Here is a 143,253-nt window from a genome sequence, read left to right as displayed (position 1 = left end):
AATACATTGGAAAGCCAAGCTTGCAACTGAAATGGTCATCCTTTTAACTTCGTCGTCTGACTGAAAGCCAAGATGTGGGTCGATCAACTCATGGAATGCGCGCTGTTCAATCTTGTTTACAGCCAAGTTAGCCAAGTTTATTTCATGCCGATGCCTAGTTATATCAACAGCCGGGAGAGATGATATGAGCTCAAGGAGGACAACCCCAAAACTGTAGACATCACTCTTTTTCGTAAGCTGGTAACACTGATAATATTCGGGGTCAACATAGCCTGGAGTCCCTTGAGGTCCTGTCGAGACATGGGAGACATCATTGGGGAAGAGTCGAGAAAGCCCAAAATCTGCAACTTTGACGCAAAAGTTGTTGTCAAGGAGAATATTATTGGTTTTCACATCACGATGTATGATCTCAGAAGCATGGAGGTAAGCCAATGCACTAGCTGTTTCAATGGCGATGCTCATACGCGTAGGCCATGGGAGTGAACCAGCTGTTGCTCGTTCTCCATGAATATGATCTGCAACAGTACCATTGGGAATGTATTCATACACGAGAAGAAGTTCACGGCTGCGGCGTGAAGTACACCCATAAAGGGACACTAGATTTTTGTGGCGCATGCGCGTGAGAATTTCAACTTCATTGATAAACTGTTGTACTTGTCTGCAGTTGCGCTCGTATAGGCGCTTGACTGCAACTTCCCGCCCATCATGGAGTTTCCCTAATTAAGAAAAATAGCCATTGTAAGTTAGTAAATTACTAGATGCATGCCAAGTCCTTTTGTTTTTCTATACATTTGTTATACCCTTCTGCTTGGAAAGTTTATGCCGTGATTCAGTGAGTGAAGCAACGGTTTATCTTACCATAATATACAGTCCCAAATCCACCATCTCCGAGTTCTTTTTCATCATCAAAGTTATTGGTTGCTTCTTGAAGTTCGCTGTATGGGAAAAGATGCACTCCAAAGTAGACACTTCCCCCTTCCACGTCTGATCTTGAGGATTGAACAGCATTAGTATTCCTCCCCAAAAAGTTTGTGGAAGCATTTTTTTTCTTGTAAGAACGCCACATACGAAAACCCAACCAAATAATGATAATGACAATCGCAGAGCATCCAACACCTAAAAGTGAGAAAAGGAAGAAGTTAGGTTTTAACTGACGGGCAGCAATGGAGGAAATTAACGAGTCGATGAATAAATTTCTAGTGAAGGCCAGTGACCCAGTCACAAGGGAACTTGTGCGCGACAGAAATTTGAACGGTTGAGTAAATTAAAAAAATATAAAACTTTATTAATAGTCACTTTTTTAACCATTAAGTAAAAAATTATAAAAAAAATAAATAGAATAATAAATAAGTGGTAACAAGTAGTAAGTCTATCATTATCTATAATTTATATGCGACGAAAACACAATAGACGAAGCATTTGTGTATTAATGTCAAGAAATGGGGAGGTGTGGCCGGATTTAATTAGCTCCCGGACAGGGGAAGAATTAGGTGTATTGTTGGTGCCCCCAAAGTTTCAGGAACTCGGGTTTTTATTCATACAAGAAGAAATTAACTTTGACCCCCTCAATTTGTTTTTTTTTTTTTTTTTTTATAATTAATGAGCTTTCTTTCTGCTCTCTGCTTCTCCGGGAGATAGGTGGGTGGGTGGGGGTCGATGCCATATTATGATTTCTATAAGCAATCAAATGGCACGCGTGAATATCTTTTTTTTGATAGGGCACGTGTGAATTAATATAAATTTAACAGAAACAGAAATTAGATTGAAGAGGCATGAGCTGAATTACGTACCCCCCAAGGCTATCGCCCACACTTTAGTACTCTTCCCTGCAAAGAAGATACAACTAAATGGTGTTAGTAATTGGCGCAGAATTGGGCATGGATGATCCTTTCATATCTTAAAAAGGTTATTAAGTAACAAAGCACCATACAGATTTCTTTCATTGCCACATACTTATTTCTAATATTTGATCTCATCATCTAAACTCAAAGCTAATCCCAATCAATCACTATATATAAAGCTTACTTCTCTTATATATATATATATATATATAGAGGAGTACTGAACTCTATATATCTATATATGGCATGGTACAAATTACACAGTATTAGCACGTGTATTAGGAATAACTACAATGTAAAAATATATATAATAATAATAATAAAAAAATTTCTCTGCCGTTTCATGAATCGATATGTGTATCCCATACCTTCCTTTGCACAAATAACTTTACTCTTGAGGTGAATCTGGCATTGACCTTCTCTCTCATAGCACTCGGAACAATCATCACGCACACTCACCCGAAGTTCGAACTCACCGGTTATGTACGTTTCACCGTCACTTGGCCCCGGCTTTATTGGGAGCTGAATAATGGAACATCCATAAGGAATATGAATATCTTCGCTTCGATTTGTATGGTGGTAGACATGATAATTGTCTCTGCACTTAATACTCTTCAATTCTATCAGCCCCAAATCAGGCAAATCAGGGACAGGTCTGTCGCATCTGACAAAGTTCCGATTGGGTGAGATGATTTCAAAAGAGATGGATGGAGATTTGGGGATATATTTAGTACTCAAATTCTTTATGGATTCGCATCTAACGGAATCCCAGTTCTCCCAAGGCTCCTGGTCCCGAATACCCAGGACATAAGCAGCATTAGGCTGGTCAGGAATCCAACTGATGTTTATAACTTCGTACTGTCTTTCATCGGTCACGGCCAGTTGAATCGTCTCAGTTTCGTTGTTACAACTTACGATGCCAACACCACATTTTGGGTGCGTGGTATTGGCGAATGGGAAGCCGATCCTGTCCAGATCTCCACAACGAAAGGGATGACAGTTATGGGAACTGTATGTTTCTTCTGGTTGGGCCGAAAGAAGCAACACGAGGTAAGAGAGAAGAAAGAAAACAAAGAGGGCGGAGACAGAAGCCATATCCCAATTCACCAGCAACAACCTATTACTCTATGGATCGATAAAACAAACAACGTGTTCGGATAATTATTTGTGTTGGTAGCTCCTGCTGCCTTCACAATATAATATAATATAAATATGGAGTTTCTCAGTTTAACACGGCAGTTGACTCGGGAACTGGAGAAGGGGAGACTTGGACAAGCAGGCCGAGGTCTGTGCATTTGGGAAATCCCTTCATACTCACTACACGGCCGAAGAGTCCGATCGAGGAGGTGAGGAAGTATCCTACTCATTTCCCGAATTGACTCGGGACTAGAAAGACTCCACTCCTTGACTCTGTCAAAAGCTTTGAACTTTAAACCATTTCTCATGGAAACCAAGACGGCAGGTATCAAGATTTCCACTCTTGAAATGATAAAAATCAACCAAAAAAACCCGAAAATTAGATATCCTGATTCCTGAGCCACGTTCTGGTCTATACTTATCGTGTAAACATTGATTAATGGTGGGCCGATCTCATAAAAAGACGAATGAGGAAAAACATCGTGTGGCCCACAAATGGCATCTTTGAAAAATCTTGACGTGTTGGCCATGCCCTGGGGATAAGTTTTCTCTGAAGTTGTTAAATTGTACAAGTTGATCAAACAATGAGCTTTCCATTTTATTAGCCGTTTTGTGAGGGAAGTAGGAGACGGGGTGGTAACGAGAGAACGTATTGACGGGGGAAAACGATTATGGAAAAAAGTCATGGATGGATGAGGAGTTGCAGTTGCAGGTCAAGAATCAAGATTACTTCCATAAAATTCTTTTCTGGGCTCTCTTCATCTCTTTCACATGCTTCGTTGCCTTTTTCTTTCCTTTAACATATGTGGGGGTGACAATCAAAATTTCAATCTTCGGTCTACGGTCATTTGCTCTAATTGATTGGGCTTTCTCTGCTAATTGAAGTTAGAGAAATATTCAAGATTTTTATTTTTATTTTTAATCATTTTAAATTAATTTCACACCTCACTTAAAGCTTGACTGGAAGATAAGATTTTAAATGAAAAGCAGCATTCTCTTGAAAGCTAGATATAAGAAAAATAATGAAATAGGAAAGTTCGCTCTATCTTTCGTATGCATAATGCAAAAAAGTTTCGCTACCATTGAGAAACTGATCATGATGCAACACACTTACCTAATATTATTGACGTGGGGAGTCCATGCTCTCAAAAAAAAAAAAAAAAAAAATTGTTAATGTGAAATCATCTCGGGTCAAGAGAAAAACTTTGACGTATCTAACCAATAATAATTTTTATGTGCCCAAATGGATCACTAATATGGCCCACTATCATCTCAATATGAATAATATTAATGACTTAATATTAATTTTCATTAAAGAATATGGTCGTCATTAAAATTATTTATATAAACACTAATTTTGAGTATTTATTGACAAACCATAATATTAACTTTTTTTTTTTTAATGTTGCGGAATCTTTCTAAGGCTCTTCGGATCCATTTCTGAAGAGTAAATCTTAATTCCGTGCACCGTATTTTTTAAAATTTTTTTATATGAAACTGATTAAATCGAGTGCTCTAAAATAACTTAATAATTAGTCTGCTTGAATAGTATTATATGCATTTGATCTAATTAGAAATATATTAGATTGGGATTACAAGTTTTTGGCCCAGGTCCTAAATTGAGCTACCTCACCTAACTTTATCTGCCACGTGTCATTGCATCTTGCCCCCAGAGGGAAGTTCCATCATTTTTTTAATGAAAGTTCATTTCTGGATTTATTTAAAATCAGGCTCACAGTTTTCAAGTTTTGTTTTGACAATTAAGTTTTGTTTTGACAATTAGACATCTTAGTTTTTAAAAACTGACAACTAAAAATTAACGTGATTGACATGTGGCATCAATATGCCACGCTTCAATGAAAGCTAAGGTAGATATTGATATTGCGTGTTAACCAATTAAAGTCTGACACGTGGCAACACGTTAAATTAACAAAGGTACCTAATTGATTTTTTTTTGAAATTCATGTATCAATTTTACAAAAATGAAAAACTCAGAGCACTGGTATTGGACTCATCAAATGAGTCCAATCTTCAAAATTTGATGATTTTGGTTTTAAAATCCTGGCATTGGATTCACCATATGTTCAAATGTCAAGTTTTTAGCTACAGTACATTCATCTTCATCTTCAAATTTGAAGACTCACTATTCACACTCTATAACCATTATTTTATTTATTTAAATTATTGTTTCCCAATTTTGAGCCACAATATATTTAAGTTAGGAAATAATAATTTAAATATTAAATTAAATTATTAATTAACATATAGTTAGTGTAATTGTTAAATATGAAAAAAATAAATTAAAAATATTATTATTAACGAAATAATATTATATTATTATTTTGATGAATCTAATGGTTAATCTAATGTGGGGTTATGGATAGAGAAGTTTTGGATTTATAAAAAATATGTACTTTTCATCAAATTTTGAAGATAAAAATTATGAATCCAATGCTAATGCTCTCATGTCTTTGAATTGCAAAAACTTGATAACTTGGCTATTGACTTCGCAATTCATCCTTTATTTTTTAAAAAATAAAAATAATTTTTTTATATAGTCTTATTCATGAAAAATTCCAGTTTTCGTTTTGAAACTTTCTATTAAAACAATACTTTCGTTTTTTAAAATATAAATAGGAATTTTTAAGATAATAATTGGATGTGCTCCATTTTTTTTTTCTTTAACTAGCCAATGTGTCGATATATGATTCAGAGTATGTAAAGACCTACTAGATACTTATTGAAATTGCTTTTCATAAGAAATTGTGTGACAATATATACATCTCACAAACATGAAGAACTGTTTTGGGAGAAAAATTTTGTAAGTTAGTTGATTTTGAAGAAAAGGCTTTTCAAAGTTTCTTGAGTCCTTGACGTTTTCCTGCGAATTCTGTTCTTCTAACAAGAACGATTTTAAGGGGTACATGCAACAGAAACAGAGAAGTAGAGAGAGAAAAGCTTAAGCAGAGCAATCTCAAGCAGGGCCATGGCTGTTTCTGTAATGGGTTATCTCATTTGATTAGAAGGCACTTCTTGCAGAAGAAGTACCAAAAATTGGTCTATCTTGTAGTTTTAAATATGGAAATGCTAAATATACTACAAAGTTTACAACAAAAGTCGTACAAACGGGGTTGCTAAATCATGCTATTGGTACTGTTAAAGGATATAAATGATTAAATCTACTTCTTCTTATTGCTTGTTGTATTCATTCCTACACAAACCTACCTCGTCTACAATTTTCGAACTGATCCTTATATTCCTCTCCTGATCCCTCTCCCACCTGGGAGTACTTTTGCTAAGCTGACTTCCATTTCTGTTGAACTCTTTCCTCAAGAAAACATCATCCCCAATACTTCCCTTATAATTACCCAACTCATACCTGCCTGATTTAGAATGATTGTACTCTTCCCTTGGTGATTCCCGTTCATGCCATCTATCTGGAATGAAGACTCACTTTTCAATCTCATCTTTTGCGCCTCTCCACAACCCAAAATCCACTCTCTCTGCTTCTCCTCTCCTAGTCTTCTACGGCACTATCTCACCAATATAATAAATATTGATGAAAAATAAGTGTAGGATTGGTTTTATGAGTTTCTCGCGAGGGAATATGGTCTCATGGTTTGATGCAAAACGGAGGGATAAAGAGGGCTTAAAACAAGTGCACAATGGTCCTATTTATAGAGGCAAACTCACCGGTTTACACTAGACATTTTTAGGTTATCACCAGAACGGAGGAGCCATGGGGAAACCATCACCATGGGGGAGTTGCAAATGGAACGGGGTGACTGTTGTTGTGTGGTCACCCCATGCATCCATAAATATAGCTATGATTTACATTTTGATTTTAACTTCTGATTTGTGATATATCAGTTAATAAAACTTGTACTATAAGTCTATATCTAATGTCACTCCTAAAATATACATGTAAAGTTATCGCATTAAAATTATAAGCCCCTAGTCTGACTTTCTCTGTTCTTCACCAATTTGGAAATAGAAATGAAAACTTGTATCCGGTTACTGACTTTGAAAGCCTACTCTTCACGCATCAATATACTTAGAATTAAGCCTGGCAATATGCTTTCAACTTCGTACGGTGGGAAAATATGTATATACAAGCAATAGAGAGATGATCATGAAGTGGTATAAGTTTTTCTCAGGTTTCAAATCTTAAGATAATGTTATCTGCATAATTTCTGTATATATCTCTTAAGCACGCCTCAAGTTGAATCAGTGTTAATTAATATTGGCCCTAGTGTTTGTGCTCATTAATTATATATCCACTGTAATACTGTGGTAATGAAACATTAGATGAGGATATTTTGTTCATTCAAGTCATCATCTACTGTGAATTAACTTTGAGTGGGATCTACCTAAATTAATGCATGGTTAATAATGAAACGCAGAGAAAGCATCTACTATGGGCACTAGATCAGTATCCTCATACCACTTCGCAGACAAGTGGAAATTAATGCTTATCCTAGCATGCACCCAATGCATTATCAATTCCCATTGTACTTTTCTAAATCCGTGGAAGAGAAGAGAAAAGAAGAATTCTTGGAGAGAGAGAGAGTGACCTGCTGGATGACAGTGCGAGGCATGAGGCCTATCTGGGCAGAAGCACTTGAAATGGTACGTCATTCTATCAAGTCCACACCGTCCTCCACTTTCCTTGCAAATGCTGCAATCGCTCGCCTTCCATTTCACCAAGAACCCACTTCTGAGTGACTCTCTAATGTCACCCCCATGAGCTTCAACGGGTGCTACCACCCTAGTCGTGCATTCCTCTGATACGTACCTCAGCTTCGGGTCCCGTTCATGCAGAGCCAGAACCGGAACGTTTTTGTTTCCGCCATCACAACCAGGATAAAAATCTAAAGCACTCCTCCGAAGCTGCAACGAAGAGTTGCAACCATAAAGCAGATGTACATGGGATTGGTATGGAGCTAGCTCGAAACGGATACCATGAAGGGATATACTTTCGGCTAAAGGAATACAATCATCGGTGGAATTGGAAAAGGCGGAATTTGAGACGCGAAGGATATGACTTTCATAGGAAATATTGTGGATGGTATAGTTGCCGTTAGATATGTTGATGGTGGGTTGGCCATTGTTGTTGCAAGAGAGCTGGAATCCGGGGTAGCCGCATAAGAATCTTGGTTTATCTTGGATGTAGAATGGAAAACTAATGTTTTGCCCGTCACCACAGGTACTGTGAACACCACAAGCTTGGAAGTATGGGTTGTCCACGCCGAAGGATTTTCTTGGTAGGAAGGAAAAGAAGAGGAAGCACAGGTTTATCAGTAGAGAAATGGGTGATCGCAGGGTGGGCAGGAGGCGTGTTCGTTTCATTTGGGGATCCAGAAGTAGTCGTTTGTGGTAGCTAAAGATCTGCAGAAATGGATGATCATCATAATTAATCTGGTGAGAAAGAGAGGAGAGTGCAGAGTTGTCAGGTGGAAAATTGGGGTGTGGAATTGAAATGATGGAGTTATGGGGACGCATTGACTTTCTTGAGTGGTCTCAATAGAGTCCTTATCTGCCTTTGCACTACAAGTTGGCATAGAAGAAGCCAAGGGATTGTCGGTTTCTGCCCCCATAACTTCCTATGGCTCGTCACTGTAAATTTAGATCAATACTATATTGAATTGCCAACAATAATCTTACAAAATTCAACTCATCAAATAATAATAATTTAATTTGACGTAATATGTTAGATTATAAAATAATTTTTATTTTAAAATAAATATAATGTATTACATCAAGTTACGTCTCCATTTTTATGAAATTTCTTCGTACATCTATTCAATTTTAAAAGGAGATAAATATAATTTTAAAATGTTTTGTGTAGTTTTTGTTGCTTGAGAATCATATACAAACCGAATTTAATGATTTAAATTTCTTTTAGAATTAAACCATCCAATTTGACCCAACAATTAAAAAAGATTTGCACTTTTTAATTTAAGCTACGGTCCCGTCATCATATGACATTTTTTATCATATGACATTTTTGAGCGCATCACTATGTAGTTCTTCGCACTCAACTTTTACCATAATGTTATTTTTTTTTTGGAAAATTACTATATTGGTGTTTGAAATTTGAATATAAGGTTTACGCGATGAAATCTTAAATTATTTTTTTAAAAAACAATATTATGGAGAACTCAGAATATTAACATGTTGTTCGGAAAGATAGTACATTTTCTTTACAAAAGAAAAATTATAAACCTAAAATACCACATCATGCAATATCACTTTAGAAGGTAATTTTTGTGAAGGGCTAGTTATGTTTCTTTAATTATTTATTAATCAGTAAGTACTACAAGAAAACTGTTTATTTGTGACCAGTTAATTATAGCGAAATGATTATTTACAGCTAAAATGAGGATGTTTTGGTCACAAATAGTCTTTTCGTCGCAATTAAATGACCACAAAAGTCCGTTTTTCTTGTAGTGGTGCTAAGGTAGAAAGTAGATGTTCTTCATGTATCGTTAGCAGACTAAGGATTTGCTTAATACTCAATGCATTTCATTGATGATTTATCAAGTATTTATACAAGGCCAAAGGGAATAAAAGTGGTTACAAGTACAATAGAGAAACAATAACAATTGTCTACAGTTCATTCTAGAAGGTTATTTTTCTGTACATGTGTCGTAGCACTATCATCTATTCTAATATACCCCCTCAAGTCCTATGGGGTGGATAACACTTTGAGACTTGTCCGAAATCTGAAGAAGTTTTCTGAAACCAGTGGCTTTGTAAAGACGTCTACTAGCTGATCTTGTGAATTGATGTAGGAAACATGGAGTGTGATGGTAGCAACTCGATCACGGGCAAAGTGGAAGTCAATGTCCATGTGTTTGGTTTTTGAGTGGTAAACATGATTTGCAACCAAATAGGTGGCCCCAATGTTGTCACACCATAAGGTTGGAGCCTTAAGGGAGAAGTGTTCAAGAAGAACAGGCCAAAATTGATGGTGGCCTTGAGATATCGAAGTATTCTCTTGACTGCAGTCCAGTCAGGTTGTTTTGGTGAGTGCATGAACTGACATACTTTGTTCACATCAAAAGAGATGTTGGGTCTTGTGAAGGAGAGATACTACCAACCTCCTACTATGCTATGGAAGTGATGATCATCTTCATAGCTTGGAGGGTCAAACTTGGACAGTTTAATGGAAGCAGCCATGGGAGATGGCATAAGGTTCGCATAAAGCATTTTGCTTTTGGTGAGAAGTTCTTTGATGTATTTACGTTGAGACAGTAGGAGACCATTCTTCAAGTAGTCAATTTCTAATCCAAGAAAAAAAAACAATGGGCCAAGATCTTTTACTGGAAAGGTCACTCCTAAAGCAGAGATAAAGGAGTCAATGGCAGAAGAAGTGGAGGATGTGATTACTATATCATCTACGTAAATTAATAGGTAGATGCATGTATCACCATGGTTAAAGATAAAAAGGGATGGATCAGCTTTGGAGATAGTAAAGTCATAAGCTACTAACCATGAACTTAATTGGGCAAGCCAAGCCCTTGGGCCTGCTTAAGGCCGTAAATTGCTTTATGAAGTTGACATACATAAGTGGGTGAACAAGGTCAATATAACCCTGAGGTTGTTGCATAAAGATAGTATCAGTTAATAAGCCATGAAGGAAAGCATTGTCGATATCAACTTGTCATAGGAGCCATCCTCAAGCTACAGCTGTGGCAAGGATCAAACGGATGGTGGGCAACTTCGCAACAGGGCTGAACATCTCATCATAGTGGATCCCAGCGTATTGATGGTAGCCTTTGGCAACCAATCTGGCTTTTCCTTCGTTCAATGGAACCGTCTGCCTTCAATTTTGTGCGGTAGACCCACCTGCATCCAAGAATGTTAGAAGAGGGATTGAGTGGAACTAAAGTCCAGGTATGGTTCTGGGTTAGGGCATAAAACTCTTTGGACATGGCATCATCACACCAGTCGAGAAATTTAAAGGCCTTGGAGAAGCTTGTTAGGTTTTCCGGCATAGTAACAGTGGTGGTGAAACAATTTCGTGACGGGTACGACACAGTACCATCCATGGCAACTTGAGGATGGGAAAAGTGTGTGTGAGCATGTGTAATGATAGGGTAACGAGGAGGGACTAAGGCAGAAGCTAGATGTGAGATATGGGAGGGGTGGGGAGCAGTAGCACGAATCAAAGAGGAAGCACGAATAACAGGGGATGAAGAAGACGTGGAGGGAGTTGAGTGTGTTGAAGAAAACGACTTGGATGGGCTAGGCCCTGGGCCAAGAATGGATGACGAGAAGAGAGGAAGGTGGGCCTGAGGTATGGTCTGAGAGGATAAATGAGGGATGGGTCGTGACTTAGAGAAAGGGAATGAGAGCTCCATCAAATTTAACATCACGTGAGATATAAAGTTTGTGGGTTGTAAGATCCAAACATTTATATCCTTTGTGATTAGCACTGCAGCCCAAGAATAAACAGGATTTGGACCAAAACTGCATTTTATTTTTATTGTATGACCTTAAATTGGGCCAACACTCGCATCTAAATATTTTTAAGAAATTGTAATCGAGAATACGATGATGAACCATAAAATGGGGAGATTTATTTTGAAGAGTCAAACTGGGTAAAAGATTAATTAAATAGGTTGCGGTTTGAAATGCGTCATCCCAAAAGCTGAGAGGAAGTGATGCATGGGCCAAAAGGGCAAGCCCGGTTTCTATAATGTGCTTGTGTTTACGTTCGATGAACCCATTTTGTTGTGGGTATGAGGGCACAAAAATCGATGAGTAATGTCTAGTTTTTGACACATAGGAGTGAGGGGTCCAACAGTTTGAAGTGTAATGAGCTTTGTATTGAAGAGACGTTCAACATAAGGCAAAAAAAAAGTAAAAATATGAAAGACATCCGATTTCAATTTTAAAGGAAAAAACCATGTATAACGTGTATATTGGTCCACAAAAGATAGATAATAGCGAAACCCATTACAAGAAATAAAAGGGGTTGGGCCCCAAAGATCTGCTACAATTAATTATAAGGGTTGTGTGTAAGAGGCCTGACTTGAGCTAAAGAGAAGTTGGTGACTCTTTGCAAGAGGACACACAGAGCAGTGAAAAGAGGGGTCTCTGTGCGAAAATTTCAAATGGTTGGTGTGCAAGATAGTTGAAACAAGCTGAAGTAAAGGGTGGCCTAATCTGTGAAGACACTAAGCTACTGATGTGCGTTCGCCGAGATGAGTGGATGCAAACGAAGCAGAGGACGTTGCAGAAGGGAAGACATAAAGGCCATCACGGATTGGACCGGTGAGGAGGATCTTCTCGGTCGTTTTGTCCTTCACAGAACATGAAATTCAAAGAAGCAACAATTATCAACATAGAATTGACAAACGGAAACTAAGTTTTTTTTTTATGGAAGGCATGTGAAAAATATTATGAAGAATAAAGGAGAAGTTTGAGTTGAGAGAGAAGTCACCGAAATGCTCGATGGGAAGATTCGAGCCATTACCCAAGCGGATTTGTTCACCGCCATGATGCTGCTCGAATGAGAGGTTGAGGTTGTTGAGGTCATTGGTAATATGGTGGGTTGTAGCGGAATCGGGATACCAGGTGGAGCCTGAGAAGGAGCTTGGTGTTGTATAGTTGGCAGAGAATGAAGTTGGTGCCTTAAGTTAATATGCATGGTCAAACCGATAAAGACACTACATAGCTACGTGACCGATTTTGTTACAGACCTGGCAAGTGGGATGAGTAGATACAAAGCATTGGAAGGGAGCCTAAGAAGTAGGGGAACAGGAACGATCACTACGAGAGAACGAGGCAGATCGACCTTTGCCACTACGACCTTGGTGTCCATCTCGAAAGGAACCACGCCCTCACTAATTATGACCACCAACAGTAGAGAAGTGAGTAGTGGGCTCAACAGATAAAGGGGAGTTTCTGGTGGAGTGGGACATGCGACTCTCATGGACCAGAAGCAGTTGGTAGAGTTCAAGAGAGGAGATGGGTTCAGCACGAGTAGTGATTGATGTAACAAATGATTCATAAGCCGATCTAAGGCCAATTAGCAAGTAGGTCACGAATTCCTTATCAGGAAGGGAATGACCAGTAGCTGCTAAGATGTTTGCAAGAGAACGGACTTTGGCAAAATAATCAGTGATTGATTGAGTACCTTGAGTGAGATTGGTTAATTGAAAACAAATATGGAATTCTTTGGCCTGAGAATGGGAAGCAAATATGGTGTTAGAGACTAAATTGACTGGGTCAAGCCCTTAGAAAATCTATCACTAAGCCAGGAGATAAGGTAAGAAAGAGATAAGGCAAAAAAGTTGAGTCAAACTCCTAAAAGGAAAAGGTATCACAAGTCAAGTTAGACTTTATCACTCCAAGGATATAACGTCTATATCAGGAACAGCTCCCCCACAAATCTGACAGGCTCTCTTCAGGCTCACTCCATGCACTCTCTAACAACCCGTGGACGTACGCTTTTATCCCAAGCCACATAAATTCTTGTAACTACTTTTATTTATTTTTATTTGCTTATTTATTATTTATTTCATAGATAAACGCAAAGAGTAACGTATCCAAACCCAATTGCCAACGTGGGTTGGGGATAACTCTTTCTTCATTTCCAATCTGTTGTGCAATTTTTGGCATTAACAGTTGACACCATCTGTGGAATCAACTTTTTCTCTATATCGGAATTTGGAGAAGGATATTCTCTGACCCACGGGATCATCTACAAAATTTTAGATTCCTTAGTTCGTGAGATCGTATCCAAAAAAATAAACAGATATATATTTATTATATGCTATCCTGCACGATGTGAATCCTACACCCACAAGATCGTCATTGAAACATCAGATAAGATGTCCTCAACTTTGCTATTTTTCTTGTTGTTTACATTCTAACACTGTACATACACTCAAAATAAAAAAATAAAAAAGAATAGAAGAATAAGAAATAAAGAAAGTTGAGCTAGTTGACTCAAAAGTGAACTCGCCAGAGACGAAGAATTTTCATTGCTACAAAAGCGCTCAAGGATGAAATTCCTCGTGCAAAAATCATTCAATAGTGAATGATCTCAATCAGGACAAATTACTCTGGTTTGGCTCCTTCAAATTTGTTATTTTATTTTTACTAACAAAGTTGATTTTTTGAAAGACTTTTCCCATGAAGCTCTTCAAGGTTCCACTAGAAACTTGGTTGCTACATGTCGTGGGAACATACTTCACTAAAAATTAATCGCATGACATGAAGCACCAATAATGAAGCAGATCTTGGGCTCCACTTGTGCATCTCAATTTATCTTCAACAAAATAGGTTGTTCGGTATCGCAAGCATCTCGGGCCTTTTTGCTGGTATCACAGGTTGTAACGTCCGTCCTTGTGGTGGGACTTTTTATAAAATAATTTTAGAAAAAATGAAGAGAATTACCGTTCGATTTAAAACTTTTTACTTCCATACCCAGGATGCAAGACTCTACGTTATAAAATAAAATGTGTTTTGAGAATAAAAGAGGTTTACAACAGAAAACATTAGTCTTGAGATAAAAAGGCCTCTCATACAATTAAACTCACATGCCTAGACTTCCATGCTCTTCTTCATGGGTCGTGTCCTTCCTGACGCGTACTGCTCATTCAATTCCTGTGGGGGGAGGGGCATACATAAAAATTAAAATGAGTTGATGACTTGTAAGCATTACTTCATATAGTTAAAATATAATAACATAGGTTTTCATTCATACATTCATCATACCATACATACTATACGTACATGCATGCATGCGTTCGTTTGAAAACATCATTAGACGAGGTTTTTCTTTAAAAAGAGGTTTTCTCTTCATAAAACATTTCTCCCGTCAATGCCTTCATTTATTAAAGAATGCGATGCATTCATACATTTATACGTTATTTCTTATCACTTTCATTAGCCGATACACACTGTTATGCTCTGTGTGTTAGGGTTAACAGTCTTCCTTTGGACCCGGACTCCACCCATGCCCACGGGTTGGGAATCCCTTTTCAATCAGGGGGCAGCATTGGTTGCACTACAGTATACTTACCCAACATTGCAATCTACCCATTCATTCGATACCATTTTCATTCATTCATGTGGCCATTACGTATTTTCATACATTAAACGTTCAGTCCTTTCTTTCAATTCAGTCCTTTCCTCTTTAGTCCTTTTCATTTAGCAGTTCATTAATGGAAAAATATTATTTAAAAGCATGAGCTTAAACATCATCTTTCATGGCATCATTTAAAGCATCTGTTCGTAGAGACCTTTTAAAAATACTTTCTTCGCGTCGTTCAAAGCATCAGTTAAAGCATCAAGCATCAACCTCAACATTTCTTTTCGTGAAAAATACATACAATAGGTACTGCGTATAGTCATTCATTCACATGCGTACAATTAATACTTTTAGATGCGTAAAAAGGGGCTGCCTAGGAGGGTCGTACATACGTATTCATTTGAACACTTATACTTAACATGTTTTTCTTAAAACATATTTCGTATCGTTTCGTAAGACATCGTAAAGAGAAGGCATTTCGTTTTCATTTCTTATATCTTTTTAGAAAAAATTTAGAAGAGTATGAACGTAATACTTACCTGGACTCTATACTACTTTCATATCATGCAGTCTATTCATGTGCGTGTCAGATGGCAACCTACATGCATACACATAACCCGTGCTCTTACGTGCCTTTTACTATATTAAAACTTTCGGGATCCACTTACGGTCACTACATCTTCCAAACTCAAGGTCTTACCTCGAGTGTCCATCCACTAAGGTGAACCCATGATTCACCTTAGGATTAAGACACTAAGATCTTCATCTTACTCTTCCTATTGACCACATTCCGACGCATGATTCCGACCGACAGAGTCACACATCTCAATCCTAGACAATACACCCATCACTACCTTCATGCATCTGAGCTCACACTAAATCATCATTCTCATCCATACAGGCCACACGACTCTAAGCCGACTTTGAGGCTTAAGCACCGTGTGCCTGTGCTTAGGACAGATTACCCATTACATATAGTGAATCCGTCCTGCACATGTGTCTTATCAGATTACACATGTACCTTACCCCTTTATCACCTAAGACCAACATATAACACGTTGATCACATGCTCATAAGGACAAGCACCATACTCCGATACCAACCTTCTCTCAACTCAGCTAGCATGATTATTTATGCTACCCATCCCTTTTGACAGTTCATCTCAACACTTAACACGACAAGACTCCATTCACAACTACGCCTTATGTCATGTCATATAGCTCAAGACTACTCCCAAGCTATACCGTGACCGTGTCACGTCACCAGACATCTCACTACATCATTTCTACGTCAACTCCTAACTCATCACGAGTACGGTCCCTCACGTACTCCTGTCACATCGTGACATCTCGTCACGTTCCTGCTACATCATTCTTATAGTAACTCCTCACTCATCACAAGCACAACTGCCAGTAACCATGTCACTTCGTGACATTCTCCAGTCATGCTTCCGCTGCACACTCTTACACTTGTTCTGCCACTTCACACATACTCCTTGTCATAAGTCAATCATGGTGACACTTGTCACCTCAGACTATAAGCCACATCACAGTTACTTCGGGACATTGTTTCACAGTTCCTGACACTACTCACCACGCTCTACGCCCATCAACCATACAATCATCCTTATCTTTGCGCACGCCACATGGTGTATTGATGCGCCTTATGGAGTACGCTCCACGTGTACTCCCTTTATACACTCTACGACCCATCACCACTACGGCACACTCGCCATATGGTGCATCACTCCACCACATGGAGTACACTCCATATGTACTCCATTCACACACGCTACATCTCACAGAGTACACTCCACATGTACTCTTCTCATTCCACCTTACACCAGGAGGGTATATTTTACATATGCTCTCCTTATCCCACATTACGCCACAAGAATACACTTTACGTGTTCTCTCTTCCCAATCCACACAATGCCATATCATCACTACAACACATACTTCACAACCACACTTAACAGTACAGTCCACAACACTTCACAGCACAGTTTCCAACTACGCCCAACAATTCATTACACAGCACATCACATCATCATACTACACAGCGAACTTCACAAATACTAACAGCACAGTTCACAATTTAACTAACCAAGAAATAACATAATTAACGAGGGATAGAGGGTTATACCATTGACGGGGTTGACCCGTGCGTTGCTCGCTGATCGTCACGGTCGATAACGTCGGAAGGGTCGTACGTGGCGGCTAACCTGCGTACAGTGGCTGTTTGGGCGTTTGGATAGCTAAGTGTGGTCTTGGAATGGCTCGTGGTGGCGGCGAGGGGTGTAACATGGCATATCTAGCTGTGTACAGTGGCGGTCAGCCACGCACAATGGCTATCCACCACGTAAAGTGGTGGTTCAGGAAGGGGCTGAGCATGGAAAGGCTTGGAAGGACCTCGACTAGGTGATGGTGGCGTCGGGGTGGCACCACGATTGCATATCTAAGCTGTGCATGAGGGAGAGTCCATGAGAGAAGGGGGGCGTGCATAAGGGGCAGATCGGGGCTATGGGTGGTTGGGGTAGGCCGATGGTGGCCAGAGGAAGCTCGAGACAGCGGTTGGATGCCGTGGGTGGCGACGTACGGCGGTGGACGGGGAGAAACCCGTGTGTGTGAGGGAGAGAGCTCGTGCGTGCGAGGGAGGCTATGGGCCTTGGGCCAAGGGGGAGGAAGGGGGAGGCTCAAGGGGCTCGTGGTGGTGCTCTGTGGCCTGGGGGTTGGCGACAGCGACGCATGGTGGCTGGATGGGTAAGGAACCCGTGTGGGTAAACCCATTTCGGGAAAGAGAGGGAGAGGGCTACTGTGAGGGGTTGGGTTTGGTGGGGTGGTCACCGATGATGGATGGAGGTGCGTTGGTGGCCGGCGGCGTGGCTGTGACGGCGACATGGGTCTAGGCGAGCTGAGAGAGGGAATCAGGTGAGGGAGAGGGGTTGCTGCCCTCGTGAGCTGAGGCAGGGAGGAGGGAGGAGAGAGAGAGGGAAAGGGAAAGTGAGGGAGAAAGAGAGGGGACTTGAGTATTTAATACAGGCCCTTCATATTGGGATCCTCAAAACGATCTAACAGTGGGTTTTAAATACTAATTTGAAAATGCGTAAACATTAACTTAATTAAAAGTACTGAGAGGAATTAAAGTAGAATATTATTTAAACTAACTTTAGTTTATAAAATAATATTTCTTCATCATTAATAAATGATGAAATCTTATTTAATATCTTTAAAAGAATAAAACCATTTAAATAAATTAGAGTTTTCAACATAATTCAAATCTCATAATATTTAAATAACTGAAATCATTTTAATAATAATTTTAAAATGATTTTCTATAATTATGATATTTTTGGAGCTCTTCAAAAATATTATAGTTGTCGTATTTAAAATCAAGCTTAGTTCAATAACATTAAAAATACCTCATATAAATATTTTCAGTGCATTTAAAACATTGGGCGTACTTTAGAATTCACATAATATCTTTAGAACATTCCATTGAGAATTGGCACGCATAACGAGGCTCGTAGTTGAATTTGCTTATGTCAGAAAGAAGGAACGGGATGTTACACGGGTATCCCAGGCCTTCATCAATGCCAAAGCATGGCTACCCGTGGGTCACCAGCCTTCGCCACACTCAAGCGAGATAACCAAGGTTTGCAAACCTTAAACTTGTGATTTGGGTTATTTAATTTAACTAGTTTGGTTTTTATTTTAAGGAGAGCTTTAGCTCCCGCCACAGAGTGCGGTCGTGTTTTATCTCCTACTACAACAAAGCAGTTGAGCTCAACCTTAACATCAACGCGGTCAAGGGCATCTCCCTCTACACCTATTCGCCAAGGTTACATGGTCGATGATCTCTCCTATTATGCCCATCCCCAAGAGATACGCGGTTGAGGGCATCTCCCTCTACACTCCACTCGCCAAGGTTACGCGGTCGAGGGCATCTCCCACTACACCCATTCGCCAAGGCTACACGGTCGAGGATCTCTCCCGTTACGCCTATCGCCAAGAGTTACGCGGTCAAGGGATCTCCCGCTACACTCCACTTGCCAAGTTACGCGGTCGAGGGCATCTTCCGCTACACCTATTCGCCAAGGCTACATGGTCGAGGATCTCTCCGCCCATCGCCAAGAGTTACATGGTCGAGGGCATCTTCCACTACACTCCACGGGCCAAGATTACGCAGTCAAGGGCATCTTCCGCTACACCTATTCGCCAAGGCTACACGGTCGATGATCTCTCCCGTTACGCCCATTGCCAAGAGTTACTTGGTCGAGGGAATCTCTCGCTACACTTCACAAGCCAAGGTTACGCGGTCGAGGGCATCTCCCGCTACACCTATTTGCCAAGACTGCATGGTCGAGAATCTCTCCTGTTACGCCCATCGCTAAGAGTTATGTGGTCGAGGGCATCTCTCGCTACACTCCACTCGCCAAGGTTATACGGTCGAAGGCATCTCCAACTACACCTATTCGCCAAGGCTACACAGTCAAGGATCTCTCCTGTTATGCCCATCACCAAGAGTTACGTGGTCAAGGGCATCTCCCACCACACTCCCATCGCCAGAGTTACATAGTCGAGTCACTCTCCTGCTACACTCCCATCTGAGTGTCTCCACTCGCTACAACCGTTGCTAGCGGGTTACCTTCAAGAACAAACCTCCAAGCTCTATAACAGCCTCACGCGAGTGTCTTTCGGGGAACTAGTCGATGAGCTCAGCAACAGCCAAAGATGGATCTAGGGGGTCAACAGGCACCCTGACCACTTAAGCGCGGGTTACTACAAACAAACTCTTGCATCTACATCAAAATGGAAAAACACTAACAAAAAATCACAGCACAAGGCAAAATCCACTGAGTCCACCGAGCACGGAAATATACGCACTTTACTAATGATAAACATTCACATACAATCATTACGTAGACGTTCTTACAAACAAACTTCGGAAAGGCCCATCCTCGAAGGCACTTACTACAAATTTTATAATTTCTTCTTGAGGGCCACTCATGGAGATCTCCATTGCATAATAATGAAAATCTACCACCTACTAAAATTTCTTTTTCTGCAGGTTACCTCCACCACGGTTGATTTGAAGATTCTCAAGACCTTCTTGAAAGTTGACCTTAAGAATCGAGGGCATCTGTTATGGACTAAATTGACTGGGTTAAATCCTTTGGAAATCTATCACTAAGCCAAGAGATAATAAAGCAAAGAAATTGGCTCAGACTCGTAAAAAGAAAATGTATCATAAGTCAAGTTGGACTCTATCACTCCAAGGAAATAACGTCTATATAAGGAGCAACTCCCCCACAAATTTGATAGGCTCACTCCATGCACTCTCCACGAATTCTCTAGAGTGACTCTCCTGAGACTAAATTCTCTCATTGTATTGAGCGATATGTGAGACTATGAAATATTGTAAAATCATCACCTGATACAGTGGATTTTGCCCCAACAACCCATGGACGTAAGCTTTTATGCCAAACCACGTAAATTCTTGTGTCTTCTTTTATTTATTTTTATTTGTTTATTTATTATTTACTTCATGGATGAACGTGAAGAGCACTGTATCGAAATCCGAATCACCAACGTAGGTCGGAGATGACTCTTTCTTTCTTTCCAGTCTGTTGTGCAATTTTTGGCATTAACACATTGTTTCCAAGATAACCAGAGTTCCAGAAAGGTTGTAGAGGGGAGGACATGACCAATGATAGAGTCGGAAAGAGAAGAAAAAATGATACTAAGAACAAGTTGATCGGTACGTTTCCATGAGGCAAAATCTGGATTAGGGTCAATTGAATCGGATAAAAACTCAGAGGGAGAGGGACGAGAGCCATCAATAAATTGATAAAGATCCCGACCTCGAAGATAGGCACTGATATGAACCTTCCATAAGGTATAATTTTCAGTAGTTAACTTAGTGGTGACAATGTGGGAGAAGGAGGAAGCAATGGAGGTGTTTGGGAAAGGAAGGGGTGGGTTGGACAGGCCATGGAATCGTGCGACAGCTAGGGCCATGGAATCGTGTGACAGCTAGGCTTGCCGCTCTGATACCATAACGGACTAAGGATTTGCTCAATACTCATTGCATTTCATTGATGATTTATTAGGTATTTATACAAGGCAAGATGGAATAAAAGTGGTTACAAGAACAGTAAAGAAACAATAACAATTGTCTATAGTTTTTTCTAGAAGGTTATTTTTCTGTACATGTGCTATAGCACTATTTCTAATAATCGTAACACTTGAAGCATATGATATTTATGTTTTTAAATAAACTTATTGAAAATATATGTAAGAGCATGAAGACTAAAATCGAAATAATTGGTTTATAAATAGTTTTTATATAAAAAATAATAATATAACTTACGATACAAAATCTTTTTATTATAAAATGATTTTTTTGTATTATATTAAGTTACGTCGAATTTATAAAAACAACACTTCAATCTATTGTCCTCCATTTCAAATTACATCATCGTCCCAGCTTTTAACTCATAATAGCGCTGGGGTTGAATTATGTATATTTCTAGCCAAATTTTAACCAAGGAAGGCATAATAGTTATTTTAGCTAACCTATTTCAAATACACTCTACAATGGTTAGCTATAAGCCTGACGTCGGCTTGGGGTCGGCAATGGCAACGAGGAGACAAAAGGTAAAAGTGAGTAAAAATGCTTTCGGCAGTATGAAGATGTCTCGAGGCATTAATGTCTAGAATAAACAAAGATGAGAAGATATATATATATATATATATATATATATACACACACATATATATATAATATTTTTTTGAACGACAGTGCTCAACTTGTTCGTAAATCATGTGGCTTCTTTAATGTTTTGAAGGCGGCTTGACAGTTGACATGCCATCTTGAAAGAGAATTGGGATTTGAACATAAATTTAGCATTTATGTTTCTACCAATTTACTGGACATGAATTGGTTGGTCCTCATTGTCATGCTACCCAACAAAATTTAATGGATCACTCCGTAGTTCTTCGCGCTCAACCACATGGATTCAGCCGCCAAAGAATGCTTGACAAGCCTGCGTTTGTATAAGTCATGGACCCGGCGGCTGGAATTCAGACAAGAGCATGAACCCTAGAACAGAGAAGTGAAGAGAAGAATAAGTGAAGAGATCCTGCACATCGAACTGAAAGTATGAAGTGCTTAAGTGAGAATTGGAAACGACGATGTAAAGGGAACAAAAATGTGTGTTGCGGGTCCAGAAGATAGAAGTCGTGTGCGTGCGTTTGTGTTGAGTTTGGAATAGTGTGCGTGCGTTTTATTTAAGCTTAAGGGTGCATGCGTTTTAAGTTGAGTCTGGGCAATGTGCGTGCATTTTAAGTACGGTAAGGTTGCGTGCATTTTATGTGAGTAGGTTGAGCATTTAATAAGTGTAAAACGTACCGCTTAAGTTTAAATACTTCAAACGGAGCATTGGGGTTGAAGGATACCTGTGCATCTTAAATCTGTGAGTTAATTTTCAATGGGTCTATCAGTTTATTTGCAAGTCTAGCAAGGTTAGTTTATCAAATAGTAAGAGTTAGTTACATGTCAGAAATGAGAGAATAAAGGGGAAAGAGAGAGACGAGATGATCATCTTTGGGAACAATGTTGTAGTAGTGAATTTCTGTAAGGAGGTTTGGGAGCCCTCAAAGTACTCCCGTGACAATACAAATTCTACTAGTCTTTTTATCAAACACATTCTATGCACTATGTTCTTCTTCTTGCAGCAACCATCTTCTTACATTCCTTCACCATCCTCCATTACAACAACATTCACAAGCAGGTTCTTAACAAATGGTACCAACAGCTAACCGATCCTACCAAGATTTCATACAACCAGACACCAAAATCAAACCCAAACAGCCACCAAAATCAAACCCACACAACCACAAAATCCCATCCAAACAGCCACCAAAATAAGACTCAAGCACCCACAAAAATTTCATACAAACAGCCACCAACTCAAACCAAACAACCACCAAAAGAATACCCAAACACCCACAAAAATTCATCCAAACAGCCACCAAATCCACGCCTTCTACCTAGTCTTAACCCTACCATACCATAGACTACCATGGCTGAAAACACTCGATCAAAAAACCAACAGCAGCAACAAGTTGATGCCCTACAAGCTCAGATGGACCAAACTAAACAGGAGCTCAGTGAGGTTAAGACAGATGTTCAGGAGATTAAGGACATGCTACGAGCCCATTTCGACCAACAAAACAATCCTCCACCTCCCCCACCTCCACTCCCACAACCAATTCCAACTGGAATTTGAAAACCAAGACCCAAGAAGATTCAACCCCAAGGGTGTCAAACTGGAATTTCCTCATTTTCAAGGATCTAACCCAGCTGCTTGGCTTTTTAAAGCCAACCACTACTTTGATTTCCACCAAACCCGACTACCTCATCGTTTGTTGATGGCTTCTTACCACATACATGGAGGGCGAGGCCCCTGTATGGTTCCAAGAAGCTGAAAATGGTGGATTACGGGATTGGGAGATGTTTTCATGGGCATTACTCCTTCGCTTTGGTCCCATGGCGTATGACGATCCAATGGAGGCATTGACGAGGTTGAAACAGTCCAGTACTATGGCTGTTTACATGAGCCAGTTTGAGGCATTGGCCAATCGCATGAGAGGTCTCTCAGACTCTCACAAGCTGAGTTGCTTTCTTAGCTGCTTGAAAAATGAGGTTCGCATCCCAACTCGTATTTTAAACCCTATACATTTAAATGCAGCATATGGGTTAGCAAAAATGCAAGAGGAATATCATTCCAGTACAAAAAAATTCACTAGTCTACGGGAGAAAGATAAAATACCATGGGCGGGAGTAATTCTTTCCAAAGCTCTTACTCGGGTGAGGCTTATCACAAATGGAAAAATCCAACGGAGGGTACTAAACCTGTTTATTCAATGCAAATGGATGAAAAACGTCGTAAGGGCTTATGCTACCATTGCGATGAGAAGTGGAACCCGTTACATAAATGTAAAAGTCCAAAAATCTATTTGTTACAAGAAAGTGAGGATGAGGGTGATGAGGAAGAGGAGCTGCCTAGTGATGAGAATGATGGAAAAACCCTGCTAGAATACTTTCCAGCAGCAAAGAACAGCCTGAAATATCCTTGGCTGCTATTGCTGGAAACCCCCACATCAAAAACTATGCATGTAGTTGGAAGTATTTTTGGTGAACAAGTGGTTATATTGTTGGACTCAGGTAGTTCACACAATTTTATCGGCATGGCTGTGGTCTCAAGATTAAAGTTTCCAGTGGACTACTTAGTTAATTTGAGGGTGCACGTAGCCAATGGGCAAGGCCTGAGTAGTGAAGGAATCTACATATCAGCCCCTTTAAAGGTCCAAGGTAACCTGCTAAACCCATCTCTTCATTTATTGGACCTTGCTGGTTGTGACATTGTGTTGGGCATCCAGTGGTTGGAAACATTTGGCCCTATCATTTAGAATTTTTCGAAATCCCTTATGAATTTTGTGTTGGATGGCAAACCTATAGAATTCAAGGGATTAAAGTTAAACTCATCGGTAGTAGAGGATGGTGATAAGTTGCTTAAGGCGACTATGACTATCGGGAAAGGCATTTTACTACAAATCATGTGTGAGGAGGTAACAAACAAAAAATGTGGAAGTGTGGACGGGCAAATTTATGATCTGTTAGAGGAGTTTGAGAAGGCATTTAGTGAACCCCAAGGGCTGCCACCACTCCGTAGCCATGACCACCATATAGTCCTCAAGGAGGGCACTCAACCAATTTCCAATAGACCTTACCAATACCCATATTACCAGAAAACTGAGATTGAGAAGATTGTGGCTGAATTGTTGATGTCAGGGGTGGTTCGGCCTAGTTCTAGTCCATTTTCGTCCCTTGTTTTGCTGGTTAGTAAGGCTGATGGTAGTTGGCGGCTTTGCATGAGGAAACGGTAAAAGCAAAGTTTCCTATTCTAGTTATAGATGAGCTGCTAGATGAGCTCTTTGGGTCGGTGATCTTTTCTAAACTCGATTTATGTTTGGGCTATCATCAAGTGAGAGTAGTGCCTAGTGACATCCCCAAAACAGCATTCCGTACTCATGAGGGACATTACGAATTTTTAGTGATGCCTTTTGGCCTTACTAACGCACCCGCCACATTCCAAGGGCTCATGAATGATGTTTTTAAACCTTTTTTGAGAAAATTTGTGCTTGTATTCTTTGATGACTTTCTAGGATATAGCAAGTCAATGGAGGAGCATGTGTGTCACCTAAGAGAAGTTTTAAACACGCTAAAACAACACTACATGTTTGCAAAAAAATCCCAAGTGTCAGTTTGCGATTAATGAAGTTAACTATTTGGGCCACATTATTAAGGATAAAGGAGTGATGGTTGATCCTTCTAAGATTGTTTCTATGGTAGAGTGGCCCGAGCCTAAGAATGTGAAGGCCTTACAAGGATTCCTAGGGCTCATGGGATATTACCGAAAATTTATCCTGAATTATGGTCTCATCGCTGCTCCACTTACCTCATTACTCAAGAAAAATAATTTTTCTTAGAACCCGAAGGCCAGCAAGGCTTTTACAGCCTTAAAACAGGAAATGTCCCACCCACCGGTCCTTAAACTTCCTGATTTTAGCAAGCCATTTGTAATTGAGTGTGATGCAAGCGGAAAGGGGATAAGGGCAGTGTTAATGCAGTTGGGACAACCCATTTATTTCCTGAGTCAGGCCCTTAAGGGCAAGGCCTTGCTACTTTCGCCATACGAGAAGGAATTATTAACTCTTGTGACAACGATACAAAAGTGGAGGCCCTACCTCTTTGGGCAGCCTTTTATCATAAAAACTGACCAGCAAGCCCTTAAGTTCTTGCTAGAACAATGCATGGGGACTAAGACACAACAGAAATAGATTACAAAGCTAATGGGTTATGACTTTTCTATTGAATACAAAAATGGTAAGGAAAATAAGGTGGCGGATGCCCTTTCAAGAAGGGAGGGGGAAGACCAACAGGGTGTTTGCTCAGCTATGATTTCATTTCCTACGCCTCTTTGGATTGAGAAGTTGAAGAAAAGCTACCTAGATTCTATGGAGTTAGTCGAGTTACTTGAAAACCTACACCAAAATCAAAATAGTCCTAAAGGGTTTTCCTTACAACAAGGGTTGATTGTTAAGAAATGAAGGTTGGTTTTGAACCCGAATTCAAATTTTAAGCTAAAAGTTCTGTAGTACATTCACAATAGCCCCCAGGCAGGTCACTTCGGGTATTTAAAAACATATCACCAGGCCAAACGTGATTTTTATTGGAAAGGGACGAAGAAGGACATCAAACTACTGGTGAGAGAATTTGAGACCTGTCAAGCTATTAAATATGAAACAACTTGTCCAGCAGGGTTGTTGCAACCCTTACCCATTCCCAATCAACCCTGGACTAACATATCCCTTGATTTTATTGATGGTTTGCCCAATTCTAAGGGATTCAGTGTTATTTTTGTTGTAGTGGACCATTTTTTCGAAGTATGGCCATTTTATAACTTCGTCCAACCCCTACACGGCTCAAGTTGTCGTGGATGTGTTTATGAAAAATATCTTTAAGTTGCATGGGTTTCCTAGGTCCGTGGTGTCAGATAGGGACCCTATTTTCTTGAGTTCTTTTTGGCAGGCTTTATTTCACTCCTAAGGTTCCTCTCTTAACTACAGCTCGGCCTACCATCCTCAAACCGATGGGCAAACCGAGATGCTTAACAAGGGTTTGGAATGCTACCTAAGATGCTATGCAAGGGTTAAGCCCAAGTCTTGGTCAGTTTGGCTACCTATGGCAGAGTGGTGGTATAACACCACTTATCACATATCTACAAAAATGACCATTTTCGAAGCTATGTACGGGCACCCTCCCCTTACCTTGCTATCTTATGTTCTGGGAACAAGCACTAATAGCTCAGCAGACCAAGTTTTAAGGGATAGGGATCAGGTGATACAATTACTAAAGAATAATTTGAGTGAAGCCAGTAATCGAATGAAGCACTTTGCTGATAAAAAAAGGACTGAGAGGCAGTTTGATGTAGGCGATTGGGTCTATTTGAAGTTACAACCGTACAAACAAAAAACCCTAGCTATCCGACACAACCTGAAATTAGCTCCCAGATTTTATGGGCCTTTTCAAATTGAAGCTAAAATAGGTGCAGTGGCTTACAGACTAAAGCTTCCCGAGTCTTCCAAAGTTCACCCGACATTTCATATCTCATGCTTGAAGAGGAAAATCGGCACCCAAGTTCCAATTTTTCCATCACTACCACCTACAGATCACACAGGGGAATTAAGACCAGAGCAAGAAAAAATCATTGAAAGACGTATGAAGAAACAAGGGAAAAGAGCCGTTACCGAGGTCCTCGTGAAGTGGTTGGGTTTGCCGACTAAAAAAAAATACTTGGGAGTTACTGTGGCGTCTGCAAGGCCTTTACCCACACCTTGTGGGCAAGGTGCTGTGATGAGAGGGAGTTTGTCATGGACCCAGTGGCTAGAATTCGGACAAGAGCATGAACCCTAGAACAGAGAAGTGAAGAGAAGAATAAGTGAAGAGATCCTGCGCATCGAACTGGAAGTGTGAAGTGCTTAAGTGAGAATTGGAAACGATGACGTAAAGGTAAGGAAAATGTGTGTTGCGGGTCCAGAAGACAGAAGTCGTGTGCGTGCGTTTGTGTTGAGTTTGGGACAATGCATGTGCGTTTTATTTAAGCTTAAGGGTGCGTGCGTTTTAAGTATGTTAAGGTTGCATGCGTTTTTATGTGAGTGGGTTGAGCGTTTAATAAGTGTAAAACACACCGTTTGAGTTTAAAGACTTCAAACGGCGTGTTGGGGTTGAAGGATACATGTGCATCTTAAATCTGTGAGTTAATTTCTAATGGGTCTGTCAGTTTATTTGCAAGTCTAGCAAGGTTTGTTTATCAAATAGTAAGAGTTAGTTACATGTTAGAAATGAGAGAATAAAGGGGAAAGAGAGAGACGAGAGAATCATCTTTGAGAAGAATATTGTAGTAGTGAATTTCTATAAGGAGGTTTGAGAGCCCTCAAAGTACTCCCATGACAATACAAATTCTACTAGTCTTTTTATCAAACACATTATGTGCACTCTGTTCTTCTTCTTGCATCAACCATCTTCTTACATTCCTTCATCATCCTCCATTACAACAACATTCACAATCAAGTTCTTAACAGTATGTTGAGATGATTTCAAATTATTTAAATTAATTTTCAAATAATAATAGTTTGTAAGTCTAGATATATTTGAGTGTATGAAATATGTGAAGCTATATATTTAAATGTATAAAATAAGTTGAGATGGGCTTAATTTTTTATAAAAAGTTAAAAAAGTAATCAGTCCAATCTATAATTAGTTTGAAAATGAGTTGAGGTAATCTTGACATTCAAACATTAGTGGTGGCCAAACTCATGCTGTGTGGTTTGTATAGTTAATTGAGATAATATGAGTTGAGATAAAAATTAAAAGTTGAATAAAATATTATTAAAATATTATTTTTTAATATTATTTATATTTTAGGATTTGAAAATATTAAATTGTTTATTATATTTTATATAAAAATTTGATAAAATTGTAATGATAAGATTAGATGAAATATTTTTTATATCCAAACGACACCTATGAGGATTTTGACACTGGCTCCTTGAGATCAATTTTGAGAATCCTAACAAATTAAAGTAACTACTTTAATCAAAAATAAATAAATAAGAGAATTTCGATTCGATCTTCGACAAGTGAATCGATTGAGGGCCTTGCAGTTGCCGACACAGCACCAATATGCATAAACAACAAAATGAAAATTAAAACAAAAAAGAAAAAGAAAGGTAAACAAGGATAAGGAGCCCAAATGAGAGACGACTAATCAGCTGCCATATCAATTTTCAACCATCTCAACTTGCGATGATTCCGGATCCTTTCCATAAAAGAAAGAGACCCTTCTTTTCTCTCTCATTCCCATTCCCATTCGGCCATTCCTTTTTCTAATCAACAAATCTGACTTTGAAAAGGATAAGATTTGGACATCTTCCTTCTCCACCAAACTGCATTCTCGCATATGAATATAGATCTCTCATATGAGAAATTACTACATAGAGTAAGTTATACAAATGTCATAAACTTGAGGGAGGAATAATCAACCATCAATCTTTAAACTTTTAGGTGTCGTTTAATGAGATGAGACGAGACGAGATGAAATTGAATAAAGAGAAAATCTTATAACCAGCTCATTTGGTTATCTCATAAAAACCAACCTCCAATCAGAATATGACACGTCAGTATGTTAGCACCATCACCATGCATCCCACTACACCCGAACAACACACTTCATTCCCCCTAAATCCCTTTCTTCCTATTCGATCTCACACCCGACGGCACCCCACTTCATCCCAACCCAAACTCGACGACACCCCACTCATCCTCGACGATAGAGAACCGGCAATTGCCTTTCGAAGGAGCTCATGCTCGACAGCACCCCACTCATCCCTGACGGCAAGAAATCGCATTTTCATTAGCTGGTAAAATATGTATATTTTGAACTTTTCATGCTTAACAAAATTTGTATTGGAGTTAGATCTCATTTCAAAGTGATTGTAATTTGGGTTATGGAAATTATCTTGGCATATGGATTGATAATTCATCTAACTCCACAAATACCGACTATTTGTAAAAAAGTCTCAAAGCCCCTTCAGCCACTGCTCATTACCTATCATTGGTGCATCTCACCCCATTATTCTTGATGACCAGGATGACATGTTTTTTAGTTAGATGTGATCATGGTAGTATTCTATTAGTTAGAAATCTTTAACTGGCTTAGACTAACAAAAAAAAAGTTAGAAATCAGACCAGAGAAAAGCTTCATGTGCTCCCTTAAGGCGAGTTGAAGTATAGCTTAAACCTTGGATTTGTTAGAAAATTCAATGACTGAGAATATAGAACATAGGATGAGAATATGGACACTGCTAACATTGAACACCTCCTGCATATTTATAGGGTGCAGGTGAACTACTTTTGACATATTGGAACCCAGTGAGAGGAGTACTACTGGGCTTTAGTTTTGCTTATCTGTTCTGTCATTGTACCTCACCACTTCGTGATGGGTATTTATATCATTATTCCTTTCGGTCTTTGGGTTTATTCACTTGCATATGAGCATGTGAAGATTGTGATCAAGTTGGTCGATTTTGGAAATCAAATATCAGAGGGTAACAAAAGTGATGTGGAAATTCTTGATTAGTTTTCAATTGAACCATGAGCCTTTGGTAGAGCGTGGAGCTGTGCAGAGGGGAAGCTAGTTGCTGGTTTCGGTGCAGTGGGCTACACGATTTCTCCTCTTTCTATTTTCGATCTCCTGTGTTTTGGTCTATGGTGTTCATCCGACAATTGCTTACCTGTCGCATTAGGATTGGAGGGCTGGTTTTCTTATAAACCAGATGGGCTGTTTAGAAGCATTTTTCTCGAATAAAATATGATTAGAATAGAGTTTTTTAATATTAATTTTATTTAAAATTTTAAAAAAATTATAATAATTAGATAAAATGAGATAGTTGAAAACAAACGTTTGGATTCAAAATTGAAATGGTCTAGGACTTTTAAGATTCCCAATGTTATGAGTCGATGAAATTTCGTATTTAATCATGAATCCAAAGAAAATACAGGGCACGTGATCAGTACAACTGCTACGTGGTGAACGGCTTGGCCAGAAAGATCAAATTATTTGATAAAATTATAATCGCTTGTAAACGGAGTAAAGCCTCCTTCTCGTATATATTAGTCTGCATCTCCTGCAAGGAACCATAGAAGCTGCAAGCCATTTCAACAGAGACAGAAAGAGCTAGAGAGAAATAAAGCTGTTAGAACATATATATATATATATATATATATATATATATATAGATGGTCAGGGAATGGAAAGCAGCAGTGCGAGGGGATGGGAGCAGCAACATTAATGAAAGCTTAAGCAGTGCAGTTTTAATGATCTTTTGGCTTGTGCTGGCCATGCTTTCTCTTATTACAGCAGTCATCTTTGGCTGTGCAGATGGAGCATCCAAAGACAAAGCCTCGGCCACCCAAAATGATACGTATGGAACAGCTTGTCCAGCCGTGTGTGGTGCAGGTTGCGGTGCTTGAATTTAAACTGTGCCAAAGGACTGCTTAATTCCTTTCTGCTTTAAAGTAATGTCAAAGCTATTGTTTGTTCTAAACATTATGGTACATAGCAATCCAGAAGTGTTTAGAGGTAAGGATATGAGGATGTTGATGTAAGAATAATAAGCCAATGAAAGCAGATTTTCAGTTTCTTGATTCAATGATGATTGCCTTGCAATATAGTACTTTCTCTTTCTCCCTACTTTTTTCATTCATACACAACAAATGTACATATTTGAATTGTGTTCTAATGGAGTTACCCGATGTGATTGTGATCATTGAATGTTCAAAAAACCAGTAAGAGTGTGAGGCATTGTTTGACTCTGACAATTAGAATGATAAGAGTCCCCAAAAAAGCCAAGAATCATACAAAAATGGGCTAATTTTAATGGACTATCATGAGGTGAAACTCGTGACAGAAGAAAGGGCGATGTTAGGTAAACTCCCACAGGTCATGGAGGTTGTGAGAAACATTGAGAAGAATGTTGACCACTCCCAATATTAGCAGAAGCTCAAGCTCCTTGAATGTATCTTGCAGAGAAAGGTAAAGATAGTTCTTTGCCTGCAGTAATGTTGAATACAAAGATGAAAGATGGATGAAGAAGGGAGCAATTAATGCAGAAGATGATGGTACTTAACTTGTTGAACAAAAACAGTAGCTGACATGGGTAAACATGAAATTGGTGCAAGAGAGGAGCAGCTTGAGATCATTGAACTACAAAACAGTATTTAATTTCCTACCTATCAAACAAAGAAAAAGAAAATAAAAACAGAACTTATCTATAGATTTCAACGAGATTCTTATCTGCTTTCTTTTTATATCAACTGGCTATTAATTTGCCACATTTGCGCATCTTTCCTATACTATAATATCAAACCACAAACGTTACTTTTCTCCATCCCCATCTCCAAATGTCTTTAGTACTTTTGCCGTGACAAGTGACAACGCTGGCTTTTTTATGAACAAGAAAAATAGGTATAAATAGTTATATTCTTTTTTCAACTAATTTTAAGATAAGCAAAGCATCGTATGATCATCACGTACTCAAATCTTTGCAAACGGGCCCAGATCCTGATTTGCAAATATCCGTTTCCCTTTTTCTTGGATTTGAAAATATCCATGAAAATCCTGGTCTTCAGAATATATAGACCTGGCTCAGTTTCTGTGGGCCTGAAGGAGGAAACAAAAACGCAGAAAATCTTGTGGTATGGAGTAAGGAGAATGTCAAATCATGATAAATGAAATGAAAATATAGTATGTGGAGGATAAAATACCATAGCTCATAGTTGGGCTCAGCTCAGCAGGCCACCATTAGAGACAAGTTAAAGGAGAAACAAAAAGAGACAAGAGGGACACTAGAGCATACAAGTGTTAGAGGAGTCAGAGGGAAAGAATGAAGAGAAGGGAAGCTAACACACGCAAAAGAAACCAGCCACCTCATGGCAGGCTGGCATATGCAGTGAAGGGTCAGACATACAATTACCAAGAGTTGCAAGAAGAGGATCATATAAAAGGGAATGCTTAGACAACTTCTCACACGAACTCACACTCTCTCTCAATCAGATCTTCTTCTTAAGCAAACTTCTCGATGAAGACAGCATCTCAAACAGGAAGAACTCCAACAAGGAACTATGAGTGACTGTAAACAAATATATTATAGTTAAGACTCTCCTCCCAAAACCCTAGTGGACGTAAGCCTATTGCCGAATTATATAAATCTTGGTATCTATCTCTCTTTACTTTCTCTGCACTTATTTTCTATTTACCACCATGGACGTATGCGCTACCACCTTACAGCCGCACATGAACACTGCCGAAGGCTCCAAACAACACCCAGTCAACTCAATGGGCTGTGAATGAATATTTCTCTCCCTCCGACCTATTGTGCGATTTTTACTGTATCAACCATTGTTGTCCAAACCTGCAAAACATGACATCAACGTAGTATATAGTATATGCAAGCTATAGATCACCTAATATTAGTTGCACAAGATGCTAATTGCTGAGACTTGGATGACACTTTCAATCAGTCATAGGATCATTCTTTCTATTCATACAGATCAGGTCAATAAAATTCAAACTTAGTAGAGGAAAAATGTATTGGATTTGTGGGTTTGGTTTTTCAATGAAAGTCATGAGGTTAATGTACTTCAAGTTACAGACTCATCTATTTTTATATAGAATAATTCTTTTTATTAGCCATTATTCATTACATATATCTTATATTCTATAAAAAGATACAAAAAAAGTTATCAAGTGTGGAGTGTAATAATAAATTATGATTGATGTATAATAAAACTATTCTATATATATCTACATTATAAAAGAAATGCACCATTAACATAGGACGGCCAAAACAGTACTCCCTTAACCTAAAATATTAATTTGAAGTACCTCAAAAAACGATTCGATTTCCTTTTAATACACCAAGAACTAACATATCAGTCTCAAACAAAAGCCTATTAATGTGGGGTTCACACCCACTCACAAACGGCTACTAGTAAAGTTTGCTATCGTGGCTTGGAGATCCGTTTTCTCGACACGCGGCACATACACAATGGTGCCGTACTATGGACCCACTCACTAGGCAAAGAAAGATCAGGGCCATTCATATATTAGTATCTTTTTCGGCCAACTGGGTTTCTAATGAATAAACATAGGATGGGGGCACAAAGTGACCATAATCATAGCATGTCTCCCAAACGGTTGATAAGCATCAGAGGTTAATCATGGCTGCCCAAAGCATTGACTCTGGCTATCTCTTCGACTCTGAACCGTCCAATCATCATTTCCCTTCGTTAGATTATTGGTATTGAATTTTTTATTCTTTAAATTTTGATTAATATGTAATTTTTTTACTTTTAACTAATCATTCAAAATTTAAAATCTATATTGAATTAGTCATCACACTCTCTATAATAATAAAATAAAAAAAAATTATTTTTTTATAATTAATTTTTATTTTATAATTAATTCTATTTTCATAACCTCCTATAATCTCATATAATCTCCAACAATCATATTCATTTTTATTTTTATAATTCAATAAATAAAATTTTATCACACGATATCAATATTATCAAAACAATTACATCGATCTTCAATGCAACCAAGCCAATTCTCACAAACATCATCACCAACTTTTTGTAACTCTATTTTTTTTTCCTATCAGAAAATTTCTTCACAATTATGTTCTTGATAAATGCATCTGCTCGAGCAACTTTCTCGGTCTCTATACTGCATCTTCCCAATTAGTTTTTTCTTTTGTTCATCTTCATAGATTTTTATAGTTTCAGTGCTATATTTTTTCTAATCTTGCTTAAAGCTGACACAAACACAAACGAGACAATCAAAGAAACTACCAAGCGAACACGAAGACAAGCGGGACCAAAGAAACTACCCGAGACCAACAAAATCAAACTCAGATATCAACAAAATCAAACCTAAACATCAACAAAATCAAACCAAACAATAAAATCAAGAGTAGAATAAAGATTAGGGTTTTGATTCAAACCCAAACAACATCAACAAAATCAAACCCAAACAATAAAAATCAAGAGTAAAATCAAGACTAGAGTTTCGAATCTTATCGTGTGCTTGTCGTGCTAGAGAAAAGCTGTCGCGGTGCCGTGCTGGAGAGTGTCGTCGCATGAGAGAATGGTTGCGGAAGAAGAGAAAGAGGGAAGAAGAAAAAAAAATTAGAAGAAGAGAAAGAAAGAAGAGACGCGGGATAGGGAATAAAAGAATAAGAGAAAAAAAAAATAGAAGAAGAGAACGGAGGAAGAGATGCGAGAAAGAAATAGGAAAGAAGAGAAGAAGAAACGCATGAGAGAAAGAGGGAAGAAGAGAGAGAGAGAGAGAGAGAGAGAGAGAGAGAGAGAGAGAGAGAGAGAGAGAGAGCCAAAATTAATAAACAATGTATTTGGAGGTGAAACAGTTCTTTTCATCTTTGAAGAAAATGATGAAATTACTGTAGCTAATATTTAGAATAAAAAGTGTTTGGCTAATTCAATGTGGGCCAATTATTAATAAAATTAGTTAAATTTAGAGATGAAATGTTATTTGAAGAAGCCAATGTAAATACTCTTAGAGAGAGAGAGGGGGAGGGAGAGGGAGAGTCCACCCTCTTTTTCCAAACAGAAGAAGAGCAAATGATTTTTCCTTTGTTTTCTTTGAGCTAATTTGCACACGCAGCAAGGGATATTCACCCATATATAATTTCCAATAGATTCTTCATCATTAATCATTATTACTTCCAAACATTGATTATTTGGGATTGGATTAGATTTTGGCCCCACTTTAAATATTAAGTTGAGATAAAATAAAAGTTGAATAAAATATTATTTTTTAATATTATTATTGTTTTGAAATTTTAAAAAGTTGAATTGTTTATTATATTTTGTATGAAAATTTTAAAAAGTTATTATGATTAGATGAGATGAGTTAATATCAACTCTAAATTCAAACTGGCCTTTATATACTCAAACCTCTTTAATTCTAATTAGATGATCTAATTTACAAATGATGAATATATGATGTAGATTTTTTTTTATATTTTTAATAATTTTTTAACAAAATAATCTCGTATAATGTCCTTATTAGTATAATGTCCAATCTTGGTTTCCATAGCAAATGGATCAACTGGATCAAAGAATGCATCACTACTGTTTCATTCTCTGTGATTATAAATGGAAGCCCTTGTGGCTACTCTCAACCATCTAGAGGTCTTAGGCAAGGGATCATTTATCCCCCTTTCTCATCATTCTTGGAACTAAGGTCCTCACTCGTATTATTACAAAAGAAGAAAATCTTGGTCACCTTAGAGGCATCTCCATTAGCAAGAATGGACCCACTATATCACATCTGCTTTTTGTGATTTGATCCTCTTTGGAAAAGCCTCCAAGAATAATGCACAAAGATTCCGTAACTATTTTGAAAAATACTCTCTTTGGTCAGGTCAGAAAGTTCATGCTGCTAAGTCCTTTGTACAATTTAGTGGCAACACCTTACCCCAAATTAGAAGAGAAGTAAAAGAGATCATTGGTTTCAAAAATGTCACCTCAAATATCAAATATCTTGGAAAGCCAAATTCCTCTCCTAGATTGGCAAGACCACCTTAATAAGATCAGTAGTCAGTTCCATTCCTTCTTATCAAATGCCCACCCTCTTAATTCTAAAAGTTGTTACTAGCTTCATTGACAAATCCTTCATGAAATTCTGGTGGGATTTCTCCACTGTAAAATCTCACAACTTCACTCCTAAATCGTGGGAATCTATTTGCAATCCTAAATCAATAGGTGGCCATGGTGTAAGGTTAACTTTTGATTTCAACAAAGCACTCATTAGAAAAATAGGTTGGCAAATGATTTATGGAGGTGAAGCAACTTGGAAGAAAATGCTCACCAGAAAGTACTTGAAAAACCTTTCTTTCTTTGCAATCAGTCCAAAGAACACTGACTCATGGATATGGAAAGGGATCTCAAAACAAAAAGATTTTTTGAAGAGCATTGTGTGCTTTCATATTAAGAATGGTGTGAGCACAAGGGTCTGGACTGATCCTTAAATCCCCACTCTCCCCACCTTTCAACCCAGTCCAAAATCTCCATCTACACAGAAGGACCTAGCATTAACTGTTTCTGAATTAATAATGGAAGAGCCCAGAGGATGGAACATAATTATACTTCAAGCCCTCTTCCATCAAGATATAGTGAATGAGATTAGAAAAATCTCTCTTGCCCAATATGATTTTCATAACCAAGAAGACAAACTCATGTGAATACATCATAACTCTGGGAAATTTTCAGTCAAGTCTACTTATGCAGCTATCTCCATGAACCAAGATCACACTAACTCTACTAACCAATTCAATAAATGGAAAAAACTTTGGAAGATTAGGATCCAAGATCGTCTAAAACTCTTTTGCTAGAAAGTCATACACAACATCACTCCCATAAAAAATAATCTGAAAATGTTTCTCCCTCTGAGTGAAGAGGATATCAAATGCCCCATATGCAACACTAAGGAAGAAACACAAATACATATATCTTTTTGACTTGTCCTTTCATAAGAATTATCTAAAGGCAGTCCCCTGGCCCTTAGATATCACTAACTTTGCCAATAGGGACATCAAACAATGGATGGATTGTATAAGTACCCCTTCAAGGAGTCTCAACATTCCCAACAGTGAAGAATATCACTTCCAAATCGTTGCCATCATAATCATGGACAGCATCTGGTTTCTTAGAAACAAGATAATACATGAGGCCATCCAACTGAATATTGAGAATTTTGTTACTGGCACCATCAAAGTTTTTAAAGTGCAGTGTCAAGCTTGGGGCAATAAACAAGTTAATGATAGTCACAAGTGGAGAGCCATACCTAGAGAACACCGCACCTTTACATTTGATATGGTGGTCAGAAGCTCAGGCATCACAACAGCAACCATATGTAGATCAGAAGAGGGATTCCCAATCTTTGTTAAGATAGATTCATCCCCAGCTTGAATCCAAACTATGGAGAAGCTACAGCTATGCTCATAGGAGTCTACGAAGCCAAGGAAAAACACATTGAAAAAATTGGTAATTGCATGTGATTCACTGACAACACTACAAACAGTAAATGACTCGGAAAGTATTTCAGAGTAGATTATCCAACCTATCATAAAAAGATATCAGGAATTCATTGAACACTTTTTTAAGCTGGCAAATTAGGAAAATTTATCAAGATTTGAATCGATACACACGCATTCTATTGTGTCCAATTATCTATATGAAAGCATAACCCTGATCTCAACTTATCCACGTCCTCTAGATTTTCACAGTGGCACAGACCCGCTTGGATTGTAATTCTTCCATTGTAACGGTCGATGGACAATTCTTGTAATCTACTATCCGGAACGAAGCCCTATTTGCAAGGGGGGAAAAAAATTATCGTATAACTATTTAATATTAGAGAAATGCTTGGGAGTAGCCGGAAGCCGCAGCACACTGTGAAGAACCTTTTTTTTTTTTTTTCACCCCAGCACGTTGAGTGTGCTGGAGATTCTACAAACAGTAGAGTGTGATTTAGATTTTTTCTTAATATTATATTCGTTTTCTAGATTATTAAAGAGAAGAAATCCCTCTGCGTTAGCAGCGAATGTGGTTGTCCTCAATTCCTCGTCGGGAGTGAAGTGAACAAAATGTCGCGGGATTCTCTCTCCAACTTTCTTCTTTCCCCACTTTGTTCTCTTTTTCTCTAATCTTTTTGTATCTTCCCGAGGTCCTTGTCTCCTGAACCTTTACCATTCTTCAACACTCCCTCTTTTCCATCCCCGTCCCCTTCAAAGCTTTCATATTTTCCTGGTCTCTCTTTCACACCCACACCCACACCCACACCCCTCCATTCTATCTGACCAACCTTTCTCGTCGCTTGGTTCTCTGCTACAGACTTGTAAGTCCTGTTAATTCCATCTTTTATTTAGATTTCCTCAAACCGTCATTATTTTTATTTTCCTGGATATGTGTCCATTGGTTTTGTTTCTTCTTCTTCTCTGCAACTCTCATTGTCTAGTGGGTTCTTTGAATGATGAAGGCTATGCACTTTTGTCGTTCAAAGGGCGCATTACAGTAGACCCGGAAGGGTCTCTGAGTAACTGGAACTCTTCTGATGAGAGCCCTTGTTTATGGAACGGGATTACATGCAAAGAACAAAGGGTTATTTCTATTAGCATTCCAAAGAAGAAACTTTATGGGTTTCTTCCTTCTACTCTTGGAGCTCTCTCTCAGCTCCGCCATGTAAATTTGAGGAACAATAAGTTGTTTGGAAGCTTGCCTGTTGAGCTCTTTGAAGTTCAGGGGCTACAAAGTCTGGTACTGTATGGGAACCTCTTATCTGGGTCCGTACCTAGTGAGATTGGGAAGCTCACATACCTCCAAACCTTAGATTTATCCCAGAATTTCTTTAATGGGTCTTTACCGAGTTCAATTGTTCAATGCAAGAGACTCAGAATCCTTGATCTCAGTCAAAATAATCTCACCGGTTCTCTGCCAGCTGGATTTGGAACTGGTTTGGTTTCTCTGGAAAAACTTGATCTTTCATTCAATATATTCAATGGTTCAATTCCTAGTGATATGGGAAATTTGTCCAGCTTGCAAGGTACGGTTGATTTATCTCACAATCGTTTCTCTGGATCAATCCCAGCCAGCCTTGGAAACCTTCCTGAGAAGGTATATATTGATCTCACTTATAACAATTTGAGCGGGCCTGTACCCCAAAATGGTGCACTAATGAACAGAGGACCAACAGCTTTTATTGGGAATTCTTGGCTCTGTGGCCCTCCACTGAAGAACCCATGTTCTTCAGATACAAACAGTGCGAGTTCACCTTCCTCCATTCCATTTTTGCCAGATAATTACCCACCTGAGAATCCTGATGACAGTGCTGGAAAGAAAGCAAGAGGCTTAAGTAAGAGTGCTGTAACTGCGATTGTAGTGGGTGATGTAATCGGCATTTGCCTCGTTGGATTGCTGTTCTCGTCTTGTTATGCAAGGATTTGTGCTTGTGGTAAGGGTAAGGAAGAAAATGATTATGGTTTTGAGAAGGGGGGTAAGGGAAGGAAGGATTGTTTGTGCTTTAGGAAGGATGAATCAGAGACTTTATCAGAAAATGTTGAGCAGTATGACCTTGTGCCATTGGATACACAGGTGGCTTTTGATTTGGATGAGCTTCTTAAGGCATCGGCTTTTGTTCTAGGAAAGAGTGGAATTGGAATTGTGTACAAAGTTGTACTTGAAGATGGGCTTACCTTAGCTGTGAGAAGGTTGGGTGAGGGAGGTTCTCAGAGGTTTAAAGAGTTTCAGACAGAAGTAGAAGCAATTGGAAAAGTAAGGCATCCTAATATTGTAACAGTAAGAGCCTATTATTGGTCTGTTGAAGAGAAACTGCTCATCTACGATTATCTGCCCAGTGGAAACCTTGCTACTGCAATTCATGGTAAGTCTTACGCAGCCCTCTTTCTTGAACTAGGTTGCTTCTTTTTTTCTTTTTTTTTATGTACTCTCATTTGTGCTGGTTACTTACCTTATTTTGATTTATTAAATGCATTTATCAATGTAATTTTTTTGGAATTGATTTTGTTGGTTTAATGTCATCAGGGAAACCTGGAATGATATCATTTACACCACTATCGTGGTCTGTTCGATTGAAAATTATGAAAGGAATTGCAAAAGGGTTGGTTTATTTGCATGAGTTTAGCCCCAAAAAATATGTACATGGAGACCTGAAGCCGAGTAATATATTGCTTGGAGAGAATATGGAACCGCACATCTCTGATTTTGGACTTGGGCGCCTTGCTAATATTGCTGGAGGGTCCCCAACCCTGCAATCTAATCGAATGGCCACTGAGAGACCACAAGAAAGACAACATAAGAGTGCAACCTCAGAAGTTACTACGATTAGCTCAGGTACTAGTATAGGATCTAATTATCAAGCTCCTGAGGCACTTAAAGTGGTCAAACCCTCACAGAAATGGGATGTTTATTCATTTGGAGTGATCCTACTGGAAATGATTACCGGAAGATTGCCCATTGTTCATGTGGGTACCTTAGAGATGGATATTGTACAATGGATTCAGCTCTGCATTGAAGAAAAGAAGCCACTTTCAGATGTTTTGGAACCATATTTGGCTCTAGATGCAGATAATGAAGAGCAGATGATTGCAGTTCTAAAGATTGCAATGGCTTGTGTTCATAGCAGCCCTGAAAGCAGACCAGCAATGAGACATGTGTATGATGCTTTAGACAGACTTACCATGTCCACTGATTGAGAAGCCCCATACAATTATGAATTTGATCATTGATGTAGCTTGTCATTTCACTGAGATATACAGGGTAGCTGAATTTTCCTAAATTCATAAAAAAGAAAAAAAAGAAAAAAGAAAAATTAAGATAGAACCGATATCAGAATTGAAGTGTTGGAAGAGAGAAAATGGTCAATTTGTGTTGGTGACTTTATTCTCTGTAAGGTTCTCTTTGTCAATTGCCATTGCATAGGGGCTAGGTGAAGGTAGGTCTGCTAGAGGAGCATGCGATGAGCCTTCATATCCTATCTTCAATGTGCTGGCTGTTGGAATATATGTAAAAGCACGTCTTTTTTTTTCTTTTAGCTCTTGAAGTAGACCCTTTTTGTCTTCTTGTTTCATGTTAATTATTTTATTGTTGTTTCTTCCACTCTACTCTGTCAAATGAATCCTGAAACAATTGATCAAAATAGAAAAGTGTATACTGATCGCATGTATGCAAAACTGAGATTGTGCTGACCATGTTACTTGGGGGTATGGGATCCATCCAGCTGAACTCCTTTGGTCTGTTTCCTGATTTAATGGCCTGTTATATACTATCATGAACTTTCCCAGCAAAAGATGTGCTTCAAGACAAGATTATCTGGGAGCATGCCCTCGTTGGCCTCTTCACATTAGTGAAAGCATGAAGTAAACGTGGTCTAGCATTCTAAGATCAAGTTTAACTTGGTTTTGGCCCCTTATTTGAATTTTATATATTGTTTCTGGTAGTTAGCGAATGCGGCTTAGTCCGGATTTATTTCTACCTATGGTGCATGTCTGAATTGACATCTTTCTTTTCTGGATGCTACCCTTCTTTATGCACGTCAACTTTGTGCGATCTTCACATATAATTTTACTAGTGTTAAAAGTGTAGTTTGTATCTTGTTCACGCATGGATGCAGACTATAAAGAAAAAGCAATGTTTCTCTGATGTTTTTGTCATTGTCAATCACACTGATTGATATGGTACATTTAAAGTATTTTATAAGTCAATCATTTAAATAAAAAAAATTAATTAAAATATGTTAAATCATGCGATTAGAGATAACAAAATTAATGGAAATATTAGAATTAACACGAGATAGTGCTAACAATATTTAAAAACACATTGGTTTGATCATCTGAACATCCACCAACTAAAAGTTGATACTGATCAGCCTGCTTATGCGGTCTTTCATTAAGATGCTAGCTCCTTTACATTATTTTAGGATTACCAAAGTTGCAGTGGACATTGCGATTTTGAAAGACATTTTCTTGGGAAGTTTTCCACCTTAACTTTACTTCTAATTAGTCAGATACGCTTAAAAAACACGAGAGAGGGGGGAGGGAATGAAGAAAACTCAGATGAATTTTGATGAAGAACCAGGAACAGGATCTGCTTTCTTTCGTGCAATCCTCAGCCGCTTCACACATTGCACAAACACCCTGTTGCAAGAGAAACAAAACAGTCAAACACAATGCTAGCTGCTTCCAAGACTTTTTCCTGTACTTTAGGCCCAGTTTGGTTAGTCAATACAGATGAAAACATTTCATCTGGAGTTGTACCGAACGGTAGTTTTGGCTATCTAAATACAATATTTCATCTCTTAAATTTTGAAAACATCCACTTAAATGAACAGTAAATAAACAGTATAAAATAGTGAAAACTGACATTTGGGATAAAAGAGAACAAGAAAAATGCCAATTCTTAAAAGCAAGCAGGAGATTATGACTATTTAAGGACCTACTTCCATGGCACATCACCAACAGCCCTCCAATTCTCCTCTGATCTGTCCTTATACAACAGTGTGAATTCGGATCCATCCTGGAACAACCTTAACCCAGATACCACTTGTGTCCCTGAAATATTGAGGGAATTAATCCTTAATTGGTTATTATTTAACTAAAAAAATTATCATTTTTAAATTTCTAGCAAGGTAGCTTTTACTTACCAAACATGTCCTCCAGATGATATGCGAGGCCAGAGTAATCGCCATGATCAGGGATGCAAATTTTCCGGCCAACGATAACCCCATCCATGTTAACCTTCACATAACCCCAACTCTCTTTGCTTTGGACTCCCTCCGATTCTTCATCACAACCTTCTGGGATATTTCTTCGGTGCATACTGTTTAAACTGTTCAAGTTCAGGTTAGCCTCATGAGGCCAATCATCATATCCCTCAAGGCTTAAGACTGATCCAAATGATGCAACACTCCAGTCAGTACATTGCAACTAATGTTACTAAACTGAAAGGCCTAAAAAAATTTCCGTTTAAGCATTATCATGAAAGTGTTATGATCAAAAATATTAAAACTTTAACCAAATCAATATCCAATAATTTTTTAGGGTTTTTGAATCAATGATTAGATTTTTAACGATCCGTAGTACCGGAGCAAAGACTATGGGGTGAGTCTTGAGATGCATGATTTTAAAGCTAAAAGTTAAAGATTTAACTAAATTAGTATCTAACAACCCTAGAACTTTTAGATCATAAATGAGTAAACCTTTAACAAAAAGCATAACCATCCGTGCAATACCACCACGAATTAATGATTTATATTGGCACATAACAACGTATCATATGATTTTATTTGTTCTTGGGTCAAATTAGTACCATATACCCCAAATGTGTCACCATGATGGCGAGGCATTTTGCCCATGATTAATGCATGAAAGCCTTAATCTCAACTAGAAAGCATTCAAAGCTAGCTAGACATGAGTAACTTAGATAAACAACAAAAAACAACATGCAACAAAAACCAAGGCACAAAGCAAGGGCATACGGCGACTACTGCCGGAGGGATGATAATCTTCAGGCCGTTGCAGAGTTCTCAGACTAAGGCCCAGATCAATGCTACCATCATCATCCTGCTTGGCTTCGAAATGAGCTGACTGAAGATTTGAGGAGTTGAGAAGAAATCCCGATATTTTTGAATCCATGATCGGGAATATTGCAGTCAACCGTACTTAGCTAGGCTGTGTCGATTGCAATGGTGTGCGGATTTGCATTCAAAGGAGGTAGCTATTTATAGAACATTTGGGCAAAAAACAACTGAAAATGTGAAGCAGATCAAAAGCAAACTGTGCCAGTGGGGCGTGGGGGGGCAGCTGAGTAGACACTGAAGACAAGAAAGCGTCCTTACCATCATGTATTATTGAAAGAAGGTTTATCCTCTTCTGCTGCTGTCAAACATGCAAAAAACATATGGGATTCGGTAACAGTAGCAGAAGAACAAAAAGATGGCCAGACTGATGCAAAATAAAAGTAGTTGCGGATCCTGCTACCTAACATTGCTACAAAGGTTCAGCCTTCTCAGGTTGGTCTCCCTGGGTTGGCCTGGGTCCAGTCCGGGCAACTAACCGATGCCGGATATATACGAGTATGAACTGCTTAGACCAACATGTTCAATTCTACTGCTTAGCCCAACAGGTTATCAAGGCTGTGGCACGTATCTTTTAAGTTTTAGCGGTATATATATATATATATATATATATCTCTTAGAGGACATGGAATAATTACTACTGCCTATTGATAATTGATGTAGCGTACAGACCTAATCTGACGCTACGAATGCAGCCAAACAGATCAAATACAGATCTAATTTACGAAAATGAAGCAATTTTTTTTAATTTTTTTTTTTAAATCTCAAAGTTCACTCTAAGATCACAAGGAATAGAAATAAACGCTCTCAAATTGAATAAAATCAAATGATATCAATGAATATTGTTCTCCCTAGTCTAAACATAGTAATTATTCTGTTTCATTCATTTTGTCTTATCCTCCTTATCTTTCGAAAAAAGTGAAGGGGGATTCTTTAGTGGATTGCTCTCGCTTTGTTTTTCTATTTCTACCTCTTTTTCTGTCTCTCTTTCTAACTAGAATCCAAAAAGAAACCTAAAACGAGTACAAGTCGTATAAAAAAAATTGTGCTATTCGCTCAACCAAAGGTTCTCATGCATATCTAGCGAACTTAATTCGTAGTCTCGAGCAAAATCTCAAACGAACTCTTTGAAAGGAATTCATTCAACCTAATGTCAAGGGAGTACTTGTAACCCCTGTTCCCAGAAGGCTAGGAAGTTAACTCTTGTAACTTGATACTTTATCAATGTTAATATATTTTTCAAATCCAAATATATATATTTCCAAATGCTCCAAATCAACCATAAATACCTCTAATTTAATTAACCACATATATTCATATATTAAATCATCAATACAATAAACCAGATAAAATAGGTCAATTGTCTCTCATATCTCAACTAACAAAATAAAATGATACAAATTTTACATAAGTCTCCATAAACCATCTAAACATACTGAAGTCCAACTACTAAATAAAATAAATCATCCAATAGCAGTAGTATCCCGAGGTACTCAACTACTATCCTCAGCTAATTTTATTCATGCACTCTAGTACTGATCCTCAACTTAACCATCAAAGTCATCTGAAATATTGTGAAGATAAATAGGTGAGTTATCAACAACTCAGTAAGTAGAGAACATATACTAATATATAAACATGAGGATTTATAGAACTCAGAATGCATAACAAAATATTTACTTTTAGAATGTAAAATCAAAACATGTTATCAAAATATCAGAGCGAAACTTTCAGAAAGCTTTCTTATTCAAAAATTCTTTGGTATATCATAAACTGAGACATCATCTTCATATCATATCAGAGCATCCATATACCATGTTTAACCCCCGTAGTAGGTTTATAAACTATCACTATACTCGTGGCGAAGCCGTATACCATGTTTAACCCTCCTAGTAGGGTTATAAACCACCATTGTACCCGTGAGGAGGTCGTATGCTAATATTATACCTGTGGCAAAGTCGTATGCTACTATTATACATGTGACAGTGTCGTATACTATGTTTAACTCCCACGGTAGGGTTATAAACTACTATTATACCCGTGGAGGAGCCATATACCACTATTATACTTGTGGCAAGGCCTTAACAAAAACATAACAGAAACAACATCGGAATCAGTTTATAATCAGATACAGAATCAGAGTCAAAAATTCATGCCAATGTTTTCAGATAACATATTGTATCAAAACAGAGTACTGAATAGTTTAAGATCATTTCACATATTCAAAATAACATAATCAAAGCAAAGCATTTTAGATCTCATATTTGCTCTTTTTTGCAGTTCAGAAACAGAATGCTAAAATAAGCTCATGTCTACATCAGTCATGACAGAAAATACTTCATTCTTATACAAATTTCATGAGTATGTAGAAACACATATATGAGGTTGTTTTCAGGTTTATTTTCAAAGCAAGTATGCATATTTTCAAAATTAACCTCATTTCATTTTTTTTATGTAAAGTCTAATATAGAAACTCCACTTACCTTAACTTTTGTAGCGTGTTATCTTAGTCTTAAGTTTGACCTTTAAATATTTCACCACCTAAAATAGAAAATATTCATTGAGTTTTTAATAATCGAAACTCGTCATAGCTAACTTTATCAACTATTTCCGTATAAGAACAAGTCAACCAAAAGCAATCATGTAACTCAGGCCGCAACCATACTTACGTCAAGTGTATATTCATACTTCTTAGTTAACCTACTTACTCCCAAAGTTAAATACTCAAAGACAAGCACATTAACCCAAACCAACCCAATAGCCACTTATCAGTTCCCAAAAGCAACTCATCAATCCATCTTAACCAACATCAAACTCAAACTATCAGCCTGTATAAATCCCTAACACAGCCCACATATAGCTCAAAGCAACCCACCAATAACTCCCGACGGCCACATAACTCCATAACCTGCATAACCTGCCACAACTTCTAACTCATCCAATCTTACACCAAGAGAATTTCCACAAATCAAGAGACCTTTCACAACAGCGACTCAACCAGAAATAACCCAATTCACCATTTCTAACATGCCAAAGAGACAAATAACTTTCAAGCTATACCATATATATACAATGCGTAGTTAACAGAAAGTTTGCATTGCTAGTGATTGAATACTTACTAAATTCTTGTGTAATTGATACAACTAGGACGATGGCAAGAAGGTGTTGTTAAGGATTGATCTGTTATAGTTCTAATAAATGTATGTGCTGCGCCGAGTGAGAAAATCCAAGGATTAGTGAGGGAATATTGTGTGACAAAGAGAAAATAAATAAATTGATCAAGGAAGGCAACGAACTACAATTCGAGACAGCAAAGGGGCTTACCAACGTTGGAGTTCGTGTACAGAGGAAATGGAAGAATATAGGGGCGTTGGTAGCAACTAAGGCTGCACAGAGACCCGATTCGATCAAATCTGTGCCCGACCCGGCCTGACCCGACCCACAGGAAAGACGGTTTCATCTCGACTTGACCCGAACCATAAATGTCGGATTGGGTCAAACCCGTTCGTCTTGCTTTTTATTGTTTTCGATCTTTCATGGTTTCATCCATTCACCTTCATTTGCAGACCCACGCCCCTTTCTTACTCCTCTGCAAACTTAGCCTCTCCCACATCGTTCGTTCCTCCTCTTCCTCTTCCTCTCCTCTGCAGCTCAGCCTTTCCCCTTTCAAACCCACCCTCCCTCTACAGGTACACCTTGAGGGCTCCACGTAGTCCTCAAAGCCGAGGGTGGTTAGGGTCAACTGCAGGTCGTTACTGTTGATCGTCGCTTCTACCTCTAGAACTTGTCAGATGCCTCACCGGTGATGAAGCTTATGATGTATTTCATTTTCTTTGTGATATATTTCATTTTCTTTGAGATCTATTCAATTTTCTTTGAAATCATGGACGACCTTCACCTCGGGAGGAAGCAGAGGTTTTGGGTGGAACCTCATACCGGTCTTTGTTGATTTCTTGCTTGATTTATTCTCAGAGAAAATGTAAAACTTTGTTGATTTGTTGGTGGGTCTGATTAGCAGTGGGGAATCCGTCGAAGATCGACGGGTTTTTGCAAATAGCTTGTTCAAAATCTGCCAAAGATCGACGCAAGATCGAATCCATCGGTGATCGGTTTCAACTGACATGAGAATTATCGAACTCATTAGATGATTTGGACCCGATGAACCCAACTATTGTCGGGCGAATCCAATCAGGTCATGCGGGTTGATCGGCCCATCGGGCTTCTTGCACAGGCCTACTAGCAACTAATTACACATGGACAGAAGGGTGTTGCACGACTCTAGAATTGGTAAAGTAGGAATAATTAAATAAAATAATTAAAGTAAATATGAGTAAAATCGAATACCACTATTTCGGGTAATCCGATGAACAGAAAGAGAGAGAGAGAGATCTGAATCTTAATGAGGGTGTGAACGAATAATGGCTTACCAGTGTGGAGAACGTCCGATGACGGTGCTAACCAGGGTGGGTGGCACTACTCGATGGAGAAGAACGATCTACGAAAAAAGATTGTGAGTGAGGGTTGGGGTGTATGTGCGAGTGAAATATGAGAGTGAGTGAGAGTCTCAGTGTGTGCGTGAGTGAGAGTGAGAATGAGAGGGAGAGAGGGAGGGTGAGATCCTTACTAGCGTGTGCGGGGTATGGCCTCAAACCGAATGGAGATGAGAGAAGAGAGTGTACTTATGGGGAAAATTAGTCCAATGAATGAAGAGATCAGTTATGGACATGGGGGTTCAAGTGGGGTGTATGAATGAGACCGGGGTGGAGGTTACAAATACGTGGGAGAGGAAATCGGAGGTAGGGGAAAATTGAAAATCAAAAAGGGGAAAGGGAAGTGAAAACCATTGGGAGGGGGAGAAGGGAGGAAGAAGAGAGTGTAGGGGCTTACCTAAACGGCGTCGTTAAGTGGTGTGGGCTGCCATTCTTGCAGGCCTGGGCCTGAGCTTGCTGCTAGGCCTAGGCATTACAGTACTTGTCATGTCAACTCTCAAGTTGATCAATGTCGAGAGCCTTAAATTAGTTTTCACCTAACTGAGCTTCAAGCAAGTATCGAGCGAACTCTCAATTAGTACATTTCCTCATGTCTTGGGAGCTATTCTTCTAAGGTGCCAATTTACATGAGGGCCAGACGATATACATCAATAATAAGTATTATTAAGTTAAACTCATTAAATGAATTATATTAATATATATCTAATTGAGTTCTTAATTTTTATTTAAATATGATAGTTTTCTATTTCCTAATTTATGCTTTTTTAGCTGTCTCAACTCACTTTATTTTAATTTCATAACGAATGAATTCGCAAATATTATTAAATTTTGAAAGAATTATTGATCTTAACAAACGGCAAGCAATACTGTTCAGCTAAATTTTTGTTTCTGATCATTCTAACTGGAATCTCTCTTCGACGACAGTACTGCTAAACTGCCACTTGGGAAGGAAACAGCAATCTGATCAAAGCCCCACTTCCCATGAACCTCCACACCAAGAGCCTAGAGAAGGATGCTATTCACCTACGACAATAAATGACACTTCAGAACACCAGTTGTTCTCTCCAATTCAGCCTATTCTTACAACCAGAAACACAATCACCCACCCACCATCTGTGAATATCAGATCCACCATCCGACACAAAACCACATTTGTAACCTCTGTGATCTCTGCCTTTTTTTAACCACAAAAACAGGTTTGGCCCCGTAATGGGGCACGGATTTCTAGTTCAGACAGGTCTGAAAACAAAGACAGTCTAAGCTCGCACTGTCTGCAGAAAATGTTCCTAAACCATATAACATCCTGCAACATTATGCATAAAAGGGCCACAAATTATTACGACTACAGAAATATATGTGCAACGACTCTAACCTTTAACCTTTTGTTCCATGTTCCACTTCTCGAAATTGACGGCAAAGAAATTTGTTTTTGTTTTTAATTACTGCCTAGTGTGCCAACACAAGCTTTGTATTACTTTTGTTGATGCTTCGTGTGCAAACGTGTACGGAGGATGCCAAGAGGAAATTCTTCTTAATTTGATTGTTAGATTATATTGAGATAAATTCAATTTAATCTAATTTTAATCTGATTTTAATATTTAAATATTTAATTTTCAAATCACTAAACTCAAAACCTATTTACACTTGAAATCCATAACCTTTTTTAATTCAACACTTTTTTACACACGAGACGCACAACATTTTTCAAATTTTCATAAAAAAATATAAATTTATTTTAACATCCAAACACATCTTAAGTGAGTTTCACAAAACTTACTTCACCATCTCAATTCATTACTATTCTTAAAGAACTTAACTCAACTCAACATCCAAACGCAATCTACTCTTCCGTGTCTTGCTACTACTACGAGCGTCTCTAAAAACAGACCAATCTTAGGTTGGCTCCAAAAACAGTCATTTTGGCAAATCTTTTTCTGGACCTGTTGGCCTCAAAAGCCATTAGACCCCAATCAATTGTTTTGTCTATCTCTAATTTTATATTTTTATGTTTCTAATGGTACTGTATTGATTTTATAGGAATGATTGTTAGGGCCTCCACCCTCATCTCTGTATCTTGGTTAGTATATAATCAATAAAACCTTTTTTTGTTCAGAAGAAGAAAAAGCTTTGAATCAACTTCGCTCCACATTGTGCCTTAAGTCTTGCCTTTTTTTGTATGTATGTGTCAATTGCATTTCCAATCAAATAAATACTGTAATTAAAAATTGGCCTTGAAGAGAACAGTCAATAAACAAAAGGTTAATCAGAGCAAAATATCCCTGTTATGCTATAGGACACCTCAAATGGTCGATAAATTTGGGCTGTTACAGCTTCTTTACACAAGCAAGAAATAATTTCCTTCGATATCCATATTATCCACATGCTATATATATATATATATATATATGTATGTATATATATGTGATGAAACGAAGCATGCGTTTTTGCGCCTTTGTTCCTCGGTTTTGATTTTCCTATTACCAACTGTAATGCTAATCTACGACACAGAAGTGAAGAATCGCAACTTCTGCTAAAAATCTGGATGCTAGCTTTACTCCCTGCATCAATCAAAATGGCAAACAATTACACTTATCACGAGGGACGAAAAGTCCAAGCATGTTTCAAGCTGCCAGAGATACAGATTTCATGCCTGCTTGGAAATCAAAATCGTTCGGTGACCCGAAGTTCCATTGCCAAGGTAATCATGTTGAGTCATGACTAGCAAGAAATTGTATTACATGAGGATAAACCTGCTCCACTGCCTGCATTTTAGATCATTGAACAATTAGCCTTGCAGATTAATGATAGACAGAATTGTTATTTTATGCCATCACAGTTCCAAGAAAACAAAGAACAAAATAGGTACTACCAATCGTCCTCCCACCAAATCATAGTGGGCATAATGTGGACCTCCAGGCTCTCCAAATACTTTATAGGTAACCAGGTGCTCAGGAATCAGCTTGACAGTGTCTGGTCCATCCAAATCATCGTAAGCAAGAAGCATAGACTGTCAATATCAAACGGATATAGATAGATAGATAGATAAATCATTTTAATTTAAACATACCCTCTACAGCTTCAGGTGGGCATATAAGGTCCTGGTCTCCTGCAAGTGCTAAGATAGGGACATTGCTTTTGTGTATGTGATCCTTGTAGGAAAAGCTACCACTCCTGTCACACAACCCACCCTCTCGAAAAGCTGTTGTTAGCTGCAAGAGAAGTTTGGCCGGTATGGTACCTGCAAGTTGTAATCGTAGGTTATGTCTGCCAGTAGTGAATGCAATTTATGGTAAGATATCATGCATATGCTGGAACCATTTAATTGATGAAGTGACATGGCCCACTGATTGGTAAGATCTTGTATGCTCCACCCCATATTACAGGCTATAAGGCAAGGAAAAAAGTATTTGACTTTAATTAGAACTTGAGGAGAATGTGCATTGACTCTACTTCTTGGTGTATCCCCCCATCGGTTCATATTGACCCTTTTGGCTCATTATTTTATTTGCAAAAAATCAGTAATCTAATTCAAATAATGAAATCACCTATCTTCTTGGTGTGTCCCCCCACTTTGTCCATGTCAAAAGAGCAAATTTGGGATATAGTGATTAGGACTTCAACAATAAAGCGTTTGGACAAAGGGTGCTTAAATAAGTACAGAAGTCAAGGATTGAGAAAATTATGCATGTGCTGAAACCAACTACCAAGGCATTAACTGCTTACATATTCAACTCCAACTGAAAGAATCCATTGATCCCTTGAGCCAAACTATTCAACCGAAAGCCATCGTACTTCCCTTATATGGCAACACCCTCAACCTTACATTCCCATACCTAAGCAATCTAGGCTCAGCCAAAATATCTCATGGTTCTTACAGTGGAAGTGAATGAATAATTTTTCTCAGGTACCAAATAACCCTAATAACTTCCCCTCATCCTGCCTGCTAGTGGACTATATTCACATAGCTACAGATAATAATAAAATGAGATACTTTCTTTTCGGTACCCCATCCATTTTAATATCACTAATACACCTTTTTTCCATTATCGTGGGGATAACCATCCCTGGATATCACTAATCGTAATATTTCTTTAAAAATAATCTTTTAAACTATCACTACTAAAAGTTATTTTACTTGTAAAAAAAAAATCTTCTAAACCATTTTGTTAGCTACCAAGGGAAAAACAGTCTCCATGTTCAACCCCCACAAATGAAGCCAAAGGAAAGTAAGTTCTCCTATTCATGATGCAAAATGAATATCAGCTTAACTTTTATATGAAGACATGACATTGTTTGTTTCTCTTTGTTTTCCAAAACAATTCATGTCCACTTTAAGGGTATCAGGGATGAGTACACCTCAACAAGAACAAGGTGTCCTCACAAACTGTGATGAATACAAAATCTTTCTCCTAGAAATATCCATGCCCATGTTCACACTTTTATATGTGCACAAGCAAAGCGTGACTGGGGAACGCATACAAGTGTATTATTACGTATCACATTTATGGGAAGACTTACAAAAGTTGTTCATGACAAGCTTTTCAAACAACTCTGGATGCATCATGTCTTCTGCTGAAATTAGATCATTAAGCCAAGACAAGACATAAGGAGGTCGCGATGAAAGAGGATAAGCCGCTGCCAGTAATGCCCCTAAAGGAACAACAGGTACACTAAGAGCCTGTGCAGGATCCGCCTGTATGACAACTGCCTTGATATTAGTTTCTCAACAAAGGGCATAATACAAACATTTTTAGTAGACAGTCATTAGAACTACCTCAGGGATGATCCAACAACAGTATTATACACCTACTTACAAGTGGTAGGAGCAATTTGAGAGTCGATTCTGAAGAAGTGTAGTCAAGGGATGATGCCAATGTAACGATAGCTGCCAATCTGGAGTCTCTTCCTTCAAAAGCTTACAATATAAAATACCCATCTTAATTGGCATGAAACTTAACAAACATAGCATAAAGAGAACTAAAAGAAATGACATTGTAAAAATCAAAGGAATGACATTTTTAGGAATTTTCTTTTTATTCCAAATAAAACAAAGGAAGAAAATAAAGAAAGGTCATAGAAATGACATTATAAAAACACCCATCTCAAATAACATGAAAACTTAAAACATTCAACTCTCGGCACAAGAACCAGGATTGGACACAACTAGAACCATCACTTTTGAGACGTCCTCGTGAGAACAGACTAACTGAGATTTTATAGTGTCATCAATCTTCCCCCAAAGCGATCAGCATCACCCTTAATGAACATGATTTAACATAAAATCAACAACTACTCCTTAAAAAGAAAAGTACATTACACAAAAGCTGGACGACCATCTGATATAAATGTGTGCATAAAATGTCGAGAAGAAATGAAAAAAAAGTGTAAAATCTCAGGAAGAAAAAGTTAATTTCAGAGAGAGAGAGAGAGAGAGGAACGACACATTCCCTCTTGTTGTTTGCTGATTCCCATGACTTTGGTTATTTTCCCACAATGAAACGAGCCCTTTAAATCGTGTGAACAAAAAATAATAGAAAAATTTTCAATTTCAAAATAATGAAAGCCTACACTCAATATTTAATTGGTATCCTGACCAGATTTTCCTTTAGAAACCTTGGCTGGGCTACTATTAGGATTTTCTACCTTCCTTTCCTAACATTTTCAAACACAGGGAGAGAAGTCTCATTGGTCAAGCAGATACACTCAAACAGAGTTCATACATAATCGAAACTATGGACCTTTAATTCAGTTCAATTTTAAAGCATCCACCTTTGCTTGCAAATCTTAATCTTCAACAGAACGCCGTAAAAGAAAAGGAGGGAGGGAAAGAGAGAGAGAGAGAGATTGACAACTATACAGGCAAAAAAGAGGCAAGGATCTTGGATGTAAATAGTCAAGATTATGACAAACTAGAACTGAAAGAAAGATTGCAAACGGCAACAACCCTCCAGTCCAACTTAGTATAAGGTCAAGCCCATTAGAGCAAGCCACAGTATACAATGAAAAGCTTATTTACTGGTGCAATAAAATAAAAATATTTATGCTGATATAATACTTGTCAAAAAATATTTATGCTGATATAATGATAACATGACAAACTACAAGGGATTGAGCCATACCACATCGTGACAGAGTCGCATAAAGCAAAATACCACCCATGGAGTGTCCAATTGCCAGCAACTTACCATCCTTTGGCCTGCTTTTGCTTCTTATATATTCCATCTATATTGACACAAATGGATACTATCAGTTCATCATGTCAAGGGCAGGCATCTTCGGTTTATTGATTATAGCTATGCAGAAAGATCAAATGTCACCTCACCGCAGCTGGCACATCCTCTTCCAAGTAATTATCAAAATCCCAATCGTACTTCACTATTAAGTCAAGTTGTTTCTGAAAATCTTCTATTGTTGACGCAAAACGCTCTTGCAAGTCAAACAATGGAGGTGAGACAGATCGTTGACCCTCTTCGATTATATATACTATCCTTTGACTCAGATCCCTAATTTGGCTAGCAATACTGGAATTTTGCCTTGTTTCCAACAAACTTGATAGCTTTTCTCTTATCTCATTAAATCGTTCAGACAATGGGGAATCTGCCAAAAGTTTGGAAATCTGGTCAGATAATTTGGCGAACATGATCTTGGACTGGCCTTCACTGAGAAAACCAGAAAGCCTTTCTGACAAACGCATGAAGGTTTCTGTCAACTTCATCACCAGTCTTGATTCGTCCCACACTGTTGCTATCCGCATCATGTCTCCTTTTACAGCTATGTTCTCAGATTCTTTTCCTTTGACAGAAAAAGTCTCAGGCTTTGCCAAGGCACCAGGACCATTAGTTGACTGAAGCCCCACAGGTAAAGCTCCATTGGTTGCACTCCTTGAAGCAGCTTCCATCTGCTCAGATATTTTATTGGCAGACTGCTTAATTTCTTTGGAATTCGCTCCCTGCACACTCAACCCAGCACCCCGAACTTCGAGGATCCATGTGTCAAACCCTTGGCTTGACATGTACCGAGCATATGAAGACTGAAAAAAATACCTCATATATTAGTAAGCTGGAATAGCATGGTATAGAGACATAGAAGATGTAGCAGAAAGCAAAAGGACAGCTATAAGACTGATTATGGCAACTCACGGTCACAGGGTTGACCAACAAATGGCATAACAAAGAATTCTTCAGGGAAGCAGACCAACAAATAGCATAACAAAGAATCATGTTACCAGAAGAATTAAATTTCAAAAAGAACATAGGTATGGGTGATTAGAAAATACTTAATTTCTGTTGTCTTATCAGAGGACACAACTCTTAATGGAGCTAAATCCTAAAGGATTCATATGCCGACTACAATTGGGATTGCAGCTCATATTGAGTTGGGTAAGCCATGCTAGCATTGTAGTGTCATTTTGTAAAGCTCTCTCTTATGCTCCCAACAACGAGACAATAAACTGAATGTGGTTGTATACTTCATATTCCACCACAACATGATAAGCAATGACATTTTAGTCTCTCATTCTTAATGAATGATCATTAAAACTACGATAAAGAGTCAATCTGGGTCTCCCCCTTTCCCAAAAATCAATTTTTACCATCCCTGGTCCTATTTCAGATTTTTTTAAATTTTATTTTCATAATTTGTTAAGCCCAGTGTCATAAATACACTACAACATTCTAGATTCTAAAGAATATTGTTATAGTTTAGTTCAGAAGTTTACAAGTCGTGCACTCTCAACACAACTGATTGTGATCAGCTCTGTAAATCGTCATCAAAATGATTGGGGATCAATCACAGGTATTCTCTTCTGCCATTCTATCCTCAAATGCGTCACTATGTCACCATTCTTTCCTTAGTTGACATACCCATTCCAGAGAAATGCAATATTGGAATGTTCCATCAAATTTTATCCGGCAAAAGAACGGTCATAGGGCTCTGTGTCAAATGCACCAAAATATCATAGATTTTTCCCTTCAAATGGATGAAGGCTTCTAAAAACACAAAAATCTCGGCACCAGAAGCTTTTTTGTTAATCCTTTGCTGTCAATTGTCAAGTTTTCACATGAAGTCATTAACAACATTGTCGATCACCAAAAGTTAAATGCCATTATAAGACATCACATAAATTAAATAAATGCATTGATATCGAAACTTTTTTTTTTTTTTTTGAGCATGCATTGATATTGAAACTTCACATTACAATTTACAATAATTACGCTGAGATACATAAATTTAGTAAGATGAGGGTTAAAAATGAAAAAAAAAAAAAAACAGAAGAAGAAGAAAAACCTCAGGGGAGAGATCGTATCCAATGGCGTTAGTCCCCACCCCAGACAATAGCAGCAGCGGGTGATTCCTCTGAGGTGCCTATTTATACATATAATTTACAGAAAGATATTAATTATATTAATCTTTTGGATAATTGAAATGAATGACTAAAGACGCTATCTGAAAAAAACTAAGAAAAAAAAAAGATAAATAAAATATTGTATTTCCAGGAACCTGAGGAGAAGGATGGTAGCGCCAAAGGGCGAGTTTCCAATCAGAGCTTGCTACGGAGACATAATGGAGCTCATCGGCCGTACATATGGACGGCAATTCCGGAGCCTTCAGGACGGCGTCGCTCACGGAGTCGGTGGAGTAGAAACCTCTCAGGCTGAGCGACGTGGTTGTAGCCGCCGTAAAGGAGGATGAGATGGACGAAGAAAACGGTAGAGCACGACGCGCGGCGGCGCGTGAAGGAATAAGGACCTTGGGGCTGAGAGAGCGGAAGGTCGAAGTCGCCATATGCATAGCCGAACGAATATCGGATCGAATCGTCGTCGCCATTTCTGTAGTTAAACGTTCCTTTTGTTATTTTCGGGGGTGCTCTGGATTAGGAGGAAGAAACTTGATTGTTTTCTGATCGGTGCCTGAATTCTTTTTGGTGGTTACGTGCAAGCAGCGACAGCTCTTTTATCAAGAAAACTATGACCCGGTTTGGAGTGGGAGATGCTGACTATTATTTATTATTATTTATAAATTTTATTATTATTTATAATTTATTTTAATCTATTTCTATCTCATTTTTAAATTTAAACAGTAACTATAAAAAGGTCGCGAAATTAAACGTAGAAGTTAAAAAAAAAAAAAAAAACCGAAATTATATGGATTTTTAGCTTTTAATAATTGGCATATTACATCTTCAAATTATTAAAAAAATAGAAATTCTATTTACAACTAGCAATTGTGTAACCCCATGAACCGGTGCCTATTTTCATGAAAAAATTTATTTTTTAACATTTCTGTCTCGTTTTCTTATCATTTCAATCCCTTTTTGTTTCTCTATCAATATTTTTGACCTTCTTCTTCCTTTCTCTACATTTTTAACACTTGAGCTTTTTGAGAGTTGAGCCCTGTGCATAGTCTCCACTACTTCTTTTTTTAACTTTTTCATGCCTCTTAACCTCTTGAAAAGCTTCTCGTCTAGCCTTCTCAGCCTCTACCATGACTAATGTTGGGAGGAAATCCAGAAGTTTATATGCTCTAGAGCTAACAGAGTAGGAAAAAAAATACATGGAAAAGAGAAACGGGAATAAGCAATCGAACACAACGCATATGCATGAATTTTGTCGAGTACAATGTATTTCCACAAATATAAGAATATCCATTTTAAGAAACATAATCATATCATAACGATGCATTACAATTGAAGTATGGGAATTTTGGCACCAACTAACACGGATTCTCCTCTCAAACTAAATTATACAAATCACTTAATGGTAAACAACAAGTTCTTCATCCAGAAGTGACTATTTGGTTTATTGTGTAGATGCAAGTTGCCACATTATTGTTCTCGAGATTTCACGAATTTATTCAAGTTCCTTTTCTGTACTCCCACAAAATCAGATTCAACACGTACCAAATTGGTATTAGATTCATGGTAAAATGAGCACAACGATGAGACGGAACACTTATATAGTCTTATACCATCTACATTATCATGTTGAAGAAGAAGAAAAGAAGAGTCACATATGCTCAACAACCTAAATTGACCAAAACACAACCATATGCCTAATAACAGATAAGAGACAGACATTCCAGTGATTCTTGAACCATTAAGCACCTTCATTTGCAAATTGTTCGATCCTGTCCTCACCGAGACTCAAACCAGCCATGCTATCCTCCAACCCGCAGCTAGTCTCCACCAGCACATGTGGATCATTATAGTGCCTAATAGCTTGGTTTGCGCCACGAGATCATACGGCGACGTTATCTTCTTTGAAAAGGCGAATACTTCATCTTCATCCATGTTATTCAAAATTCTTACCTCACCCATTATTGTTCTCAAGTTCTTCACAGTCTTTGCTATATTTCCAAATCCTGATAAATCCCCTTGAGTCCTAATCATCGCTGCCCCTTCTCTTATTCTCCTTAACACTTCCCCAAGATTCTGACATCCACAAACAAATGGGTAGCGAAAGTTATGCTTGTTAATGAAGTTTTCCTCGTCTGCAAGAGCAAGAGCTTCACTCTCGTCGATGTAATCGACCCTGATGGATTCGAGGATCTGGGCTTCAACGAAATGACCGACATGGGCTCTGGCCATTACAGGGATTGAGACAGTGCATTTGATTTCCTTGATTAGGGACGGGTCGGGCATGCGGGAAATATCTCGGTGGAGGGGCTCCAATACAATAAGACAGCAAGTGCCGGCTTCTTCGGCAATCTTGGCTTGATCTGCGTTTGTGACTTCGAGAATAGCCTTGCCGTGCAGCATCTGGGTTAGTCCAGCTTTGAGCGAAAATGGGTTCTTCTTGGAGTCAGTGATGGCGCTGCTGTTGTAGACCGTGACGACGCCGTCTTTAGCCATTGCACTAGTGCTTGTGAATTTGTCTGGGCAAAGCAGAAACCAAAGAGGACATTAACCGATAAAATGCAAAACACTCACTGCTGCTAAATTGGCTTGCAGGAGAATGTATATTGGAAGGTTGGTGTCTTTGGGTGATTTCTCGAAGTTACGTATGGTGAGGTGAGTCGGTGGATTACCAAGAGCGCAAAAACTTCTAGATTCCCTTCCAACATTAGCCATGGTAGAGGCTGGGAAGGCTAGACGAGAAGCTTTCAAGAGGCTGAGAGGCATGGAAAAGCTAAAAAAAAATGTAGTGGAGACTATGTGCAGGGCTCAACTCTCAGAAAACTCAAGTGCTGAAAATGTAGAGGGAGGAAGAAGAAGGTCAAAAAAATTGATAAAGAAATAGAGAGGGAACGAATGATAAGAAGATGAGATGGAAATGTTAAAAAAATAAATTTTTCATGAAAAGGAGCGGTTGCATGGGGTTATGCAAAGGGTATTTGTAAGTAGAATTTCTCTTAAAAAAATAACAGTCTATCATGTTGTGAGGCATTTACGTAAAAAATTAATTTACAGTAAATTTTATTTCTTTTCAAAACAATTGTGAGGCGCTTATGCACTTCACGACTACATATAGCATTATGAGTTCTTCTATTTTACATCTTACATTTGTTAGTAAAAAAAAATTAAAAAAAGAAAAAGAAAAGAAAAGTAGACATATGATGTAAGAGTATTGAATAAAAATAAATATTACTAAAAAAATAAGTTTTTTTACATTATTTCAAAATAGAATCTAATGTTTTACAAAATAATTACGCGGACTTACAAATAATTTCGCTAAACAAAAAGGGAAACAAATGATTCAAAGTTGTCTGTGCAAAAAACATGAAGGAGGCATAACTATCATAGTGATGGGCCTATTTTGGCTAGATTATGGACTAGAGTTTGCGCTGCCATTATGGACCTTTACACCTTCCAGTCGTCTATATTGAAAGGAAGAGATTCCAATGTACGATAGCATTGATTGCTCAATCATAAATCAATTTAAAAGTAAATATTTAAGTATTATTGGAGCATTTAGAGCATTAGTATTGACTCATTATTTTTAAATTTATTTAAAATTTTTTTATTCATAATTCTATATTAAATTAACTATTAAATTCATCAAAATAATAATATTATATTATTTTTTTAATAATAATTATTTTTTTACATTTTATAATTACACTAATCATATGTTAATTAATAATTTAATTTAATTTTTACATTATTATTACAAGACGGTTGGAGATTAAACGTGAATAAAAAAGATCATTGAAGATTAAAAGTAAATAAAAAATAGATTTGATGAGTAATCAATAACCCTTCAAATTTGAAGAAACATATCCATTTATTATAGCTTAAAGTTTTATATTTATCTTTTTTACTAATCCAATGCAGCTCTCTTTTGATGAAATTCATCATATTTTACATTTGGCTAGACTTTTGATGAAACCAATGCCAATGCTCAGGTGAGTTTTGAATCTTGATACACGAAACATCTTATCTTATTTTATTTGATCTCATCTCATTTCATCATTACAACTTTTTCAAATTCTTATACAAAAATATAATAGACAATTTAATTTTTTTAATTCTCAAATAAAAATAATACTAAAAAATCATATTTAACAATATTTTATTCAACTTTTAACAAAACATATAATCTCATCTCATCTGAACTGTGTATCCAAACCCATTATAAACCGTTTGAATAATGAGTTGAGATGAGATAAGTTGAGATGAAAGTTGAAAGGTAAATAAAATATTTTTAAAATATTATTTTTTTAATATTATTATTATTTTAAAATTTGAAAACGTTAAATTATTTATTATATTTTATGTAAAAATTTTAAAAAATATAATAATAAAATACAATTCTGCTACAGGTACTCACCTTTGAATACTTTTTGAGGAATCCGCTGATGCCACATCAGCCGATATTATTAGAAAAAAAATTAGAAACAGTAATCAAACCTATCTCACCTAGCGCCTAAATCATTCCTCATATTTTGCATCTCAGCTAACCCATCCCAGAAGAAAGTGCGCCGATGTGTTGTCGAATGGCAAGCATTGATGAATGGCGTTCATTTTACACGCTGAAACCCATCTGCAAGTAGTTCCAGCCCTCTCCATTAGAGAGTGAGGCAGCTTCGAATTCAATTGACTTGTACCTAACCATTGACTTGAATCAACAAATCTTTGAGATGAAAAGCAGAGACAGCTTAGCATGAATAGATTAAAATCCTAAGCTTGCAATTACCCTCATTATCAAATTGCAGATTTTGTTGAAGGGGAACAAGGAAATCTGCTTCTTAGATGATGATTGTGTAGACACTTGATATTACTATAATTACGTGAGAGAAATCTATTTAGCTCCCTCATATAAATTACTGTAATTAGATTCATAGAGAAGAAATTGCAATCAATTTGGGAAATTTACAAAAGAGAAAAAAGGGCAAAAAGTTGCTCAAATCTTCATTAAAAAATTCCATTTCACAATCGGAAATATCCCAACCAACAACGACCATCACTTCTACCACAAATCCCCATCCTCCAAAAAATACAAGAAGAAAACGACCTCAAGAGTTTTTGGATGAGAGTTAGACAGATTCATTCACTCCTCATGCTTCTAGTTCTAGGGTTTAACCTCTCCTTCCCAAGCAGCGTAATTCGTGAACGTGAAGAAGAAGAGAAGTTAAAACCCTTTCTCAAAAGAAAAGAAAAAGAAGAAGAAAACTCAGCCTACTCATTGACGATTCTTCAAAGTTCTGTCTGCTGACTTGCCACAATCTGAACCCATTCAGCCTTTCCTTTTAAGATTGATTAGAAAGTGCCTTGGTAGTCGGTGGGGCAGCTTGTTTGAGCAGAAGAAGATGAGAAGCACTTGTACCTCCCTTCGTGAATTATCTTCGTGGTCGTCGGTGGGGCAGCTTGCTTGGGAAGCTTGTTGTGTTCCATGCAGGGTGTTCTGTGGTTTCCATGTCTCAGTTCCGTGCGATGTGAAATGTGGGGTTCCATTGCTATGGAGTTCTTTCGAATTTCAGAAACCAAAAGTGAAAACGCATCGTTTCACTAGTGTCTACGTGGAGACTCGGGTACACGGGGTTTCCCAATCCCGGGTGTAAGTAGACTTTTTAAATAAGATAAAATAAGATGAAATACTTCTTGTATCTAAATGGGGTCATGTATCTATAAATAAGTTTGTTAATATAAATTTTTTTATTATGCAATTAACCAAATATAATCAAAGTATGATCATCTATTTTACAATAAAATTAGTTTTATAATTTAACTAATTACATTGAATTGCATGAATTTATAGATTTCTTTTTTTTTATTACTATTTTTTTCTAGTTAAACATATGTTTTAATCGCTCTTTTTTGTAGCTTATAAGAGTGTGTAGTGTAACAAAGATATTGAACTTCTTATATGCCATTCGTCTCGCTTTTGGATAAGTGTATTCATTTTTCTTAATTGAAACTCTCATATTCTTGGGCTTAGTTTGGATAGTAATTTGGATAGTAAGTTGAGATAGAATGATATTTAAATAATAGTAAAATAATTTATAAATTATAGTAAAATGATTTGAGTTAAGATATTTTAAAGTTTTGGAAAAAGAGAAAAAAAAAAGTTAAATAAAAATATTATAAAGTTATAATATTGTTATAATATAATTTTTATTTTAGTAGTTGAAAAAATTGAATTGTTTTTTATATTTTGTTTGGAATTTTGGAAAATTTGTAATGATTAAGTAACAATTAAATAAAAAAAGTTAAAAATTTAAAACTGAAAAGTGTTTATTTTTGTAGAGTCTATTTGGGATTGAGTTTGAAAGCTTAAAAAATGCTTTTAACTGTTTAAAAGCTCTTTTAAAGAAAAAATGATATGTTTGGTAAATTTATAAAAAAATACTTTAATCACCTAAAAAAGTTGAAAATCCAATTTTTTTAAAAGCACCAAATTGAAGCTTTTATCAAAAAGCTCCTGCAGATAACTATATATTTTAAAAAATTAATGTAACTAACTTTAAAAGTACTTTAAATACATGTTTATCAAACAGTAAATAACTTTTGAAGCATAAAGCTTATTATTTAAGTTATAAGCTATTGGCCTTAAAGTTATAAGTTATATTTCTCATTATAATTCTAAATATGCACGTAGTGATTGAATATTGAGATGAGAGTATCTCAATATTCAATTCTACAATTCTATCCAAATCATGCCTTTCAGGTTGAATTTTTTCCTTTTTGTAAATAATTTTTATTGAAATGATTAGGGGGTTTTACTAGTGGGCTGAAATAATTAGTTGTTGAAAGTAAGAAAATTCAGCAGCTAAATGATCAAATATTGAAGCTTATAGTTGAACTGCACGTTAATATAATATGGTGAACAGAATTATAAATTAATAGGTAACTAAGCCTCGATTGTTTTTATAAAATTTTTCAATTCATTTCATTTCATCTAATTATTATAATTTTTTAAATTTTTATATAAAATAAAATAAAATAAAAAATTTAATATTTTCAAATTTCAAATTCTAAAATAAAAATTTTATTAAAAAAATATATTTTAATAATATTTTATTTAATTTTTTAATTTTTATTTCAAATTATTTTATTTCATATACGAAAAGTTGAAAACAAACAAGGTGGGACCAAACCTAAAGTCCCAATTGACAGCTTGGAATTATCTTAAAACAAAACAAATGGTTGTCCAAACCCAACATGATCTGGCTGCAACTGCAAGTGGGGGTGGGTATTCAACTCTCACTCCGCTCCCAAATGCAGCAGGTCCACTATTTTTATTGTTTTTTTTCTAATCAGGTCCACTATTTAGATACTCTATTAAAATATAGCCCAAAGAAACAGAAAAAGAGAAAAATAAAAGTGAATAAATCAAAGACTAGCGTGTTATTTGAAGTCTACTCTCTGCAGTGAATAAAAAATTAATCATAGAAATGGAATAAAAAAAAAAAAAATCCAACTACGGTTTATAATTGATTAATTAAATTTAGAGTGTGTAAGTCTCAAGTACATTTTTTAAAAAATTAAAATTTATCATAAAAATCTTAATTTTTTTTATTGTGTGTCACAAATTTTATTTATTTTTTTAAATATGAATAGAAAGATTTAATTCGATTAAAATTATAAAAATAATTTTTCTTTATAATTAATAATAATAATAATTAATATGGTTGATACCTAACCCAAATGGCCCAACGCACATGCATGAGCTCAGCAATGTTGTGTGTACATGCTCAATGGTGGTGGTTACAGGGTAGCTGCATGCCGTGTTTAACTTGTTGGTGGCCCCCGGCCCCCCGTACACCGCGGCAGAAGACTTCAAAAGAAGTCGTTAACTCGATATTCACGCCTATTTTTTTAAAATCTAACCCGATAAATCCGGAGATTGTTAACCGGCGATCCAATGCGGTAACCGTCCGGCGGCAAATCGTATAGTTCAAACCTCGCACTGTGTCTCCCACTCGCTCTTTTTTTCTGAGAACTGTTCGGTTCGAAAAAGCTACTAGTATCCTGAGGGAACAGAGAAGCACCTTTTTTTTTTTTTTTTTTGTATTAAAACTTCCTAACTTTTTCACTAATCTTCTTCAGTGCCTTATCTTATCTCTGTGAATCTCGTCTCTTTGTAATCACTACTTTTTTTTTTTTTTCCTTTTCCATTCCTGTAGAAGATAAGATTCTCTTACTTATTAGTGTCTTTCCTCCTTTTTTAGGTAATTATTAAATCGATTCGCCATCGTATTAGATCTGGGGTTAAAAATTTGACAAGTGTGCTTTTAAATATTTCTGCGTTTGTTCGTCCCATGGCGTGGAGGAATATGGCATCGTTTCTTTCCTTTTGGAAATTCCGGAATACCTCTCAGGTTAGTGAGTTGCTGCTTTTTTTCCCCTACTTTCACTTTTGCATATGTATATATATACGCTGAGACATCCTATCTAGATTAGATTAGCAGTCACTTTATTAAATTTTTGATTATCATCTAATAAAAAAATAATTTACTCTTTCTTTATTTCCGAATATAATTCAGAGGTGCGTAAAGCAGGTTTATTATTTAGTACTGACGGTAATTCAGTTTTGGTTTAATTTTTTTTTTTTGCGTATATTGCTTGCAACAAGCTGTAAATGGACCTTTTTCCGGCACACTATAGTTTGATTTAAGCCAGATTTTAGCTTTCATCTCATCGTTTGAACGATGCAGTCAGCTGCTGTGCACTTTTTGTACGTTTTTTGTTTTAGAATATAACTGAGTCGTGTAGCGACGTGGAAAGTGCTGTGCGTTGCAGAAGTGTGTTAGGCTTCGGTTATTCCTTGGTTATTTGGTTTACTTGGGAGTTCATATTTTATTGGACTTGTCCATTGAGATTGTCGTTGTGTTTTGGTTGTGATTAGCAAGAGTCTATTGTTCGTATTATTCTTTTTTGAACAAAAACCAAGGAACTCGAGTAATGAAGACAGATTTGTGGTTCATTTGGAATCTCGAAATTCGATGCAGGAGAGTGATTCTTTTGCATCTTTGGTCGGTGCGACACTAACTATTTCTTTTATTGCTGTACACCATCTGTTTGTCCGATCATTTGTGAAGTTAGAACAGTAATTTTCTTCCTCCTGTAGGAGAACAGAGTGTAAAGAAAGCAAGGTGATCCAATCACCGAAAGTCTATGAACCAAGAAGATGAACTTAGAAAAATCAGTAACCCAGAACTTGTCTTTCGTAATCTTGTGACTTGTGCAGTTCTGTACATCAGGATGATAAATATATATAGACATAATAGATTGAATCTGCACTAATTAACTCTAATATTTACACATGGTAGTAACTAACTTGAATGTTGATTAGGCTAACCAACTAATGATTGTATCTGTCAGCGGATGGCAGAATACTCTAATACCCTCGTTGTCCTGCATCATGGAATTTAGGTTCATTGTGCTATCTCTCTAGATCTTAGAGCAGTAAATGATTGAATGGTCCAGCATGAGTGAATCATGAAAAGGAATCATCATACCTTTGGTGTTATGTACATGTTACAGCAGCGAAGAACAGGAGAGGTGAAGCTTGGAACGCACACTATTCAATCTCATGGTACCACTCTTGCATGGAATCACTGTTATGATTGGCTTATATTGCTGCTTCTTGCCGTGATAGAAGTAGTTGTATATGTCACTGGCCCATTTCACCGCTTTGTGGGAAAGGATATGATGACAGACCTCAAGTATCCCATGAAAGATAACACAGTTCCCGTATGGTCTGTTCCGGTAAGTTCTTTGTCACTGGTTTTTATTTCTTTAATAAAAAACTTTTAGCTTAATTTTCATTAAATTGAACTGGCTAGATTCTGTTTAGTCACTAAAAGCAACAATTAGTATTCTGTTTTAATCAACTTTGCAATGCAAGTTTCTGTAAGATTTATTTTAAAAATCTCCATTATTGACAGTGTGCTATATGGAAAAGGACAATTTTGATGCAAATACATGACTATTTCCACCATGGAATTTTTTTTCTTTTCTTCGAAAAATCTAAATTTTTGGTCATAAGGTGCTATGACTATACAAACTGGAATGATTTTAACATAGCTGTATTAATTTGCTGGAGGCAAACATTGATAACAGGATTCTTTTTCCTTTTTGTTGTCAGATGTACGCAGTTTTGTTGCCTATTGCCATTTTCCTTCTCTTCTATATTCGTAGGAAAGATGTCTACGATCTGCACCACGGCATTCTTGGTAATCTTAGTTCGCAGTCATTATTCAGCTAGAACCTTTTTTTAAGTTTTGAACAGCATATATGTTCTTATCTAAGGAAATGGCTTACATCTCCTTTGCTGAATCCCTATCTCGATCTTATTCTGTGATACCTTATGTAAGCCCCTAGAATAATAGTAGTAATCATATTTATTCTTTTAGAGTGAAGTTGCATAGAAAGAAAAGAAAGTACTTACGTCTCTTTTGAAGATCAGGTCTCTTATTTGCTGTACTGATTACTGCGGTTATTACGGACTCAATAAAGAATGCAGTTGGTAGGCCTCGACCAGACTTCTTTTATCGCTGCTTCCCTGATGGAAAGGATGTAGGCTCCCACTTTCCTCCAAATTCTTTACCTCTTTGTTTTAGTTATATGTGCCAGTGTTTTTCTCTTAAAATTTCCATATGGATTCATGACATTGTTAGCATTGTATGTCACATCCTCATCAACCACTTTAATGTAACTTTTTCAACGAATTGAATGAGGCATATGCCAATTTTTTCCTCTTCTTCATACATATACCCACTTTTTATTTAGTTAATTATACCTTAGATGGGTTCTCTATTTTCCTTGACAAAAAAGATGGTAAAGAGTTTTTTTTTTTTGGAGGGGGTGGGGGGGATGGGTCTGACCTGCTGGTTAGGTGTTCAGAGCTATCAATGAGGTGTGGTACTAGGTATATGCATGTACCCTCCATCCCCTCCCCCCTTTCCCTGAAAAAAAAAATCCAATGGTTGCCAAATTTTGGCACTCAGTTAATTCTCCAAATTTGGCAGAAAATCCTATTCAGGAATCAAGAATCATTTGGATTAATGTGTAAATTTAAACTTCCTTTTCTTTTCTGTTAGTTCAACTTTACAGGTCTGAGTTTCTCCCAAACTAATTGCTTTTCTTTGGGGCGTGGGGGTCATTGCTGGACCTTTTTTTCTGGCCTGAATATCCCATATATCATTTAAAGAATTATGAATATCTGCTCCAAAGTACTTTTATTGTTGATCTTGTGTGATTTTTTCTTTTGTTAGCTTTATGATGTATGGGGAGGCGTAGTATGTCATGGTGAACATGGTGTAATAAAGGAAGGACACAAGAGTTTCCCAAGCGGTCATACTTCATGTAAGCAACACTTCCTGCTACTGGCTCTAATGTATTTTGGTGAATTGAAATGGAAAAAATTACTCATCAAATCACATTAGCGAATCCATAATCTATTACACCTGGGAAAACTTATACCAAATGTAAGTTGGTTGATGGTGGTCTCATGCTTCCCTTTCCTATTTTGAACCAAGCAGACAATTTTCTAAATAGATTGTCGAATTACTAAAGAATGCAAATATATTCTACCTTCTTAGTTCACCAAAATCAAAGCAGTGTATGAAATGCTCGTTGGATATGATTTAGGATTTTTCTCTGCAGGGTCCTTTGCGGGTTTAGGTTTTCTGTCATTATACTTGTCTGGAAAACTCAAAGTATTTGATCGCAGAGGGCATGTGGCAAAACTATGCATTGTTTTCTTTCCGCTGCTCGTTGCATCCCTCATTGGCGTCTCACGGGTTAATGACTATTGGCACCATTGGCAAGACGTATTTGCTGGAGGTGTTCTAGGTATGTTTTTGTATCATCACTTAGAAAATGAAATCGGAATCAGATTTTCAGTATATAACTTTAACAGCTTTACATGGTTCATCATTTGCAGGGCTAGCTGTGGCAGCATTTTGCTATCGGCAATTTTTCCCACCCCCATATGACGATGAAGGTATCCATCCTTTTATCTTTTGTTCTTTCAAGAAGTGATTCATTCTCATTGGAATTTCAATTTTTTTTCTAAAGAATACTCTTGCTACCTTTGTCTCGAAACATCAGTAAAAGTTTTATGGTATCACTTTTTTAATTGGTAAAAGTAAAGTTTGTTGAGACACGATGAAAAGGTTGCCCAAGTACACAAAAGGTATATACAAGAACATGCCTAATTATAACAAAGGAACTAGAAAGTCCACAGGAAGTTTTATAGTATCATTACATTCAATTAAAGGTATTGAATGTCTTCAGTGACATTCAAAGGATGCATGCTTCTCCAGAAAAAATAAATGCATGCATGCTTGTGTAAAGTAATAAAATATTAGAAAATGAGGAATCGATGTATGGAGAAAAAATCTGCTTTTGTGTTGGGAATGACAATAAAGAATGAATGTATGGGAACTCATGCATCCTGAATAGTCAGTGATTGCTTTATCTTGAATTGCAATTTTGAGTATGCTAATGCTCCACGGATTGCCACATAGTTACCATAAGGGGAGAAAGTTTGGAATCATATAATATGATTGCAAGTGTTAATCTTCTTTTAAGTATCTACTATACTAACAATGCTTCAATCGGAAGGGTAGAGCTTGGAATCTTTGAAAAGAAATAGAATTCGAAAACCAAGTAACTCTAGCTATCTAGTCACTGGCGTTTGTGACCTGAAAATATCAACGGTGAATTGCTTCCTCTCTTGTTCGTTATGATCCGCTATTTCTAAAACTGAAGTACTGTTGTTACTTTCCGAAAATCAATTAGGTTAATTGAGTTTTCCTTAATGATATTCTGGTTTCAGGATGGGGCCCTTATGCATATTTCCAAGCTTTGAAGGAGTCATCTGCCAATACAGACACGTTCCATGAAACGAATGTCCAGAATGTGCAGGCTGCAGAGATTGAGATTGTGAATCAACAAGCAGGGCAACATGATGTTGCGGCATTCTATTTCAACAGAAATCTTAGCCCCACACTTGATGAAATGGAATTAGGGAAGAGGTGATCTTGTATATCTTGTGTTTTAAGTAAATCCCACTCCCCTTGAATTTTTTCTTCATATGTAAATGATAACTTCCTGAATCGACTGAATTTTAGTTTTAGCAAATCTAGAATGCAACCTGTAAGGTGATAGATGACCTGAAAATGGTACTCTAATAATGGTAAAAGAAAATCTGCTTTTCTGTTTAAATCAGTCTATACACATACCACAGTCTGCAGCCCCAATACGTAATTGACACCATCCAATTCAAAAACTTAAGCCCATCAGTTTGGGCATAATTATGCTAATATAAAGCTCTTCACGCGTGAAAATTCAAGAATTGGGATTTATATCCTAATGTAGTCAGCCTTACGGATGATGCGTGTAAAAAGCATTCCTGGAAATACCACTTTATCTGTTTTGTTTGAGTGATGAGAAGTCATCACGAAATGTTAGGAGTGAAAAGAATAATGTTAACGGGGTTCCCCAGCTTTGAAACAAAGCTAGCCATGAGAATGATCCATCTCTTTTAGATCGCACGCCATTAATGATGACTCTCATGCTATCATGATCTCCAGACTCTTGCAATATGGTTCCAAGTAGAGTAATTATTTAAGTAGTTTTAAAATACTCATCGTACTACTAAAATGTCGTGTTATTAAAAATTAATGTTTATATAAAAAAAGATAGGATAGAAATGATTTCTCATATATCTTTGATTCTTGTATGAGTTTGAGAGTAGAGTACGAGAGAAATAAACACATAAAATTTATTACTGTTCGTATAAATATTCTTGACAACATTAAATAAGTAATAAATATTGTATAACCTACTTTATATATTTATTTCTTGGTAAATTTGAAGCCTCTAAACTTTTAAAAATGGAAGAGGCCTATAATTGTTTTAATCGAAACTTTGGTAGTATAAACTATACATTAGGTTTTTAAGGAAAATGTCCTATATATTAATGTAATAAGCATTTTGCCTAGGCTTATGTCTATTTTCATTTACCAAATTCTCCTTGTCAATTGAATTAAAAAGAAATAAAAGAATAATATTGATTATGAATTTTCCCTTCCTTATCAAAATTTATCAACATGTCTTTCAATCTAAACGTGCTTCTCTTATAATCCACGTATAATATTCCGCCACCTACTCCTTTGTCTTAAAGACATGAAATTGTAAAAAGCAAGTGTAACAAGAACAAGCAAAGAATATAAAGAGTTTTGACAAATGGTCATCATCCATGTAGGCTTAGGTTACAGAATATGATAATTTCATCTCGTTTTTGATGAAATTATGGAATAAAGTAATAAAGTAATTCTCGATTTAATAAAAAAGGACATGTAGCTTTTGGAATTTTGAACCCCCTTCATTCACTTTATTTTGACTCAAATATTTTTGAAGAATGCTAACCTTCATTCATCCTTGTCCAATGGTCTTGGATTAATAGTATTCTCATGTTAATTGTATGATAGTCCCCGGTAATTTGACTGTGTGGTTTCAACTGTATTCCGATATTACTTAATAATTATTTTTTTTAAAAAAATTAATAAAGACTTTATTATGAAAAATAAGTTATCTTACAAAAATTGGAATGAGTTAAAGTTTCACATTAAATAATAGATTCTCTCTTTGTTTTTATTTTTTAATCAATACTTAACTTTGGACTTGATTTATTATTATTATTATTATTAGTTATTTCATAGAGAAGCAAGTGCAACTAACCATCAAATTATGTTGGTTTGAATGGTGAGATAAGATGATTTTAAATAAAAATTAAAAATAAAATAAAATATTATTTTTTATATTATTATTTTAAAATTAAATTATTTATTATATTTTATATAAAAACTTAAAAAAATTATAATAATGATACCGTTCCTGTATCAAAAGGAGCAAGCTCGAAACGGCAGTCGCTACTTGTCCCCAACAGGCAACAAGCACCGCCTTCAACTACAATTGAAAAATCAGCTTCTTTTTGTTATTGATCGCTTTTATTTCTTGTGCCGTGTGCCTGCTCTCCACTGCCTGCAATGTAAAATCATCTTAGATCTCTCTCTCTTTCTCTGTCGCTGAAAACGCTCCCAGTCCCCTCTCACTTTCGTATATTTTTCAGGAAAAATTTATGTTTCAGAAACCTGTGTTAATCTCTCTCTCTCTCTGAATCTATTCTTTTTTCGCTTTCTTGTGCACTTTGCGATGCTATATTTCTCTCGCTTGTTACTGTTGTGGTGTTCGCATGCTTTTGTTATGAAGAACTTTCTTCCATGTGTCAACAAACCTGAGTGTGGATTCTCCTGGTTGCCTTTTCGTTTCGTTCACCGGAAAACGAAGTAAATATATGAAGGAAGTATAATTATGAGTAATTTATAACGTTTTTGGTTTTTATTTTTCTGATGATTTTTGAATTATTGCTCTGAGTTGAGTTGAGTTGAGTTGCGTTTCTTTTTCTTTGCTCTCCTAGTATAATATCTGGATATTTGATTTCTTCTCTTTTCATTCACTTTCTTAGCTTCCAAACAGGGCCTTTTTTTTATTAAGAAATTGTGCTTCCCTAGCCTTTTTCTTTCGGTAAGTTTGAATACGTTATACTTGTTTAGGATTATTGAAATTAGACATTTCACAATTATAAGAATTCAATACTTTTTCTGATCCTCTGTTTGTGCCTTATGCCCGAAGTATATCTATATTATGCTCATTTTTTTGGCAGTTTTGGTTACAGTGTCAGTACCTGCTCAAATCGATAACTTGTTTTACTTTTTCTTATCCGCATTTAAACTGACCACTGGAAAATAGTTACTTTATGTTTTATTTATTTTCAGTTCTACTGGAACATTTATCCTGTTTTCACGTAAAAAAATTTATTTAGGGTATCTGGAGCACAGATGGAATTTATTGCCTTCATAATTGTCAATTGAGTTATGGTTTCCCGATTTCATTTTTTATAAACATGCTACGGAGCTGTAATGGTCAACCATCGGGGCATTTTGCCAAATTTAAGTAATTTTAAAACTCAGTAGTGCAGAGCTATACGGTTTTATTCCAATGCTATTACTAAATTAAAGCATTATTATAACTTAATTTCGATGGATGCTGGCAAGATCCATGATTATGTGCAAATAATCAATATATTATTTGGTTTTAAATTTCAGATGTTCCTTTGATCCATAACAGCGTAGTCTGGGAAAAACTGTATTTGGGGAGCCAGCAACTTTCTCAAAATAGTTCTGGTGATGTATAATGTTTAAAAGTGGTGCTTCATCCATTAACCGCTTTCAAATTCAAAGAGAAGGTTGTCTTAGGGGGACTGCATGGTTATCAAAACATTTCTCAGCTAGTTCCTATAACGTGCGGGCTATACTGAGATATTATGATAGATGATTATAAGTGCCTTTGAAATTAGAATGAATTTTAAGTTTCTTCTTTGGTTCTTTGGCGAGTGGATTATTACATCTTATCATAATCTGTGGTTATCCATCAAGCAGCTTAAATTCTACAAACTTTGATGCAAAATTCATTTTAGCTTAGGAAAGGGTGGTGCTGTTTATTGTGATTTATGTACTTCGAAATGGAAAGGTTTTTTTATACTTTTTAAGTGTGCTAGGCAAAAGCAAGGCAGGCATCCTGAGTGGATTGCCTGTTCAGACCTCCTAGTTCTCTGTTGGAATAAGTTGACCTGGATTACCGTTTGACTCTTTGTTAGGCAGTCATCTTTGGCACATGATAGTCCTTAATTCTTACTTTGATGAACAAATGCCACCCTGCTATCATTGTGCTTGTTCATAGTCTGGTGTTTTGTGAGTACCGTGATTGGCCTTCAAATCTGTACAACTTCCATAAAATAAAAATATAAAAAATCTGTACAAATAAATATTATATCAAAATGGGAACTTGAGGGTATCAATCGTGGATTGGATCCAGAAACTTTGAAGTTGACCTTTTTGTCTTTTTGTGCTCCTATTATGTCTTTTTGTCTGATCATCATATTTTTCATGGTTTTATAGGTGTTTTATCATCAATTGTCTCAAAAGTTTAAACCGATATAAAGATAGTTATTTAATGAATTAATTTCCCTTCTTTCTTTCGTATATTGTCCCTCCCTTTACAGAAGCTTGAAGTCTTCACATTTATTCCTGTGACATTATTTTTAATTTTTTTTCTTTATATATTTGCTCAGTTATAGTTCTTCAACCTTTTTTAGTTTCATGTTCAGACCTTTTAATTTGCCTCAGATCAGTGAAAGATGCCAGAAATTCATTTGGGTGTACACACTATAAGATCACATGGAGTTACAGTGGCAAGAATGCATGTGCATGACTGGCTAATTCTTGGCCTTCTTGTGGTGCTAGACATCATTTTGAACCTTATAGAACCATTTCACCGTTATGTTGGAGAGGGGATGATGACTGACCTCAGATACCCTTTGAAAGACAATACTGTTCCTTTTTGGGCTGTTCCAGTAAGTTTTGGCCCCTTGAACTGATAAATTCAAAGGGAATCTTCTTGCATGAGGTAATTGCACATTAGTTGCAACGTCAAAAATAATCTTTTTGTGTACATTATTTTGACAGATTATCGGGATATTGTTGCCTTTTGCTTTCATTCTCATCTACTACTTCATCAGAAGGGATGTTTTTGATCTGCACCAAGCCATATTGGGTAGCTCTTCCTCCCTTTTAAAATTTTTGCCGTGCAGGTTTTTGTTTGCATGTTATTGTTGTATAATGATAACGTCAAATTGATACTGTGTGCATGTCCAGGTCTTCTATTTTCTATACTGATCACTGCAGTTATAACGGATGCGATCAAAGATGGTGTTGGTCGTCCACGTCCAGACTTCTTTTGGCGTTGTTTTCCTGATGGCAAAGCGGTTGGTTTTCAAGTTCATGAATTCCCCTGGTTTTACTTTTCTCCGTGTTTATTTTAAGATTTTATGATAGAAGAAGTCTTTGCCCTTCCCCAGTTCGTTACAGTCAACATGCTGCTGGTGCATCACATGTGCAGGTATTTGAGCAGGTCACAAGGAATGTTATGTGTACCGGAGATAAGAGTGTCATTAAGGAAGGACACAAAAGTTTCCCTAGTGGGCATACATCTTGTAAGCTATCTAATCTCTTTCAGGACTAGGTTTATGCTGCTAGCCTAGTGGTTGTGTTCTTCTCCATTTTGCCTTTTGTTTGATGCGTTGTTTTCATCCCTGGAGATTGCAATCATATGTATTTCAAACTCATACTGGAAATATAACATGTTGACAGAAATGAAGGGTTTTTTTAACTAGTAATTAGGATTGCTGTGTTAGTCGCAATATAACTTTTTTATATGAAGAAAAAACCCAAGATTTCATTCTCTGTCTCTACACATGGTTGTGTTGAGAGAGGGAATTGGATATTAATATCAGTTCATTTTTTCTTTTTTATCTTTTTAGTATTATCTGAGCACCTTGTTCAATGAAAACCTCAGCTTAACAAATCATGGATTTTGGTTTCAGGTTCCTTTGCTGGTCTTGGCTTTCTTGCTTGGTATCTGTCAGGGAAAATCAGGGTATTTGATCATGGGGGCCACGTTGCAAAGCTATGTATTGTTTTGTTGCCAATACTAGCTGCTTCTTTAGTTGGTATTTCTCGAGTTGATGACTATTGGCATCACTGGCAAGATGTATTTGCTGGAGGTCTTATAGGTCTGTTTGTCGATTTTTTATTTTTTTATTTTTTCTCCACTTTTTGGTCTTGTGCTGTACTATTTGTTGGTACATGGAATGCTCCCTGTAGCTTCTTAGAATGAAATATTTTCCCTTCTTCTCATTTAAATTTTTTATGCAGGGATGACAGTTGCTTCATTTTGTTACTTACAATTCTTTCCACCCCCATATGACATAGATGGTAAGCACCTAATCCTTTTTTTAATCAATTGGTTGTGTAATATGCTCTAATTTCTTTCATATATTATGTAATTATATATATTAGCCTATGTTGATGCTATGATCTAACCTTTTGGTGACCCGCGTCTAAGCACTTCTTCAATATGCGCAGAACAAATGGCCAAAGTCCAGTGCACTATGTCTGTTTCTGGTGTTTAACTAAATTTCTATTGCCGTCATTTAGCTGGACTAAGAAATTTGTGGATATAAGAATTTTGTTGCTTGTGGGCTTTGAAATGTTGTTGTAGATGGTTTCTTATAAGATAAAGAAAGATTTTACGAGGATTTACTATTCTTTGACATAAACATTCTAGAGCATACTAAACATGATACCAGGTTGCTATGAGCATCGATAGGGTACCTGATTAACAATCTTGAGAATGATTTTTTCATTGTACTGTTTAAACGAATTAGCTAGATTAGACAAAAGGTGTTAAAGGACTCTCTTCTTCCATGATGAAACTACAAATATCTCTATGTATTATGGAGGACGGTTCTCAGTCCTTGGATTTCAGCTTGTCGGCATGAATTTCACATAATCCCCGTCTATGCTACAGCTCCCTGTAATTCATTCATGAGTTTCCATTGTCTTTATGTAACATGTACAGGTTGGGGACCTCATGCGTATTTCCGCATGTTGGCAGACTCTCGAAATGACATTCACTCCGCAACAACCAACACAAATACTCTCAATGTGCAGCAATCAGAGCTTGGAAGTGAATACATGCGACCTCAACACATCGTTGAAATATCAGGAGTCAATACCGCGGACTCAAGCCCCATGCTTGATGCATTGGAAAGTGGGAGGAGATTCTGATCACTTTTAGGCTTGGATTGCAAATAGCTCGAGGCTACCAGACGTGTCCCTATTTCTTCAAGATAATATTAGGATGTAAATTTCATCTGCAGATACCTGACCTCGAACTTTTAACATGGAAAAGACCATCATCCCTCATTAGATCGATTGATTTCATGGACTGCTCAGCTGTTTTCTGTGGTTCTTGTTTTGACGACGTACAGATATGATTGATCTTAGCAAATTTCCTGGCATTCTACTGGAGCAAAATCGTATTCTTACCCATGAAATTAGGGTTTTGGGAGTTGATTAAACTGGATTTCCAATCATGATTTCGAAACTGATGATGCTATCGGTTTAACATGGCTTTTTCCATGAGATTCTGTTGACACAGATACATGTTTATGGTATGTATGACTAGCCCTGATACATCATGCCCCCAATCAATATAAAGAATATAACACTCTCAGCAACCATCGGCCCCTTTTCTCCTTTCTCCCTTCTTCCTCAATACAAATATGATATCATTTCAATTTTTGAGTCCTGACTATTGACCTTATCGAAGGATAAAAAAAAAAAGACATTTTGTTAAACAAACTCATTCGTTACAATACAAAGACATAGGCCTAGTTAGATAGAGATAGAGATGCTTTTATCTCATTTTAATATCTAATTATCATAAATATAAACATTTTTCAATTTCAAATCTTTAATTGCTTTTATCTAATCATTACTTAATTATTACAATTTTTTCAAACTTCTAAACAAAACATAAAAAATAATTCAATTTTTTCAAATCTCAAAATAAAAATTATATTAAAAAATTATATGTTAACAATATTTTAATTTTATAATATTTTTATTCAATTTTTTCTCTTTCATTTTTCAAAATCTCATAAAACATTTTAACTCAAATAATTTCTAACTCATTTCAATTCAAATATCTTAATATTATTCACATCTTTTACTATATATCCAAATCAGGCCTTCCAAGTATATAAGCAAATTAATTCCATGACAAAACAAAAAATAAAAAAATTCCATCAAGGTCAAATTATAAGCTAGTACATCAGATCCTTATTTGGGACCTGTGATCGAATCTAACAATGTATTAGAATATAAAAGCCTTTAATTTATTCAAATTAGAAGTCGGACTATATTGACCAAGTAAAGCATGACTTTCTCCTTGGCCCTTTATATCCGATATTATGTCCTTTATTTTCCCGAATATCGATAACAACATTACTATATTCAAACCCCACATCAGAATTGGCACCAAGTCTTGGCTCCCATCTTCTACATAAATCCTCTAGCACTTGCCCTTTTTCCTCATCTCTCAGACAAACACCTACTTGCACATAAAAGTAGTTGAAAAATGGAAATTGTTCCTTCTGCATATTATGAAAACTTGAAGAGGTATTGGAGGAGGAGAAGATACCAAAGGCTGATTAATGGTGCAAGCTGTTATACTAATCCAAGGAAGCTCAGGATTGCAAGGCTTGGGGGTAATAGTAGTAGTAGTAGTAGTGCTAGTGGTCGCCGGCTTTGGAGGGTAAAATCATCCCCAAAGCTGAGATTTGACATTATTCTTGTTTCACCCATAAAGGTTTTGACCAAGTTCCATGATGCATATGTTGACTTGATGATTCGCTTGGCTGGCAACGTTGGGAACCCCAACAGTGTTAATCTGTTTGGAGGAAAGAGAGTTCCTAAAGGCCGACAGATTTCGATTGTCTCTTGTGGTGAGGAAGTTGATCAAACCAGGTTGGTTTTGGAAATCTATCAAAGGATAGCGTCCAATCCTGCCTTTTAACATAATGTGTGTTTAGTATTCATGTTTTTAATGATCATGTTTAAGGTTCATTTACATTCCAGCTGTTTGATTGTGCTTTTTATGGCATCATCTAGCATGGCTTTCTGAGTTTCTTCCTGTACATGTTTTAACAAACAGAGAGAGAGAGAGAGAGAGAGAGAGAGAGAAGTTACAAGTTACAATTTACAATGAATAATTAATAATATATGATTTATTTAGTTTGGATTATATATTATTCAGAGCTATTTATAAAATTATTAGTATATATATGTTTGATCTCACACGGAACTTTTGGCATGCATGCATATCCTCAACGACTTGTAACGTGTTCCGGGAATGAGACGAATATTCCCAGAGTTTATTTGGTCAACATAGCTAAGCGTTGGAAATATTAATTGTAACTTGGATTTGATTTGGATTCACTAGTACGTAAGATCAGGCCGATTTCTTACAATTCTCTCAAAACTACAATTAATAATTAATATATATAAAAGTAATGTTACATATAGTCTTAGAGTATGCATGCGCAAGTCCATAATATTTAATATCGAAATTCACAATAATATCTATGAATAAAATTAAATATTATAGAGTTTACATATAGTGTATTTCTCTTCTAATTATGATAATTTGGTGATCATCACTACAACAGGAAATGCTTAATTTTTGCAAGAAACATATGTCGTTGCAAATAGCCTTTTTTCGTTGCAAATAATTACTTTTAACAACACAATTATTGAAATCGTTGCCAATTTATCTTTGCAAGGAAATTATATTGTTGCTAACATGTTCTTGCAAGAAAATCATATCGTTGGAAATGAAGATAGATGTTTTTGCAATGAAAAGATATCGTTGGTAATAAGGTTTTTATAATTCTACTCTTCAATTTGCAAGGAAATTGAAATAGTTGCTAACATGTTTTTGCAAGGAAATTGAAATCGTTGTTAACATGTTTTTGCAAGGAAATCATATAGTTCGTAATGAGGATGATGTTTTTGCAAAGAAGATATATCGTTGGTAATGAGGTTTTTATAATTTAATTTGTTTTTGCAAGGAAATTATATCATTGCTAATATATTTTTGCAAGGATATTAGACCAAGACCGTTAAATTATGATATACAAATAATGAATAGTAATAAGATATTCTCAATATTACGAGAATATTTGAGATATTCTCAGTACCTAAACTAGGGTTAATCAAACCGTGCATTGTATATTTGTATTAGAATTAATATATCAAAACTTACACTTTAATCAACTAATATATATATATATATAACCCTTGCCTGGTCAGAAAGGCGATATTGACCAAATTATATATGCAGTGTAGTTTTCTTCTTGTCTCTTATTCACCATGTTCTTTCCTGGAATATCGATGACAATACTCCTACATACCAAACCCATTTGAACATGTACTTACCACGCATGTCCTCTCTTCCCGTCTATATAAAGCCTCTCTCACTTGACCTAATTTAATTCTCCACATTTCTCCGCCATACATGATCTTGTAGAATTGTAGTTAAATCAGTTTCTCATAATATATATAGCAGTAAAATTGATGGAGATCTTTCCTTCTGCATATCACGGAAACTTGAAACAGTATTGGAGAAGGAGATCAAGATACCAAAGGCTGGATGGTGCAAATTGTAGCAATGAAAGGAAGCTCAAAATTACAAGGCTGGGGGCTACTGCCCAGCGGCTTTGGAGGATAAGATCGCACCCAAAGCTGAGACGACTCAATGTTATTCTTTCACCAATTAAGCTTTTGGCAAAGTTGCATGATGCATATGTAGTGGTGAGGAAAGAGGGTTCCTAAAGGTATGGGTGGCAACATGTGACACGACCCGTGAATTCAACATAAACATGATACGAAATTAGCGGGTTTGGGTTTGATGCTAATGGGTTCTGGTCAAAACAGGTTGACTCATTAAGACACGACTTATAAACGGGTCAACATGATTTACACGAAATCAACCCGTTTTGATCCATTTATAATTTATTTCAAAATTAAAATTTTATTATTGTTAAGTTGTAATATTGATATTTCTCAGTATTCTTATGTTTTTATTGTTGAGATTGTAATTTTAGACCTATACTCATATTTGTTATTGTATGTTTGTAATATTGGTTTTATTATATGTTAAAATTTGAAAAATATTGATATATATTTTTAATATATTGTGGTTATTAATAAATATAGATTTTAACTTTTATGTAAAATTATGTTAATCAGGTCAAATCAGTTATGCGTTTTACCTCAACCCATTTACAAAAAATAAATGGGTTTAAATGAGTCGTATTGTGGTAACATATTTCTAATTAATTATTAAACGGGTCAAAACGGGTGACATGACACAACCCGTTATCTAAACGGGTAGGGTTAGGGTTTGGAACCAAAGAGTTGTGTGGCTTGGAGATTCTAAGGAAGGCCTCCGATACCCAAGTCAGTGATCACAATAAGAATCTATTTTTCTAAACAAATGAATCAGATGATCTTCACATACCTGAGTAATATGTATATATAGAGTCCATGGGATTTATGTTGCCATGCGATAGCGAGCTTATTTGTTATTTGAAATTCAAGTCTCGGGATGGAGAGTTTAGCCAAATCCAAATGATCGGATAGCTCTCATTGTCCAGGACTCTCAGTCGGTTAGTCTTTCAATGGTTGTGATGGATTGGGCTTTCAGGGGATTGGGTTATTGGCCTGATTTGTAGCCTAGGCTCGTGAAGCGGCCCAATAGGCCTCAGAGTGGTGTTAAGCCCCTTCCAATTACCCCACGAAATCTCATCATGTGCAGTGTGATGAGACTTGTAATCATAGCGTCGCTTCCTTATCTGGGCTTTCTGTCAATTGTGCCCCTTTGTTAGAATGTCGTTTCGCCTTTGCGCCCTTTCGCATATTTCCCTTTAATTGTCGCAGGTATTTATAATCTTCAGACACTCTCTTTCCTACTTCTCCTCTTTCGATTCTCTCATTTCTTCTTTCGAGCACTTTCTTTTCTTCGCACTTTCTCTCTCAGCTTTCACTACGAATCTATGGCTTCCTCTAAGCGCAATCCTAGATTCCTATAGCTTCCTCTGGTGGAGCTAGTTCTTCATGACCAAGCGATTTCCCTGTTCGTCCTAAAGGGTTGCTACTAACCCTATCAAGGAAGGGAAAAATGCTCGTCGCTCAATTTTTTTGGGTCATCGATGGTCCTCAACCATTTCCCGTCACAAATTGGACGCCGCAAGGGACAACTTTAACATCCCGGATTTGGTGGCTTTAGAATTACCTTACTAGCACTGTAGAGCTGTCGACGCGAGAGGTGTGGCCTTTTCTGTTGCCCTGTATATGGCCATGTTTGTGATGGGGCCTGGTTTGCCTTTTGTACGACCTGTTTGTGACGTGTTAGACGTAGGGGTATAACCGGTCCGGTCCGGTTTTGGACAAAATCTAGGACTGAACTGGTATGTACCGGTTTTGTATTTTTCAAAGCCGATTACGCTCCTGTTATCCTCATAAACCGGTAACTCCGATTTTACCGGTTTCCAATTTTTTTAAAATGTAAAAAAAATTAAAAAAAATGTTACTTTTTATAATAAAATGTTATTAATAATTTAATATATATATATATATATTATGTTTAAAACATATGATCAATTAAATTTTTATCTTTAGATTAAACTTTTATTTTATAAATTATAATAATATTATCTTATATATAATTATATTAATAACATATGATCAAACAAATTACAAATGTTCATATTTAAGATTAACGTATTATGTTATAATTTATAAATTATAATATAAAATTATTTCATATGGATATATAATTATATATTATATATAAAAATTTAATATATAATTATATATTATATATAAAAATTATATATATAAAAAAATTTTATAATATATAAAATTAAATTTTATATATATATTTTTTTCAACCGGTCCAGTTCGGTCTGGTCCTGGAAACTACATAATCGAAACCGGACCAGTTTTTATAATATAGGAGCCGGTTCCAGACCGGACTGGTTCAAAACCGATCCAACCGGTCCAGACCGGTTTTCCGGTTTAAATTTACACCCCTAGTCTTTATGACTCCATGCGAAGACATCTTTGTGCTCGAGGAGGAGTTGTTTCAGTAGCCACCTTTCATCGCTTGTCATTTTGGTTTCAAACCTCACGCAGCTCTCCGGTTGGGCTGAATCAAAGTTGATAAGCTCTACGGGTTCGTCTACCTCCCCATGTCTCTTGTTTCGACTTCTTCATGAAAATTTCAAGTGGTAGTGGGAGGGTTGCGACAACATCGTCCCATGTCTCGACCACTTCTACTTCTCGTTCCCCTTTGCTTGAGCTCCTGGACGTAGCATTCTCGAGCAAGCACATGTTCACTGTGTACCTCACAAATCTTCGTTTTTATGAAAAACTTCATCTCCAAATGGTAGATGGAGGTGATTGCCTTTAAAGCATTCAACATGTGTTGGCCAATGATAGCGTTATACGTTGATCGGGTTTTTATCACCAAAAATTTTGTCATGGTAATGGCAAGGTGGGAATATGTCCTACCGATAACTTGATAGACCCCATGGGTTGTACTGCTTCCCCAATAAACCTTTCAAAGTAGTTTGTGCCGAGCGCAGTTGGTCTACATTGATTCTCATTCTTGTGAATGCATCCCAAAATAAGACGTTCGCAGAACTCTCGTTGTCGATCAATATTCTCTGTGCGGTGTAATTTGCTACTAACATTGTTACTACTAATGCATCATCATGTAGGTAGACTACTCCTCGACAATCATCATCGTCAAAAGAGATCGTGGGTGAAACTTGCACTCGGGGCTGCTTGGTAGGTCTCCCTATGTTGTATACTTCTTTGTACCTAGCCCACCTAACATATGATTTCCTCCCGGAGGAAGTGGGGCCACCCCCGGCATATCCTCCGGCGATTGTCCGTATCTCACCTATAGGGATTTTTTAGTCTTGCCTAGGGTGCCGCTCTTGTGGTTCATGTGATCTCCTCTCTCTTCTTGGCAAGCTTCTCCTTCTTGGGATTTCACTTCGTTGGCATTGTGCTCTTACCTTCTATCGCCTAGACGCCGGGGGGAGGGGGGGGGGGGGGACAATGCGTTCTAGCTCATCGTTTCCCCTCATCTCCTCAATCTTTTGTTTTAATGTATAGCAATCTTCAGTTCTATGGCCGCTCATATTGCAGCAGGTGCAATACTTCTGGGTCTGTCACCCCTGCCCTTGTTCCTCGCCACACCTAGCCTCTTTGACTTTGTCTTGCATGTGTACACTAGAGTAATGCACGTGATTACTTGTGTGGGTGTCTCGTCTTCCTTCGTGTGGGTTTCTCCTCGATCTCGACCCTCCATCTTGCTCATTTTTTGAATTTCCTTTGGGCGCTTGTTCTTCCTTCTTCTCCTGTTTGGCTGTCAAGGTGATCATGTATCTTCAGTGTTATTTGCCTTGTCTATAAATTCTCGTAAGGTGGAGGGGGTCTTCCTCGCTAACTCGACCATAAAGGAACTTCTTGGCCAAATTCTCCCAAGTAGAGCAGCCAACATATTTTTTCAGCTTGATCGTTGGATGTCATTCTCTCCTTATTGAACCGTGCTAGATATGCCTTCAAGCTCTCCTCTTCCCTCTTCTTCACGGTTAGTAGGTATGCTGCTAGCCTTCTCCGCATCAGACTAGCCATAAACTGGGTTAAAAATTGCCTGCCCAATTCTTCTAAGTTGTCGATGGATCTCGGTTGCAACGCTCGAAAGCACCCTCGGGCCATTCCCTTCAAAGTTAAAGGGAATGCCCCACATGTGATTTCTCCAGGAAATCCATGGAGTGTCATGTGGGCTTTGAAAGTTTCTAAGTACTCCACTAGATCTTTAGATCCGTTGTACATGTCTATTGCTAGGACTTTGAATTTTGGTGGTAGGGGTACTGCCGTGATTTCTGCGTTGTACGGCAGATTAGTACTGGTCAACAATTGATCCACTGAAGAAGCTGTCCCTATTTTCTTGGTCATCTCTTCGTATTTGTCTATCAAATTGCACAGGTCATGGTGCAGCTTTCTCATTTCCTCATTTTCTTGAGGAGGTCAGCCAACTCTAGCACTATGTTCTTCCATATCGATCCTGGCTTGGCTAGGCGTTGTATCTCCCCTGATGGCCCATTTTTCGCCTTGAGGGTCTCATTCTCCTTTTGCAGTGAGTCTACTTCAACAGTGAATTTTTTTACAATTTCCTCCATTTCCATGAGCCTTCCCTCCATGTTTCGTAACCTCACTTCCTGGTCTCTGGTTGCCTGAGATCGAGTAGTGATGGGCATGTGAAGAACATGCTAGTTGTAGGACAAATAAAGAAATCACACAGACGACGTCAACTATTATGGATGTGTTTCATAGCTTCACACACACGATCACTTGCAACCAATGAGTTGTGGCTTGGGGGTTTTGGGGAACACCTCTGATGCCTAAGTCAGCGATCACAATAAGAATCTCTTTTTCTAAACAAATGAATCAGATGATCTTCACATACCTAAGTGATATGTATATATAGAGCCCATGAGATTTCTGTTGCCATGCAATTGCGAGCTTATTTGTTATTTGAAATTCAAGTCTCGGGATGGAGAGTTTAGCCAAATCTAAATGATCGGATAGCTCTCATTGTCCAGGACTCTCAGTCGGTTATTCTTTCAATGGTTGAGATGGATTGGACTTTATGGAGATTGAGTTATTGGCTTGAGTTGTAGTCTAGGCCCGTGAAGCGGCCCAACAGGCCTCAGTGTGGTGTTAAGCCCCTTTCAGGAAGGAGGAGGCTTGATAGTTTTTAATATATATAAAATCCCTCATGATTGAATAATAGAGAGAAGTGCTGCATGCCTAATTCAAAAGTAGGCATGCATGCATTGAACTTGGACCTGTGGTTCGTGAACTACAGCTTACTCCTTTTGCTGCTTTGGAAGTTTGGTCTTCTTCTGATGATCTGCAGTACCTTTGCTTTGCTGCTATGACGTTGCAATTGCATTCTGGTTACTCTTAATTAGCTTTGCTATATATATTGTGGTACTGTTTTTGTGTACGTAGCTGTTCTAGTAGTGCTTGCCATTGTTGTGGCTAAAGGTGGCTGTTTGCTCTGGAATTCAGCTTGTTGCTGCTGATCACAGTAGTTTTTCATATTTTATTTTATATTTGCTGGAGCTTGATTTTTTGTTGGTAATGGTGCTTTAGCCTTTGCGCTACGTTGTTGGTGCTGGTTTGTTTGAGTCGAAGCTTGTACTTGATGTTTAGGAGTTGTTCGGTTGAACTTGTTATGTTGCTGCTGTGTTCTTTTTTTTAATGTGCCTCTTATCTGTATTGTTAAAAGAAAGGAGCTCTTTAAACTTGCGTAATGGAAGAAAGTTAGCATACTGATATATAGAGTACTCAAAGATGTGATCAAATTGTCATAACATTCTTGCTTATTTTTCTTACCACTACTTTTGGCATAAAAATAAATTTTCATTTTATTTGGTAAAAATATTAAGTAGTACTATTGCATTCTTATCATCTCATTAATTTCATTTTATGTTTATTTATCTATGTAGAACCCTTGCTCAGTGTATTACATTTAAATTTGATAATTTTAAGGAAAAAAATCTATTTGCAAAGCTCTTTATTAACACACCAAACACATTACTAATGTAAAAACTCTCAACATAAATTATCATTAAAAGAATTATTATTGTTCTTATTTTTTTAAAAAATTATAATGGGTCCTAGTGATTTGTTTATCCACCAACTTGTACTTTGAAACTCAATTTCAAGACCAAAACTCCGATTTTAAAAATAAAAAATTGAAAATTGAAGTTTTAGAGCCGGTTTGGATTGAAAGATTCATCTTACTATTATTTATAAATTATCTCAATTCATGTTATCTCATCTTTCAATCCAAACGAAACCTTAACGTTAAAATGATGGGGAAAATGCTGTATAAGCTTTGGTATGCGTACCTGGCCTAGATTTTGTTCCCGTTGTTTATTCGTTCAGATGACGGGCTTTTAATAAGATCAGCCCATGAGATTTAATATGGGCTTTGGTTTAGTATCGGGCCTAGATTTGTTCCCTAGGCTTATCCGTTCATGTTCGATGGGCTTTAAATAAGATAAAGCCCATAACTCGGATGAGCTTCACGATTCAACTTCTTATTAAAATGACAAAATCTTAAGGTGCTCGGCGGGACACATTTGAAAAGAATAGACTATCGGGGAGCCATAGCAGCTTCTACCACAACTCTACAATGGTGAGCCTCCCTCTCTTACGCTTCTAGTGGCTTTCAGTTGTAATCTCTAACCTTCATTAACCTAGGGTTTATCTCTCTCTCCCTCTCGTAACTCTGCGTTTTGATTTTCAGCCGGATTCCACTGAAGAATTTGAGCCCTTGTTCGATTACAGCCGCGTTCAGCCTCTCAATTTCGTGTGCCTCGAAGGTGGGTTCCTACTCCTTTCAGATTATTATTTTTTTTTTCACGCAATCCTTTTCGGCTCTCATCTTTTTATCATTTGTTTGGTTGCCGAGGCAGCTTAGGAATTGGTGGGATCATTAAAAGTCTTGAATTTTACGTGCTTAATTGTTTAATACCTGTCGTTAAAATGGGATTTTAGCTCAGCCGAGCCTGAGTTGACTGTGTTTTATGGTGATGGAAGCAATTGAACCGTGAAATTTGAAATTTTATTCTCTTTCTATCACCATTTTCACCCTTTTTCCGGCAGATGATGATGATGCGGATGCATCTCCAGCTTTCTTCCCAAAACGGAGGAAGATTTCCGAACCTGTTGTAAGATTTTCTTTTTGTTTCTGTTTTTCATCTACCTACATGTGCGTGTACGTGGTGATAGTGTGAGTTTTGAATTGGTTAGAGAGAATCGTACGCTTTAGTTTATTTGATGATTGTAATGATTTTTTTTTTTTTTTTGTGTGTTTTGGGGGGAGGTTAGGTTGTTGAGGATGTGGAGGAAAATGCGAAGGTCATACAAATCGGGGACGGTGACAAAAAGGACGATTTGGATTGGCTAGCACCTCCACCAAAGGTTTCGAGGGATATTCAGAAGATTGTTGGAGAGGATTCTACCATAACGAAGTTAAGGTATACACATAAGTCCATATAGGGTTTCAATTAACTCGATATACTTCTGCTACAAGAAGAAATTGCACGGGAAGATCTCCCAAACCTAGTATCTCATTTGTTGTTTATTTCCTCCATTCTCATTGTTCTCTTCCGCATCGAATGGGGGTTCCAAAGGAGAAATGATTATCTCGCCCTTTTTTATAAGTAGATTCTCTCATCTTCTAAAATGCTACTTCATTTAAACATTGCATCCGTGCACCATAGGCCAAATATCTATGCCAATTAGAATTTAATTCCAGTCCATGCCTCATGAAGAGAATGGGGATTTGAATTAGCTTTGTTTATAATGTCAATGAAATCTGGATGTTTTTCGTGAAGTCACAATGTCTCCATCGAAAAGTAAAGCTTAAATTTTAATGCTGTGAAGTAACATTCTGTTAATTACCTGCATCTGTATTCCATGTAGTTTTTGGAATCTAGATGATGTTGAGAGTTGTTAACACGTAACGTGAAGTGCTTTTGGGATGATGTCAAGCATCCTATGGTTGAGAGAATTGTACCCATTGTAGACATTCAAGTCATGAACATTGATCAAGTCATACTTTATATATTATCTGGTAGCAATATTATAAATTCTACGCTATTTAATCAAGCACTTTGTCAAGAAAAAAGTCATTAGGACTTCTTTTATTTTTTATTTTTTCTGGTTTTATTAACACTCACTCCTTCCCATTTTTGCCATTTAAAGTTTATCCTTGGATATAGGTTAAAAAAGCAAGAGCTCGTGTCATTTGCACAATCAGCTGAAGATTTGTTGCGAGCTGTGGAGGAGTCTGCAAAAAGAGAACTCGGGAATTCAAGGCAGTCCTCTCTGGAGGCTGTCTCTGACCAACCATCAAAGCCTTCCTGTGAAAGAGTTAAGATAGTTATTTCTATTCAGGACAAGGATGGGCTGAAACAATTTCGCATATACATGGTATATCTTCATGCTAGGATTTTGGAATTATGTCTTAATCATTATTGCCTCATTTATTATCAATACTATGTAAGGAAAGTTCAGCTTTTTTCAATGCACTTACATCTCTGCTATTTTCCTGGATTATTGCCCAAATCTGTCAATCCGTTTCCAATAGAAAAAACTATAAATATTTCAATTTCAATAAGGTAAATTAACTATAATGTTCGTAATACTTTCCAATACTTACTGGTGGAAAATGTTTGGGTTGACGAGTCATAGGGCTGAAGTCAGCGTGATATGAAGCTTAATTCTGATTTTATTAAATCATACAGTGGTTTAAAATCAAATTTTTTTTTTATCGGTAATAAATAACCTTACTGTCAATGAGCCATTGAACTGCTTTTGGTGGTTTAAAATCAATATAATTGCTTTAGTTAGCGAAGTCGCTCTTCTGTATTCAATTTTTTCATCAGTTATTTAGTTTTGGTGCTATATGTTTATATTTCTTCATTCTGGATATTCATACAAGAATATACGAATTTATTTTGTGTTTAAATGTTACATTTTTCAATTCCTTTTTTGGCTGTACGTTTTATGTATTATACTGTCAAGGAATTCAACAATTACACACATTGTGAGTGGATTTCTTTTAATCCCACAGGATGACTCCTTTGGGCGGCTCTTCAAAATGTATGCAGATAGAGTTAAGCTGGACATAGAGAAATTAGCATTTAGTTTTGATGGGGATAAAATAAACCCAGCAGCAACCCCTGATGGCCTTGGTATGGAGGATAATGACATTATCGAGGTGCATGTTAAGTCGAGCTGATTGAGGTAACATGTAACTGTATAGTTTCTATTCTCCCTTTTGATCCTTCAGTTTTGTGTGCCATTCTACTTTCAAATATTTCAGCCGTATCATTCCCAAGATCAGCTTTTGGACATGCTTATGAAAATTGGCTGCTTTGAATTTTTATGGGAAGTAATCATACTTACAAGAGAAAAAATATTGGCAACCGTGAATTGTACAATCGTGAAAAATATTCTACATACAACTATGAAGTGTGCAACCGCTGCGTAATCGCTTTGAAAATAGTGAATAAAACATGAGACTTACATGAAAAAAATTAAAAATTAATTTTTTAATAGCGGATCCTACTCTTTTTCAAAGCGATTACGCTGTGTTTATACACTTCATGGTTGTATGTAGAATTACTCGTTCAAGACTCTTAGAATATGACATCTCTTAGAAGATCATTTTTTGATTTATGACTACAAATATTTTTCAAACAAATAGAATTGATTAAGGCCTTATTTGGATGTTGAGATGAAATGAGTTGAGAAATTTGTAAATAGTAGTGAAATAGTTTGAGTTAAGATATTTTATGAAGTTTTGAGAAAAGAGAGAGAAAAAGTTGAATAAAAATATTATAAAGTGAAAATATTATTAGAATATTATTTTTGTTTTGAGATTTGAAAATTTTGAATTATTTTTTGTGTTTTGTTTGGAAGTTTGGGAAATTTTTAATGATTAGATGAAAAAGTTGAATATTTTTAATTGAAAAGTGTTTATATTTGTAGTGTTTGGATGTTGAGATGAGACCATTTTACAATCCAAACGGGGCCTAAGTTTATGTGATGGAGCTGTTGCCAGGCTTTATTTAGTGTCATTGGGAGTTCATTTCATGTCTTTTTTTTACCTTTTTTAAAGTTATTTTGTCATCTCTTTTAGAACCAGATTGATCAATAGGAAAGGATATATTGATTAATTGAACAAGAGGGTGTCCAGTGTACTTGGTTACTCCTATTGATATATATACATAATATTATTACTTATAAAAAAAAAAAAATTGAACAAGAGGGTCTAGGAGGATGACACCCATTTTGGTTTGGAAGTGATGAGTTGGTTTGGGGGTGGGGGAGTTTCCTCCATCAGCCATGAACATTTCTATACCTGGTTCACTTGCTTTGTCATTCTTGCTGTCAGTAATTCTTCTGTTTCTGTGTGCATTTCTTTGCAATTTCCTATTTATTCTGGTTCTAACTCGGATGTTTACTTTGACTATGTCACTTAGTGTTGTGGGTTTATTTTGAGCTTATCAACCTGAAACAAACCTTCCAAATTTCTTACATCTGCTTTGATTCAGGTTTACGCTTCAACCATGGCAATAGTTCTTTTCTGTTTGTTGGTTGTGCAATATTTGGCCCTGAATCTTTGGCGCCATGGATATTTCTGAAATCGCTTGGAAAAACAGTTTTTGCAACAAGCTGAAGCGGCTCAGTCATGAACAATAATTGAGAAAAGAGTGCCAATTTTCTTATTTGGCCCTGTATTTATTGAAACTTTTTTTTTTGGGATAACTCGCTTGAGCTTTTTTGTCATGGATTCATGCAACAATTGCCTGTGCAGATGTTCTAGTGCAATAAATTCCCATATTGTTTCTTGCATTTGTCTAAAAGAAAGAATCTATATTGGAACGGGAAGTCAAAGTTAATTTTTTAGCAAATTTGAGTCTATTATGAAAATATTTCTCTGTCTAAAATGGATATTGCTATAAAGTTTGAAGCGAGTTGTTCCCTTTTTTTTTTTTTAATTACTGTGTCGTTTGTATAGTGAGTTGAGATAAAAGTTGAAAGTTGAATAAAATATTATTAAAATATTATTTTTTTAATATTATTATTATTTTGAAATTTGAAAAAATTGAATTATTTATTATATATTTTGTGTGAGAATTTGAAAAAAATTATAATGATGAGATGAGATAAAACTTTTTTACTATCCAAACAAGACCTTATATAACATGATTTTGATGTCATAATGATTCCTATTCTTGTTGGTTGTATCAGTAACATAACATGTTTTGATTTTGTAATGGTGGTGGGCGAGGAGAATCATGAGAAACCTAGTAGGCATCAATCTAATCCATATCACGTACGAGGTTTCTTCTAAATTGATATGTTCTAGTTAATTTTTAATCTTTCGCTTGCGCACACAGATGGAGTTATTCATATTTTTTAACCACCAGTCTATATGATATTAATTAATAATATATAAATAGTAAATAATCTTTTAATTATAAAATAGAGATAAATATTATATTCAGACTCACATTCCTTAATTTAATGTTACACATATTGACCTAAACAATAAATATTAGACATTTTAATATATTGGCTTTTTTTTCCTCAAGCCTTAGTTATTTATAACTCTATTTGTGAAAAGTTATTTCAAAGAATTAGGGAAGGTTTAGATAGTGAGTTAAAATGAAAGTTGAAAGTTAAATAAAATATTGTTAGAATATTATTTTTTTAATATTATTTTTGTTTTGTGATTTGAAAATAATTGAATTGTTTATTGTATTTTATGTGAGAATTTTAAAAAAATAATGATTAAATGAGATGAGATGAGATGAGTTGAGAGACTCTCTCAATCCAAACAATCAATTAGTCTTTTAGTATTTATAGTTAAATCTATTTTATAATAAAAATATTTTACAATTTCATATGCAATAACAAAGTCATATAAGTTTGTTAACATATTTTTATAAGATGAACTAAATTTTTCTTTAATATTTATAAAACAGAAGTGGTAAATTTATAAAAAAAATTTCCCCAAAATAAATATAATTTAGTCAAGATTTTTTACAATAAAAACTATGTATAATCGATACATCAAAACAAGTCACGTTAATGGTACGAGCTTACCTTTAAAATAAACTATGTGCAAAGTTTGTCGGTTTGAAAAATTCTATTTGAAAATTAGTGTGCAAAATACACATTCTATTTTATTGAATTTCAAATCTTTTATAAATCAAATCTTCCTGTATCAATAAAATAAAAAAATATTTTACCTACCAACTTTTAATTTTCAAATAGAGAAATATATTTTACATATTTTAAAAGAAATGATACTTATAATTAGAAGTGTATAACTATCGTACAGTTATTTTTAAAAAAATAAATAAATATAAGATTCATATAAAAATAAATTAATTTTTTAATAATAAATTTCATTTATTTCAAAATAACTATATATTATTTATATATTTCACAATTATATATAATTTTACTCTTATTTTAAACAACTCACGGATAACGTCAGTTTCGAGGTGAAGCCGTCGCGGAGGCAGGTAGGCTGTTGGATCAAAATCACATTCACTGTCCACATGTTTCTCAAAAAAAGAAAAAAAAAATCATATTCACAAGCAAAACTCACGGATGACGTCAGCGGTTCCCACGTTACACAACGCCACGTGCCCTACTTCCACGCTGGAAAGTTCATCTAAAAAACGAGAGATATGAATTTAAATATTAAAGTGAGTTGAGTTGAGTTAACTTGAAATGATAAAATATTGTTAGAATATTATTTTTTAATATTATTATTATTTTAAAATTTAAAAAAGTTAAATTATTTATTATATTTTGTGTTAAGATTTGAAAAAATTATAATGATAAATTGAGATGAGTTAATAGTATTTTATAATCCAAACGCAATGTCATCATTTTTGTGTATTTTTTATATTTAGTTGTATTATCTTTTTTAATATAAAATAATTTTAATGAGTATAGCACAAAAAATATGAAAAAGTTAGGTACGTTTAGATTAGAAAATATTTTATTCATCTTATTACTATAATTTTTTTAAAATTTTATATAAAATATAATAAATAATTTAATACTTTCAAATTTTAATTTAATTTTTTTAAATTTTAAAATAATAATATTAAAAAAAAATAATATTTTTTCAACTTTTATCATTCATCTATAAAAGTAATTCATCTTCCAATCCAAACCGGCGGTTAATGTCACACTACTTCAGGTATTATTTCGTGCAAAAAGTCGCCTGTGCGTAGCATTGTTTCAGACCAAAAATATCCTAAAAATAGATAGAGAAAGACTGAAAAAAGAAGCTAGAGCAAAGCTCCGCGACTCCGACGACCGGAAAAAAAAAGAATAGGTTCCATGAATTCCAACAAATATAAAGGCTGATCTATTTCTCTTGATGCTTCTAGTTTCTTGTGCACATCCACAGGTTCTTCTATTTTTTTTCTCTTTTTTGAAGGGCATGCCATCCTGGTAATTTCAACTCGTTCAAACTTACTTCGAAGCTTGATTTCTTTTGCATACAATTTCGAAAAAGTTTTGATCGGTGAAATTAAACGGGATTTGGGCTTGAGTCTGAGGTTTTTCACTTTATTTTTAGTTTAGATCTCCCTTTTAGTTTAGTTCTGAATAATTAAGTGGTTAAATTCCCAATTTTCCTTCTGTTTCCATTTTGTTGAACAATTAGTTATCATTTTATGAGTGTAGGGAACATGAATTGGAATCCCGACTCCATCCAAAGCCGTAAAAGGACCCTGCATTGAAAATTTACAACTAGCTGTTTATTAAGAAGGCTAACTACATCCGACTCTTACAATCGAAGGGTTGTGAGAGTCAGATAAGCTTCTATTGTTGTAATTATGGCGATTCCTCCACCTTAGAGAGGGGTTTTTTCTTTATTAAAAAAAAAAAGAAAAAAAAATGAAAGAAAGAAAAAAAGATAGGCTTCTATTGTACGGTAGTCCTCAGAGCCAACCATCCTTGAAGAAGTTTATATAATCTAGGGAAATTTAATAATATATAAATATCTGTTGAAAGACACGCCTTAAATGTCTAAATTCAGCTCCATACACACACACACACACACACACATGTATAAGATCTGTTCATCAACACAACCTTAATTTTTCGACAGAAGGTTTTAGATGTGGAACTTAATAAGGTGTATGATTTAATTTTTTACTCTCTTTTTTCCCTTGTTTTAACATATCGATACTCAATTTTGTGACGCTGGTTCTGTTCTAAGAATTTTGAAGTATGGGGTTATAATACTGGTGATAATAATTGACATCAACTTATTTAATGCTAAAGGTATCAGAGCTCATAAAAAGGTTAGCGAGTTGATATCCTTATTCATTGAAACTCAATCGGGAAACTTCAACTTATAAGGTTTTGGAGTCTGGTAGTTCTGTATGACTGCAGAGTAAATGATGGAGAAAATTTGTGAATTCTGCACAGAACTGAGGCCAGTGGTCTACTGTAAGGCTGACACAGCACATCTTTGCCTTTCTTGTGATGCCAAAGTCCATTCGGCCAATGCACTTTCCAGCCGACATCTGCGAAAAGTCCTGTGTGACTTGTGCAGATACCGCCCAGCTTATGTTTGGTGTACAGATCACCAAATGTTCATGTGTCACAGCTGTGACCGAAGCCTGCATGACAGCTCTTCCCAGCATCAGAAAAAGGGAACCAGGAGTTACATGGGATGCCCTTCTGCTAAAGATTTTGCAGCATTGTGGGGTTTTGAACTGAATGAAGTCAGCGATAGTACTCGTTGCGATCATCTTGTGTCCACTTCTTGTGGTTCTGGGGATTCCAGTGTTGTAGATTTTGACATTCCAAGACAACCTTTCTCACAAATTGGAGGCTCTTCAGTGTCATCTAGAGTGAATTGTGCAACTCCAGTCTCCAATGCTGGATCTGAAGTGGGATCAAGCAGTCAACAAAGTAAGGTAGGCAGGATTTACACTCACAAGTATATTTATAGTTTTCCTTGACGACTTCAATGATAACAGGCCCTTTTTTATGTCTAAATTCTCCTATCCTTTCATGACTTCTAAGAACTTGGGGCCCAGGTAGGAGGTAAAACTACCAGTCAAGTTGGAAGAAGTTTATGTGAATTCTGATTTAGTGAGTCCCAGATTTGGGATGGTGCTGGATTGCAGGAGGTTTATACCATTTCACCTTACCTTGTCCATAAACTCGAAGCCAAAACAAAGTTTTTGCAACTCTATATTGATGAATTTACCATCATCCTGACTATTGAATTGACACAAGAGATGTAATATAAAAAGGAGGATAAAGTTATTTGTTCATCTGATGGTGATTAACTAAACTGATGCGAAACTTTTATGTTTTAAGTATATAAGAACTCTGTATAAAAAAACCTCTATAATTCTTCTTAGTATTGTGCTTCACTTGCAGATTAAACAGCACCCCACTAGCCATCTTCTCCAACAGATTCTTGACTTGAAAAGGCTTCAGCTCACTGACAGTTCTGACCATTTACCTCTGGTACGTGGTCAAGAACAAATGGAAATATCTTCTTCAATACATTATCCTTCAGTGAAGTTTGATGAAAATCTTGATCAGCATTTACAGCAGTCCCAGGATCTCCAGGATCTTAGTAGTGATATTCAGCAAAGGATCAATTCACAGCAGGATCTGAAAGAGAACGTTTTATCATTCACATTTCCTCAACAGGAGCATTTATCTTCATTGTCGATTACCAGCCTTCCTTTGAATGGAGAATCCTTCTGGCAATGGAAAAGTCCAGTTCAAACTAGTCAGGTTTGATTATTATCATTGGAACATTGTGGGATGAAACACTTGTAGATTAGCTGCATAATGATGCATTCTTTCTTAGGGGCGCAAGAGCATAGACGTTTCTGTTGCCATCTGCCTACGCACATAGAATAACTGAAACTCCTGCTTCTCAATGAAGGGGCAGTGTACAGTATTAATTCATTTTTCACTACCATTTCATTTTTACTCTGTCTGAAGTTTTGATTCTAAATTCCATGAATGGCGTTGTTAATGACTAAGAACATATACTAAACACTGTTTCACTTGTCCATTGTAGCAATTAGGCCCTCAACAACATAAGGTCTACAAGTTTGGCCCTAAAACAAATGCCACATATTTCTGAATATTAAGCTGTGATTCACAGTTAATAACTCCTTTCAAGTGTAATAAGACTTATTCCATGGTAAATGTGGAATGGAAGATTAGGATCTCAACTCAAATCCAAAAATGTGGAACAAAGCTATGTTAAGTTGTGTTGAGTTTAGTTTTTCTTGTTTCACAGTAAAACGTTTTGTTGACTTTAGTTTTTCTTGTCGTAGTGTAGAACTGCGTCTTAGAGATGACTACTTGTTTCATATTCATGATGCTCTTGTCTTACCCTTCTTCTTCTACCCTATCATCATAACAAAAGTGAGATTATCACATTGCGTGCTGCAATAGCTTGTATGATTGATGAGTGACCATATGTATGACTTGAACAAGATCCTGATCTCAATCTTCCAACATTTATCTGTTTGGAAACCAGAAAGTCATAGTTAGCTGCTTGGCAGTAAATGTTTGTCATTTCATTTGTGGTCATATTTACATATGTCTACAAAAGCAATTAATTATTCCAAATTGATTTTTGCAGTTGTGGTCTCAAAATATGCAAGACCTAGGGGTTTGTGAAGAACTACTTTGCGATGATGATTTCAACATACCTGATGTTGATTTAACATTTCAAGGTTTTGAAGAACTATTTGGAGGCGATCAAGATCCAATCAATGCTCTGCTTCATGATAACGCCTCATGCTCCTCCATAGAGAAGGATGTGTCCCATGATACATCAGATAATGGTCATAGGAGAACCATGGAGGTGAATCACAACTCATTTTTTAAAATTCTGTGTAAGCTTAATCTTGTGTTTTTAAAGAGGTCACAATAAGTTTTTTTTTTAAAAAAAAAAAATCAGAAAAGCTCCCTTTGTTAAAATAGCATCCTTGCGTTTTGTGGTGGAGGGAAACATAGGTACAGCAAATGAAACATTAGAAGAAAAAAACTATGCCATTCACAGGTATGGGAAAAAAGGAAACGAAAGAAACAAAAACTAGTTTCTGAAGCTAGGTTAGTTCCTGCTCTATTCAAAGTGTAGATTCCAATGAGATTCTTTGACAATTCATAGCGAGATGTGAGAAAAGAGCCTGCACGTCAGCGCCCCGGTTAGCCAGTCCATTAATTGAAAATTCAAAGTTTAGATTAGTCGAAAGTCTATTGCTGAGATTAAAATTTTCAATGTGTTGACATGCTTCGCCAACTCCCCTAATAAATCGGAGGAAGAAATGATAAATGGGAGAAACACTTTGGGATAGAAAAAGAGGCGTCAGAAAACTTAAAATGTAGGTCTGGAACTGAGAAGAACATCTAGAACATTTTAACACATAAATATCATTTTGTAGATCATGTGTATCTTTTGAGTTGCTACAATTGTTATCAATATCTTGCATTGGAGGGCTGCATTGTTGCTCCACCAGTCGGTACTATATTGTTCGAACTTTGGAGCGTGGTACCAGTCTTGCTGGGACTCATTTGGCACTGGGTAGCTTGGTGCAATTATGCAGGTAGCTAGGTCAAGTGACGGAACTATGTCTTAGTCATGATAACTTTGATAAGCATAAGAGTTCTTGTGATTATTGGTCATTGATTGTTTCACACGATGTTTATTAGTGAACCTGTCATACAATTAGATGAGATTTTATTACTTCTAGCACATTTTGGAAGTTAGCATGAGTTATGCATCTAGTTTTGCTATAAAACTTTTACGCTCCTCTGCTCCTTTTCTATCATGACAGGATGCCTCAGTAGGTTCTTCCATTTACATCACTCCCTCAGCTCAGATGGGCAAGGACATAGGTCCTTCTGACCAAGTTTTTAACCTTCCAGGAAGCGCTGATTGTCCTCGCCCAATTCGATCATCTTATTCAACTTTGTCATTTTCTGTCTCAAGGTTCAGTGCCGAGAGCAGTGTTTCTGATTGTCTCGATAGTGGACTTTCTCCTTATATTATAGGAGAACCTTCTCACAATTCACCTAACCTTGAGGGTGCACATTTGGACGCCAGAGAGATTGCCAAGATGAGGTACAAGGAGAAGAAGAAGTCTCGACTGTGAGTATTATGTTTCTCTCTTCAACCAGATTTTTCGGACCAAAATCTTTTAGAGTTGGAGAACTTTGCAACCTCAAATCCTACCTGTTGTTTTCAAATTAATAAGTTTAAATCCTATACGTTTAGTAAAATCTGGATCCTTACTTCAGAAACAATGGTTGAGATAGTATGAAATTTACCATAACTTGCTGGTGAGTATTGTAACTTGCTTTGAGATATCAATCACTGGTTTAGGATCACAGTTGTCATTTTCCTGTTTTGGCTTAGTAGGCTTAGATTAGTTAACTGTGTCTCACAGTTTGGACCACACTGTATTAATTGCAAAATTAAATTAAAGCCAAAACAAATACACTCTCCACGAATATGGGAGAAGCTAATCGTTAAATTAAACTTATTTTGATTTTAGCTTGATTTGGATTAAGTCAACTAGCGGTTTACCCTTTTGGATTTAGGTGACAAATAAAAACAGTGTGGAAGAATCTGCAATGAAAAGCAAATAAAAAGGTGGTAATTTTTTCTATCAAAGCTCTTGAATGAGACTTAATTGTGACTGAAACTGCATCATCTATTCTTCGCGAACTTTTCTGTCATCTGTAACTTTATTACGGTTGTGGAACTGCAGCTCAAGGTTTTGGTAAGGAATGTGAATTATGTTTCATTTGGTTATGCTCCCTATGGTAAATATAGTTTTCTTCTTCTTCCATTGTTTTTTCAAGGCATGAAAGCAAAATTCGATATCCCTCTCGGAAAGCTAGAGCTGATATTCGGAAGCGGGTAAAAGGACGATTTGTAAGGACGGAGAACTATGCCTCTGATACCGTTGACGTGACACGGAGCTATTAGCTTTGCATCTTGGTCTTGTAGATATATTTCAATTCTAGCAGAGGTAAAAATTTTGAGGCTTTGTATTTATACAAGTAGTTTATGAGGCTTAGAGAAGAAATTATGGGAAAATCATTTCCCTGAACTTTAGTTGATCAGTCATTGTATAAGTTTCTACAGATCTAAACTCTGTTTTCCTTTCAAACTGTTTCTTCATTCTTGTCCTGAAAACTGTGAGCTGTCACTTAGGTATTATGCGAACGAAAATGAAGTTCTTCATCTGAGATGTTGTTATTACATCGTAGGTGTAACGGGGTATGTGACATATTTTTAGTTGTTGACACAGGAAACCACTTAAAATGTATCATATCGTATCGAATCGACAAGTGTGATTAAGGATGACAAGATTTAGGAAATTTTTGTGCATGCTTAGAAACCCTCTCCCCCCTGTTTACACAAAATGCATATCTGTCGGTTTTACATACGTTTTACTATAGGCAAAATCTTCTTGCAAGCGGGTTTGCATATTAAATTGCACACCGATATTGATATGTAAGGCATTCGTTTAATGAAATGGTGTGAATTAAAGACATAATTTTTGTGAGATAGAGGATTTTCTTCTTCTCTCGATTTTTTTTTTATTTTTTTTAATTAAAAAAAAAATTATGCAAGTGTTGGTACGCGATTTAGTGCGCCAAATCGTACCTAGCAAGGCTCTTTACTATAATAGGCTAAGCATCACTTAAATTTAAATTGCAAAGCTCCCAACCAACTGTCCTCGTGATGACCAAGCACAATTTGATATCATCGTCACCCTTCCTCCAACCTGTAGGAAGGAAGCCATTCTCTATTCTAGATTTCTACCGACTTATATTTTCTTAGCTCTTACTTTCACCCTCCTCCAGTAGCATTGGGCCTGTCTTCGACAAACTTGCATGGGCCTTTATGCCCACCCTTTTAGTTTTATTCAACGAGTATTTGGGTCTATTTTATACCTTGTGTGATTTATCCAGTGAAATAACCCAACCCCTGCAGTGCTTAGGGAAAGACTTCTTTTTTTGCTAGGAGATTTTGAAGAGGGCACTAGTCCCCGCTTAACGTTTCTGTCTCTGATCTGCCTTCAATATTATTAATCTAAAAATTGTTATATTTATATAATTTAATGACAAAACTTAATCCAAAAACAAGGAGTTCCAACCCTGCCAAATACCAATTTCAATGAAATTGAAATTGAAACACGCAGCCTACAAGGAATATAAATAGAGTAATTTTACATATAATCGTGAAATGCGTAAGTGCCGTGTAAGCGTTTTAAAAAAGAGTGGGGTATACTATTAAAAAATTAACTTTTTTATGTGGGTTTCATATTTTACTCACTTTTTTCAAAACAATTACACGGCAGTTGCACAATTCACGGTTGCAAATATATTTTCTCTTTTCTCATATAGATATAGAAAAATTATATTCTCAAGTTAGTGTATAGATCACACCGAATAAAATGCTTACATGTCATAATTTGATTCGGAAGATAAATTTTAAAATTTGAATCTTACAAATCAAATCTTACAATTTAAGTGATGTTGATAGTGTAATCTACAATCTACGCACCGACTTAAGAATAGAATAATTCCTAAATAAATAAATGACCAATTTCAATGAAAATGAAAGATAAACAATATATAACAGTTTACACTTAAGATATAAATGTGTGCCCTCCTTAACCACCATCACTTTTATTTATATATGGGGGCTTTTTAGTGTAGGAGGGAATATGAACATGATGGGGCTAATATTCACCAAACATTTGATAATAGAATTTGACCAAAAAAAAATAAAATAAAAATTAAGAGGTGGTTGTTATAGTTGTGATAAAGAAGCAAGCTAAAAAGGAGTGTTGATGGCACTTCTCTTCCTAAATGATACAAATGTCTTTAGTATTGGTTGCATGACTTTGAAAACTTCATTGAAACCCCAAACCCACCGGTAAGCTTCTAAACCAAGCAACTCTTATAATCAATTAATGCGTCTCTAACCGCAGTGGGACCTTCCGGATCCACACACACACCCTTGGAGCTTTGTCAATGTCACCACCTCCTTATCTTAATTTCAGTTCAAATGTTCGAAAAATTAAAAAAGAGTATATATGTTGTATTTAACATAAGATATATAATTTAATAAAAAGGGCCCCCTTGTGTGGGGATTATGATCACTTATTTGACCCTTTTGTATAAAATAGGGGATGTATTCGTCCTTTCGCTTAATTCATGAATCGATAATTATGATCGGAAATGACAAAATCTATAATTAAGAAAATTACTTCTTTGTCGCTTAATCTGTGAATCGTTTGCTATCATATTAGAAAATAATGAAAGTATGATAATTAAAACGCTTACAAATATTCTAATATATATATATATATATATATATATATATATAACAACGAAATGAAAGCATGAAAAAATGTCTTAGTTATCGAAAATGAAGGTTTTAATTTGTTACACCAAAACCATTCTCGTCTATAAAAAGACCCATAAAACCCAACCACACACTACCTTAATTCCTGCTACTTGAAGAAAATCGAAAAGATAGGTTCTAACTCACAATGAATGATCTTACCTTCATTCATACACACATATATAATTTATATTTGATAGGCCAAAAAAAAACTTGAAATTTGATTTTTTCCAATGATCTTACCTTCATTTGATTGTTCTAATTTTGTTTTTAATGTTCCAAGTATATACAACAGGCACGTAATACAGGGTAATGATACAATCTTATAAACTAATGATATATATATATATATATATATATGCTTATAATTATTTTTAGCTATTTTATAACTCATTTTATAATCAACCAACATAATCACGTCATTCGTTATAACTACTATCAATTTTAAATAGTAATAAAAGAGTTGTAAGTTAATTATTTTTCTTACTGAAATGTCGTGATAGCACGCATGCCATGCATTTGAGCTGATTAAAGACTATAAATAAGCTGTGGGATTTGAGTAGGTAATGGATGATCAAATTCAGACTGTTTAATTTTTATTCATATACAAGTCGATTTCGAACTTATTATTGAATTAGATTTTATATTTACAAACAGCTCAACTTATTTTGAGTTACTTAATTTTGAAAAAATTGATTTTTTATATTATGTTTTATAACTATATATAGCAACAAAATCTGAAAAATTAATTTCAAGCTTTTATAAATATCTTTATATTAGTTATCTATACATATATCAATAATTATAATTATATACTTTTTTTTAGGGCAACAGATTTATATACTTTAATTGTTTAATAATCAATGATAGTCTTACGCTCTGTTTGGATAGTAAGATGAAATAAGATGGTTTTAGTTGAAAGTTAAATAAAATATTGTTAGAATATTATTTTTTAATATTATTATTATTTTAAAATTTAAAAAAGTTAAATTATTTATTATATTCTGTATGAAAAATTGTAAAAGTTGTAATGATGAGATGAAACCGTTTTTATATCCAAACATGACCTTATTTGTTTAGAGCATTCTTATTGGATTGGCCAAATGCATTTTCAAATTTTAGCTAATATCACATGAATTTACATTTGCCTATTCCATTTAAATCAAATCCCCACATTGGATTATCCATTTACTATCTATCTAATAATAAAATATTATTAATTTAATAATTTATTTATTTTTATCACAATTTGTAGTTCTACCAATTAAATGTTAATAATAATTATATTCTAAATGTTAAATATTAATTATATTTTAATTAATTTAATTTATTTGCTTGAAATGAGAAATTAGTATTTTAATGTTTGATGAAGTAACTGTAGTTAGTTATATTTGATGAATCACTGTAGCTAAAATTCAAATTATTTTAAAGATGTCCACTCTGATGTGAAGTTTTTATAACACAAATTATCTAAATTTTAACCATCTTTTAACTTCGGACAAGCTAATAAAGATGTTTTAGAGGTATAACTCGAGGGTAAATATTTGGAAGTAAAAAGAGCTACCAATATCCGGGGATTGCTTATTAAGCGCTGTCGCAGTAGTACGCCCCAAAATCAAAACGGTTTTCAGTTTCATTTTGTTCTTTTACTTCCCTCGCACCAAACCCTCTCTCTCTCTCTCACTCCCTCTCTCTCTCTCCAAATCCTCTGGAGTCTGAATATAAAAGCACCCCTACCCTACCTTCCCTCACATTCCAGAGTGAGTGATCAGACAGAGAAGGAGGAGGTTCTTCCTGTCCTTAATTCGCTGTTTGTTTCGGGTGAGCATTTTGTTTCTCTCTATTTTCTACAATATTTGTTTGATCAATACGATTTCTGTCTATGTTTGATACTTTTGTTCTTCGGTTCATGAATTCGAAGGCGAACTACTCTACTCTCTTTTTTCTATTTATAGACAAATTGATTGTTTCCAATCTCTGCCTTTCCTCCTTTCCATTTTCCTCTACATTTTGTGCTTGTGATCCATCGCTTTCTTAGTGAAAGAGTCATAGTTATGTTTCATCTTTACTGCGTAATTAGTTATAACCTCGTTGATCGATCGGAAATCTCTGTACGTATCGTCGGCTTTTTCTCGTGAAATTCTAGAAAGAAAAAAATGTTTATTGAATGCAACTGAGACTTGGAAGAGAAAAGTTTCCAAGGAAGCAAAGAATAATCACAAAAATAGTGTTGATTATAGACGGTAAAATAACTATCGTTTTCCTCTGATTCTCTGTGTAGCAATACTCCAAGAGCTTAAAATGCAAAAGGACCCCTCCTCCGCCCGTTGCGGACCCACCGCCACAGCCGCAATCAACATATCCTCCCCATTCAAGTCTCAACTCCATCCAGACGGCGCCCTATACACCTCCCCCTACTCCCCAGTCTTCCCTACCAATACTTCCATTTCCGAGTCGGACTCAGGCTTCTCTGATGCAACCTCCAATCACCTCCACCACTCCCGCTCCATAAAGGAGCACCAGGAGATCGTGAACCGCCATTCTCTTTGCCTCACTCACCTCCGCGAGGCCACCAGAGAAGCCGAGGCTCTCCGCCAAGAGAACACACACCTCCAAGCCTTGAACCGCGAGCTCAACAAGCAGCTCAGCCTCCTCTTCCACGCCTCGGCCCAAAACCATCTCGCCTCATCCTCCACCGATTACACGACGTCTCTTGAGGTTCTGGACGCCTTTCGCGGCTTGAGTATCGAGGACGAGGGGAGTGCTTGGGATGACGTGGCGGAGGGGAGCCCGACGAGCGTGATCGAGAGCGGAAGGGTCCAGAATGTTGATGTGGAGCGGTTCTCGCTGCCAAAAAGTATCTCAGTGAGATCCAATGGTTACTTGAAGGTGGCTACTCAGGCTAATGCCAGTGGTGGCGGTCGGACTCGGAGCGCGACTGGGCTTCGCAGTACAAACCCACTCAATGTGACGGTAAGGCTAATTGCATATATCATCTGACTGACGAACATAATATTGTTATTTTTTTTGGCATGAGATTGTTATTTTTGGATTCAAATGAAGAATGCGATCACTTCTCTACTCATCGACGGTAGAGATTTAAAACAAAGGAAAACATGGTTTGAAACTAACGGAGCAAAGAGTCATCAGCCTCCATCACCTTAATTTCTTTGCCATCTCCTTTCTTCATCGAACGCCACGGCCTAAAGTCAGCCCCCTTGAGTCTTTCTTGATAGAAAGCCCAATTTGAAATTCTAGGATAACTTCTCACAAAAAATCTTTGAAGTGAACCTGTATCAACCTGCATACCCGGCAAGAAATATAGTACAACCCAATTACAAACAATCGACTCAAATTGAAATCTTGATCTCTTGTTTTTTTGGTTTTGCATTGAGATTAAATTATTCTCTCTAATCTGCCGACAACAGAAAAAGCTGAACCGTTGCGTCTTCTGTACTTCTCTACCTCCACATCTGTCTCAACCTCATCATGTTAACACTATTTGCTCCGTTAGTTTTATACTTTTATGTGACTTCCTTTGCGTGTGTATGCGTGTGTGTATGTATATATATATATATGTATATATATATACATATATATATGATAAGTGACGATATATTGTATTTATCCATGTTTGTTCTTTTCGGTGATTGTGCGCCATCGAGTATTGGGAGAAGAACGATTTTAACGTGTTCCACGGTGTCTCGGCTGTGTATTGATTAAGCTGCAAGCCTGCAATGAAAGAAAAGGGCCAACGTGCTCTTTGTGAATAGTTTCTATAATGTGTTTATATAAGGGGTGGGGATGCTGAAATTGGTAAAAACAGGTGAAGTATGATAATTGTTATAGCAGAGATTTAAAAAAAAAAAATCATACCTTGACTTTTTCCTGCTTTCATATGGGAAAAGCTTGGGTTTCGAGATTGGATCTCAAGAGTGTCTACCGACATTTTTTTTTTATATTTTATGTAGTGATTAATTAAATATTTTTTAATGATATTATGAATTTTTCTTAAAAACATTTTAATTTTATTGGGAGAAGTTGTCGGACTACGAGGGAGTAGCACGACTCTTTTCATATACTGCTAATAAGTTCAAATATATATGTAATTTCTTTCTTTGGCAATAGAGAGAGAATTTCTACTTTTAAATATTGAATTCGGCTGCATGTTGGGCCCGAACAAGGAAGGGGTTCATTGGCCCCAGTCTAGACTCTAGAGCATCATTGGTCCCAAACTAAATAGCTTTTCGTAAAAGAGAATTGGCCTTTCCAAAGCATCAAGGCGTTTTAGGGAGATTATAATTTTCTTCCTCATGCTGATTGTATTTGTTGAGCTGATTCTATAAGCTGTCCTGCATGTTTATAATCACACAGCAAAAGGTGTACGTGCCTGGAGGGAAGCAAGAGGAGGAGCCACTTGAACTAGAAGTGTACAACCAAGGCATGTTCAAGACAGAGCTATGCAACAAGTGGCAGGAGACTGGTGCATGCCCTTACGCAAACCACTGCCAGTTTGCTCATGGCGTTGAGGAGCTCCGCCCAGTCCTCCGCCACCCACGCTACAAGACTGAGGTTTGCAGAATGGTCCTTGCTGGTGTTTCCTGCCCCTACGGCCATAGGTGCCACTTCCGTCATGCACTCACTGACCAGGAGAAAGCCATATTTGGGTCCGGTTTATAAACACCATCAACACTCAAAACAAATGGTACAGTACATAATAATACACATTGATGTAACAAGCACAAATATAGACATACAAAAGACAAAAAATAAATAGTATCATATGTGGCAGAGAGTGAGGAAACTCTTCTTTTATATCTGCCCCGTTTTGGTTCCATTTAAACGACATACTGAAACATTGATCATGTTCAGCTTATATGTGATCAATTTTGGTGATTTGAATATCAACCAGAAAGAAACTCTTTTTCTATTCATGGTGCGATATTGTCACCTCGGTTTGCTTAAGTCTTCAACCCAAAAGGTGGGGGCCGGGGGAGTAGATATTCTTGGGCTGACATGACCAACAAAAACCACGACCCTCTCCTTCAATGGGCCTGAATCTCCCCCACCTAATTTAAGGGATCCTCCAAATTAAGCTGGGCCCAAGATTTAGCAACTTTATATGTTAGTTACTTATTGTTTGTGACTGAGCTTCAGATGTGTTTCAATGTTTATTTTGTATCATGTTTATGTTGGACTTATGGATCTTGTCAAAAATTATAAGCCCTAATTAGCTTTTAAGACTTATATAGTATCATTCATCTGGCCCAGTAAAAATGGAAACTGTCCGAGTCCTCTACTAAAAACTTGGATCAGATTTCACCTTTTACCAGAGAAGTTCTTATACAACATTCTATATATATATATATATATATATATATATATATGTATCCATCAAAATAAGTATCCCATATTGCTTTGGTGCGTATAGTTTTAGATTTCAGATCATAATCTTGCTCCGGCGGAAAAAAGAACCTGTCCTCAGTGGGAGGTCTCCACCATTTTTAGCTTCCCTTTTTGACCTTTTCCATTTTCCAAGGTGAATAATCGTTCTCTCTTTTTTAGGCCAAAACTTATCCATTTTTAGGAGGACGATTCTATGTCCACCGCTCCAGCGGGAGATACCCTCACGCATAATTGATTTTTTTGTTTTGTTGTTTTTTTTTTTAAATCAAAATATTATTAAAAAATACTTATTTAATCACTATGTAAAATTAAAAAATAAAAATTTCTTAATATTAAACAGTAAAAACCAGTTGTAAGAGTATTATTTTCCTTAAAAAATTATAGAAAAACAAGACATTACAATCACCGCTGGTAGCTCATTGTTTAACATTTTTATATATATATATTTTAAGAAACTTATAATATTATATATATTTATTTTAACACTTTTAAATATTTTTTTTTAAATTTATAATATTATTAAAAAATACTTCTTTAATCATGAAATTAAAAAAAAAAAAAAAAAAAAAAGATGCGAGGGGTATCTCTAGCATTATTCTTTTTAGGCACAAATGATGCTTTGTGAGTGGTAAATGATCGAGCCACTTTTGAGGCGTACTGTTTCTGATACATTGTGGGGGTATGTATTACGGATTAGCAAATAGTAATTAATTAAGAATCACAAAATCGACTTTGTAATGAGTATATTGAAATTGTCATTCAGACAAAAAGCAAGGCCATATGGGCGTTGGTGATTCGAAGGGTTAAAAGATGCATAGCACCATTCCAAAACGAAAACAAACAAAAAAAAATGTCAGGCCAAAATATGTGGTATAGAGCAATTCCATCTGCCCATAAACAGTACAAAAATTATTTTGTGTGTCCGTTTTCTCCTTGGTGTTTGATTCCTTTTGGTTATCATTTACCTGCAAGTTTAAACCAACCTGCCAACAACAAACAACTGGCTCAACGTCCCGCTTGACACATCATGCCTACAAATATTTATGTGCCTCGCTGCATATCGAACAACATATATGAAAGTGTTGATAAATATATAATCATTTTTACAATTTCTTATAACTATATTTTAAAATAAGAATATTTATATAAAGAAAAAAATATATTTATCATCCTAACTTCTATCATTCTCCCATCATCTCATGATGTGGTATTAAATGATAGGTTTATAAGTTAAATATAATAAATAATTTACAATCATTTAATGACACATCATAGGATGATGGGAGGATGATGGAAGTTCAGATGATGAGTAACTCATTTTTAACCCTGTATGAGTTGAAGCATAAGCCTTCCACATCAGTTATGTTAAAAAATTATTAGTGTTATAAATATTTTAAATTTATAATGGATCTTCAGTAGTGTGTTAACACACCAATTTATACATAGCAAAACTCATATAAAATTAACATAAAACAAAATCAAAATAAGACTTCTCAATTATGTGGAGAATATCCACATTTTATATTTTTAAATAATAAATTTAAAGTCCGATTAGTAATATCAGATCAACATCATAAAATATGAAGTAGAATCAAAATATAAAATTTATCTTTTCATTCATATAATTATGAATATTTATTAAATTTGAGGCAAGGGAGTGAAATGTTGAAATTCGGTTTGACAATTACAATTTTGATACTTGGGTAAAAGTAATTTTGATATTTTTTTTTAATCATAAGCTTTATTTTATGTTATTTATGATAAACTCTTTGTGTTTAGTCTTGTTATAATTATTTGTTGTCATTCTTTCTAGAGCAGCTACATCCACCGCATGAGACCCATCTGATAAGAGCAAAAATATTTTTTTTCATTTATTTTTTTATATTCTTAATTATTAAGTAAAAAATTACAACATCACTAAAAAATATTTCTTTAATCACTAAATAAAAAACAATAAAAAAATTTGTCGAATCAATCGATACCCAATATTTGGTGACTCTAGCAAATTACTTCTTAAATGTAAATTAAATGCATGATTTTGGCTAATAGAATTTCAAAATATGTTGCATTAGATTATACAAATATAAAATTAAAACAAAAATCTTTTCTTTTCTTGTGTACGTTATGTATTATTTTTTAGCAATGTTAGATACAGTCCTTATTTGGAGACTGCAATACAAGCTTAAGTTATTTTAACTTTAAAATTTTTTAAAATTATAAAATTATCCCTCTTGAAATTATGTTTTCTATCATTTAATAATGTGTGTGCATATATAGTCTCCACTTGAAGACTGTAAATAGAATTTTTTAAGATTTTTAATGAAGTGTTTTGTGCACCTTGTGTACGTTATATGTTCTTTTCCAATTAATGGTAGAACATTAATATTTTCCTCTAACTCTTAATTTAGAAAAAGAAATCAATCATAAAAATAATTTTAAAAAATTATTATTAAATTAATAATATTATTATTATTTTGGCTTCACAAGTTTTTGGTAGAAGATATACTTGATTTGGGAAGAATGATGCTGAGTTTTATATAATGTTGGCTTGGATTTTTTTGGTACTGGAAGTTTTTTTAGAGCCATAATATTATTATTATTTAATATATAATTAGTAGAATCGTAAAATATAATAAATTAAAAAAATTAAATTAATATAATTTTATTATTATATAAATAATAAATAGATAATCTCTAATATAAAGAGTAAATATAAACAAAACAGATAAAAATAAATTGATGTGATATTAGTTAAAACTTAAATTTAACTTTAACCATTAGACTATAAACAAAACAACTTTCGGCAAATATCATCGTATTATTGTTCAAAATTTGAGATGGGTAAATTATTTTATGTAAGATTTATGTATAAAAATTTCAAATATAATATATAATTTGGATATGCAGACGGCAGACACACGTGAAAGATCCTTTCACCTAACGTGAATGCAACGTGTACTGTCCGCCTAGTACTACTACGTGTCTGTATCCTCATCGTCAGACCTTGTTTCACTTTCAGCGGTATACTACTTCCGAGGTGGTTTCACTTTGTCTTTTATGTCTTTTAGTGTGACATCAACGCCCTTTTTTTTTTAAAAAAAAATTATAGTTGTAATGATGAGTTTGTAATCATCTTGTAAATATTTAAAAAAATTAAATATATAAAAAATTTATATAAAACAAATTAATTTTTTAATAATATATTTTATTTTTTTTAAATAATTATATAATATTTATATAATCAACGATTATATATAATATTATTTTTTTCTTTTACACGGGAGGTTGGAATTGAAATTTACCAAGTATTTTTTTTTTTTAAAAAAAAAATACTTGTTTTGTCGTTCATAAATTCTATGGACAACCGTCCCTTTGCCCCCGCCACAGAATTGGTTCCCACGTGGCAGGCAGGCAAAAATAATGTCGTTTTGTTTACTTCTCATTTCCCTTTGTTTCCCTCTCCGCCTTCGATTTCTTTCCCCATTTCCAAACTCTCTTTGTTTCCTTTTCCGATTCCTTCTTCTCACTAAATCTCATTCGACGCGCGATTATCACCATCATCATCTCGAAGCGAGGGTGGTGACGGAAGGTGGAGATCCACTCCCTTTACGCACGCTTCCACCTTTGATAACATCACCATGGAAGACGACCTCAAAAACAAGGTGAAGTCCGATCTCGAATCCTACGTCAAGTACAAACAGTATTATCACCCTCGACCGCATTTAGAAGTGAAGCTTTCTCTTATATGGTTCGTTCGAAACTGGGGAGTTGTCCTCGATGATCTGGTTGGGGTCGAGGCAGGGAACGATGTCGTTAGGCTTCTTGTCGATGACAAGGTTGTTGAAATTGAAATCTTCGAGACTAGACAAGGAGTTAAGGTAGAGGGAAACTCTTCGATAAAGTTGATTCTCTTGCTTACTTTCATTGAATTCAGGGATTTTGAGGAACTGGTGAACATGAAAATAATTTTCGATCCATCTCCACCATTTGTTCACGACATAAATCAACCCGATTTTGAATAGAACACCCGAATCAACAAGAGAAAACAAACAAGTACTACAACGAGAAGAATCTTGGTTTGAACACCTAAAAAAAAAAATCTCTTTATGAGTGTTTCAAATTTTCCTTTTGGGTTGAGCAATCAAAGAGAAAAATATGTGATTGAGAGAGAGAGAGGTAGACATGAGAGTGTTTGTTTCGGTCCCACCCACTACCACACAGAACTAAACTGAACTCGTGGTAGAAGATAAACTCTGGAACTTGATAAAGCTAGGGAGAAGACAAACTTTGGGCCAAGACGAGGAGAAGATGAAGTTTGGGATTGCAACTCGAAGACAAAGCTGACGACATTTATTTTTATTTCTAATTTTTTATTTTATTTTCATTCTTTTTCTTTTAATAAGACTGACGTGGCCGTATGCCACATCAGCCACAAGGTCGTGGCAGGACGCACGCGGTTATCCATAGAATTTCTGTTTGCCGTTAATTCTTACCGTTCAGAAAATTTAATGATTAAAGAAATAATTTTAAATATATTAATATATTTTTTAAAAATAATTAAAAAATGAGAATTAAAAAAAAGAAAAAAATCAACATAACTAACGGTAATAATGAGCGCTAAGTAGCACCGGTCATTTCTGAACAGATGTAGCCACCCAATTCCACAAATTTCCTGTGGTCCCTCTCTTTCCTCTTTATTCTCGTGAGATTGGATGTCCCAAAATCGAATCTTTTTTCCGATGTCTTTATATAAAGAGTGCTTGATCTGTAAAGATTGTGGGAAGTTGGTGAGAAAGATGGAGGAGTATGGGCGATGGGGAAAGTGAGTTGTGGAAGTTCTTCGGAATGGGAAGATAGGAAAGAACCAAAGTGTTGTCAGAAACATCTTTGTTTTCTTTCTTTCTTTCTTTCCTACTCCTCCCATTCCATTGGTTTCCTGCTATTCCTCCCTTTCGCTAGCTTTTCTTGCTTCGATCGATTATTCTAGCTGTTTTCTGCATCATCGGGCGGTTTATTCGAGTCTTTCTGTGAATCCAGATCGGCTGCTCATAATAATAAGTCTTTACTATCTTTCTTCGTTTAGTTTGTTTGCAGTTTCTTTTGTTGTTCTGTGTGAGTGAGTTATAAATATGTATGCGGGGAGAGAGGGTGAAGAGGGAAGGGGAGAGAGAAGTGCAGGAAGTTTTGGGTTTGGGAAGCTAGGAAAGAAGGATTTCTTTTGAGGAAGTTCTTTCCTAGACCACCCATTCCACTGATTTCCTGCCATTCCTCCTTTTCCCTATCTTTTCCTGCTTTGATAATTTCATCTGCTCCGATGGTTTGGTAAGATTATCTTGTTCCTCTCCTCTTTATAAATCTCCTTCGTTACTTTCTCTGTTTTCACTATTTTGGCTTTTGCAGGTTTTGGGATCATTCATTCCTACTGGCAAGTGAGAATAAATTTTTGGAGGAATTCAAATCATTAAATTAGAAGGTTAGGGTTTCAGTTGATTCAACATGACCCCCAAAAAAATAATTTTATGATCTAATTTTCTCCCAATTTTATTTGTATTATTTTTGGGGTGAATCAGTCGGGTTGTTTCTAGTGATGGGAATTGAGGAAGAACTTTCTGGTAATTAAGGAAAGGAAAATGCTAGTTTGGCTTGTGTATTTAATTATTATTATTATTTTTTTATTTTTTAAAAATATATCCTGCCCCACAGCTCTTCTGGTAAAGGTCTCTGGGTAGAAGGATCTGGATCCTCTGTTTTGAAATGGTTGAAAAGAAGCCATGGGTACGAGTTATCCTTCATTGTAATTTTAAATTGGAAAAAAGCAAATACCGATTAGCAACCAATACTAATTACAGGCTTTGAGATTTCCTTTTTCTGAGTTGAGCTACTGTTAGCTCGAGTTAGTTTAGATTTTTTAATTTATGTGTAATAATATTGAGATATATTAATTGAAATGAAAAGAAATTATTTTTATAAATTTGTTGGTTTATTGAGATGGAATGATATTTTTTTTTTTTAACTTTTTTGTAGTACTTGAAATGACTATAGTGGGACCCACTCAGTAACTTTATGCACGTGAAAGGATCCTTTGGACAAACCATGTATTGGCTGTCTCGAATAGGACAAAAGTCCTTCCGTGTCGATACTTCCAGTTTTATTTCAAAAGAAAAATTACATATAGCTTCTTTTTTTTTTGGAGATAGAAGTGAATCAGCTAGGGTCTCAATAATTATTTAAATATTTACCCTTAATTCAAATCAAATATGAAAAAAAAGAAATTACATAACGTTGCAATACTAGATTAATAAAATAAACTTTATATTTTAAAATAATTAGGTAATATGCTGTTTAATATATTATTAAATTTTATTATTTAACTCACAAGTGATTAATATATTGAAATTAAAGTATTCGTTTATAATAATGTCACGAAAACTATTATTTTTTGAAATTATTAATTAATTATATAATAGTACAAGTTAATTTAGAAATGATATATACAACTATTCTTCTTAACAATTACTCCACATATAATAATTATGTTTTCCAAAAAAATAATACTAATTATGTTTAAAGCACATTAAATAGTATCAATATTAATATATTCTAAAATATATACAACAAATCTAAGTAAATAAGTGCACCACTAAAATACATAAACAAACTGATATATACATCACTATTTTTAATATATAAATCACTATTTTTAATTAGACGTTCAATGGTCACTCCATTTTTCCACATAGTGAATGACAATCCCATCTCTTATTGTCACCATAGCTTCTGATACTTCCGTCGTCATTTCGAAATGACCAGATGACCTCGCCTTGTCATCAACTTGTTGCTCAATAACAGAGAGCTGAACCCTACCCCAATACTGAAAAACTAGTCGTCGGGTGTCACTATTCTAATGAAATTATGTAGCACACAACATGTTGTCACGATAAGTCAATGCCGCCCAATAGAATAATGAGGCATTAAACTTAAAAATTTTCAAATGTTCTTTAAGTTTCCTAAAAGTGCATTCTATGATATCACGAAGTGAGAAATGACGGTAGTTAAAATAGTCTTTGTACCTTCGAAATCGACGCTTATTATGATGTTCACTTCTATGGTACCGTTCTTGGGGATACGGGAACAAAATTCCCCTAGTGCACGGGAAATCAAAATGGTTAAATAATATTTACCTAACAACATAAATTTCGAAACACATTGAGATGATTTGAAAGAGAAAAAAACATGACAAAAAGTCAAACATCTTTGCATTAAATGAAATAAGAAGTATACCTTCAGGCAGCCATGGAAATTGGACAGATCCTTAACTCAGCGCATGGAGAAAGACACAAGCGTCATGCGCTATTCCCTCACATACAGTATATACAAATGTGAACTTCATATCGAATTCACATATACACTATACATTTTAGTTTCAAATTCAGTAGTTTGAAAAATAATTCTTTGTTGTAAATAACTGAGAATTCCTTACCCTAAACCACAAAAAATTTCGGTTGTTTCTTACAATATATGAATGCACCTCGTCTGTGAAATTTTGACCTGATAATATGTCTCCCAAGCTCACATAAGACCTTTCTCACCATTCTCACATATTTATTAATTGTTTGAGTTGAATATTGAAATTGGTCACCAACAATTCGTTGGGCCTGTGCGTGGCCCACAATTACACAAAACATGGCGACAGATTCCTCCACGGTCACCGATCGTCTAGAATCATGCAAAAAGTGGTTTCTACATAACAATGGGCATAATGCACGATATGTTGATACCTACATCTAAAACACGTCCTTACAATTATCCAGATGTCCATTCAAAATTCCTATAATATACTCATCTCCCCGAATGCCTATGTTGTGTTGTGGCATTCGACGATGCCATCCCAGTTGACATAATATGATCCTAATAATAGTAACTAGCTCAAGCGCTTCGTACTTATCACCACTAGAACTCCATTCATCGTCACTACTTACATATTCTTCACCCTCTACTAACCAATCTGGTTTATCATCCATTATTTCTTATACGTTCAATGAAATTGCTGTAAAAATTACATTAGAATGTTAGAGTTAACAATTTATAAAATAATATATGGACGGATAGGAATATGGACGAAGCTTGAATGGTTTGAAGGCAAGGTTAATTTCATTTTTAAGGTAGTTTTAAAAATAAAATAAATAGTATAAAGTAGACATAATTTCATTTGTCAAAAAAATAAGTAGACTATTATTTAGAAATAAGTAGACATATAACATATGACAGTTTGATATCAGATATCAGACATAATAACATATGACATATAACATATACAGACATATACAGACATATGACAGTTACAATTTAATAGTTCAACGAAGTTAATAGTGTTTAACCTGCAATACCGGGATTAAAGATATCAGATACCCTTGTTTCCGTTCTCAGAAAGTAACAGTTTGATTTTGTCAAGCTTGACAATCACATCTTTGATATTGATCCTTTCATTTGGCAACTCTTTTGAACACCTCAAGCCTAATTCCATGATGCCAGAAAGAATACTTTGCAAAGCAATCGGGTCTTTCCCTCTTCTATCATTAACAAACCATCATCCACAACTTCCATCATTTTATTCTGAAATGAAACATTTATCCACTGTCTCAACGTCAATTCTCCAGCAAACATGTCATCACTGGTTTTCTTTCTTGTGATCATCTCCAACAATATTATACCATAGCTGTAAGTGTCTGCTTTAATAGACATTGTTCCTTCTGATCCATATTGTATCAATGCTCACAAATTTCAAAGAGATTTTAAGTTACTAAACCAATAATTGTTAGCGAAAAACAATTCATATATTTTGGTGCACATGCATTGAACGAATACTGACACCAGATTGCTTGAAAACAGTTTCAATTATCTAGTGAGAACCTTTGATGAGTATCTTTAGGTTGATAAATACAACTACAAATGTGTTGCATTTGTATGTTTATTTAAACTTGATTTTTAATTAATTTGTATTGGTTTGGAGCAGTTGTGCATTGTGTACATTTTCCTACTTGGTGTAAAAGTGGACATGGAGTATGATAAGCCAAATCAACCATGTTTACATTTTCAATCAATATCTTACAACACGTTATTTTCGATAATGCGAATTTTCAAAGAAGGAAAAAATATGCTACACATTACACAAGTATCCTTCATACAAGTGTGTTTTTCCTAGTTTCTATTTGATGTTTTGTAGACTAATTCACAATCAACACAACATGCAATAATTCAATGACCAAGCAACCTCAAATGGTGTAAATCCTAGTTCTAGTGCATATTCATATCAGTCTAATGCCTATAAGATTGATATTTCTAAAGTTAGTTGTTGTTATTTATCGAATTATTTATTATTAGATTGCCTTAAATAATAGTGAAATATTCACGTACCTGGTGCAATATAGCCAAGTGTTCCAAGAGTTTTGGTTTGTGTTGCCTCTTTGTTTTTGATTAACATCTTTGCAATGCCAAAGTCACCGATATGTGCAATCATATCCTCATCCAAAAGGATATTACTAGGCTTCAAATCACAATGCACCACAAATTTTGATTGTCCATGGAGGAGGTAGGCCAATGCCCATGCCACATCGAGCATAATGCCTATTTTTTGAAAAAGACTTAAGCAGAAGTTGTGAGAGTATAACCATCTTTCAAGGCGGTCTTTCGACGTGTATTGCAAGACCAAAGCTCTGAACTCAGAGTTAGAGCATGTACACACGACTTTAACCAGATTGTTATGTTGGATAGTTCGTAACACCTTGCATTCTGCATCGAATCTTTTGAAAGCATTGAACTTTAACTGCAACAATTGTCCCGTCAAATAATGCGCTTTTGTATACAGAGCCAAAACCTCCAGTTCCAAGCAAGGTCGTACCAATTGGATGATGTATAAAAGGGCTACTAGAAAATCCAAGAGCAAGAGATTGGACAGCTTCTCTATAATTAACAACATGACTGTCCATGAGATGAGAGAGAGAGAGAGAGGTAGATCTCCAGTTTATAAAAAGAAGGCATGGGGGAATAATTGGGTGTGTTAAGCTCGTTTATATAGTGCAAATCAATAAGTAATGGCTAAATGGAAAATAATCATGTCAAGGGGCAAATTGGAGATGCAATAACTTCTCATACTTTTAACCGAACTCTTGCTCTTGGGTGTACCCTACAAGCCCAACTAAGTCAACTTTTTTTTTCTTTGGTCAACATTTCCCCTTCTACTACAACTTGCTGGGATGCATTTTTTTCCTTCCTCATTTTTCGTGGAAATTATCTCTTATTTTCTCAACAACTTGAAACATGCATGACTTAGACTCCCATCGTGTGCATACGTAAGGCCTAATGACTAAGCCAATTGCCTAAGATGAGTTCCTTAATTTGGATGTGTGGCACTCTTACCACAGAGTCTCTTAATATGGAATATTAAGAGAAGATACGAAATATCTCATAGAAGAAGACTTACGATATTGCAACAGATTACTACTCTATACCAGCCCTCCATCATCTATTGTCTTGTTTTTTTTTCTTCCCTTTCTTTTAGCCGAACTCATGGACCACCTAAACATGAGAACAAACCCTATGTGCCCTTGTTATGGAAAATAGATGATATCTATTTAGTGTAAAAAAATGAATATTTTAATTAATTCATTTGTTAACATTCTAAGTATCCAAATGGGATCATAGAATATAAAAGAATATCTATGAATAATAGTGAAATAATTTGAATTAAATGTTTTATTGAGTTCTGAAAAAAAAAAAAAGAGAAAAAGTAAAATAAAAATATTATAAAGTTAAAAAATTGTTTGAATATAAATTTTTAATATTATTTTTGTTTTTAATTTTGAAAAAAATTGTATTATTTTTTCTGTTTTGTTTAGAGTTGAAAAAAGTTGTAATAATTCGATAATGATTAGATGACAAATTTAAAAATCTAAAATTTAAAAATATTTTGTGTTTAATTGATGATGTCTAAAAACAAATACATGAAAATACTTTAGAACACTTATATTTCCAAACTAGCCCTTAGCGAGGCACTAACCCACACCTGCACTTGGGGCCGATTGGTTACCCACCCGTTTCCTAGCAAAACGAGCGGATTGGGCAGCTAGCAGCCCTACTCTACCGAATAGATAACAAATTAGCCACACTCAATACATTGGGGACGCACTTCAAGTCATTGAAAGAAAAAATCTCAAAAAGTTTAATAAATTACATAGCACGCCCATACCTTCACATCACAGAAAATGTTTTGATCTCATGCAACATGTTTTTTTTATTATTATTATTAATGTAGGTTTGTTTATTTTGTAGCATTTCAATCTTTTAATTCATTATTTGTAAGCGATTACTACATATACATAGGACAGACAGGATTGGGAAGACCCAATTCTAGCTAGTAATTAGACCCATCCACTTTTATTGATAAAATCTGAGAAATAATAGGTGGTGTGAAGGTACTAGCAACAGGTATAGAAGTGGCATTTGCCATAAAAGATGGGGCATGAGCCTGAGGCTCTGGTATCATGAAAATAAATTAATAAAAGTGCTTTGGTTCAACGTAATCAAAATTGTGGTGCATTGATCAAATTTAAAAGATGTACAATTTGAATCCTACTTAATATACAACAATTAATTCTGAATTACATGATTGTTCTCAATAGATTATAGATTATCCTAATCTTATGTAACTTGATTGTAATCTTGAGCTTTGTCTACTTCACAGCTCACATACTATAGGTGCTCCTTTTTTCCTATCCTTTGTTGTTGCTCGATCTTCATCTATTGCTTGATCAGATAAGTAAGTCCTGCTAACATCCCCCATCAACTAAATTATTCACAACATTCATCCCGCTCTTCGTCGTAGACGCCGACTGCACTTTGGCTCCTTTGTATTTGAGCACCTACAACAAAAAATGGTGACGGTGAAGAAGACGAAGAAGACCCATGAGAGCATCAACAACAAGCTTGCCCTCGTTATGAAGAGCAACAAATATACTCTCGGTTACAAAACCATCCTTCGCTCTCTTCGCAGCTCCAAAGGGAAGCTGATCATCCTCTCCGACAATTGCCCCCCGCTACGCAAGTCCGAGATTGAATACTACGCAATGCTTGCTAAGATTGGCGTCCACCATTACAATGGAAACAATGTTGATCTGGGAACTACTTGTGGAAAGTATTTTCGTGTGTTGTGCCTTAGCATTGTTGATCCAAGTGATTCAGATATTATCAAGTCGCTACTTGAAGATCACTGAGAGATGTTTTCAACTCGTTTACACTTTTGGTAGAGTTCCCAACATTTTTTGTTATTAAAATACACAATTGCAACTTTTATTTTTCAAAGCTGTTGTTTGTGTTAATGAGCCTACAAAGACCCTTATATTTTTGTTGAGATTTACATTCGAGATTCTGTTCACGTTTAATTAATTATATTTCTCCTTCAAAAAAAAAAAAATCCCCCATCAACTGAATGGGGAGGGAACAGATCATGATGAGCTTGACTTTGAGTTGTGGGAATCATGCAAAGGGAGGCATTTATTAACACGAATAAATAGTAATCAACATCTATATGTGTTTAGATCGAGGATGATAAACTGGATTGGATGCAAGGGCTTATAAGGCACTTAGATTGTCCCACCATATTAATGTTGGACAAGTAAAGGCCCATGGAGGTCTTTTAAAAGCATACATATCCGGTAAATTTCAGCTACTGTCATTATAAAAGTTCAATATTTAGAATCTTTACTGGATCTAGAAACGACCTGTTATTTTTTTGAGCACCAACAAATGAGTGAGGGGCCTAGGAAGATGCCAAAACTAGTTGTAGACTACCTGTCATCTAGATCCTTTAGTGCAGTAGAGGCCATGATCAATTGAACCTTTGAGATAATGCAAAATCCGCTTGACAAAGTGCTAGTGGGAAGTGGTAAAGGCATGAAGATGTTGGCATAGTTGACAGAATAGGCAATTTCTAGGTGTCAAAGAGTGCAATATGGCAATGCCCCTACAAGTTGTCTACACTGTCCACTGCAGATAATTTTCCACTAGAAACACAGGGTGCAATATCAGGCTTTGCACCCACCGTCTGAGCTCTATGTAATAGATCAATGATATAGTTACTTTGGTGCAAGTGAGGACCATGGCATCTTGAGTGGCCTCAATGCCAAGGAAGGAAACAATGCAGAGGACCTAGATCTTTGAGAGCAAACTCCAACTACTACTTCTTTATCGGTGAAAAAAATAAAAGAATCATGTGTACCTATTACTAATATATCATCCACATAGATTAGAATGAATACTTGAACATCATATTGGTGACATATAAAGAGAAAAGTGTCCGCTTAAGAAGCATGTCCTTATGACTTTAACAAGATTCTTATGTCAAATAGTCCATCACACCTTGTATTTGTTAAGACAAATATAAATTATTAAATCTACTCCTTCAATCAGTTTAAGTTTTTGGGATAAATAGTGATTCTATACAATATCAAAGCAGATGACCAAGTTTGAATCCTAACTCTACAGTTCATCCATTGAATTAAATATTCCACGTATTGGACTCACACATGAGGGAGTGTTAAGAAAAATATAAATGATTAAATGTACATCTTTCTATTAGTTTAAACTTTTGAGATAAGTAATAATTTCATAGTAATCTTGCATTGAAACTTTTGAAAGTGTTTGCCAATTATAATTTTGAACTTTGACTATAGTGATTGTCCCATAAGATAGTTGGCGTTGGCCTCACTCCTTGATACCACAAACAAGGTAAGACAGTTCGAATTTTTGTAATTTCTACCCTTAACCAAGGGAGTGTTGCCTGAGTATTCTTATATGGAATTACAAGAGGTAATACACTTTTTGTACAGCTAAAAGGTAAGATTATAAGAGAGTCTGATTCTCTCAATCAATTTGATCTATTTTATTGGCCTCTGTCAATGGTAGGTGAAGAACTTGACTTTACGTCACTTCATTGTCCTCTTTTATATGCCTGACTTCATTTCTTTCCACTTTCTATATTTTCTCCATGGTGCGGCTACTCTACCGCCCCAACTTGACCGCTGGGCATACCGTCCAGCGTAAAAAGTTTTTTTTTTTTCACATTTTTTTAACATATTTAAATACATTTAAAAAATAAAAAAAATACACAAATACATTTAAAATCACTTCCTTAATTACTAAATAAAAAAAAAAATTTTGACCAGCGGTTAAATAGAAGTGTCAAACAAAGTAGGCATAGTAGTGTTTTCCTTTTTCCATTACTTCTCTCTTTCCCACTGACTTTCCCTGATTTTTCCGTCTCTTGTCCTATCCTTGTCCCCTTATCCTCCCCTCTCACATCCTTTATGATGAAACCCCTCATTTAAGCTAGGATGCCAATTGGGACAGGGATACTTTACCCCTTCATTCCAAAATTTGGATTGGAATTTAAGATAACTAATGAGAGTGCTAAGCTGACAACCTGCGAATATTTTATAAGTAACATTTTCGTTGCAGCTTTTGACACTTTCTAGATTGCAAGGAATAAAGATAAAATTCAAAAACTTTGGTGTAGTCTTAGTTATGTTATTGCTCAATTATTTTTTTACTCTTATATTTTACGTTCATTTTTCCTTTGCTCCAAGGGAATATTAAGGACCGAGTCAGCTTATTATTATTTTATCGGGCCAGGACTAAGTCTACAAATAATGTTTAATTTGGATGATTATTTGAAGTATGGCAATGCATTGCTACCAACTTACCAAGTAATTGGAATGGTTCAACATTTTGACTTTAACTGTATGTATAGTATACATATGGCCGATCGAGCAGGGGCAAGAGGAAATGGAAAGGATAGTAGTGCCGATCGAAGAAATGGTGGGGTTCATGATCAGTTCCTTTAAACGGGCATCAATTCTACTAATAGTCTTGATTGCCTCCGTCCTACTAATAATCTTGATTGCCTCCATCTATGATCTTATGCCAATGGTTTTGATTGATTCAGGTTAGTTCTTCATCATTTTATTTATATATATAATGGATTTCGTGCATCGATCTTTAATTAATTTATTTCTGTTAATTGTTTCTTTGGACAACATCGATCATACCCATGCATAAGCAGATAAGCTGGCGGCCAGGGAAATTAATTGCTTGTTTTTTGCGTTTTTCTTTTCTTCCAAATTAATGGATCATTAAATTAATTTCTCAATATTTAAGAAAAAAAGTGACGATACCTTCTTGATCTAGTCCAGGACATTTTACAATTTATATGAGCAATTTCGAATAGTTCCATGCAGTAGTATTTTGCTAATTTAATAAAAAATATATATATATATATATAAAAGCATATTTCTCTTTTCCAGTACTACTCGAAACAGATATGTAAACAGTTAAGAACTTGAGATAATCACTAGACAAACAAATTCCATGTTTTTCTCTTCTACTTTTATTTATGCAAAGCTGTGAATTAAGTCCCCATTAGTTGCACAGATGAGATGAAATGAGAATTATATAAATGTAATAAAATAATTTAAAAATAATAATGAAATAGTTTAAATTTTATAGGATTTTAAGAAATGAGAGGAAAAAAAAATTGAATAAAAATATTATAAAGTTAAAATATTGTTAGAATATAACTTTTTAATATTATTTTGTGTAGAAATTTGAAAATTTTGAATTGTTTTTTATATTTGGTTTCAAAGTTTGGAAAAATTGTAATGATAAGATAATAATTAGATGAAAAATTTAAAAATTTATAATTGAAAATATTTGTATTTGAATGGTGTTTAGATGTTGAGATTAAATTATATAGAATGAGATGGTTTGTGAAACAAAATGGAACTTAATATTTTTCTCTTGGCATTTAATTAAACGAATGCATTTTGTTAGGGGTGCGGGGTAGCCTCCACCCCGCATGGGGTGGGGGGTGGGGTTTTCATCCCCATCCCCCGCCCTCGCATCTTAGGGGTGGGATACCCCGCCTCGGTAGGCAGGGTGTGAGGCGGATTGGGAATCCATCCCGCCTCATGTCTACTTAAAAAATAGACTACATTCCATTAGATTTAAAAATTATTCATAAGTTCAAAAGAGATTAAAAATATATTTTTAGACCCAAATTATAATATATATATATATATATACATGTAAGCACCATCCCTAGATTTTGTTACTTGTGTCATTCATTATGTTGTGTCGATCGGCAGCACAAAAAAATAAGTGCTTGTAGCAATTAAGCTGATACAAGGACGGCTGCATGTAGGTTCATATAATATATTTTATATACTACTAGAGATGATCAGATTGGTATATATTGATATAGTATATGTATCTAAGATTTCCTCCTAATGATTAACATGATTTTGACCAGCAGATCAAAAAGTGATCAGGAATGTTATGCGGAGAGTTAATCCCAGCCCCCCTCCTCCTCCGACAATAGACGGGGCTAAAACTTTCATAGGCCCAGCTCCACCACTAGCTCCCAACTAGCTGCTAGTTCAGCATGCATTTGTACCATAAAATCTGAAACCACATTATTCATATTTCAAGATATATGGCAGGCTGGCTGATTTATTATTTCTAAGGTCATTAAAGCATTGAAAATTGTAACTATAGTTTTATAAATTATGTAAAAGATAATTTATGTGATCCTGTTTGTTCGAATATTGGTCCCTGTGGATGGATATGGGAAAAGAAAGGCAGAAATTTAAGAGTGAATGCTACGTATACCTTTGCGGAAGACCTCGAAGAGAAGATGAGTTTTTTATGATCTTATTGAGAAGTAGCGCTATGAGTTACGTTCTGTTTGGATGGTAAAAGTGTTTTATCTCATCTCAATTTATTATTATAATTTTTTCAAATTTTTACATAAAATATAATAAAAAATTTAATTTTTTAAAATTTTAAAATAAAAATAATATTTTATTCAACTTTTAAATAAAATCATCTCATCTGATCATCAAATGCTGAAGTGGCTTGAACATTATCTACCTTCGAAAATCTAAGGTCATTTTCTGGGTACAAAATGACAGTAGTGTGAAATAAGAGACCATTACTGTCCTTGGACCATGCAAAACTCGTGGGTACAAAATCTTAATGTAGAATTTGGTCATTAACGCTAGAAGGAGGGCTTGAACCTCCGACCTTGTGGTTAACAGCCACACGCTCTAACCAACTGAGCTATTCCAGCCGCTGTTGGATTTAAGTTCTTATCATATAATCCTTGTATTATTGATTCGTTGATATAGTTATAAACAGATGAAGATACGAAGAGTGATGCTATATATAATTTTAATAATATACTCTCTTTAGAAAAAGTAGTGGATAAATATAGGATTCATATAAAAATAAATAAATATTTAATGATAAATTCTATTCTTTTTCAAAGGGAGTACGTAAGATTTGTCTCCTTAAAATTATATCTAACATTATTATATTCAAAATGACATATTTATCGATTTTCTCTAATCAATTATAAAAAAAGTAATTTTATTTGTAAATGATGCATTCTCGATCTATGTCACTAATATAACAAAAGCTAGTTTAAAAAAAATTAATTTTCTTTTCAGTTTCATCATATGTCAACACTCAACATTATAAATAATGTGTGCTCATTATTGACTAAGAGTTGGTTTGGTTATACAAAATTAAACTATCTCATCTTTTTTTATATATATAAAATATAATAAATAATTTAGTTTTTTTAAATTCTAAAATAAAAATAATATTATAATAATATTTTATTTTATTTTTAATAAAATATATCATCTCATCTCATATGAACTATGTAACTAAACCAGGCCTAACAATCATCATTCTAACCGGTGGGACCAAAAGTTCCCTCTCGTTGATGAGCCAAGCTCGCACACTACAAAGGCCCAGGAGCCTAATAGAGCAAGCCCATAACGATTGGCCTCAACTAGCCAACTTAGGTTGACAATCGTAAGCCTCAAATCATCCAGCATAATCAACGGATAGGATAATCACGCAACCACCCCCCCTGCCCCCCCGGCGGCGAACCCAATTTGAATGAAGCGATTGGGTTGTTATACGAGCCTGAGCAAGCCCTCCCCTACTCTATATATACGGGAGGAAATTCACAATCGAGGTAACTGGATTTTGAGTCTTGGATTCACAAAAAGATCCTACAAGTAATTTGACTTAGACAATGGAGGCGTTTAATACCTTTCAGGCCTTCTTTGGTTCTTCTGGTGTAGGTTCACTAAGGGTGTTATAGGGGTGAGAAACACGTCAACAACAGTTGGTGCCATCTGGGAGATCTCTGCAATTCAAGTGCCTTCTGCATGCCTACGACAACACGCTCTCACACTCTCACGAGACTATGAACATGGACGGAAGACTAGCGGAAATGGAAGAAAGATTGAGAAGAATGACAACGAAAATGGAGACTCTTTAGCACGAGAACGGGGCCCTATACATAAGAACGACACCTTGGGGGAAGACGTCGTGCCAAACCATGTTGATAGAACAAAGACAGAGTCGTAGAGCACGGGCAAGCCCCTTGGCAACAATGATGAGAAGAAGAAAATGCACCACAATTTACGAAGCCTCACAGACAAGTATGAGGAAATGACCTAGAAGATAGGCGCATCCTCGTCCGTCAACCAACTGCTCACTAGCATTGACCTACCATGTAGTGTAGAGTTTGTAGCAATACCACGCTCGCTGAAGTTTAAGGTTCCACTAGTCGAGATTTACAACGAATCCAAGTATCTCATCGAACATCTGGAAACGTTCAAAGCCCACATGACACTCCAAGATTTTCCCGGGGAGATCGCATGTCGGACATTCTCTTTAACTCTGAAAGGAGCTACCCGAGGATGGTTCAGAGTGCTACAACTGGGCTTCATAAATAGTTTTGAGGAGTTAGGTAGGCAGCTCTTGACCTAGTTTATGGAAAGTATAAGGAGAAGGAGGCCAGGAGGCCTACTACGTATCTCTTCACTATGAAGCAAAGGAAGGATGAAAACCTGAAGGCTTACCTTGCTCTTTTTTAACAAGGAACGAATTATGGCTGACGAAAAAGATGAAAAGATCACATTAACGGCCTTACTGGGAGGAATTTGGCCTATAAACCTTTTCATGACAGAGCTAACCAAGAAGACCCCAACTACTTTGTGCAAATTCATGGATAGGGCAGACAACATTATCAATGTAGAGGACACGCTTCAGGCCTTGACCGCACCAAGAAAGTCGGAGGTGGAGCAATTAAAGGACTGAGTAAAGAAAGGCGACTAGGGAAGAGATCGAGAAAAGGGATCCAAGGGGGCAAAAAAGAACCCGCACGAAAGAAGGCGAGAAATAGGCATTCTAGAGTGAATGATGAATCCCAGGGTCCAATAATCCAACATGAATGTCTAGTACAGGATCGAGGAACCAATTCAAAAAAACAACGGACGTGCTCAAAGGATCCAACTTTTTTGCACCTATCACAATGTAGGGGCATCAAACGGAAGACTGCCACAAGGATGTGCTCAAAGGACGTGCTCAAGTGTCTAGCCACTTGGAATTCCTCACCCTCCAAGCCACCTGGCAAAAAGAGACAAGATCGAGAGTGAAGGCTCCGAAGAAGTGAAAGCCCGAGAGGGAAAAGAACCCCGAGAAAACACCACCGAGCCCTTTGCCAAGGTCAAGATTAGAATAATGCTCATCTTGGAGAAATCCGCATCATCGCTGGAGGATTTGTTGGAGGCAGCCCATCCTCCTTTGGACGAAAAGCCTATGCTTGCAAGGCCAGATACGAAGACGTTTTCAGCATCAGAAGGCCATGGAAACAACCAAAGTCACAGCCAACGACTATTATATCATTCGACGATGATGACTAGAAGGGAGTAATCTTCTTGCATGATGATGCATTGGTAATAGAGTTTTGCTACTTACAACCGACGGTGCGAAACCGCCTGGTAATCTGCTAATGTGGAATAAAGCGACATCAATAAAAAAAAAAAAAAACACAAACTGACAAAAGTAAGAAGAAAAACATGATATTCTTTTAGTTATTGGTTTTGCTTATTATTTATATTGTTCTCCTTTTTTTTTCTTCTCCGAAGGTATTCCTTGAAGCTCGGAAGACAATGGAAGCCAGAGAGACAAATGGGTATTCCTTCCTAGTTACAGTCGGCAGTTTGAGAGGAAAGAAAAGCAGAGCCACTCCTTACCACTTCTCTACTATCCAGCTGACTTTTTTTTCCCTTCTGCCTTTTGCAGTAGGAATGCCGTCTCAGACCCACATCACCCAAAACAATCTCGTCCCTCTCTCAAAGCACCTCCTTACATTTCTTCATTGGAAACCATTTCCCCAGGCAAGGGATCAGAGGACCATTTCTCCAGGCAAAACCATTTCTCCAGCCAACAAAACCATTTATCTTCCTCTCTTTCTTCATCATTATATATAAATCCTGGAATACCATTTGCGCATATATCACAAAAGAAGATAAGGCCCTAAGTGCATGGGGAGAGCATACGGTACAGCAGAAATTTTAAGAAAATTAAAGGAAAAAAAAGGACTGGTTTGAGTTTTATTTTTTATTTTTAATAAGTACTGGTTTGATGTTTATGAAGATGAAGCACTCATGGCAAAGAAAGTTAACAACCCAGCAAAATTTAAGGAGGCATTTGAGGAAGCATTTTTTTTTTATCTTTTGGTTTTCTTTAGCTTTTGAAATTTGAAGAGGGAGGGGAATTTTGAAGATGTAGCATTCAATCTCTCTCTGGGCTTTTGCCATAGCAGAGCATAAAATAAACAAAAAGTAAATGATTGATGATATTCCTTGAAGGTGGGAAGACGAAGGCTGTGAGTTGGGGAAGACTATTCTACGGAGAAGACGAAGCATGATTTGGGGGGAGGGAGGATTTGGCTTGTTTTCTGGTTTGTGGGGAATGAAAACGCACCGTTTTCAATTTATGTCCACATGGGATACGGTTACGCAGCGGTTCCTCCCCTCGGTTGTAACTAGCATTTTTGTTGGTAATAACTCTGTTGGTAGCCAACCACACCACACGAAGAATACTAGTCGATAACGGCAGTTTGACTGACATCCTCTTTTGGGATGCTTTCATGAAGATGGGGATAAACCAAAACAGACTGCATCCAATGCCCACCCCTTGAAAGGGTTCTCAGGAGAAGCGGTGCAACTTGTTGGATCCACCGCCTTGCCAGTATCAGCAGGGTTAAGCCCATATACTGCCACCACAATGGCATATTTCTTGGTATTCAAAACCCATTCGTCTTACAACGCCATTATTGGGCGACCGATCCTAAATGCCCTAAAGGCCATTACCTCTATGTATCATCTAAAGATGAAATTTCCAATAGAAGCAAGCGCTAGGGAGGTGTACAACAAGCAAGTGCTCACCAGAGAATGTTATGTACAGGAGCTCAAAGGTAGAGAATGTGATGTCAGAATGACCGAGTTTCCCGCTTTGGGCCACCAAAACCCGCCCCTCCCCCTGAGATATTTGTACACGAGGTAGATACACAGGATGAAGGCGCCCTAAAACAGGGCGAAGTCAATGAGCCTCTTGAACTAATTACTCTGAACACAACGCACCTGGAGGCCAAAGTAAGGATTGAGACCAAAATGGGAGGTGACAAGAGGCAGCGGCTCAAGCAGCTATTGAACTCCAAACTATTAAGAGTTTTGCACTTTGTATATCAAATTATCAAAATTAACACATTATGTACAGGGGCTCAAAGATAGAGAAAGGGATGTTAGAATGACCGAGTTTCCCGCTTTGGACGACCAAAACCTACCCCTCCCCGTGATATCTTTGTACACGAGATAGATACACAGGATGAAGGCACCCTAAAACAGGGCGCAGATGATGAGCCTCTTGAACTAATTACTCTCAACCCAACACACCCGAAGGCCACAATGAGGATTGGGACCAAAATGGGAGGTGACAAGAGGCAGCGGCTCAAGCAGCTACTGAACTACAAACTATTAAGAGTTTTGCACTTTGTATATCAAATTATCAAAATTGTCGAAATTTTACATTTTGCACCATTGTTCAATCCCGACCCCTAAGATGGATGAAAATTAGAAGATATGATGCGATCTTAACTGTCAGATCTTAATTAATGGTGCAAAGTATCATTTTCTTATACTTTGAAGTTATAACAATGTGTCAATTCTGATCATTTAGGATGTACAGTGCAAATCTATCATAGTTGGCCGATGAAAAGTGTATTTCTCCCTTTTCTTTTTTAAAGAGCACATTATATATATATATATATATATATTTTTTTTTTTTTTTTGCGACTCATATATAATACTATAATTAGTATTATGATTACCAATAACTAAAAATCTTCCAAATTATGATCATAGCAATATATATATACAAACAGAATATTCATTGGTGTGATAATATAAAGTTATAATTTGATCGAACTAGCTACATTAATCTCGAGAAAAAAATATCTTATTGAGAAGTAGCAGAGCACTATGAGGTAATTAATTGAAGTGGCTTGAACACTATCTACCTTCGAAAATCTAAGGTCATTTCCTGGGTGCAAAATGAATTTGGTGTTTATAATATTGAGAAAAAAGGGCTCACATTATTTGGGATCCGCTAGAAGGAGGGCTTGAACCTCCGACCTTGTGGTTAACAGCCACACGCTCTAACCAACTGAGCTATTCCAGCCGCTGTTGGATTCAATTCTTATTCTAAAGCTCTTGTATTATTTGTTGTTGATTTCCACGTGCTTTAATAGCTATAATTAGATGAAGATATATAAAATAATACTATATACAATTTTAGAATATGCAAACTTCATATACCTTCTTTAAAAAAAAAGATATATATATGAGATCTATATAAAAATTTAATTTGATGGACCCTATTCTTTTTCAAATAAGATACGCGAGATTTGTACACCTTAAAATTATATATAACATTATTTATAAGAAATGACATATTTATCAATTTTTCTAATCAATTATAAAAATAAAAATAAAAATTAATTTTTGGCAAGTCACTGAAATGACACATTCTCCATCTATGTCACTAATATAACAAAAGGTGGTTTACAAAAAAAAATTAAAAATTGAATTTTTCTTTTTCTTTTTCTTTTTCAATTTTAGCATATATGAACAGTATAAATGATGTGTACTCACTATTGACTTGTAAATAACTTATAAATATATATATATATATATATATTATATATATGATTTAATCATTCGAACTATATATAATTCAGCATTTTGTCCATAGGAACAGCTTGCAGATCAAGGCCTGGCCTGACAAATTAAGAAAAGCTATTTGACCAAAAACCAGAGTTAGCAATGCCTGAAAATGACAACGCAGCAGTATCATCATATCAAATAAATATGGATAGGTATATCCCTCTGAGTATGATGCGCCAAATCAAAGATGACAAAATCACTCAAAGACAAGAAAAGAAGCAACTGGGTGTCCCACCAAAAGCAGCCCTAATCTCTAGACAGCTCCTTGAAAAGAGAATTTCATGACCAAATCACTCTGATATTTTGGCAATGTATGACTATTGAGGCCGATAGTTAAAAAAAAAAGAAAAAAAGGTGCATATATATTAATGTTAAATCGAATATGGTCAGCATTAATTCATTCAAATGTATATGGATATCCAAATAAAAATAAATTAAAATATAAATAACTTGGATAAATATCTAAATAGTAAAGATACCTAATATAAATTACCATAAAATAGAACTTTTTTATTTGCGAGCTAACTAATTAATACATGAAGTGTATTATTAATGTGAAAGCATCAATAAATTGAAAAGAAAATGTGTTCACATTCGAGTTTTATATCTAGAATATTAAGGTCTTGTTTGGTTATGTAGTTCAGATAAAATAAGATGAGATGTTTTGTTAAAAGTTGAATAAAATATTATTATAATATTATTTTATTTTGTAATTTGAAAAAGTTGATTTTTTTATAATATTTTATGTGAAAATTTAAAAAAATTATAATAATTATATGATATAAGATGAGATAGTATTTTGTGTAATCAAAACTTTTAAAAGTATTGGAAAAACAAAGGGAGGAAATCAGCACCCAAATGGGATCCAATGTGAAGGAGTGGCCGTGTGCAACTGGGGTTACGTGGAAGGGGGGCGGGGGGGGACAAAGGCATGCAGTACTGGAACTACTTTTGGTGCAAGCTGGAGACACACTTTGGAGTCTTTCACGCGACGCTCTTTGTCTGGCCATCCTGGGACACCAAGAAAATTAAAAATTAAAAAATTAAAATTTACTTTCTCCATATCTAGGATTTGATCCCCCACCATGCTCGCAATATTACACCGTCAAGTATCCAATGATTGATTTTTTTTTTTTTTTTTTTTAGTAATTCCTCCCCTACATATATGCTTTTGTGGTGGATTTTTCTTTATTTGAAGACGAAGTGTATAGGCTTCAACTTAATTAGAAAAATGATATTTAATACTCTATTTAATAACCATATTTGATAATTATTAATGAATTTAATTTTTTTCTTTTTAGTTAAAAAATGATTGTTGATCTTAAACATATATATTAGGCTTTGACATGCGATATATCTCATAAATAATTACCAAATTTGGATGGAAAATAGTCGAAATTGGTGTTAGGATTAAGTTAATACACAAAGTGCTAGCAAATAGGATGAAATGGGTGCTAAATGAGATCATTGCTGCTAATCAGAGTACCTTCTTTCCGAGAAGGCTTATCACGGATAACATTATGATTGCTTATGAACTACTGCATTGTATGAAGACAAGAAAGAATGGAGGCAAGGGTAGTATGGAAATCAAGTTAGATATGTACAAGACCTATGACAGAGTTGAATGATCTTTTTTAGAGGCAATGTTGAGAAGGCTAGGCTTTGGACTAAAAATAACCAAGCTGATTATGGAATGTGTAAGCTTAGTGAAGTACTAAGTGCTGATTAATGGGAGGCCAAGGAAGATGATTTCTCCTACAAGAGGTTTAAGGCAAGTGGATCTACTTTCTCCTTACCTTTTTATTATTTGTACTGAAGGTTTAAGCTAGCTTTTCAAAGAAGCAGAAACGATGGGAGAAATAAGGGGTATGACTATGGCAAGGGGGTACAAGTGTAAACCACTTTATGTTTGCTGATGATTGTGTTATACTCAGTAGAGCAAGGCATGAGGAATGAAAACATATACAAGAAATTCTGCGCAAATATGAAAAGGCCTCAGGGCAAACATTGAATAAACAAAAGACATCAGTTTTGTTTAGCTCAAATACAAGCAATGCTATCAAGAGGCAGATTGTTAATGAAGTTGGGACAGTGTCTTGTGAGAATTATGAAAAATACCTAGGATCACCAGCAGTTGTTGGGAGGGCAAAGTATACTACTTTTAGTAGTATAAAAGAGAGGGTGTGGCAAAGGATACAGAACTGGAAAATTTTTTTTCTTTCTAAAGTTGGGAAAAAGGTGCTTATTAAGGTAGTATTGCAGGCCATACCAACATACTCTATAAGTGTGTTCAGACTCCCACAAAAGCTTTGAAGGGATTTGGAGGCTATGTTTTCGAGATTTTGGTAGAGGAATAAACAAAATGAGAAGTGTATACATTGGTGGAGTTAGGATAAAATTAGCTATTCAAAAGCTATAGGAGGGACGAGATTTAGAAATATGGGGTTGTTTAATAAGGCAATGTTGGCTAAACAAGCGTGGAGACTAATGCAGTACCCTAATGCCTTAGTTGCTACTATTTTTTAAGAAAAATACTATAAATATATCTCTTATGCAGAGTCAAAGGTTGGAAGTGCATCCTCACTGATATGGAGAAGTGTCTGGTCAGCTAAGGAGGTGGTGATGAGGGGGCTAAGGTGGAGGGTGGAGAATGGAAATGAGATAAAAATATGGGGCTAGAAATGGTTGCCAACTCCTGTGTCCAATCTTCTATTAGCTTGTTGAATGTAGAATCTCGAGTAAGTGAGCTTATTGATGAAGAAAAAAGAGAATAGAAAGTTGAGCTTATTAATAGTATTTTTCAAAGGGAAGAAGTAGAAGTAATCTACTCTATTCCAATAAGCAGGATGGGAGGTGAGGATAAACTTTTTTGGGGTTTGACTAGACATGAGAAATTTACAGTAAGGAGTGCATATTATAGTGAGATGCTAAGATTGAATGAGAAAGAGGGAGAGACTTCAGAAGGGAAAATGGAGCAAAAACATTGGAAACAAATATAGGAACTGGACATACCAGGGGTTTGTAAAGTGGTAAACAATTCTTCTGGAAAGCAGTGAGCAATAATCTACATACAAGGGAAAATTTGTATATAAGGAGAGTGGTTGAGAACCCTGTGTCCGTTGTGCTTAAGTGAAATTGTCCCATGTACTATGGAGTTGTCCGGCTGCAGGGAATGTATGGGTAGAAAGAGGGAGTCCAGTGCATAAGTGGCAAGTAAATGGGAGAGACTTTAAGCAACTATAGGTGGAGATGTATGAATGCCTTACGAAGGATAAGCTAGAGTTAGTAGTGGTGATTATGGATAAAATATGGGGGAGAAGAAACACTTTCATATTTGAGAATAAATTTTCAAGCCCAAAGAGGGTAGTGTAGGGGGCAGTAGGAGGCTTGGAGGCTTATCAGGAGGCTAATAATAGAGTGAATGATGAGTTGAGAAGGGATGTTACTAATAGAGGAGAGCAGAAATGGAAGAAACCCGAAGGATTAATAAGTAAGAATTTTCTTACTTCTTTTAAATTGTTCATAAGCTTTTTTTTTTCTTTTTTTTAGAAAGAAGATGGTACCTCGATTTTATTGATAACCCTCACTTATAGAAGAGAAAAACCGTGGCTACAATCAAACACCTGGGTGATACAAATAAGCATAAAACCAAAACTCAGGTATCAAAAAACCTAATCAACCAACCAAAATAAAACATTGATCACTATTGTTCAAATTACAATAACAAAAACAGTACTAACCCTAGAAACAAACCAACACCTACAAGAAAGAGCACACAAACAAATAATAATATTCAATGAATAAAAAAGCCATAGTAAACCAAATTTACCAAGGACAAATCTACGAGATACAAAGATAAGGAAACCAAACTGGGTTGGCATATCACTTTCATCTACCCAATCCCTATTTAAACCTCATGCACCATTCTTAGAGCACTAACATTAGTTTTTCTATATACATCTTCAAAATCACATATTTTGAAGATTGATTTTACATATCAAGAAAAACCCCACATGAGATTATGCATTTTTTAACCAAATAATAATAAAATATTATTATTTTTAATTTTTTCTCTTAAAATTATTATTTTTTTATATATTTTACAATTAGCACCATGTGCTCAAAAATAAAAATTCCATATATCTAAACATTACCAAATTCATATATTAAAATGACCAATTTTATCAATAAATATTAATATGTACTAAAAAACACTTTGTATCATCAACTTAATACAAATTTCATATATTAAAATCATCTTGATACATATTCCACAAAGTTGATTTTAATGGGTAGGAGAGAGAAAAAACATGAAAAATAATGTTTGAAGAGTTAATAGTGTTTCTTCAAACTTGAAAAATCATTATTCATAGCTATGTAAAAATTTAGAAATGCATAAGTCAATGTATATGAATTTAAAGACGTATTATGCAAATATGAAAATAAAGATAAAGATAAATAAGTCATTGCTAGTGCTCTTAACAAGAAAATCAATCACAATATTACCTTCATGAAAGATACGACGAATACGATATTCCATGCATATAAGATCAGTAGAAACATTAATATTCGTTTTTATCTTATTTAAGATAATTAATCTCATTATAAAATTAAAAAATATTATAAAAAATAAATACAAAAATATACGAGTTTATAAGAGCTCATGATGTAAGTACATATAGCTATGTCTATACGAGTTTTGGTTCCTAATTTTTTTGTTCAACCGTAGTTTATTTCCTAAACTAACTAAACTATGTTAAAAAAAAAAAAAAACCAGATATTGCGTGTCCTAGAAATGAATATGTTAAGAATATAATACAAATAATTAAATCTATATCTTTCTATCATCTTTAATTTTTAGAATAAGTGGTGATTTCATATGGTATCAGAGCAAGGTCTTGAGTTGAAACATTGACTCACACTCTACAGTCTATCCTATTTAATTAAATATTCAACGTGTTGAGCTACCTATTGAGTGAAAGTCTAGTCCACACGTGAGAATAAGTGTTAAGAATATAATACTAATAATTAAATAGCTTTTGAAATAAGTGATAATTTGACAGGATATTCTATGATAACGTTAGATAATTAAGAACTGGAAAATTCTAAATATAAGTCCCACATCCTGCACACCCACTTAAAAATATGTGATTTTATTTTTTTATCCTCATATTTTATATTGAGGTTTCTGTATAGCACAACTCTTAAGAACTGCCAACTGCCTACTTTTTTCCCAGCGCTTTACTCGTATAAACCAAAAATTTTGATAGGTAATAATGTTTCGTTTAAGTTGATAAACGCCAATTTTTCCCGGGACAATATAATATATATATATATATATATCCCATTTATAATATGATATACTTATCTTTTTGACCCAATAAAAGATTAATTTGGATTTTATATCGATCCTACATCTATTAATAGTGTAGTTCAAAACTTCAAATTAGTTCAAATCATTTAAAAGAAAATAGGTGAGACTATTATATTCCGTTGTAAAGACTACCCACCGACTTTTGGTGGGAATATATATGAATAGAAGGATGTAAATATAATAAAAAAATAAAATCTAATTCTTTCCATCGGTTTAAAATTTTAGAATAAGTAATAATTTCACATGATGAGTTTGAACATGAGGAAGAGTGTTAAAAATATAACTCGAATAATAACATCTATTTCTTTCCATCGGTTTAAACTTTTAAGAATTAAGATAAGTGGTAATTCACTACAAGAAATATAGATTATTGCAACGGTTTGAAAACCGTTGCAACAAAAATTGCCACAATAAACTGTTTTTTTTTTAAATCACAATAATTGATATGTCACATTAGTCAATATGATCGATAGATAAAATCTAATTATATGAAAAATAGTATAATTCAAATAATAATAATAATAAATATATATTAAATAAATAAAATAAAGAAGGGACGAAATGAAAATATAGAGGGTGACTTGAACATGATCAGCAAAAGAAGAAAGAGAGAATCTGAACGCTGACTTATGCATAGGCTTTATATCTTTGCTTTCTACACTTGTCGTGGACAAAAATCCACGATAAAGTAGTGATAATGCATACAGCTGCATTTTTATTTGTTAGTTAGCTTTGTGGATCCTACCAATTAAGCTGCCTGCCTTGCTTGCTAAAAGGATGTTTCTATGTCTCATACAATTATTTCTTCATATTCAAGGCTTTGTCTACCCTACCGCCCATTTTTACCAACTTTTTCTACTATTTTTTTTTTTAATAATTCTATTTTATCCTCTCATTTTATCTCTTCATTTTAACTGTTCATATATTTAATATTTTTTATTTTTTTATTTATTAATTAAGAGAGTGACTATTAATATATTGATATATTTTTTTATTTTTTAAAAATTTTACAAAAATATGAAAAAAAAATTTTAAAAAATAAAAATAATCAATTTTGCCTATATGGCACGCCCAGCAATCAGTGCTGGGTGGTAGCCTAGCATTAGTGCTCTATCTTTTTTCTTGTTCCAATATTTTGGAAATAGTAGTAAAGTAAAATCCTTTAATTTGTCAAAAGAAGAGAGAATTAAAGAGGAGATTTCATTAAGTAATTCATGAAATATATATATAATCCTGACCAAATATTCTGTTATTAATACTTTTGTATCTATATAATTTCACTCAATGTGGGGGTTTTTATTTTTAGAGAAGATGGACCATATATACCTCCAATTTTAATCAAATGTACGAGTTTTTGAGTTTTCAAAATCACGTGAATCTTAATATATATATATATATATATATATATTTATATGGCATATGAATACTAAATTTAATATCTTATATTATTTTTTCTCTTTCAAATCTAGATCAGCAACTATTGGTTAATTAGCAGTTATCATACTTTCCCTCCAATATTAATTGCAAGTGATCTGCCCAACTTGAAATACTTTGCATTGCCATTATCAATATCTTTTTCTAAATGTAAAGCAAAAATCTAAAGAAATCTTGATATTTGCAAGGGTTTCGTTACACGTGGTATAATAAAGTTCACTTAATCGTACGTACACACTAATGCATGCCTTTATATATAATTTATATGGATCGAATTGGTTTTGAGGTCAGAATATATATACATATAATTATACACAGACGTCGTGTAATGCATGTAATTGAAATGATCATATTAAAACATACTCGACCTAAATTCTCCAAATAGAATTGATATCTCTAGAAAATAAAGGACAAGGAAATTAATTGCTATAATTATATCACTTATATATATATATATATATTGTCTGAATAATGTTAGATATAGTTCTAAGGTGTACATGAAGTTTTGTATACTTCTTTTAAATAATAGTAGGATCCACCCATATAAAATATATTTTTTTCATATAGGTACGTACGTCTTAGATTTATTCATTTTTTCAAAGAGTGCACGGGTATTGCACACTACTCTATGACTATACAAATCATTTTTCATGCTATCTAGTCCAACTCATTTTCCCAACATATGGTTTAAGAAGTGACCCTTTACCTACATAAGGCCGTTACCACCAAATTATGCCATAATTAAAAAGCTCCGTTTATGTGTTTTGTGAGAGAAAGTGAAATTATACATATATATATATATATATATATCTTTCACGATTTAATTAGAAGGATTGACATTTGATCCGTTTGTGATTTGATTGAACAATAAAAACGACGTACATTTTGCTTAACTATATATATTGGTTTGTGATTGTTAATCACATCGTGATCATATTCGAATTAACAGATTGGAAGTCGCTTTCTAGAAAGCTCGTGTACTCATGATGATCAGTGGTCATGATCAGAAGGTGGATTATAATACGTACGTACATGATATATAGCTCGTATATATATACACTCCAATGTAGTGAAGCATTTCTGTATTTTCTAAAAAATATTTGTATGTTTTAGAGTGAAGCTGATACTTTGACTGCCTCACTTCTGCTACTATTTAAATGTCAAATTTCTTCCACATATATCCAACAACATGATGAACAGCAAGTTCTTGGTGCATGTATTTTTCCTTTTTGAAACTCTTTTCTGGGGTGCTAGTAGATAATAATGAAGAAGGCCCCAACATCCATGCATGCATATTGCATTTTGCACATATAATTATTACTCAATCATCCATGCATACATATTGCACATATATATATATATATATAGGCAATTAGTAGGCCGGGTCAGCTGAAATCTGGTCCAATATGCAGGCCAGTCTGCTTTCTAAATTCCATGCACACCATTCTAGGTAAATGCCCCCACCATATCCTACGTAAATATCTTTCCAAGCCTCAATAATAGGGTAATTAAATCTAAAAGTTTTTCCATGAAAACTTGTGTCTTGCGCCAAGTGAGACATTTGTAACACCACGTAAGTCACATGATGCATATACTGACGAGCCGAACCCACTGGCGGCCAAGAGCATCTCTACTATATATGAGAATTACTCTCTCATGTATAGTAGCATTGATGTACTCTTTCTTAATTGGCCTCCTTTCTCCCCTTCAAATCTAAACAGTTTAGACCACAAAAAGTTGACACATTTAGCTTGAATCGAGAGTTCATCACAACTACGTACAATGAGAACGCTCACATCGTAGCCGTCTCGGCCTCTCCCCCATCGGTGCCCGGCCTCTTTTTCTCACCCAAATGAGAATAATATGAAAACTCCAAGATCCTTGAAAATCGAGTTAGTGGAGTTGTTTGCATTTCCCCACGAACATGCCCCTAACGAGCTTGGACCAAGAATTTCAACCACACTTTAAGATATATACATGTATATACACAAAACAAATTATATATTACCAAATTGGAAAAGGAAAGACAAAAAATAAAATACAAAATAAATCCCACTCACGTTGAACCAAAAGCTACAATCTCGCCTTTATATACGACCCATGATGTCCCCTCAGCCCTATACTCAAAACACTCTTTCTAGTCTCTCTTTCTCGGTACTTAGCTAGCTCTAGTACTAGCAGTAGTTCGAAGTTTCAGCTCATTTTAACATGGCTTTAGAAAACATCACGATGAGTACAGAGTTGGTGGACTTGGGTGGTGGGGTTGAAGGAAGCAGTGGTCTGCAGCCGCGGCAACATGGCAGAGAAGGGTTCTTTTGCAAATATGGATGAGAAGTGATAGCAGAAGAACAAACTAAACCAGGCTTTGCAATTGCGCTCTCCTGAGTTTCTAGCCTACTTACTATAAGGAGCAGAATCGGGAGAGCGTCAATATTAATTGCATCGCGGGGAATTGAGGGTAATGGTCCGAATTTGCCTTTAAATTTAGGTCTAATTGTATTATCTTCCATGTTTAACCATGTGCATGCATGTTATTGTATTTTTTTAAGTTTTTTCCTGCTCTTGTTTTCTTTTCTTTGGGATTAATGCTGGAAACATGGGATGTAAGAGATGCATACGAGGTAGCTAGCTAGCTAGTTTAGTAAGTGTTTGATGATGGTGTTCTTCAGTTTGTTTAAGCTTTTGGAGGAATGTAATAGTTTGTAATGCTGCTGGGCATGCATCACTTACATGTTTCATGTATTTGCTCTGTTATGAAGGGAAGTTAAGATGGAATTGCTTCAGTTTCCTTGTCTATTTTTCTTATTCTTTAGCTTTTACTTCAGATTCAGAAAAATTCTACATGGTAGAGCTCCTGAGAAATTATAGTCATGTGATTCTCGTTCCACTTTGTCAACGAAAAAAGTGCACTCTAATTTGGTAAAGTATGGTAGCATGGAAATTATTCGACCCCTTTCTTTCACCCACTTTTGGACTTTCTTCCCCGGCAATTCCAATCTTGAGTTGGTTAGAAAGAGAAAAACGAGTGATATCAATTTCAAAACATGTTTGCAAAAGAGAAAAAAAAACAAAAAACAAAACAAGAAGAAGAAGAAGAAGAAAACGTGGTGTACTAAACTGACTACTGCAGCAATGATTTGAGAGCACATGAGCATAAATAGTGGATGGAGAGGGTCGTTTTTGTGCATGAGAGAGAACTCAGATGGATGATGATCATCCATTAATCGTGCTATAAAAGTGAAAATTTTCTCTTTTCCAAAAGCAGAAAAATGGTGACTTTTTTCTCTCTCTTAAATGAAAGGCACTAACATCAGATAATATAGAACTCATGACCTTCCTAAATTTTATAATGAGATGCTTAATCATCAATGTACGATAATTAAGTAATCGATAAAAGCTTATTTGTTTGGAATTAGGTGGTAACAGACATGGTATATCTTTTACATATCTAAAAACATGAAGTTGGTGCAAATTCTATAAGAGAAAGTAAACTAGAAAAACTGACAGATCAAAGGAAGGGTTACTTTTTTCTAGAAATTTGGCATGCACTGTAGTTTAACATTTTTACTTTATCAACCGACGGCTTACAAAAATCAAGCAACCAATATGTGAATGTACCATTACATCCTCAGAATGAGTAGTTAAATAAATAGTTGAGTTTTGGGTCGCAGACTTCATGCAGACATCAATTTGGGTCGAAGTATATGAGAGGGTGGTGCGGGCTTCACCTGTTTGGACGGCAATATGTTATATTTAGACGAGAAAAATCACGTAAAATGATACCAATAACCAGGAAAAGAAAAAAAAAAAAACCAAAACACTTATGTCCGAAATACTGAGTGCTACTCATCATCCCAACTTCCATCATCTTTTCATCATCCTATGATGTAGCATTAGATGATTGAAAATTATTTATTACATTATACTTGTCAACCTATCATTTAGTGCCACGTCATGAGATGATGAAAGTTGTGATGATGATAGATTTTTTCACTTATTTATCGTGGCGGAATACTGACTATAAATTAGTATCTGAATCCAGGTCCGACCAACCTCGTGAGTTTGCAGGGAGGATCCGCCTCAAATTCATGCCCCTTCCCCTTATCCCATTGTTTCCTGCATTTCCTTTTTGCATCCCATCGTAGCCATCCTCACCCTGTCATAGGGGTGCGGGGTGGGTAGCAACATCCAACCCATCTGGCACTCATGTCGGCCGGGACTCGCATCGAACATGCGGGGGAGCCCGCCCACACCAAGCAGATGCGAGGATGGTTCAAAAGAGAGAAAAAATACAGGCAGGTGCCTGGTGTGGATTCCCACCCGCCCGTATATTTATTATAATATTATATTATCTTATTAATATATATACTAAACGGCATCGTTTTTGCAGCGTATTATCATCCCAGAGATTTTCCTCTCATCTCCCCCCACTCTCTCTACTCTGTTTCTGCCTCGACTCTCTCTTCGTCTCTTGTTTCTGCCCTTGCCATTGTCGTCATCGTAGGCCGCTCTCTCAAGTGTCGTCTTCCACTCTCCACTCTCAACTATAAGTATCTCAAACCTTTTTTTATGTTGGAAACGGGAGATTTGAACCAAGTATTTTTTAAATCGATGAAGGTTTGAATTGTTTTCAATGAAGGATGGGATTAGTTAACGTTGTGATTATCTGAAGTTGGATTTGTGTGATTGGAAGTGTCTGTTCTGTCTATGTTAGGTAGGGTTGTATGATGAGTTCCCCCACATTCAATGTGGTTAATAGCGAGATTCACCATCTACTGCACCACCTCTTACTGAAGTCGGTAAGCAGAAAAAACGTAAGTGGGGCATGAGGTTTGTCGATACCCACAAGTTAAAGAAGAGTTTAGACAACCAATTAGTCTTGAAAAGATACTTGTCAGTCGAGTTACAGCTATATGTAAAGGAATTTGACATTTTAGATTGGTCCGTCAAATATCATATCCTCATAGAGATAATTCATAATATTTTGGTCATCCATATTTCTACCATAGCCTCAAAGTCTGCATTTAACACCATAAGCACATATTGGACCCATTTAAGAGTTTGATATCTCCTAGCAACATGGAGACTTTGATTTGTAATTAGAATTAGATTAATTTAAGGAAAACCAATTCAAGTTTGGGAGGTGATAGACTTTGCATAGAGCTACGAGAAGGAAAATGTTGATTACACAGGAAGTGATAATTGCTCTTAATTCATTCCTTATTCTACTTTGTTTTATATTTATTAATAAAAGTTTATTTTGATTTTAATTGTTGTAGGGATGAATTGGGGAAAACTGGCTCAATCTCAATCTACTTCAGCCACACATTGATAGTTTTACATACCAATGTTTTGTTAATTCATTCTTTGTAGTTTGTAGTTTGTACTTATGTTATTCTTTTTTCTTAATTGACGTTATGTTCTTTTTGAGACATCATGTTCTCATTTGCATCCTTATTTTTTTTTTCTTTTTTCTAGTTTTATTGAACACTTGGAGTTGGAGGGACTAAGCTGGATATGTTACTTTGAATTCCTTTTTATTTTTTGCGATGTAAGTTTGTTATTCTTAAATTATTCAAAATATTTGTAATAGTTTTAGATTAATTTATAATTTTGGCTGAAGATCAAGTTATGGGCCCAAAAATGGCCGAAAACCCCTTAAAAATAGGTTATGTGCTCAAGGCCCATTGAGGCCCAAGGGTGGGTAGACAACCTGTAGGCCAATTAGCTCACCCGATAGCTGAACAGGGCCACTCGCATGTACGAGACAAACTAGGGGGCGAGTTCCACAGAACCCCCCCCCCTGGCTAGCTATCTGCTCGAATGGGGCGAGTAGCAGGCTTACCCTGTCATCAGTCACCTCTATCTGCAACCCAATTCTCCATAGCACATGAGCCTACTTTGTCACCTTTTACTTATGGGGGAACCATAAATCTAGATCCCTTCTAGGCAAACCATTGGATATGCAATTGTTGTAGCTTTGCAGGTATTCCTCAAAGTAACCTATCATTGAATGTGCTTCCAACCATAGTTTCGAATTCCAATTCATTCCATTCCACTCAAAATTTTTTGTTCCGGTGTAGTATCCAATACATTATATTCTCATTCTATTTCGTTCCAAATTTCGGCCCGTTCCTGTCCATTTTGGCTAATTTCAACCAATTCTAGATTGTTTTAATGACAATTTTGTAATTTTCTTAAATTCGGATAGTTTTTTTTGTTAATTTTAAACCTAGTTGATATTCATATAATTTTAAAATCTAAAAGATATTTATATAAATCTAAATTTTAAACCTCAATCTCTTTTTTTTAATCATTTCTAGGGTCTATTTTTTTTATTTGTTTTTCCTTTGTGTCTAATCCTTCAACTGGAATTATCACCGAAATGAAATTTAAAACATTGCTTCCAAGACCTCCTCTTGGCC

The 143,253-nt window shown here is 35.8% G+C and overlaps 12 protein-coding genes, 1 long non-coding RNA gene and 2 other non-coding genes across 30 annotated transcripts in view; 8 read left to right on the top strand and 7 right to left on the bottom strand.

The window, feature by feature from the left end:
• Positions 1–8,465, bottom strand: part of LOC109012490 (LEAF RUST 10 DISEASE-RESISTANCE LOCUS RECEPTOR-LIKE PROTEIN KINASE-like 1.2) — an 8,801-nt gene extending 336 nt beyond the window's left edge. Inside the window, exons 1-4 of one of the 2 annotated variants that reach the window (XM_018994162.2) lie at positions 7,553–8,465; positions 1,791–1,826; positions 859–1,116; positions 1–716 (exon numbers count right to left, since the gene is read on the bottom strand). The exon at positions 1–716 is cut by the window's left edge and continues 336 nt beyond it. In XM_018994162.2, the coding sequence (XP_018849707.2) occupies positions 1–716; positions 859–1,116; positions 1,791–1,826; positions 7,553–8,327 (1,785 nt within the window). In that variant the 5' untranslated portion in view covers positions 8,328–8,465. Of the gene's footprint in view, positions 717–858; positions 1,117–1,790; positions 1,827–2,209; positions 3,372–7,552 lie in introns of those variants that run through there. The other variant, XM_018994163.2, reaches the window with a different exon arrangement.
• A 29,893-nt stretch (positions 8,466–38,358) lies between these two features.
• LOC109012495 (receptor protein kinase-like protein ZAR1) lies at positions 38,359–41,521 on the top strand. The gene is made up of 2 exons (XM_018994169.2): positions 38,359–40,180; positions 40,342–41,521. The coding sequence occupies exons 1-2, from the start codon at positions 38,707–38,709 to the stop codon at positions 41,010–41,012; spliced, it is 2,145 nt and encodes a 714-aa protein (XP_018849714.1). The 5' UTR covers positions 38,359–38,706; the 3' UTR covers positions 41,013–41,521.
• A 559-nt stretch (positions 41,522–42,080) lies between these two features.
• On the bottom strand, positions 42,081–44,128 carry LOC109012544 (auxin-responsive protein IAA32-like). The gene is made up of 4 exons (XM_018994250.2): positions 43,793–44,128; positions 42,959–43,201; positions 42,755–42,866; positions 42,081–42,452 (listed from the first exon to the last, which is right to left on the bottom strand). Exons 1-4 carry the CDS (start codon positions 43,947–43,949, stop codon positions 42,368–42,370), a joined length of 597 nt encoding a protein of 198 aa, XP_018849795.1. The 5' UTR covers positions 43,950–44,128; the 3' UTR covers positions 42,081–42,367.
• A 6,466-nt stretch (positions 44,129–50,594) lies between these two features.
• On the bottom strand, positions 50,595–57,347 carry LOC109012496. Of its 3 annotated transcripts, XR_001999456.2 has the most exons (10): positions 56,881–57,347; positions 56,668–56,745; positions 54,704–55,411; positions 54,501–54,603; positions 53,196–53,296; positions 52,900–53,074; positions 51,449–51,619; positions 51,251–51,351; positions 51,032–51,143; positions 50,595–50,939 (listed from the first exon to the last, which is right to left on the bottom strand). XR_001999456.2 is itself a non-coding variant. In XM_018994170.2 (9 exons), exons 1-9 carry the CDS (start codon positions 57,205–57,207, stop codon positions 51,084–51,086), a joined length of 1,824 nt encoding a protein of 607 aa, XP_018849715.1. In that variant the 5' UTR covers positions 57,208–57,347; the 3' UTR covers positions 50,613–51,083. The 3 variants fall into 3 exon arrangements, 2 of the variants coding, with proteins under 2 accessions (XP_018849715.1, XP_018849717.1); XM_018994170.2 differs by having other exon boundaries at positions 50,613–51,143; XM_018994172.2 differs by having other exon boundaries at positions 50,613–51,143; positions 53,196–53,287.
• A 1,175-nt stretch (positions 57,348–58,522) lies between these two features.
• On the bottom strand, positions 58,523–59,230 carry LOC109012497 (pyridoxal 5'-phosphate synthase-like subunit PDX1.2). Its single transcript, XM_035686733.1, has one exon. It carries the CDS (start codon positions 59,228–59,230, stop codon positions 58,523–58,525), a length of 708 nt encoding a protein of 235 aa, XP_035542626.1.
• Positions 59,231–64,514: 5,284 nt separating this feature from the next.
• On the top strand, positions 64,515–69,994 carry LOC109012498 (lipid phosphate phosphatase 2-like). Of its 5 annotated transcripts, none has more exons than XM_018994175.2 (9): positions 64,515–64,687; positions 64,990–65,139; positions 66,305–66,529; positions 66,909–66,996; positions 67,230–67,339; positions 68,038–68,128; positions 68,429–68,617; positions 68,709–68,768; positions 69,606–69,994. In XM_018994175.2, exons 1-9 carry the CDS (start codon positions 64,541–64,543, stop codon positions 69,806–69,808), a joined length of 1,263 nt encoding a protein of 420 aa, XP_018849720.1. In that variant the 5' UTR covers positions 64,515–64,540; the 3' UTR covers positions 69,809–69,994. The 5 variants fall into 5 exon arrangements, 4 of the variants coding, with proteins under 4 accessions (XP_018849720.1, XP_018849719.1, XP_018849718.1 ...); XM_018994174.2 differs by having other exon boundaries at positions 64,515–64,708; positions 66,308–66,529; XM_018994173.2 differs by having other exon boundaries at positions 64,515–64,708.
• A 1,698-nt stretch (positions 69,995–71,692) lies between these two features.
• On the top strand, positions 71,693–76,698 carry LOC109012499 (lipid phosphate phosphatase 2-like). Of its 4 annotated transcripts, none has more exons than XM_018994186.2 (8): positions 71,693–71,822; positions 74,025–74,246; positions 74,359–74,446; positions 74,548–74,657; positions 74,792–74,885; positions 75,276–75,464; positions 75,607–75,666; positions 76,313–76,698. In XM_018994186.2, the coding sequence occupies exons 2-8, from the start codon at positions 74,031–74,033 to the stop codon at positions 76,519–76,521; spliced, it is 966 nt and encodes a 321-aa protein (XP_018849731.1). In that variant the 5' UTR covers positions 71,693–71,822; positions 74,025–74,030; the 3' UTR covers positions 76,522–76,698. The 4 variants fall into 4 exon arrangements, with proteins under 4 accessions (XP_018849731.1, XP_018849728.1, XP_035542706.1 ...); XM_018994183.2 differs by having other exon boundaries at positions 74,020–74,246; XM_035686813.1 differs by having other exon boundaries at positions 71,816–71,927; positions 74,020–74,246.
• Positions 76,699–86,521: 9,823 nt separating this feature from the next.
• Positions 86,522–90,811, top strand: LOC109012500. Its single transcript, XM_018994188.2, has 7 exons — positions 86,522–86,584; positions 86,696–86,771; positions 87,055–87,119; positions 87,280–87,428; positions 88,176–88,386; positions 89,030–89,202; positions 90,516–90,811. Exons 1-6 carry the CDS (start codon positions 86,582–86,584, stop codon positions 89,195–89,197), a joined length of 672 nt encoding a protein of 223 aa, XP_018849733.1. The 5' UTR covers positions 86,522–86,581; the 3' UTR covers positions 89,198–89,202; positions 90,516–90,811.
• A 2,354-nt stretch (positions 90,812–93,165) lies between these two features.
• LOC109012501 (zinc finger protein CONSTANS-LIKE 9) lies at positions 93,166–99,240 on the top strand. Of its 6 annotated transcripts, none has more exons than XM_035686523.1 (7): positions 93,194–93,400; positions 94,282–94,922; positions 95,395–95,484; positions 95,572–95,760; positions 96,626–96,850; positions 97,824–98,137; positions 98,854–99,240. In XM_035686523.1, the coding sequence occupies exons 2-7, from the start codon at positions 94,398–94,400 to the stop codon at positions 98,978–98,980; spliced, it is 1,470 nt and encodes a 489-aa protein (XP_035542416.1). In that variant the 5' UTR covers positions 93,194–93,400; positions 94,282–94,397; the 3' UTR covers positions 98,981–99,240. The 6 variants fall into 6 exon arrangements, with proteins under 6 accessions (XP_018849736.1, XP_035542416.1, XP_035542415.1 ...); XM_035686522.1 differs by having other exon boundaries at positions 95,563–95,760; XM_018994191.2 differs by having other exon boundaries at positions 93,166–93,325; positions 95,395–95,760.
• A 3,833-nt stretch (positions 99,241–103,073) lies between these two features.
• On the top strand, positions 103,074–106,544 carry LOC109012502 (zinc finger CCCH domain-containing protein 15-like). The gene is made up of 3 exons (XM_018994195.2): positions 103,074–103,234; positions 103,695–104,386; positions 105,788–106,544. The coding sequence occupies exons 2-3, from the start codon at positions 103,715–103,717 to the stop codon at positions 106,091–106,093; spliced, it is 978 nt and encodes a 325-aa protein (XP_018849740.1). The 5' UTR covers positions 103,074–103,234; positions 103,695–103,714; the 3' UTR covers positions 106,094–106,544.
• Positions 106,545–111,544: 5,000 nt separating this feature from the next.
• On the top strand, positions 111,545–112,790 carry LOC118344842. The gene is made up of 2 exons (XR_004798534.1): positions 111,545–112,141; positions 112,220–112,790. It is a non-coding gene; the product is annotated as an uncharacterized LOC118344842 (long non-coding RNA).
• A 2,430-nt stretch (positions 112,791–115,220) lies between these two features.
• LOC109012534 (receptor kinase-like protein Xa21) lies at positions 115,221–116,805 on the bottom strand. Its single transcript, XM_018994235.1, has 4 exons — positions 116,601–116,805; positions 116,234–116,443; positions 115,405–115,569; positions 115,221–115,333 (listed from the first exon to the last, which is right to left on the bottom strand). Exons 1-4 carry the CDS (start codon positions 116,803–116,805, stop codon positions 115,221–115,223), a joined length of 693 nt encoding a protein of 230 aa, XP_018849780.1.
• Positions 116,806–118,749: 1,944 nt separating this feature from the next.
• LOC109012540 (60S ribosomal protein L30-like) lies at positions 118,750–119,097 on the top strand. The gene has a single exon (XM_018994244.2). The coding sequence runs from the start codon at positions 118,750–118,752 to the stop codon at positions 119,086–119,088; it is 339 nt and encodes a 112-aa protein (XP_018849789.1). The 3' UTR covers positions 119,089–119,097.
• A 4,827-nt stretch (positions 119,098–123,924) lies between these two features.
• Positions 123,925–123,998, bottom strand: TRNAN-GUU. Its single transcript has one exon. It is a non-coding gene; the product is annotated as a tRNA-Asn (tRNA).
• Positions 123,999–129,401: 5,403 nt separating this feature from the next.
• On the bottom strand, positions 129,402–129,475 carry TRNAN-GUU. The gene has a single exon. It is a non-coding gene; the product is annotated as a tRNA-Asn (tRNA).
• Positions 129,476–143,253: the final 13,778 nt, after the last annotated feature.

Source organism: Juglans regia, chromosome 16, assembly GCF_001411555.2.
Source record: "Juglans regia cultivar Chandler chromosome 16, Walnut 2.0, whole genome shotgun sequence".
NCBI lineage: Eukaryota > Viridiplantae > Streptophyta > Magnoliopsida > Fagales > Juglandaceae > Juglans > Juglans regia.
The sequence above is the reverse complement of the archived record's forward strand: the minus strand, read 5'-3'. Positions and strand labels throughout refer to the sequence as shown.

Excerpts from the sequence above, each read along its gene's own strand:
- LOC109012495 (XM_018994169.2), top strand. The coding sequence starts at position 38,707 with ATGTGTCCATTGGTTTTGTTTCTTCTTCTTCTCTGCAACTCTCATTGT. Across the intron at positions 40,181-40,341 it reads CCTTGCTACTGCAATTCATG|GGAAACCTGGAATGATATCA; the intron begins GTAAGTCTTACG and ends TAATGTCATCAG.
- LOC109012544 (XM_018994250.2), bottom strand. The coding sequence starts at position 43,949 with ATGGATTCAAAAATATCGGGATTTCTTCTCAACTCCTCAAATCTTCAG. Across the intron at positions 43,202-43,792 it reads TCCCTCCGGCAGTAGTCGCC|TCTTAAGCCTTGAGGGATAT; the intron begins GTATGCCCTTGC and ends CATTTGGATCAG. Across the intron at positions 42,453-42,754 it reads GTTGGTGATGTGCCATGGAA|GGTGTTTGTGCAATGTGTGA; the intron begins GTAGGTCCTTAA and ends CTCTTGCAACAG.
- LOC109012496 (XM_018994170.2), bottom strand. The coding sequence starts at position 57,207 with ATGGCGACGACGATTCGATCCGATATTCGTTCGGCTATGCATATGGCG. Across the intron at positions 56,746-56,880 it reads GCTACCATCCTTCTCCTCAG|GCACCTCAGAGGAATCACCC; the intron begins GTTCCTGGAAAT and ends ATGTATAAATAG. Across the intron at positions 51,352-51,448 it reads CCCACCTGAAGCTGTAGAGG|ACACTGTCAAGCTGATTCCT; the intron begins GTATGTTTAAAT and ends TGGATGGACCAG.
- LOC109012497 (XM_035686733.1), bottom strand. The coding sequence starts at position 59,230 with ATGGCTAAAGACGGCGTCGTCACGGTCTACAACAGCAGCGCCATCACT.
- LOC109012498 (XM_018994173.2), top strand. The coding sequence starts at position 64,541 with ATGCCGTGTTTAACTTGTTGGTGGCCCCCGGCCCCCCGTACACCGCGG. Across the intron at positions 64,709-64,989 it reads TAACCGTCCGGCGGCAAATC|GTAATTATTAAATCGATTCG; the intron begins GTATAGTTCAAA and ends CTCCTTTTTTAG. Across the intron at positions 68,618-68,708 it reads ATTTGCTGGAGGTGTTCTAG|GGCTAGCTGTGGCAGCATTT; the intron begins GTATGTTTTTGT and ends CATCATTTGCAG.
- LOC109012499 (XM_018994186.2), top strand. The coding sequence starts at position 74,031 with ATGCCAGAAATTCATTTGGGTGTACACACTATAAGATCACATGGAGTT. Across the intron at positions 74,447-74,547 it reads TCTGCACCAAGCCATATTGG|GTCTTCTATTTTCTATACTG; the intron begins GTAGCTCTTCCT and ends GTGCATGTCCAG. Across the intron at positions 74,658-74,791 it reads GTTTTCCTGATGGCAAAGCG|GTATTTGAGCAGGTCACAAG; the intron begins GTTGGTTTTCAA and ends TCACATGTGCAG.
- LOC109012500 (XM_018994188.2), top strand. Across the intron at positions 87,120-87,279 it reads GGAAGATTTCCGAACCTGTT|GTTGTTGAGGATGTGGAGGA; the intron begins GTAAGATTTTCT and ends GGGGGAGGTTAG. Across the intron at positions 87,429-88,175 it reads TCTACCATAACGAAGTTAAG|GTTAAAAAAGCAAGAGCTCG; the intron begins GTATACACATAA and ends CCTTGGATATAG.
- LOC109012501 (XM_018994191.2), top strand. The coding sequence starts at position 94,398 with ATGATGGAGAAAATTTGTGAATTCTGCACAGAACTGAGGCCAGTGGTC. Across the intron at positions 94,923-95,394 it reads CAAGCAGTCAACAAAGTAAG|ATTAAACAGCACCCCACTAG; the intron begins GTAGGCAGGATT and ends CTTCACTTGCAG. Across the intron at positions 98,138-98,853 it reads GAGAAGAAGAAGTCTCGACT|GCATGAAAGCAAAATTCGAT; the intron begins GTGAGTATTATG and ends TGTTTTTTCAAG.
- LOC109012502 (XM_018994195.2), top strand. The coding sequence starts at position 103,715 with ATGCAAAAGGACCCCTCCTCCGCCCGTTGCGGACCCACCGCCACAGCC. Across the intron at positions 104,387-105,787 it reads CAAACCCACTCAATGTGACG|CAAAAGGTGTACGTGCCTGG; the intron begins GTAAGGCTAATT and ends ATAATCACACAG.
- LOC109012534 (XM_018994235.1), bottom strand. The coding sequence starts at position 116,805 with ATGGACAGTCATGTTGTTAATTATAGAGAAGCTGTCCAATCTCTTGCT. Across the intron at positions 115,570-116,233 it reads ACTTGGCTATATTGCACCAG|AAGGAACAATGTCTATTAAA; the intron begins GTACGTGAATAT and ends AATATGGATCAG. Across the intron at positions 115,334-115,404 it reads GATGGAAGTTGTGGATGATG|GCTTGAGGTGTTCAAAAGAG; the intron begins GTTTGTTAATGA and ends TCATGGAATTAG.
- LOC109012540 (XM_018994244.2), top strand. The coding sequence starts at position 118,750 with ATGGTGACGGTGAAGAAGACGAAGAAGACCCATGAGAGCATCAACAAC.